Source organism: Papio anubis, chromosome 2, assembly GCF_008728515.1.
Source record: "Papio anubis isolate 15944 chromosome 2, Panubis1.0, whole genome shotgun sequence".
NCBI lineage: Eukaryota > Metazoa > Chordata > Mammalia > Primates > Cercopithecidae > Papio > Papio anubis.
This window is the reverse complement of record NC_044977.1, coordinates 143014736-143158914: the sequence shown is the minus strand read 5'-3', so window position 1 is coordinate 143158914 and position 144179 is coordinate 143014736. Positions and strand designations below refer to the sequence as shown.

The window sequence follows — 144179 nt, the reverse complement described above, 5'->3', positions numbered from 1 at the left end:
TCTAGGGTACATGTGCACAATGTACAGGTTTGTTACATATGTACACATGTGCCATGCTGGTGTATACATGTGTATACATGTGCCATGCACCTGTTAACTCATTATTTACATTAGGTATATCTCCTAATGCTATCCCTCCCCACTCTCCCCACCCCATGACAGGCCCTGGTATATGTAGTTCCCCACCCTGTGTCCAAATGTTCTCATTGTTCAATTCTCACCTGTGAGTGAGAACATGTGGTGTTTGGTTTTCTATCCTTGCAATAGTTTGCTCAGAATGATGGTTTCCAGATTCATCCATGTCCCTACAAAGGACATGAACTCATCCTTTTTATGGCTGCATAGTATTTCATGGTGTATATGTGCCACATTTTCTTAATCCGGTCTATTATTGATGGACATTTGGGTTGGTTCCAAGTCTTTGCTATTGTGAATAGTGCCACAATAAACATATGTGTGCATGAGTCTTTATAGTAGAATGATTTATAATCCTTTGGGTATGTACCCAGTAATGGGATGGCTGGGTCAAATGGTATTTCTAGTTCTAGATCCTTGATGAATTGCCACACTGTCTTCCACAATGGTTGAACAAGTTTACAGTCCCACCAACAGTGTAAAAGTGTTCCTATTTCTCCACATCCTCACCAGCACCTGTTGTTTCTCGACTTTTTAATGATCGCCATTCTAACTGGTGTGAGATGATATCTCATTGCAGTTTTGATTTACATTTATCTGATGGCCAGTGATGATGAGCATTTTTTCATGTGTCTGTTGGCTGCATAAATATCTTCTTTTGAGAAGTGTCTGTTCATATCCTTCACCCACTTTTTGATGGGGTTGTTTGTTTTTCTCTTGTAAATTTGTTTAAGTTCTCTGTAGATTCTGGGTATTAGACTTTTGTCAGATGGGTAGATTGTAAAAATTTTCTCCCATTCTGTATATTGCCTATTCACTCTGATGGTAGTTTCTTTTGCTGTGCAGAAGCTCTTTAGTTTAATTAGATCCCATTTGTCAATTTTGGCTTTTGTTGCCGTTGCTTTTGGTGTTTCATAGAATGTTCTTCCATTTGTTTCTGTCCTCTTTTATTTCGTTGAGCAGTGGTTTGTAGTTCTCCTTGAAGAGGTCCTTCACATCCCTTGTAAGTTGGATTCCTAGGTATTTTCTTCTCTTTGAAGCAATTGTGAATGGGAGTTCACTCATGACTTGACTCTCTGTTTGTCTGTTATTGCTGTATAGGAATGCTTGTGATTTTTGCACATTGATTTTGTATCCTGAGACTTTGCTGAAGTTGCTTATCAGCTTAAGGAGATTTTGGGCTGAGACAATGGGGTTTTCTAAATATACAATCATGTCATCTGCAAACAGGGACAATTTGACTGCCTCTTTTCCTAACTGAATACCCTTTATTTCTTTCTCCTGCCTGATTGCCCTGGCCAGAACTTCCAACACTATGTTGTATAGGAGTGATGAGAGAGGGCACCCCTGTCTTGTGCCAGTTTTCAAAGGGAATGCTTCCAGTTTTTGCCCATTCAGTATGATATTGGCTGTGGGTTTGTCATAAATAGTTATTATTATTTTGAGATATGTCCCATCAATACCTAGTTTATTGAGAGTTTTTAGCATGAAGGCCTGTTGAATTTTGTCAAAGGCCTTTTCTGCATCTATTGAGATAATCATGTGGTTTTTGTCTTTGGTTCCGTTGATATGATGGATTATGTTTATTGATTTGCATATGTTGAACCAGTTGCACCCCAGGGATGAAGCCAACTCGATCGTGGTGGATAAATTTTTTGATGTGCTGTGGGATTTGGTTTGCTAGTATTTTATTGAGGATTTTTGCATCGATGTTTATCAAGAATATTGGTCTAAAATTCTCTTTTTTTGTTGTGTCTCCACCACGCTTTGCTATCAGGATGATGCTGGCCTCATAAAATGAGTTAGGGAGGATTCCCTCTTTTTCTATTGATTGGAATAGTTTCAGAAGGAATGGAACTAGCTCCTCTTTGTACCTATGGTAGAATTCGGCTGTGAATCTGTCTGGTCCCGGACTTTTTTTGGTTGGTAGGCTATTAATTATTGCCTCAATTTCAGAGCCTGTTATTGGTCTATCCAGGGGTTCAACTTCTTCCTGGTTTAGTCTTAGGAGGGTGTATGTGTCCAGGAATTTATCCATTTCTTCTAGGTTTTCTAGTTTATTTGCAAAGAGGTGTTTATAGTATTTTCTGATGGTAGTTTGTATTTCTGTGGGATCAGTGGTGATATTCCCTTTATCATTTTTTATTGCATCTACTTGATTCTTCTCTCTTTTCTTTATTAATCTTGCTAGTGGTCTATCAATTCTGTTGATCTTTTCAAAAGACCGGTTCCAGGATTCATTGATTTTTTTGAAGGGTTTTTTGTGTCTCTATCTCCTTCAGTTCTGCTCTGATCTTAGTTATTTCTTGCCTTCTGCTAGCTTTTGAATGTGTTTGCTCTTGCTTCTCTAGTTCTTTTAATTGTGATGTTAGCGTGTCAATTTTAGATCTTTCCTGCTTTCTCTTGTGGGCATTTAGTGCTATAAATTTTCCCCTACACACTGCTTTAAATGTGTCCCAGAGATTCTGGTATATTGTGTCTTTGTTCTCATTGGTTTCAAAGAACATCTTTATATCTGCCTTCATTTCGCTATGTACCCAGTAGTCATTCAGGAGCAGGTTGTTCAGTTTCCATGTAGTTGAGTGGTTCTGAGTGAGTTTCTTAATCCTGAGTTCTAGTTTGATTGCACTGTGGTCTGAGAGACAATTTTCTTATAATTTCTCTTCTTTTACATTTGCTGAGGAGTGCTTTACTTCCAACTATGTGGTCAATTTTGGAATAAATGTAATGTGGTGCTGAGAAGAATGTATATTCTGTTGATTTGGGGTGAAGAGTTCTGTAGATATCTATTAGGTCTGCTTGATGCAGAGCTGAGTTCAATTCCTGGATATCCTTGTTAACTTTCTGTCTCATTGATCTGTCTAATGTTGACAGTGGGGAGTTAAAGTCTCCCATTATTATTGTGTGGGAGTCTAAGTCTCTTTGTAGGTCTCTAAGGACTTGCTTTATGAATCTGGGTGCTCCTGTATTCATATATATATGCATATATATTTAGGATAGTTAGCTCTTCTTGTTGAATTGATCCCTTTACCTTTATGTAATCACCTTCTTTGTCTCTTTTGAACTTTGTTGGTTTAAAGTCTGTTTTATCAGAGACTAGGATTGCATCCCCTGCTTTTTATTGTTTTCCATTTGCTTGGTAGGTCTTCCTCCATCCCTTTATTTTGAGCCTATGTGTGTCTCTGCATGTGAGATGGATCTCCTGAATATAGCAAACTGATGGGTCTTGACTCTTTATCCAATTTGCCAGTCTGTGTCTTTTAATTGGAGCATTTAGCCCATTTACATTTAAGGTTAATATTGTTATGTGTGAATTTGATCCTGTCATTATGATGTTAGCTGGTTATTTTGCTCATTAGTTGATGCAGTTTCTTCCTAGCATTGATGGTTTTTACAATTTGGCATGTTTTTGCAGTGGCGGGTACCAGTTGTTCCTTTCCATGTTTAGTGCTTCCTTCAGGAGCTCTTGTGAGGCAGGCCTGGTGGTGACAAAATCTCTCAGCATTTGCTTGTCTGTAAAGGATTTTATTTCTCCTTCACTTATGAAGCTTAGTTTGGATGGATATGAAATTCTGGGTTGAAAATTCTTTTCTTTAAGAATGTTGAATATTGGCCCCTATTCTCCCTGGCTTGTAGAGTTTCTGCTGAGAGATAGCTCTTAGTCTGATGGGTTTCCCTTTGCGGGTAACCCAACCTTTCTCTCTGGCTACCCTTAACATTTTTTTCCTTCATTTCACCTTTGGTGAATCTGACAATTATGTGTCTTGGAGTTGCTCTTCTTGAGGAGTATCTTTGTGGCGTTCTCTGTATTTCCTGAATTTGAATGTTGGCTTGCCTTGCTAGGTTGGGGAAGTTCTCCTGGATAATACCTCGAAGAGTGTTTTCCAACTTGGTTCCATTTTCCCCCTCACTTTCAGGCACACCAGTCAGACGTAGATTTGGTCTTTTCACATAGTCCCATACTTCTTGGAGCCTTTGTTCTTTTTTTTCATTCTTTTTTTCTCTAAACTTCTCTTCTCGCTTCATTTCATTCATTTGATCTTCAATCACTGATACCCTTTCTTCCAGTTGATCGAATCAGCTACTGAAGCTTGTGCATGCGTCACATAGTTCTCGTGCCATGGTTTTCAGCTCCATCGGTTCATTTAAGGTCTTCTCTACGCTGTTTATTCTAATTAGCCATTCATCTAATCTTTTTTCAAGGTTTTTAGCTTCTTTGCGATGGGTTCAAACATCCTCTTTTAGCTTGGAGAAGTTTGTTATTACCAATCATCTGAACCCTTCTTCTCTCAACTTGTCAAAGTCATTCTCCCTCCAGCTTTGTTCCATTGCTGGCAAGGAGCTGCATTCCTTTGGAGGAGAAGAGGTGCTCTGATTTTTCGAATTTTCAGCTTTTCTGCTCTGGTTTCTCCCCATCTTTGTGGTTTTATCTACCTTTGGTCTTTGATGATGGTGATGTACAGATGACGATTTGGTGTGGATGTCCTTTCTGTTTGTTAGTTTTCCTTCTAACAGTCAGGACCCTCCATGGCAGGTCTGTTGGAGTTTGCTGGAGGTCCATTCCAGACCCTGTTTGCCTGGGTATCACCAGCAGAGGCTGCAGAACAGCAAATATTGCAGAACAGCAAATGCTGCTGTCTGATCCTTCCTCTGGAAGCTTAATCTCAGAGGGGCACCCAGCTGTATGACGTGTCAGTCAGCCCCTACTGGGAGGTGTCTCTCAGTTAGGCTACTTGGGGGTCAGGGACCCACTTGAGGAGGCAGTCTATCCATTCTCAGATCTCAAACTCTGTACTGGGAGAACTACTACTCTCTTCAAAGCTGTCAGACAGGGACATTTAAGTCTGCAGAAGTTTCTGCTGCCTTTTGTTCAGCTATGCCCTGCCCCCAGAAGTGGAGTCTACAGAGGCAAGCAGGCCTCCTTGAGCTGTGGTGGGCTCCACCCAGTTCGAGCTTCATGGCTGCTTTGTTTACCTACTCAAGCCTCAGAAATGGGAGACGCCCCTCCCCCAGCCTTGTTGCCAACTTGCAGCTTGATCTCAGACTGGTGTGCTAGTAGTGAGTGAGGCTCCATAGGTGTGGGACCCTCCAAGCCAGGCGCGGGATATAATCTGGTGTGCCATTTGCTAAGATCGTTGGAAAAGTGCAGTATTAGGGTGGGAGTGTCCTGATTTTCCAGGTACTGTCTGTCATGACTTCCCTTGGCTAGGAAAGGGAATTCCCTGACCCCTTGCACTTCCTGGGTGAGGCGATGCCCCGTCCTGCTGCAGCTCACACTCCGTGGGCTGCACCCACTGTCCGACAAGCCCCAGTGAGATGAACTCAGTACCTCAGTTGGAAATGCAGTAATCACCCATCTTCTGCGTTGCTCACACTGGGAGCTGTAGACTAGAGCTGTTCCTATTTGGTCATCTTGGAACCTCCCCTGCCCCAATATTTATATAGTTTCAAAGTACTTCCCTACAAAATCCTTAATTATTACAAAGGGATAAAGAGAATCTTCACAGTGGAAAAACCTGACTATACCACTTTAATAATGGTCATGATTACCAGTAGTGGGATAAATCAACACTGAGTCCCACCTGACAGGATTCAGTGAGAATATGGTATCACTTCTATGATATTCCTATCAAAATGCATAATCTGAATCAAACCATAAGAAAACATCAAAGATACAAAAAGTAAGGAACATTCAGCATAATAACTGGTCTGTCATCTATAAAAGTCTCAACATGAAAGTCAAGGAAGACTGAGGAACATTCCAAGCTGAGGGAGACGGCAGAAACGGGACAGCTACAGGTGATGCATGATCCTTTGCTAGATCCTTTTCTCTAAAGGACATGATTGAGACAATTGGCCAAACTTAAATTGAGTCTGATGAGATGGTAGTAATTTATCAGTGTTGACTTCCTGGTTTAGATGTTGGAGAATTTCCTTGTCTGTAAGAATTACACACTGAAATAGTTGGAAGTGATAGGGATTTACATCAGCTCCTTACTCTTAAGTGTGTCAGAGGAAAAAAAAGTTTTTTATGCTACTCTGTCTTTCTCCAGGTTTGAAATTATTTCATATTAAAAAATAAAACTCATGTACCAAACAGTAGTGCAGACACAGCCGAGTGAATTAATTATTTGGAACCTAGAGCACAAACTATTTTAAAACAAATGGAATTAAAATATTGGACAAAAACAAAGAAAATAAGTGGAAGACTTCAGAGTTAAGCATTTCAAAGGGCCTTACATTGCTTCAGAGCAAGATAGATGTGCTATTTAACTTCAAAATTTAAGAAGTCACATAAAAATGTAAAGGTAATATAGAGTAGAAAAAGAATGAAAAACTTTCATGCTCATAGAGGAGAAAATGAGTAATAACAAAAACATGATCTATCTTCTAGAAAGCTGCATGGAAGAAGAAAGCCATAGAAACTGAATAAGTATGTAAGTACGATTAAAATAATAAAAGTTGGCAACACTATAATAAACATCTTTTGATATAAACCTCTCTGTCTGTCTTTCTCTCTCTCTATATATATATATATAATGTACTTAAACATTATATAATATTTGATATTATATAGTTTCAAAGTACTTTCCTACAAAATCTGTATTAATTACAAAGGGATAAAGAGTATCCTCACTGTGGAAAAACCTGACAGTGCCATTTTAACTGATCACCAGAAATGTTACAAATTGACAACAAGTGCTACCTGATAGGATATTACATATGTGTCCTTAGATATTATATTATATAAGTGTTCTATGTTTTATAAAATGTCCTCAGAATCCCTGGAAATAGAATTGCTATGTTAAAATTTACGTACACAATTTTATTACAGACACATTAATATCTCAATTCATTAACAAGTAAACAAAGGTTTTACTTAACAAACTATAACTTTTCTATTTAAAAAATGTAACTGCATTTACTGTGCTCCACCCTATCAGTGAGTCTCCACCACACTATCCTCTACCTACTCTCAGAACACGCCAACCTCTTTCTTGCCCTAGGGCCTTTGTAAATGCTGTTCCTTGTGTCTAGATTGGTCTCCCATTTTCCCCTACCCTCCCTTCATGAACTCACTCCTTTTGGAACTCCCATAATTGCCACCCCCCCGGTGAAGTCCTCACTGACATTCCTGGGAGATCACCTCCCAGGCACCCCATAGCCACACTTTGTGCAAAAAAAAGTTCAACAACATTCTCTCCTAAAATTGAGGAGTTTAGTGTCACCTTCTTATGTTAATTTTTATACAGTAGTCTTGTGACACACTATATTCCATTTTTTTCTTTCATAAGTCAAGCTGCTAAGTGCTAATAAAACACGTAATAAAAAGGTAAATGGCCTCTGTATTAATCTTAAGTACTGCTGCCTGTAATATGATTTTTAAAGCTATATTCTCAAATTACAGAAACCCCATGGGGCTGATTGTCAATGTCTTTCATACATAAGAAAGCCTCACTGTGGCTGTCATATAAGTTATGCCAAATCTGTTTTCTTCTCCTTAAAAACATGTTTTAAAAAACTTTTTCTAAATATTTTCGTGAAGTTAGTGCTGGTCTAAGGAGCCACACTAAAGCACTCATAACCTCGGCTTAATCACTAGAAAAACACTTTCTTATAGCATTGATCGACCTCACATTCATTTCAGAAAATCCACAGTTTTCTTGTAAATAAGCGTCTAATGGTGGTGAAAATTGTTGCCGTTTCCAGCAGGAAGTGACCTAGGACTCTTAGAAAGCAACTGCCTTTAAGGGTCTGGTGATGACCACTGGGCATGAGCTGGTGAGTGATTAACATTGTTAGATTTGTCCGTAGTATTTAATATGTTCAGAGTGTTTTACAATCCCTTTTCTTAGTCATAACTCATAGGCTTGTGAAGGAGGCAGCTCCTGTCATTATTGCTTTGCTATTTGGAGGCTGATCCACAGAAAGGTTAAATGCCGTTTCCAAGGTCACCGAGAGTTTTCCTGACAGCCTACTTAAGCATTCATTGCTGCTGACACAGGGCTCTAGGGAAAAGGAAACAGAGGAGGTGAGGAAAAGCCCTAGGCTACGATGAGAACACAACATCATAAGCACATCACTGCGGATAGCCTTTCTCGTGTGCTACTAAAGACCACTATGCCAGCAAACATCCAATTATGTCTGATTCTTGCTAATATTAAATAACGTTCTCAGGATTCCTGGGAAAGAGCAAAACTATACACTGACATAGAATGGGAGGAGGATGAAAGTACATTGACTTTTTCATACCTACCCAGATGTACTGTTCATTTTCTATTTATTGTATGCTAATACTAACACACGTAAGCTTATATTTTTAAATGCTAATGGAATCCTATCATATGTGCTGAAAACAGTAGGCACCGTTTACTTTTTCTATCTAAGGGCCACAGTAGGCTTTTATTGTCAAAGGAAGACTCTCACTTTTCAGAGTACAAATTGAATATCCCATATTCGAAATTCTTGGGACCAGAACTGTTTCAGTTTTCAATATTTTTAAATTTTGGAATACTTGCATATACATAGTGAGATATCTTGAGGTGTCTAAAGTCAAAACACAAAATTCATTTATGTATCATATACACTTTATGTGCATATCCTGAAGGTAATTTTATACAATATTTTTAATAATTTTATGCATGAAACAAAGTTTTGACTGCATTTTGGCTGATAGCCGTCACATGAGGTCAGGTGTGGAAATTTCCACTTGTGGCGTCATGTCAATGCTCAAAAAAGTTTCAGATTTTGGAGCATTTCACATTTCAGATTTTTTGATGAGAGATGCTCAACCATAGATGCACACTATGTTCAGAAAGGTTAACATCACACGGCTATTCAGTGCACCTTTCCCCCAGTTCAGTGCTCCTCTGTCCCAAGCGGTGTGTCTCCCTGTGGCCATCCCCTGCTGGGCACTACTGATACATGTAAATATGTGAAAAACAACATCCATAAGGAAAGGTTAATTTGGAGAAAAGCTTAAGTGGAGGAATCTATCAGCAACAAGAGTTAATAATCAACTGCAGGTGATTTGGGTAAATGTGAAAATACCCTGAGATCACATAGTCCGAAGACCTTTAAGGAGAGGAACTCATCATTGCTCAGTAGTCACCAATCCCAGTTTACTTCTTATCCTAAAAACATGAACCTAAAAACCTAAAAACATGAACACATCAATCATAAAAATGTGGCAGCTTTAATGAGTTAATGTTGTCTAAACTGGAGTGGAAAGAATGCCAGGATAGAACCTAGGGCTTCTGAGTAGATTTGGACCTTCAGTAAATTTCTTTCAGTCACGCCATACTCTAGGCAGAGGCCAAGAATGGCCCTTTGATTCCTGTCTTCAGCAGCAAACCAAAGACTTTTTCACTGTGGGGTTTTGGGGTTTGGTTTGTTTTCCCTGAACCCTGTGACCATGACTTTCCTAGCATGTGATAGAGTTCATTGTTTTTCTGCTGAGCTCTCCAATTGGTCCCCACAGAAAACATTTGGCACCCACGGCAACACAGGCAGACCACAAAGCCTCCAGAATGAGGAAATGTTGGAAGCAAATAATATATTCAACTGAGCATTCTTCCTGGCAGTGGGAGCAAGAGCCTGATTTAGACCTTAAAACCTAGTGGCAACGACAAATAAGCATTGGCTTGGAAAATCCACCTCCCATCAGGCTAAACAAGGCAAGTAATATGAAAATAAGTTTGATGTATTTACAAAATCTCTCTAAATTTTCTTTCTAACAGTCACACTCTCAGGCCACTTTCATGGAATCATTCAGTTCTGCATCCCTTGTGTGGGATCCAGAGCTCTTTGTATCTTTGACTGCCTCCCGGCACCTGAGGGTCAAGTATCCCACTGAGAACTTGGAAAGAGAAGCCAAGAAGATTTGGAGCTGGTGCTGGTGACTGTCGAGCACAGATGGCCAGTTATCGATGTAATCTGTGTATCTGGGAGGCATGTGCTATAAGAAGGCAGCTGCTAAACCAAATGAATCAAGCCACAGTTTTTAAGAAGGAAAAGTGTAGATTGGAAAAGGACAAAAGTTTTGAATTTATGCGTCTGTGCAGGGCTATGATCAATGCTTAGAAAATTAGGATTATATGCACTGATGGAGGGTTTTCCCAAAGTGCAACCCTATGGGAGGTCAGAGCGATAATCCATTTCATTTCACTGGCAGAGCTGGGAGAGGGCATTTAACAAGGTCAGCTTTAACACTGTTTTCCTGTTATGCTGAATGTGTTATGTTACTACTGATGCTGTTTTGGAATAAGGTTGTAAGCCTAGGTTTAAAAGAAGGTATTGACCTGTCATTTTCCTATAGAAGTGGAGCAGAGATTGCTTTTATTCAATTTATTGATCACTTAGATGTGTGACTTCATCTATATGGCTGGATAAATTCTGGATTTTCTATCTATCCATGGTTTAATCCATAATGGTACTGGAAAATGAGCCAACATTACTTTGTTCTGGCTGTGTGCACAGCACTGAATTCTAATTGTGTTTCTCAGTCTAAACCCCAGAATGAAAACTGCCAAGATCAATTCATTTTGATAAATCAACTGTTTCTGATGGCCATCTACACTGAACTGCAGCTGCTGTGGGTTTTTTCCCCTAACAAAATGATTATGAAGTAAATGTGCTCCAACTATTGCTCACATTGTTTTATTGAACTAATGAATTGCTCTGGGAAGCTCTGTGAAGACTTTTGATCAATTATTGTGTGCAAATTGTTTAAAAGGAAATACATCATAATTAGGCTAACAAATCTGCTGTGATGCTGCCTCTCCTGATGAATAAATTTTGTGTAGATAGAGGGGTAGACACATAGGGGTACTTTGCATTTTTCTCTTTATTGATTTTCATACATTATAATATGATGGATTAACCAACATTGGCTCACAATTGCTCTTTGTCCGACGTTTAATGGAGGAAAAAATAATACATTTTAATCCCTTTTAAAAATCTCCTATAAGTGTGAGACAGATAAGCATATGGTCATCAAGCAATACTACTGAGAACATTCACCTAGATCAAAATGAGGAAATGGATTTCAGCTGTCACTGCCATGTCATTATAGCCCCCCCTTAACTGCATTTATGTTGCCAAGAGGAATCCTCACCAGATCAAAATGATTGGAATGAGGCCCAAGACAGCTGTGGCCTAGATAAAGAAAACCAAATGATTTTCAGTCTCCTGGATACCAAGAAACAGGATATGTCATTGACGGCCAGTTAGTGATCTTGTTCTACACTCAGTACTGCTCATCTGAGCGTGACACTTTCTGTATCGTCATTGGACTACTGTCACTCATTACAGTTTAAAGAGAAAATTATTCCATTTTCTTTAAAGCCTTCTACTGCAAAGTTTGTGACTCAAACACCAAGTAATACAGTCAGAGAAGACTTCAGGAGTCTGTACAAAGCATCATTAATTCAATCAATGACAATGCCCTTTGTTCTAATAATTTCATTGTTCAAAAACTAAAGATAAATTGGCATGGAAACACATACTAGAGACTACCCTACCAAATAATATAGAGAGTATGATTTTGGATTTATTAAAATTTGACCTTGTATGTTATATAAGAGGGGGAAAATGACTACATGGAGATAAAGGTTTTAGTCAAACCTCTCACAGGAAGTTTTGGGCATTGATAAGAAATTAGCCATTTTTAGCTACCTATGTTTAAAAACACTGTTAGTGTTATGCTCTACGAGATGAAACTTCATGAATTAAAAACTATGTGGTGCCGGTCACAGTGGCTCACACCTATAATTCCAGAACTTTGGGAGGGTGAGGCAGGCGCATCACTTGAGGTCAGGAGTTCCAGACCAGCCTGGCCAACATGATGAAACCCCATCTCTACTAAAATATATATACACACACATATATATGTATGTATACACTTATATATGTGTATATATACACACACATATATATATACACACACATACACAAAAATTAGCCAGAGTTGGGGGTGCATGCCTGTAATTCCAGCTACTCAGGAGGCTGAGGCACAAAACTGCTTGAACCTGGGAGGCGAAGGTTGCAATGAGCCAAGATCACACCACTGCACTCCAGCTTGGGCAACAGAGCAAGACTCTGTCTCCAACAAAAAACCAAACAAACAAACAAACAAAAAAACTATGTGGGTTTGATGAGTGTTGGCATGATCAAAGTCATTTGGACTCTATGTTCAAACAAATAAAAGGGAGTCTCTGAGACTGGGGGACAGTATGTTTCTTAGGAAAAATCTGGGTAACATCATCTCCTGTCCCATAAAAAAAAAGGAGGGGGGTGCTGGGCACGGTGGTTCTTTCACACCTGTAATCCCAACATTTTGGGCGGCCAAGATGGAAGGATTGCTTGAGGCCAGGAGTTCAAGAGCAGCCTGGGCAACATAATGAGACTCCATCTCTATAAAAATATATATTTTTAAAATATATACTCGGGAGACTGAGGCAGGGGAATTGCTTGAACCAGGGAGGCGGAGGTTGCAGTGAGCCAAGATGATGCCACTGCACTCCAGCCTGGGTGACAGAGCAAGACTCCATCTCAAAAACATAAAAATAAATTCCCCAGTAAGTAAACGAAGAAAAATACTGAATAAATTTGGAAACAATAGGAAAACAAGAGACTCATAAGTGAAATTTATTTTTAAATTGTGCTGGATTCAGCCTACCAATAAGGAAAGGGAATTCATTAAATGTTAAGTCTTTCATCTCCGTAAAGCACATGTAACAACATCTAATATAATTGTGTGTACAACCATGTGAGCTAATTTTGCCACAAAAAAACAGCCACCTGGGTAATAAACTGTCTGAAAAAATAATGATAATTTATAAAAATGCCAATTGGGGAAAAGCACTTCATACTATGCTATCTAGCCAAAGAAAATGAGATCCACTCCAATTATTTCAATACTCTGACATGAAGCATTTTGTGTTACTTTGGTAGTCATAATTTATCGCGAGGAAGGCTGATCAGGAAGTGGACAGAAGCATCTGTATGGAAGCCACACCTCAGTCCACAGGCTTTCTCAGGTGACTCACCTATTTCCAAGCTACCTAGCTCTCCCTGCTAATTGTTTCAAGTGCAAATAAACATGCTGTATGATGCAAATCTTGGCTTCCCTAATCAAATACCAAATGTGTGACCATAACAATCATTATCTTTTTCTCTAAGCCTCAGTTTCTTCAAATGTAATATGGGGTAATTCATAGAGCAATGATGAAAATCAAGTTAGACAACACATGTTAAGTTGTTAGTGCTGAGCCTGACACAGAGTAAGTTCTCAATCAATAATACGGTGATGGCCTTTAGCCGATCCAAGCAACTGGCCAGATAATACTTTGAACTCTAAGAAGAAAATATGGTTGAATTTTATATGATGTGTAATGCCTTTTACCTGTTTAGAAATCTATTTTATTCTTCTTCTATTTGGTGCAGTACATACCAATGGTGAGCTAATGCTGTGGTATTTTTCACACACCATAGTGGAAGTATTACTTTAATGTCAAGTGTAAGCAGCTCTTATTATGCTTAAGACCATGACATCTGCCTTGATACAGCATGAAGAAAAATCACATCCACCTGGAGAACATGAAGATAACTATAGCATTGTTTCTATAGGGGGAATAAATTAAAATTTTGTGATTTCTTTACGTGAAAATTTGAAGTACATTGACTTAGCCTGGGGATTTCCAAAATAACTTTTTAAGAAGTAATAGGGATCTTTAAAAGAAAATGATTAAAAATCCATCTATTTTATTTGGCTCATTCAAATATAATATCTATAAAAGCTTTGTGTTGTGGTAATAATCCCTTACTATTTCCTCTCTCTCCTTGGTCTTTTCATTTATTCATTTCCCATTAATCGTAAAACTGAAATAAAAAGAGAATGAATTTTTTAAAGTCACTTTCCATTCTAAAGCTTTGTTAATTTCTTCTAAGTGCACTTCAGTGCTGTTTAATTTGTATCTAGGGGTAGCTCATTGTTGCTGCACTATTTGCTTATTCCTCCAGATAGAAGCAATTCACTGGGCTGGCCAAATCCTCCACCTGGCCACCATCAGCATATGCACAGCACCAGGAGGAAACAGGCAGCTGAGTGTACCTTTGGGCCTGTTTCCTTTGGTATTCAAACTCTCCACTTTCTCCACTGGGCCCACAGTAGTGGGGGCATATTTATGGAATTTAGATCATCTCTGATCCTAATCCTGGCAGACAATGAACATAGCTGTGCTTCCATTCTGATATTTTAGTACTAAACAAAGCTCTATCTATTTAAAAGCCATTGCACTGACAAATAAGGAGTCTCTAACGTGCACTTCCGAATTTAACATTAGTTGTTACTGGAACTCACTGTTTTGTTAATGTCATATAAGAAAAGTCTAGAAAGAAACAGGAGTGATCTTGCTGTAGCTCAACCAGGATTATGGATGTCCACACTCTGGAGAATGTATAGATGTTATACTGTGGTGATACGTTTTTTAGGGTCACCGGACAACTCCACACCCCTTAGAGCTAGAACTTGGTATGTTAAGTGTAACTTGGTAATACATATGTTAAAAATGGCTTTTATCTTGGATGATAACATCACCAGTTTCTAGGCGTAGCACTTTTTCTAATGTGTAAGAAGTTTCACTCCATGGATGTCACCTGATGATTGATCATTTTGATGTAGAAAAGTTTGAATTTAAACACCAAATCATTCTTTATCTGAGAATCTGTTACTCAAGAGAGCAGATATTTTTAACTAAGGACGTATCATGCCACATTGAACTGAAACAAACACTAAGCACATTGTACAAGATCAGTAGTAGCAGTAAATGTGCACTAATGGCCAGGACACAGCACAGTATTTTTATTCCAAATGAAGTACTTGCAATTAGTTTAGTATTTTTTGAACAATATTTATATAGATTTCTTTATGTTAAATTTCAACAAAACATGGAGGATCCAGAAGACCTCATCTTGGAGGTCTTGGGATTTTCGCCTTACAGAATGATTCTTCTTGCCCTTGGTCATATTTTTCTTGGTCTTAGAACCTGCTAAATACCAAACCCACAGATGATTCAGAAAAAAAATAAAATAAAATAAATTTTTAAAAAGCCAACCAAGCTATTCTACCAAAGAGTTGAAGAAAAGCCCTAATGATCTTTAAATCCAGTAACCAAAAGTTGCCAGCTTCTTCTTCTAAAACAAATTAACTTTTTTTTTTAATTAGTTTGGAAAACTATCTGCTACATAGCTTCTTTCTTTGCTGTGTACAACTTATTCTAAACTGCTGTTCACACCCATAATCTATGTGCCTAGCTTAGTGCCTGGCACATGAAAGGTATCACATAAATATACTTAGAATTCGTAAGAGTCTAGTTTAGGGAACAAATTGAATGAATGAATGAATGAATGAATGAAGACCATATTCTAAGTTTTAATCCTTATCACTACTAATTTAGCAGAAATGTCCTGAGAAGTGCTGATTTTCACATTCCTCCTCATCACATTTTTCCTATTGATACTGTTGAAAGTGACAAATGTAGAACTCCACTCCAGATTTCTCCAGTGTGGGAAACCAGGGAGCAGAGCAAATCAAAGCAAGGGAAGTTTTTCAATCTTTTAGCATCTCTGGTAAATTAGTAAGGTATCCTCCTGCATGTTGCTCTGGGTTTGTAAAGGTTTTAAAACAAATTACTTTTTTCTCTTGGCCTCTCTCAGGAGCAACCTAAATCCTAGTTTTCAAATGTTGAAATGCCCTTAAAAGGGAGGGGTTGAAATGATATATTCAAGGAATCAGTTTTAAAGAATTAGATTGCTAGCTCTCCTCACAGCAGATAGTCTGGAAATGAAAACTGCTAGCCTTTTTGGTGGTATTAGCAGAGTAGTAAATATAATGTACACGTCATTTTTATTCCAGATGGAAAGACTAGTAGTTACTAGTGAATGACATTAAATTGTACCAGATGCCAAGTAAATTTTAACAATTTTATAGATGATTTTCTCATATTCATATATTCATTAGTATTTCAATGTTTAGGTATATAACTCAAGGTTTCAATATTACACCATGTAAAAAGAAAATTATAAAAGTGTCTACAGAACAACATTCCACTCTTGAGACAAAAATCCATAGTTTGGTCAAGAAATTATTCTATATCAACCCAAGAGAAATGAAAATATATCCCACAAATACTTATATGTGAATGCTCATAGCAGCAGTATTCATAATAACCAAAATGTAAAAATTATCCAAACGCATGTGAACTGGTAAATAGATACACAAAATGTGGTTGCTCCAGATGATGGAATATTATTAAGCAATAAAAAGGAATGAACTACTCATAAATGCTACAACATGGAAGAACCTCAAAAACATTGCGCTAAATGAAATAAGCCACATGCAAAAGATCACACATTATATTATTCCATGTATATAAAATGTCCAGAAAATAAAAATCTATAGAAATAAAAAGCAGGTCTGGAACTGGGCATGGGAACAGGAATTGTCTGCGAAGAAGCATGAGGAATATTTTCAGGGTGAGAGAAAGAGTCTAAAATTGGATTTTGGTGATAGTTACACAACTTGTAAATTTACTTAAAAATTATTAAACTGTATACTTAAGATGGGTAAATTTTATGATATATAAACAATAAAGCTACTAGTAAAAGTGAGAACAAACACTTTTGTCACAGATGAAAAGCTTGATTAAAATGCTTACCTATGCAAAAAAAAAAATCACCTGTGAAATATAAAATACTTTTACTAATATGTAAAGCAATTGTCAATGAGAAGTGGTTTTTTCCCCCTTAACAATATGATAGAAATATGAGAACAGACATTCCCTAAATTGCCCTACCTTCCAATATCTCAACAATGTCACTGAGTAGATACTTACTGGGAGCCTCCTGTGTGTCAAGTATCATGTTAAGTTCTTAAAAAGTGAAAAGATTGAGACAACTTTAATCAAGACCTCCTTTTTCTTTCATTTACTTATTTATTTATTTATTTATTTATTTATTTATTTTTGGCTTTCCAGCCATAGACCTTCTTTACCCTCACTGATCTAAGAGACTGTCTCAAAAGGCATAGACAAGCACACTTGTAGATTTATCGTTCCAATTCCAACATCAGCTGAGCGATCTATGTGAATTAGTGTATGCCCTAACCCGTTCCCCAGATTTCACTTTCCTCAAACTCCCTTCCAGCCATATCCTTCATTGCCTGCAAATAACCTTGCCTTTTACTTCAAAAAGAAAATTGAAGCCACCCTGTAGAGAATGCCTTAGGGCCTCTTTCCACTCACCCACTGACAATCCTTCTCACCTCCCAACAACTTAGCTCCTCCTATTCCCTCAGGAGTCAATCTTCAACTCTCTCTAGTATATTTAACCTCTTCTTAATTGGTACTTTTCCCTTAAATTACAAACATGTTCAAGATCTTTCACTATTTTAAAAGTATTCTTAAAACTTACAAACTCCTCTAGCAACTTTCCTCTTTCCCTCTCTCCCTTCATTTCCTTGAAAGATCTGGCTGAAATTCCTGCTTCCTATTCTTGAGCCCTGTCTAAGATCAGCAATGACGAGCCAGTTGCTATATCACTGTTTCCTCATCGATCTTTAGTTTACTTGATGTTTCGATAGTATGCTTTTGGGCCTTGGAGTTGATCCTAGAAAGGATTGAGACTTTGGAGAATGCTAGAATGGAGTGAATATATTTTATACCTTCACCACTCCAAAGACCCAGATCATCATTTCCAACTGCTTATTGTACATTTCCATTTGGATAACACATGGATTGTGCAGATTCATATACTGTATTTCATCAGATCTAAATTTTCATCAATTATAACATAACCCATCATTTTATATACCATTAAGAAAAAAATGCCACTAATTTGATGATGCTATGCTATTCATTGTGAGAATCATAGCAAAATGTGGAGATGTTAAAAATCGGCAGGGGTTGGGGGGAGACATGGACCAATGAGGTGAAGGAAGGATTCAAGGAAGTGAAGAATTTAATCAGCAAGGAAGTGGAGGATTCATCTTCAGAAGGGAAGATGTTTCAAGCAGCTGGCAGAGCATGAGCAAAGTCACAGCTGTTTAAAAATGCCTGGTCTGTTTGGAAAACTATGGCATCTGGAAAGACCAAGGCCAACTTGTGACAGCCTGTTATCAAAAATACCTCAGTAATTAGGCAGACTTTAAACCGTAGGGAAAGGAATAATAACGCCCATACGTTCTTAGTTGAAATAGACTCATTAAGACAGACAGATTAACAAGAGAAAAACAAACAGAAGTTTGTTAACATGTATATTTCATATATACATGGGCGACACCCAGAGAATAAGTTCTCAAAGATGTAGCTTTGAATTCCAGCTTATATAACATCTTCAACAAAGAACAGTAAATTTTTAGAGAAGTAAAAAGACAAAGGAAAAGGACTTGGAGTCTCTAGGGACAGCAACTTGGGGAAGACTAACAGAAAAAGTTTACTTAGTAAAGCTTGTTAATGTGGATTTCTCTGGCATCACCCCTAAGCCTATAAATTGTGTGTATTAGAGGGAAAATAACATCTTTTGTCTTTGTAAATCTATATCCTGCTTTTAAGCAAATAGAGAGAAGACAGAGAGCTTTCCTGTATCTCCTTCTTAATTGCCTTCAGCTCAACAATCCTTTATATTTTGTAGTGATATATTCTTGTCTTTCATAGTTCCTCCATTGAAACTTTATTTATATAAAGCTTAACAAAATAAAAGTCAGATTGGTAGCTATAGAAAGATTTGGGTTGGAAGTTGTAAGATCAAAGATGGGCAAAAGACAGAAGAACATAAATTAAAACAAGCAGGAAAAAAAAATACATTGAAATACATTGTCCCATACCTTATTGAATCAGTCACTTTGTACTGAGAATAAGTCAGTTCAGTTAAACTTGTGTCTCATTTCAGGAGGTGGTATTATAAGTGGGCTCCCACCAAAGCTAGGCCTATATGGTGCAAGCACACAGTTATTTAATAAGAGGTATTTATATGGAAACAAGAGAAAAACAAAGATGAATCATTAGAGCAAATTTTAAACCAGTTACTGAACTCAGAGGGTGGCTAGTCAGAAAGAATTCTAAATGTTGGGCTCAAAGCATCTTTTGCAATTTTAATGACTCTAGTGATGTCTGAGTGGCCCACAGGCAAGAGGCATGAAGGAGGTCCACATGTGAGCTATTGTGGTTATTTCTCTTAAGTTTATGTTAAGTTGTCCAGTATCAACTTGCGGAGTTTTGGGAAAAGGGTAGATTTTGTTCTTAGTGATGTCAAGTCACAAAGGTGAGAGAATATTGGAAATGTTAATTTGGAGACCCACAGCCAAATATTGGAGGAAACTAGAAAAATTCAGAATCCAGTTCAGTTTACAGGTAGATAATAAAACCTCAAAAACTATGAATAGGGCTAGAATCTAATAATAGGTGCACTGTACTTTTATTCTGAAGCATTTTTTTTCTCTATAATCACTCCTATTTTTACCAAAGATAATCACAGTAAGGCTAATTTATTTTCAGAATAAGTCTAGTGTTTTTAAACTTCGATTGGTTATTTACGTAAGTACAGCAAAAATAGTGATTGATCACATAGGATCTTTTTAAGTCTGCTTTGCTGCAACTTTTGATAAGAAATTTCAGATTAGACTTTTAAAAGGCTTTGACTCAAGGCCAAGGATTTGCTAGAAGACTTTGACCACAATACCTATAGATTTGGGTAAATTCTTCTCCTCTTAAGGTTCCTGAAATATTTTGAGGTTCCTGATTCTGCCAGGAAGTGACATTCCATACTCACCTATAAGGTTTGCAACACTTTTAATTAGGTACTAGGCCAGTTTTTTTGAGGGGGGCTTTACTGGTTCCATAAAGCCAACTTTAGTTTCTTAAAACTGTCTGGTCATATCTGATTCTATGCACATTTTCAAACATGACCTTCCAGTCAAAAGCCTTGGCAATATAAGGAGTGTTTCCAATTGCATTCTGTTATAAAGAGAATAAATTCTTATTGAACTTATAAAAATAACTATTGCCATAAAACAGAAATACTTGTAATAGCTTCTGAATTCTCAGGAAATCAGGTAAGGAGAAAAAATAAATGTTTACAAAATTCTGTTTACAAAAAGTATACTTTATCAAATTAATGTAAGCTATAGATAGTTCAAGACAAAAAAATAAAAGGTTTCCTTAATCTGAAAAACAAAGCATTAAAAAACCAGTAATGTTTCAAACAAAGAGGCCATGAAAAATTTACCCTCATTACTCCATTCAGTTCCATAAAATTAATTCTTGTTCTGTTTGATCTCGGTTAGCAATTTTGTGAACCCATCAGTTCCTTTATTAGAATTCTAGAAATTCTTGCCCAGTCCAATGGTGTGATCTTATAGTTAGCAGAATATGTGCTCGTCAGAGTCTTTTCCATGAATCGCCTTGAAGATGAAACACTTCAAGATTATAGTTGCTTGCAGAAACTTCCAGGAAAGTACCAGAGTAAAACAATTAATTAGCTGTGAATGACAATATTTTCAATGGCCATACTTAAAGATCTGATGAGAGTTAATTATAATAATGATGCAATTGACAAGAAAATTTATTTGTTTCTGTGACAGCATTTTAAGATAACTAGGATTTTGTCTGATAACGTTATACAAACTTCTAGGAATCAAATTTCTAGGAATTTCATATAATTTCTGGAACACATATTAATAACATATCCACATAATTCGAAGAAGGTGAAACATCATTTATCTCTTTTTGTTTCTTTCCAGACAGCCTGTCACCCAGGCTGGTATACAGTGGCTCAATCACAGCTCACTGCAGCCTCGAACTCCTGAGAGGATCCTCTCACTTCAGCCTCCCAAGTAGATAGGACTGCAGGCACATGCCACCACACCTGGCTAATTTTCATTTTTCATTTTTTTGTAGAGACGGTGTTTTACTATGTTGCTCAGGCTCGCCTTGAACTTCTGGCGTAAAGCCATCCTCCTGCCTTGGCCTCCCCAAGTTCTGGGATTATAGGCATGAGCCACTGCACCCAGCCCATTTCTTATTTGACAATGCTTCCTATGCAAATTTAACATATCAAATAAGCCTAATTAATTTAATATGTCTCTTGTTAGGGAGAATAAATTTTTTGAGATAGTCAAGGGGCTCATCTGAAAAATCCTGAAGTTAATTCTAGGTTAAAAAATACTTAATTTAGAATTTGATTTAGGGCATTGGTAAAAATGCCAAAATGTTCAAATCACTTGAATCCATAGGATTACAGATCACTGTGAAATAATAGTCATTCATTTAACTAGAATGAGAATTAAAATACTTCAAAGGCAAATACAGAAAGTTACATAGCTGCAGGAAAAAAAAAAAAATTTGCCCTTTTAATACAAAAGACTCAGTTGTCTTAAGTAATCAAAGACCTAATAATAGAAAACACAAAGCACAGAAAATTATTTTGATAAGACATAAAATCTTTGTTTTCTAGTCAGAGCCCTCTAAAGGTAAAAATCTTTCAGTGTCTCTTATCAAGAGCAGATTTAATGTTCTAAGGACTTTGCTTTTTTTACAGAGAGAAAAGCAGCTTCTAGTTTTATACTAGTAAGTTGTTGATAGTAAGACTCATTTTTAAAACTCATATAATACATTTATTCAATTTTAACCAGCTTCAGCACAAAAGATAGTCCCTCCCTCTTTGACCCCTCCTCTCCTCCCCCACATAACTTTCTATATCCTTTCAGTTTTGTCCTTCATGTTCCTTTTTTATTCTAAAATAACCATTCCTTTCACTTTAATACAGAATTAATTACTCTCTTTTTCCTTTAACAAAACAGATCCTCTTATAACTTTCCTTACCAAAAGCACATCTCATTTTCCTTGTATACTTTGCACCCAAGAGTTGTTTCCCTTAATATTTCTAGTAGTTTTAATTATATATTAATCCAAATTTTTAACTCTAAGTAACTTTAATTTCTAGAAACATGTTCTTCCTCATAGTGTAATTTTTTAACTTGACACAAGACATGTTTAATAGCAGACCCAAATATCTTCGGCTTCTCTATACTATATGAAAACAAAATGCCAAAAGTATACAAATTTAAACTTACGCTTAGTAATTAGTGCATCAGTATTTTATCTTATTTGGAAATGATCTAGATATTGAATAAGTATCTATTTTTTAACTTAGCAAAACTTAAGAGTGTAAGTTACCAAAGAGATTTACAAAACTGTTTTTAAGTAGATATAACATAAAACGTAATTATTGTTTGAAAGCATATTCATAAATTCTTACCCCACTTACACCTGTTTAATTCACTTATTCTTCACAATTGTGCTTGGATTACCCATGAAATTTTCAGGGACATCGTTCAAAGTTAAGCATCATTTCAAGTTATTTCCCCATTAAGTATTTTCACTGCACATGCACGGTAGGCAGACATCATCAAAACAACAAGTTAAAAGTTACATATATTGGATTTTTTGTTTGTTATTATTAAACTAACAATATTAACGTAGCCTTATCTACCAAAGACTTATCCAAGTCATGTGAACTTGAAAAGCATCTGGGTTAGTTCCTATACTTCTGGCAGTTTTAGGAATATTTAATTTTTTATATAAGCACTCATTTTTCTTTAAGCCAATTAAATAGAGCTCTTTTACAAATTAATTTTGGCAATGCCATCCAGAGTTAGGAAAATATCACATATACTAACATACATACAAAGACATATATAGACATAGACAGTAGTAGATCTTATAGCTTTCATTCTAAAACTGTAGCCATGTTCCAGGTACTATAATACAAAACTCATTAGTTTATAAAAGAATAAGCAGAATCCAAATTGTTTCTGACAAATGGGACAAGCCAGGGTTACCTGCTCAGATGGCCAAACCTTTCTACCACTATTTTTGGAAAAGACTTAGATTTTTTTTATTTGCCCAATTTCCAAATAGCTTTTTTTCCTTCTGATGAGTCATCTCCCTGAAGTCTGCATTTCAAAAGGAGTGGTTCTCAGGTAAGACAAGGTAGAACATTTATATCTCAAAGGTACAGAAAAAGAATGTAAGTTTCTCTCCAAGAAGGAGCCTTGGGGCACATTTTTCTATCATCAGAGCTCAATCCTGTGGAGGCTGTTGACTAAATTTTAAGTGCCGGTATATTTCCAGTTAACCTTTGTAGTCTCGGATAGCTGCTTTGGGGGATCCTGAGATCCATGAGAGCAGGATTCCAAAGCTCAAGTGACCAAGAGGCTAGAGTGGGAGGGAAAAGGTCCATCAAGGGAGGACAGAGGGATGGAGGAGGCAGAGGCTGAAAGGAGACATATCAACAATGTAAGGGAACTGATGAAAGATTTAAGGCAACAAAAGAAAAAAGAAGAAATAGAAGCAATGAGAAGGAAGAAGCCAACTTGGGGAGATCTTAAGTTCTTAAAGAAGCCAATAAAGTTCCATATTACCCTTAACAAAATTTATGCCAACAAGACAGAAACCTGAAAGTGGGGGCAGAACCTACAGTTAGCAAGGGTTTGAGAAGAAGGGCTTCCCATGGAGGAATTCCTATGGGAGAAGCAGGATCAAGTGGAGAGAACAGAGTGGCCTTTAAAAAGTTGCTTCTATCAGGCTATAACTATCAGAAACCAAACTTTTTTAACTGAAGGTATTATCTACCAAGCAACTCAGGATCAAAACCAATAAACCTTTTATGGCTTAACCACAGATATACTAGCCATCTCCAGAGGTGCAAAGATACCATCTCCGTGATTTAAAAGTTCACTTTCAGACATAGCCAAAAAAATCAAAGATCTCTGTTGCCACAGGTGGTTAAGGATAGTGTTTGTGTAAAAATGTGTCCCAGGGAACGTGGGATGCTTCCAATCACAGCCCTGCTAATTTGAAATACCGCGCATGCATTTTACTGGGATAGAATTTTCCCAGCACTAACCAAAAGCAATGAAGGTTGAGACAATGAAAGCGCCCTGTGGACTGGGACCTATTATTAAGACAAATTCCCCTGAGAGTTGGCACAAAGAACACTTTGTTTCTCAGGTTCCCAACCCAACTAGCTTCCAGACACAAGTTGACACCTGCAACCCCACCCCAACACCAGCAAGGACCAGAGAAAATATTTTTGCCAGTCATAAAGCCAAGCTCTCAGGACATAAACAAGACAAACAGGAAAACGATGGTTGTCCATGGAATGAAAAGGATCAATAACAAGTGGGTACCCCAAGATAGAGAATCACATTTCGAACTAAATCATACAAATGTTTTCCTCCGGCTAAAATGAATTTGGAAAGGAAAGGACAAGGATAAATTTTTACTTTGCTCTCTTAAATGGGCACTACAGATAGAGATCAGAAAGAGCTGACTTTGATGTAAATTCTTACCCTTTTGCCTGCTTCTGCCATTTCCCCAGGATCCCATCTGTGGACTCTGAAGCAAATGAGTATCCCAGAAAAATTCGATCTCCTTGTCACCAGAAATTCAGAGAAAGGAATAAGAACCTCTCTAGGTTCTTAATAGGAACAGACCCATTACAAAAGACAGGTTAACAAGAAGTTTGTTAACATGTATGTTTCACATATACATGGGAGACACCCAGGGAATGAGTAGTTGAGTGGCTCTCAAAGATGTGGCTTTGAATTTCAGCTTATATCTCAGATTTAACATAGAAAAGTACAAATAACCAACAAAAAAAAATGGTTAAGTAAGCAAAGTTTGTTAACTATAGATTCCTCCGGCATCACCCCCAGGACCATACGTGTTTAAAGTTGCCATCAGTGGTTGTTGTTCTTCGTAGAACAGGGGCAAGATACCTTTTGTCTTTGTAAATCTTTGTTCTGCTTGTAGGCAGGTAGAAGGTGGGTACAGAGTTTTCCTGTATCTACTTATTCTTAATTGCCTTCAGCTCAACAATTCTTTGTATTTTGGAGTGGCATGTACTGGTCCCCCACACAATAATAGTCCATAATTCCTTGCCTCTGAAATTTATTTCAGCCCCATATTCAAACTCTCAGAGACGTTCTGTCTCATTTTAAATAAAGATGCATCATTCACTTCAGTCTTGAAACTACCCTCTTTTAAATCACCCAGTGAGCATTTACACATTTCTAAGAATTCCGTAACTTAGAAATCAGCTAATGATATTTGCTCTTAAGAATGAGAAAGAAAAAAATTTTCCTTGAAATGTGTGTTAAACGTGAAAGAAAAGAAAACATAAATAAGGAAGAATGTTTAGTGCTTGCCCAGATTTTTCCTACTTTTATTAGGTAGTCCAAAGTCCAGAATGTGTTAAGGTCTATGGAAAAATGTCAAGTATACCAAGAAAACATTTAATTAGATCATAGACAATAACCAGCAAGAAACAGTTCCCTCTTCTTCACTTCCCTTTGAGGATATAACTAAAACAGCAAGAAAACAGAAATAAGTTCATAGCACCTAGTTGCCCCTGCCCAACATGTCTTCACCTGGAAAGTACAGAGAGAATTGAGCCAAAGAGAGGTAAGAAATAGTAAGAAAGCATCCAGTCCCATTAACTATGGTCACAGCTTCTAGGCCCAGCTGTACTGTGCAGGGAACTGTTTTCCTGGGAGACTGGCAGAGCTTGCAGATGTCAGAAGGAACAAGTACCAAGGAACTTTAAAGAAACCAAGCTACCCCCATTCAAGAAAAGCCTCCTACTCAGTAATTGCTGCCCTCTTAATAGGCCAACTGCTGTTGCCTTCCAGCTTGTCACATCTCAACCTCAACTCCTCAGATCATGCTTCAGGGCTTTTTTTGCCCTGGGTACCGTTGTTCCACTTCATCTCACAAATCCATAGCTGCCTCCAAGGCCACCAACCTCTGCTCTGCACAGTTCCAGAGAAGAATCTATTGCAGCAAGCAATGTGTTCATGCTGGCGTTTAAGTGCCTCATTGTCTCTGGTATTGTCCTGTTATTTAATGCCTTAATAGGTTCTTAAAGATGCTGCTGGAGCCATTCAAAAGCCATGGACAATGTCTAAGCTAAACATTCTACATATATACATTTTTCCCTGATTTGTGTCTCCATCTGCGTCCACAATCATACTGAAGTTCATGTAAACCATAGCTTGATTTGAAAACAGATAATCATGTCAGTAAACCAATGGACCAGTGGTTCTCAATAGGGAGAATAGGATTTAGCCGTGAGGAAACATTTGGCAATGTCTGAAGGCATTATTGGTTATCACAGTGATATTACTGATATCACAATGATATAGTTTGGCTGTGTCCCCTCTGAGAAGAGGGCTACCATCCTCCAGTTAAATTGGACTTTAACTAGAAGTCCAATTAAACCTCTTTTTTTCCTAGTTTCAGGTATGTCTTTATCAGCAGCATGAAAATGAACTAATATAGTAAACTGGTACCAGTAGAGTGCAGCATTACCGAAAAGATACCCCAAAATGTGGAAGTGACTTTGGAACTGGGTAACAGGCAGAGAGGTTGGAACAGTTTGGAGGGCTCAGAAGAAGACAGGAAAATGTGGAAAAGTTTGGAACCTCCTAGAGACTTGTTGAATGGCTTTGACAAAAATGCTGATAGTGATATGAACAATAAAGTCTGGGCTGAGGTGGTCTCAGATGGAGATGAGAAACTTGTTGGGAACTGGAGCAAAAGTGACTCTTGTTATGTTTTACCAAAGAGACTAGCAGCATTTTGCTCCTGTCCTAGAGATTTGTGGAATTTTGAACTTGAGGGAGATGATTTAGTGTATCTGGCAAAAGAAATTTCTAAGCAGTAAAGCTTCAAAAGGTGACTTGGGTGCTATTAAAAGCATTCCGTTTTGAAAGGGAAATGGAGCACAAAAGTGAAGAAAATTTGCAGCCTGATGATGCAGTAGAAAACAAAAACCCATTTTTGAGGAGAAATTCAAGTCAGCTGCAGAAACTTGCATATGTAGCAAGAAGCCTAATGTTAATCCCCAAGGCCATGGGGAAAATGTCTCCAGGCCATGTCAGAGACCTTCATGGCAGCCCCTCCCATTACAGGCCCAGAAGCCCAGGAGCGAAAAGTGGTTTTGTGGGCTGGGCCCAGGGTCCCCATGCTGTGTGCAGCCTAGGGACTTGGTGTCCTGTGTCCCAGCTGCTCCAGTCATGGCTGAAAGGGGTCAATGCAGAGCTTGGGCTGTAGCTTCAGAGGGTGGAAGCCTCAAGCCTGGCAGCTTCCATGTGGTATTAAGCCTGTGGGTGCACAGAAGTCAAGAACTGAGGTTTGGGAACCTCCGCCTAGATTTCAGAGGATGTATGGAAATGTCTGGATGCCCAAGCAAAAGTTTGCTGCAGGGGTGGGGCCCTCATGGAGAACCTCTGCTAGGGCAGTGCTGAAGAGAAATGTGGGGTCAGAGTCCCCACACAGAATCCCCATTGAGGCACTGCCTAGGGGAGCTGTGAGAAGAAAGCCACCATCCTCCAGACCCCAAAATGGTAGATCTACTAACAGGTTGCACCGTGAGCCTGGAAAAGCCACAGACACTCAAAGCCAGCCCAGGAAAACAGCCAGGAGGGAGGCTATACCCTGCAAAGCCACAGAGGCAGGGTTGTCCAAGATCATAGGAACCCACCTCTTACATCAATGTGAGCTGGATATGAGACATAGAGTCAAAGGAGATCATTTTGGAGCTTTAAAATTTGACTGCCCCACTGGATTTCGGACTTGCAATGGGCCCTGTAATGCCTTTGTTTTGGCCAATTTCTCCCATTTGGAATAGGAGTATTTACCCAATACCTGTACCCACATTGTATCTAGGAAGTAACTAACTTGCTTTTGATTTTACAGGCTCATAGGCGGAAGGGACTTGCCTTGTCTCAGGTGAGACTTTGGACTGTGGACTTTTTGGTTAATGCTGAAATAAGACTTTGGGGGAGTGTTGGGAAGGCACGGTTGGTTTTGAAATGTGAGGACAAGAGATTTGGAGGGGCCAGGGGTGGAATGATAGGGTTTGGCTGTATCCCAACCCAAACCTCAATTTGAATTGTATCTCCCAGAATTCCTACGTGTTGTGGGAGGGACCCAGGGGTAGGTAATTGAATCATGGGGGCGGATCTTTCCCGGGCTATTCACATGATAGTGAATAAGTCTCATGAGATCTGATGGGTTTATCAGGGGTTTCTGCTTTTGCTTCTTCCTCATTTTTCTCTTGCCTCTGCCACGTAAGTAGTACCTTTCACCTCCTGCCATGATTACAAGGCCTCCCCAGCCATGTGGAACTGTAAGTCCAATTAAGCCTCTTTTTGTTCCCAGTTTCGAATATGTCTTTATCATCAGCGTGAAAACGAACTAATATACATACAACTTGAGCAGGTGGTTGGGTGGTGCTATCGGCATCTAACTGGCAGGGTCCAAGAATGCTCCAAAATATCCTACAATGCACAGGGCAGTCCCCAACAACAAAGAATGATCCAGCCCAAAATGTCAACAGTGCTAAGATTGAGAAACCCAGTAGTAATCTAACAAAATATTACTTATTCAGTAATTATGATCTCATTTCTCATGTCATACATTCTTGAATAGAATTGCAGCACCTGACTTCAAATATTTAACAATGAAAAGAACCAGAATATGAGCCTGTTCTGCACACCTGCCATGCATACATTTAAAGCATATACAGAGTTCAGCAGTATCAGATAAACAAAATGTCACAAACATTGTCTACTCATTTTTTGGTTTGTTTTTTGGGGCCTTTTTTTTTTTAAACAGTCTCGCTCTGTTGCCCAGGCTGGAGGGCAGTGGCACAATCTCAGCTCACTGCAACCTCCACCTCCTGGGTTCAAGCGATTCTTCTGCCTCAGTCTCCCGAGTAGCTGGGATTATGGGCGCCCACCACCATGCCCGGCTAATTTTTGTATTTTTAGTAGAAATGGGGTTTCACCATGTTGGCCAGGTCTCAAACTCCTGACTTCAGGTGATCCACCCACCTCAGCCTCCCAAAGTGCTGGGATTACAGGAGTGAGCCACCGCACCTGGTCCGACTCATATTTTGTTTAATTTCCAAAATGCATGTAAGCTACTGATATGCATAAATCATTAACAATTCATTTCATAAATGCATAAAATAGTGAAGTCACTAAGAGTTACTATCCATCTGTCTCCAGAATGGTTTCTCAGCCTCACTAAACCCTTTTCTTCATTGAACGTAATATCCCTCACTGTAACCAGGGAGAATGTATGAAGTCCCTCTTTCACATCAGGAGATCTGAGCTACACACCTGACCCTGTGTGGCCAGAATGGACAATATTCTGGATCCTCCTGGTATCTTTATGATGCTCCTACACTGAAGTATTGATTTTTGTGTATATTTGTTAGAAAAAAAATGCTAAGAGGAAAGATAAGCAAACAAATGGTTTCAAAAATGGGTATAATGCAAGAGTGAGCAAGTGGAGAAGGAAGAGGACTGGGAGCACAAAGAAAACGAGAGAGATTTTTTTAATCCTTTTTTAAATGCTTGTGTGAGAGATGTTGGGGGTAATTGGTTCAGCTGTGTTCTTCACCCTGCCTCTGAAACCCTGCCATGGCCGACAATTTGTGACTTGGTCCATATTTCTCTTGATCAACCTGTCACTCTGTCAGTTAAAATTTACCATCAAACACAACTTTTACCAACTGCTACCCTTATGCCCATTGGACTTACACCAGCTACACTTCCCAACATTTTATACTCTGAATTAAATTGTGTGTGAAAATTACCTTTTATTGACTTTAGTGAGTGCCTTATACAAACAACTGAGGGCTGATTTCAACTGCCCACTGCCAAAATAGCCCTCTGTCCCATCTGTTGGATGCACATATCATTAAGACTTTTATTAGCCTCAGAAATAGAGAACTCATTTTATGGTGTTAACTAAAAAACCTGCAAAAGTCTGTGAAATGCAGCACTACTAGTCCCTGGTAACCACTGTATCTGAGCAAATGTTAAAAAACCAGGTTGGCATCAATACTAAAAGATAAAACCGTGTCCAAATGAGAGCACCAAGATGTAATTCTGTGTCTGTAAATTCATACTTTAGACTACTCAAGGAAAATAAACCTATTGCCCTTCCAAGAAATGAAGAGCTTTAAAAATGTAGGTGTTGAAAAGAATAAGAAAATGTCTTATTCTGTTTATACTGATTTGTTAAGAAAAATACTTGTCAAAGGACACAAAATTTAAGTTAGACGGAAAAAAATAAGTTTGAGAGATCTGTTGTACATCATGATGATTACAATTAATAACAATATATTGAATATTTGAAAATTGTTGAGAGTACATTTTTAATGTTTTCATCACCCAAAAAAAGACTAGTACTTGAAGTAATGCCTGTGTTAAATATCTTAGCCATTCCACAATGTACATACTATAACAAAACAAGTAATACACCATAAATATATTTAATTTTTATTTGTAAAGTTATTTCTAATTTACAAATAAAAATTACATAAAAGAAATAAAGGGAAATTTCCTCAGAAGCACCAGGAAAATGTAAATTCTTAATGAAACCACTGGGGAATAAAGACATGGCTTAAGAGTTACCATCAGAAGAAATCAAGAACTTTCTTAGAAAAGTAGTAAGAGGTTTAACCATTAGGGGCCCAGGGAGAAGTAATGATCTTTTACCAGAAGAAGAGAATAAAATCATGGAGGCCTAATATGGCTTTTTACAGTTCTGCTTACAATTACGCATTAAACAATTTACCCCTTGCAGATGAGTTCCTAAAGCCTGCTGAGATGTTGCACTCGGAGAAACCAGTACATGCTGTTTTTTCTTCTGTTGTGGTTTATTTTTATTAAAACAAAAACTTACAACAACTAAAAAAAAAAAAATCACTTTTGCTGAATTTTACTCTTTCCAAGAAGACCAACAGCTTGGATGAACATTTGTCCAATGTTTGTAGTAAGTCCGACCATAAAAGACAATGGCTTAGACATTCATGCCCAGTCAATGTCCTATGGGCTGGAATTCATAAAATAAAGGCAGCAGATGGCATACCTAAATTTAATTTGCTATTTGATTTATCCTTGTGTTACCACTCTGAAATGCAGATACCGAATGTTTATCTAATAACGCTGTTAGAAAACACAAGACCATGCTTCAAGCAAGTTTATCATGGAATCTGATGCTAGACCATCAATCCTGAGAATGAAAACTGTAGCCCGTCCACAGAGGCACTCTCCTCTGACTAAGTAGGACCTGTCAACAGCCAGTACTCCATGGTTCAGGGAAGGCATTTCATGTGGTTTAGAATCACTATTCTGGCTGTAATGCAATACCAGAGACCATCAAGAGGAAGAATATGCTTTTGATTCTGTCATTCCCATGTGAAATTAGAGGGGATATTTTTGTGTGCTTGGGTCTTATCTCCTAATGTTCACTGAGAAAATTGATGATTGTTTAATTGTTGTGATCGCTTTTCCTTGTGAGTTCTTCTCTTGAACATTATGCTACTGTCTGATTGTCCATTGGCATGTATACATCACACCAATATTCTGGAACACCACATAATAAAATGCAAACTTTTTGAGTCTACGTTACTGCTCTGGCAGCTGTCAAAATAATTCTTGCTGACATCATGTTGAACAGACTTGCCTCCGAGTCAGCTCAATGTTGGGGAGCATCATGCAGTGCTGCAAAATTAGGTCATTAATTGTGAAGCAAGCACAACCCTTCTTGCATTTGGAGATCAAAATTCTGACATAAAAGAAAATTGAACAATCAAAAACTCTGTAATCATCTTTTAAATCTCAAACAAGTTGTCAATTTAGTCATTTAATTCCCAGAGTTCTTTGGAAGGATTTTTATCACATAAAAGTGTGGTAATATAATACCTCATTTTCCAAAGGAACTGTGAAACATCCCAACATTAAAATATTTCACTCTTAAAGGGTAAAAATCCATGTCCTAACATCCATTGCACTGATCATATTTCTGAGCACTCAAATGCCAACTTTTTCAAATGACTCCAGGAAAACTTATTGTCAACCTGTTTCTCTCAAGTATCAACCATGCTGATTATAGGTTTGCTTATAAAATTACCTCGTGGTAATACAGTAGGAAGAAACTAGAGTCTCCATGATTTAGAATTGGAAACAGAAAAAAAAAAAAAAAAAAGGAACCCAATCTGGTGGTTAGAACTGGATTGCCAAATGACAGCATCACCAGCATTATCTGTGTGCCTGGGGCTTGCCCTTCCAAACTAATTTTTAAAATAAATTGAAATTGAACTGGAGCCAGGCAAAGTAGAACAAAGACCTTTCTGAAGATTCATATCAGGTAAACAGTAAACAGGTTGTCAGAAAATATTGACATTTGAATTGACTTTATGCTTTTATTTCCTATCCAATATGGCATTTTATATTATTAACATTTATTTATTAAAACCCTGCCCTTTCCTCAAAAGGTTTTAAGGAGCTTTAATGTTCTGTTAGAGCATTTTAAGAATAAAAATAGTTTCCCCTTACCTTATAAACTGGAATAAAACAAATATTTCTCATATTTGAATTAAAAGTAGAAATGTACCTCTTCTTATACGTTTGTTTCCAAGAAAGATATTAATTTGAAAATATTTAATTTATTTAATAATTCAAAATACCTAGGAATTTTTTTCTAAAATTTATTACCTATTACATGAATCAAAGATCAGAATCTTAAGATGGCCTATGAGAATTAACAAAGATAAATGTAGGAACAAAAATAAGTTGATTTATTTGGCAGTATTCCAGTTTACCTCCCCACTCTTCTGTCCTGATTAATTGCCCTCAGTGAGGAGCTGGGGCCTAGTTATGCTGTTTTCTTAATTCCTGTTGATGGAGTGTTGATATAAGAATAGAAAGAGAACCAACTGCCTTGTAACTAGTCCATTTTCATGTACTAATCAATCATAACTTGTCCATTTTAATTATCTCCCAAATTCCAAATAGAGATACGCTTGGAGTTTCCAAATATTTGCATGATTAAATATGTTTTCCTTATTTCAATAAGGAGCCTCAAATTGATGACTCAGGTGGTAAGATTTATGGAATGAAGCAATTGTGTTTATCTCCCAGCTTTCAAAATACTGGTCTGCAATTCAGTAACAAACAACAGTCCCACCAGAGATATGCAGACTATGCCCATTAATGATGATTATCATGTAGGAAATAAAAATAGAACCATATACCAACATTAGTAGATGCCAAAGAGTAAACCCAGCCAAGAAAATGTTTACTAGCATCTCTTTTTGTATCCATAAAAAGACAGTTTATTCAAATATTAAGTATAATTATACAAAACTAACAGGCGATGGGTGCACCTGTATAACATTTTCAGGTTGTTTTTGCCGTCCTTGGGGCAATACCAGCAGATCAGGTCACCAATCAGTTATATCCATCAAGTTACAGGGTAATTCTGTCTGCCTCACAAACAACTGGAGAGTTCAGTTAAGAAAGGTCTACAAAAGGAGAATTTTTACTGAATCGACTGAAGCAATCAGTTGTTTTGATTGGATGCAAACAAACAGAAGTTAACTCTTTTCTGAAATAACTCCCCATTTAGGAGCTTGCCTCTTCTATAATATAAAATCCTATTGCCTTTTTAACATCAGAATTGAAGCAACAAGGTTCTATTTTCATAGTAATTGGTCTAGGAATTGATGATAGAATATGATGATGATGAAGAAGGAGGAGGAGGAAATAATGACAATAATAATATGAGAGGAAAAATAATTTTTCCTCTTTCAGTTGGGATGGATCCCTATAACAAACGATAGATTAACAAGAGAAAAACAAGCAGAAGTTTATTAACGTGTATACATCATGTATACATGGGAGCTACCCAAAGCAAAATGAGTAAATATCAAGAATATACATCTAAGAAGGTAGACTAAATACCATCATTCAGTGAAACAGAGAGAGGTTTACTATGCAGGTTTCAGTCAATACTTCTCTATTAATAATACTTTCTAGTGATTTAGAGTCATCCTTCTCTTCCTGGCACAAAGCGGAGATACCATACAAAAGGAAAATTTTTTTAAAGATGTAACTTTTTTTACAAATGGTAACTTCTACTCTAGTTTTAGAGTTTCTCCTATGTCTCTTGTTTCCCATAATAATCAACTCAAAATAATCCTTAGGCTAAAGAGGCATATTTTGAGGTGGCATATTCGGTTCTTCTACAGTCATATTTTGGAATAGCATTTTCTGAACTTCATCAATGATAATGATAATAATGCAGGATTTCTTTCTTCAATTTTAGATTCAGGGTGTACATGTGCAGGTTCGTTACACAGGTGTAGTGCATGATGCTGAGGTTTGAGCTTCTGATGATCTTGTCACTCAAGTAGTGAACATAGTACCCAATAGGTAACTTTTCAACACTTGTCCCCCTCTACCTTTCCCTTTTTGGAGTCCCCAGTGTTTATTGTTCCCATATTTATGTCCATGTGTACCCAGTGTTTAGCTCCCACTTATACTGCATGAGAACATGCAGTATTTGGTTTTCTGTTACTGCATTAATTTGCTTAGAATAATGACCTCCAGTAGCAATGAAGTTTGCTGCAGAAGACATAATTTCATTTCTTTTTTATGTCTGTGTAGTATTGCGTGGTATGTATATACAACATTTTCTTTATCCAATCCACCAATGGACACGTGGGTTGAGCTCATGATTTTACTATTCTGAACAGTGCTGCAACACACATACAAATGCAGGTGTCTTTTGTTAAAATGATTTATTTTCCTTTGGGTATATCCCCAATAATGGGATTGCTGGGTCAAATGGTAGTTCTATTTTTAGTTCTTCAGGGAATCTCCAAACTGCTTTCCACAAGGGCTGAATTAGTTTGCATTTCCACCAACAGTGTATAAGCATCGTTTTTTCTCTACATCACCAATATCTGTTATTTCTTGACCTTTTAACAAGTCATTCGAACTTGTGTTAGATGGCATCTTATTGTGATTTTAATTTGCAAATGATGCAGGATTTCTGAAGGAATAATTTTCAGATTAAAATGTTCCTAATTGTTTATAGACAAATTAAATGTAATAGAGTTTAACTGAGCAAAGAACAATTCGTAAATTGGGCAGTCTCCTGAGCCAGAGTAGGCTCAGAGACTCTGGCACCGTCACATGGTAGATTTACGGACAGAAAAAGAAAAGTGGAATACAGAAAATGGAGGTGAGGTATAGAAACAGCCAGACTGGTTACAGCTCAGCATTTACCTTATTTGAACATGATTTGAACAGTTAGCCCCCTTTGATTGGCCAAAACTCAGTTATTGGCACAAGTGTAGGTTACAGTCTGTATACACCTCTATTTAGTTTGTACTTTAGTACGTACAGGGAAACCTATAGGCCAAACTTAAAATATGTTAAGTAGTCAGCTTTAGGCTTAACTTGATTTAGCATATTCAATATTTAACAGACACAAATACATGTACAAAGTACTTGAGCTTCTCCAAGTAATTGGAACTTCCTCTGACTTAACACAAAGTACTCATTCTCTGATTTCTCTCTCTTCCCTGGTATCATCTGGCCATTTTAACAGAGAAGAAGACAGCCTTCTGTTTACTCCTTACTCATCAGTTCTAAGTAGCACTCAGGTTGAGAAAATGGTTTTTCCAGAATCATCATTTGGCCCAGTTGTTAAACTCACACCCTAAAACAAAGAAAAAGAAGAGCCAAGAGAACTACTCCTTTAGTTTTTTTGCCTGTTTGCCTGCCTGGCACCGCAGGTATTAAAGAACACAATTAAGCCCTTTTTATGTCTGAATACCCCACAACACTTAGCTCAAGAACCTTACCATTGAAATCACAATAAATTCTTTGGTTTTGAACAAAACAGACCACGAATCCACAGGGCCAGATCTTTAAGTTTACGTAATTGTAATTATGTACTCTGTCTAAAGCGTCCCAAAATGTATTCTCAAAATAACTGGTCTGAATTGATGATTTTGAAGAAAATATTCCACAGCCAAATGCACTGAAATCATAGGAGTGGTCATAAGTCTTCTAATTTTAGCTGGACTTTGTTATCCAAACCCTCTACTGTGAGACATGCTTGGGAAGTAGCTGTATGGCAGAGTCCCTTTTTGATGATTTGTAATGCATATTAAAGACTCCAAGAAACCTTACACTAAAGGAGTTTGTTTTAGTTTAAAGCAAATGTATTTGACCTCAGAACCCTTTTCTACTTAATATTATGGAATGCTTGGGGAAATCCTTTTCCAGAAATTGAGACATCACATAGGATAAATTATCACACCATGGACAGTGTAGAGAGTCTCCAAAATCTCACGCTGTTACATGAAACACAGACAGACACAAAGGTGCCGCTTGCCTTATTAATCACCAAAGCTTTAAGTAAAAAAGAAATGTAAAATATGTACATGAGACAGAAAGAAAAATTTCAAAATCTATGGAAAAAATATTGCGTGCCTGTAGAAGCCAAGGAAAAACTTCCCCTTCGCATTCTGAAGTTTTGCTGAAAAATCAACTCACAAAATGCAGATAACCTGGAGAAAAGAAAAACAGATCTATTAATGTGTACACAGGGAAGAACTACAGACTGATTACTCTCCACCTTCCAGTGGGGTTCAGAAGGTCAAATGCATCTTGAGGATACAGAAAGAATGAGGGCTTGGACTATGACAAAACAGGTTATGGGAGGGGAAGAAGAGGCAAGGCTAGCAAAAGTGGCCTTGTTATGCAGATGAAACCTCACAAGTAGCAGCCCTCAGAGGGAAGAGATAGCAAATGTTTCTTTCAGACCTTTAAAGGGGTCAGACTCTTCAATTAATCTTCCCCAGATCTGGACAGATGAGAGAAGGAAGGCCTCAGAGAAAAACTGGCTATATCAGTGTGGATTCTCCACAGATGTAAACCTCCCCCATGAAAGACCTTGCAGGGTTACTTCTGTTTGCAGGCCTTCTGAACAGACAACTCAAAATATGTCAAAGAAGTGTATTTGGGGGAAAGATATTTTGATTTCCCTCACACCTAACAAAAATATTCTTTTTTAATTACTAACTGAAAATCTTAATTGCCCTCCCGTGGAATCACAGTGTATGGATTGAGATAAACTTTCCAGTGTGTTTACAGTTCCAAGTACAGCACACCACAAGCCATCCACAAATAATTATGTCGTCCTTTAGTAGATATTGGTCACTCTTTTTAGCTGTCCAGATCTGAACCCCACTCCCTAAGACTGGGGAATGCTCTAGCTAAGGAGTCATAGGAGACAGAGACACTTCTTACCATCAAAGTTAAAGTCAGACTCTCACTTTCCCAGCCTCCTAGTAGCAAGGGCACTGACCTACGACTTTCACTTTGACTTGGAAGCTGGTGACAAACAGAAGTGAGGACTGCTCAAGATCTCTTCTGCAAAGGGTCGTAACAGCAGCAGCAGTAGTAGCTGCATTAAGTATTTTGCGTGAGGTTTATGCCAGAGTCCTAGGGATGATCCCATTACGCTGGCCTAGCAAGCCAGCACATCCCACCATCCTGACCAGAAGAATTGGTTCCAGATAGAGAGGCACATGTCCAGGTAGGTCCACTGAGATTCAATCTAAATATTTGGTTTAGTATTTGGTGGGGAAAGCCGCGCGCGTTGGCTCACGCCTGTAATCCCAGCACTTTGGGAGGCCGAGGCGGGCAGATCACGAGGTCAGGAGATTGAGACCATCCTGGCTAACACGGTGAAATCCCGTCTCCTACTAAAAATACACACACACACACACACACACACACAAGAAGTAGCCAGGCGTGGTGGCAGGTGCCTGTAGTCCCAGCTACTCGGGAGGCTGAGGCAGGAGAATGGCATGAACCCAGGAGGTGGAGCTTGCAGTAAGCCTAGATTGTGCCACTGCACTCCAGCCTGGGCGACAGACCGAGACTCTATCTCAAAAAAAAAGAATTTCAGGGAAAAAGAAATTATCTTTTCAATAGGGTTACCAATCCACTAGGATACAAAGTTGTACTTATTAGTGGCCTTCCTGTAACTACATGACACAGGTGACCAAAAAATAGAGGCCTAGGCTTAACAAATATTGTAACTGCCCAATGGGTTCATTTTGCTTACTGCCCAGATAGAGTCAATTTATCAAGACAGAGGAATTGCAATAGAGAAACAGTTTAGCTCACCCAGACCTGGCTGAATGGGAGACCAGAGTTTTACTATTAGTCAAATCAATCTCCCTGAAAATTTGGAGATTGGGTTTTATTTTTAAGGGATAATTTGTTGGGAAGGGCCTCAGGAAGCAGGGAGTGCTGATTGGTCGGGTCAGAGACAAAGTCATAGGGAGTCAAAACCATTTTCTAATGCTGAGTCCATTCCTGGAGAGGGCCACAGGATCAGATGAGCCAGTTTATTGATCTGGGTGGTACTAGCTGATCCATTGAGCACAGGGTCTGAAAAATATCTTAAGCAACAATCTTAGGTTTTACAACAGTCATATTATCCCTAGTAGCAATTGAAGAGGTTTAGAGTCTTGTGGCCTCTAGCTGTAAGGTTCCTACGCCATAATTTCTAATCTTGTGACTAATTTGTTGGGCCTACAAAGGCAGTCTGGTCCCCAGGCAAGCAGGGGGTTTATTTTGGGAAAGGGATATTATCATATTTGTTTCAAATTTCAACTATAAACTAAGTTCCTCACAAAGTTAGTTCAAGCCTACACTGAGGAATCAGGAATATACGAGAACAGCCTGGAGGTTAGATGCAAAATGGAGTTTGTCAGGTCAGATTTTTTTTCACTGTCATAATTTTCTTGCTGTTATAATTTTTGCAAAGGTGGTTTCAATATCATCAACTAAACCTGTGATGTCAGCATTATTGCTAAACTTTTTAGTTATATAAATAACAAGTTCTCTCGTTTAGCTAGTTTACTTTTAATTTTGGTTGCAAACAAGGGGAACTTAGGGAAGTGAAGTGAAGAAAGAACCCAAATTGGGGTTGATGGATTGCAAAAGCTGAAGCTAGAAAGACATTAACAAAAGCCAAATCCAAAAGGCAAGGTCAGTGGGGAGGAAAATACATAAAACAGAACAGTGAGCAATGAGGTTATAATCTGGAAGAATCAGCAACAGACTAAAATGTGGTGTACGAAGCAGATTAAGTTACGATAATTTAGAACAAATCCATGAATAAGCAAATGTTGTGATGTATCATTTTTGTGGTACCCAAAGCATAGTGTAAAAAAGACATCCCATATGTCTATGACCATACCACCCTGAATGCACCCAGTTAGCTGATCTTGGGAAAAAACATTTTATGTGTACACCACTTGATCATTAATTCTGAAAATAGAGAAGATTCTAAGAAGCTAAAAGGAAATTGTCAATTCTAAGAATACATACATGGGTCAGAATAAGATGATTTTATGACTTCAGATAAGTTTATAATTTTTATTTGATGTAAATTTTCATAACCAAAAGGGAATTCTGGAAGGTATGTTTGCTATTAACCCAAGGGAAGAATAAAATTTGACTTTCCTAGGAAAGCAATATTTGTCTGAATATTACTCTCCCTATAATGTAATTACTGAACAATGTCAAAATAATCTGGCTTTCTTGTGAAAATGTCAGATTGTCATTATTTCTATATCCTTCCACTCAACAAAGTACCTTGCACTTGCTAAAGAACAAATTAAAATGAATGAGACAGTTTGATATTTCGAGGAGCTTATAATCTCAGGGAAAGGAGAAGGTTTCACAAATATTCAACTAGACTACAGAAATAAAGAAACAATATGAAGAAATAAAATCAAAATACTATAAGACTGTGCAGAAAAGGAAATAATTAACACCCACAAAAGAAGCAGACTTGTCAAAGTCAACGAATTGCCTAAATTTTCAACTTTTTAATCAGTTGTGTTGATAGAGTATCAATATATAGACCATTTATATCCTTCATATCCAGAAGGTTATGTAATTGGGCTTTAATTTGTTTAATAAAAACACTTTCATCGAAGCATTGAGAACATCAACAAAACAGCTGTGACTTTTTTTTTTTTTTTTTTGCAATTACAGCATGGTATTCAGTTAACTGAACAATGATTATTTTATATAAACTGCATCAGAGACAACTGAAGATGAAAACACTACCATCCTCATATATAACTAATTTGAACTGTGCAATGACAAGAACCTACTTTAAATTTCCACGCCCATTTACAATCCCAGTACTGTAGCAGGCAACGTTAGTGTCTATTGAAAATGCCACCAGGACAGAACAATCAGAAGATATATTTAGTAGTGTGCTAACCATACAGAAAAAGATAGTATAAATAGTTTAAAAACATATCTTAGGCAGGCTTACCTTTCATTTTTTTCTTTCAAAGGAATGAGGGTTTACAGGGGATTTAAATGCTTTATAGACAAGGGGAACAACTTGTACTAGAGCCAACTTATCATTATCTTCTTCATCTTCATTTTTTCCTCTTTCTCCTCATCCTTTTCATCTTCCTCGTCTTCCTCCTCCTTCTTTTTCTTGCTTTTTTCAGAGTTAATGACTCCCTTTTTTGCTACATCAGGCTTTCCTTAGCTCAGTGTGCAACAATATCCTTTTCATATTATTCTTTCAGCTTCACAGCCTTTTTTTTTTGTAAGGCTGCTTGTCATCTGCAGCAGTGTTATTTCCTATCTCTCCCAGTTTCTTTACAACATTGCTGATGGATAGGCCAAGATGTTCTGCTTTGATTTGGGGGCAATACTCAGAACAGAACAGGAAAAAGGCTGAAGGTGGCCTCTTGGGTGCATTAGGATCCTTGAACTTATTTTCCCCCTTTTAGGAGGGATATAGGTTTTCATTTCCTTTTCACGAAGGCTCTGTCTGCCATTGCCATGTATTCAAATTTTCCTTTCTCTTTAGTAGAGAGGGTCTTCCATTTCTCTGAGTACTTCTTAGAAAACTCTGAGAAATTGACTGAAGCATCTGGGTGCTCCTCCTGGCAAATTTGCACAAAGAATGCATATGATGACATTTTGTCTCTTGGCTTCTGAGGATCTCCTTTGCCTATATTTGGTTATTTTTCCCCAGTGAGGCATGCAGTTGTCTAGTGCCTGACCAACTCTCACTTGTTCTAGCACTTTCTCTATGGATCTCAAAGTATGGTAATGGCTCTTTAACTTTAAAAAAAAAAAATGTTGTACGCAGATTATTGCCTCAGGTGAAATGGAACAGTCAATACTGAAACTTAAGGAAACAGCTGCCTGTCTTTCTAAGGCAGACATTGATGGTTAACTATTGTTAACAATATTAACTATTGCACAAACCCTACCATGGCCTGCAAGGAGGAAGTCTAGGGTAATTCTACCATCCATAACAACCCTGGTCAGTGAATTGGGGCTCACCTTAATGCCTCCCAGGGCTAACATGGTGTTTAGTGCATTTTGTGTGTGTGTATAACTTAGGATCCAATCTAGGATGTCTCTTTAGTCTTCTTTAATCTGGACTAGTATCTCAGCCTTTATCTTTCATAATATTGACATTTCTAGAGGGTAAAAGTCAGTTTTTGTGGAGGATGTCCCTAATTTTGGTTTGTCTCCTTGCTTCTCATGATAAACAAGTTTTTATAAAGGTTAAAGAGCCATTACCATACATTGAGATCCATAGAGAAAGTGCTAGAACATGTGAGAAAAACCTTTTCAACAAATAATAGTGGATCTACTGAATATCCATATTTTAAAAATGAATGATTCATATCTTACACTAAAGACTCATATCTTACATAAAGACCCCAAACTACAAATCTCTTATAAGAAAAAATAGGTGAATGTGTTTGAAACCTTGAGATAGGCAAAAATTCCTTTGAAAAAATGTAAAGGCATTAATTATAAAATAAAAATGTTGGTAAACAAACTTTATCAAGATTAAAAACATCTGTTCATCAAAAGATAACATTGAGAAAATAAAAATGCAAGCCACATACCGGGAAAAATATTTGGAACACATATTTCTAACACAGGACTTGTATCCATACTATATAAAGAACAGCTACAACACAAGAATTAAAGCACAACCAATTTCTTTAAAAAGACAAAAGACTTCAATAGATGCTTCACAAAAGAAGATTTGCAAATGATCAATAAACACATGAAAAGATGTTCACCACTACCAATCATCAGGGAAATACAAGTTAAAATTAGAATTAGATACCACTTTATACTCATTAGAAATACCAAAATTAAATACTAAAAATAACAAGGTGTTGGAGAGAACACAAAGCGACTAGATACTGATGGAAGCTTAAAATGGTACAAACCACGATGGAAAAAATGTTTAGCAGAATCTTATTGTGTTAAACCTAGATTTACACTATTGCTTAACAATTCCACTCACATGTTCACCCCCCTTAAATGAAAACATATGCCAAGTAAAGAACTTGTACAAAAATATTTATTGCAGCCTTATTAATAATAACACAAAATTGGAAACAACACAAATATCTCAACAGTAAAACAGCTAAACAAATTATGACATATCCATACAATGGAATATCACTTATTAATAAAAAGTAATAAACCAATAATGCCAACAAAGCCAAGCACAGTGGCTCATGCCTGTAATCCCAGCACTCTGGGAGGCTGAGGCAGGCAGACCACTTGATGCCAGGAGTTCAAGGCCAGCCTGGCCAACAGAGGGAAACTGTGTCTCTACTAAAAATACAAAAATTAGCCAAGCATGGTGGTGCATTCCAGTAATCCTAGCTACTCGGGAGTCTGAGGCACAAGAATCCCTTGAACCCAGGAGGTAGAGGTTGCAGTGAGCTGAGATCACATGCCACCGCACTCCCACCTGGGCGACAGAGCGAGACTCTGTCTCAAAAATAATATTAACAGTAATAATGGTAATACAAACAAAAATACTGATAAATCTCAAGAACATTATCTTGAATGATAGAAGCCAGAAACAAAGGAATATATATAGTATAATCTCATTTACATTAAGTTTAATACAGGCAAAATTAATGTATAAAGCTAGAAATCAGAGTAACATTTGCCTGAGAGGAGTACAGAAATAGACTTTTGTTAGGGTGATGAAAATGTTCTATATCTTGTTTGAGATGTTTATTATGGGTTTATACATTTGTCAAAATTCATCAAACTTTACACGAAAATCTGCAGAATTTATTGTATGTAATTCTCAATTCAAAATGGAAAAAAATACAAAATAGATTTTATTTAAGTCTAATTTACTCCCAGGCTATTCAAGTTCTGATATCCAAATTAAATAAGTTGAATTTGAGAGTGTTTAATCTATTTCCACAGGTGTTGAGAGAGATACTCTCTCAGACTTTACACAGCTACCAAGGCAACAATGCCAGGAAAACTATTAATCAAGATATGGTAGCACCTGCTTGCAATCAGGAGAAGAAAGCAAAGAACACTCTGGATTATAAAAGCAGATGAGACCTACCCACGAGGCCTAGTCAGACACAATGTTGGCGCTCTTGGTTCTGGCAACTGTGGCCCTGGCATCTGCTCATCATGGTGGTGAGCACTTTGAAGGGTAAGTAAGCCATCTTTAAGGAGCAAGTCCTTCTTCCTTACTAGCCCCAAGATTTGGACACATCACTCAATTTAAATTTTCTGTGCTTCTACTATCTCACTATTCAGCGAAAAGGTGTTCCGTGTTAATGTTGAAGATGAAAATCACATTAACGTAATCCGCAATTTGGCCAGCACCACCCAGGTAAGTAACAATTTTGATTTGCTTCACATGTAATTTAAAATCTTAGATCGCACTGTGATTCCAACAATGGGAAAAAAATAACATGAAATATTAACTATAGCATTTTTGGTAGCAAGAAATAAAATCTTGGAAAACATTTAATGCCATAATGTCTTCTATTTCTGCCTAAATTAGATTGCCATAAGCCCTGTAGCATTATAAATCCATGGTAACTTTTAAAAGAGCTGACAGAGTGACAACTGGATGAGTTGGAACTGTCACGAAGGTCACAGAACATCTAATGTGCAGTCACTTTCCTTCTAAGGCAAAAGAGAAAAATGATCAACCTGGATATTACTGAAAAACTGGGCTTTTGTCCAACTTCAAATTCATTTCCACATCCCATGTATCATCTGTCCTCTTTGATTTTCTTTCATTCCAAATCAAACAGCTTGGGTTTGCATGACCTTGATTCAGGTCCCCCTAATGATATGACATAAGGGGGAAAAAGAAGGTAAAAAGCCATGAGTGATTTTCATACTTCTCTTTTGCTTTCAAAAAACTGACATCTCTGTGCTATTTTTTTTTTTTATCCACTATATACGAGGTGAAAACTGACATTTTAAACTGTATATATAATGTAGCAGGAAGCTATTGCCGACCACAAATACAGTAGTTCCACTTGGGCCAATGCCATTTTTTCATAAATATATAAACTAAAATAATCTGCTAGCTTATACACACACACACACACACACACACACACACACACACGTATAGTCATTCTGTAGCTTTTAAGGCCTAGAGGAAGGAAGAAGAAGGTGGATAGTGTCATAATCACAGGCTCAGAAGTTCAGAATTGAAAGAAATATAAACTCATCTATTCTGGTGATCCACTCAAATCCAGAATTTCCTTCTGGGAAACAGCATCCGCAGTTGCTACCCCTGGTAAAACCTGTTTGAGTAATTCCGGGAATAGTTCGTTTACTACTTTTTGGAATAGCCCACTTGCCTTGCAAATCATTCCAACTGTTTGCTTCCTTATTCTGAGCTGAAAACTTCTTTCTCTAACTTTGACCTGTTGGGCTTAGCTGAGCCAAATATCATGTTACCTCTAAGATTTATCTTTTTCAGGCTTTCTGTAATTTTTCTTAAAACTGGTTTACAGACTCTTGATCATTCTGCTCACCTCTAGATACAGCTCAGTCTTTCTGTCTACATTTCTTTTTTTAAATGTAGTTACCAGAATTGACAATGGACCTCCAGGTGTGCTCTGATTAATACATACTACAGGGCCGTTACTTGCCTTCATTTGTAAAGCAGACATTTATTAATGGTGCCTAAGATTCCTTTTAGCATCTTGGGCAGTCATAGAACACTATAAGCTTATATTAAACCTGTGTTCAATCAAAACCATTAGGTAAATTTTTTTTCCTCACATGAATCACCCTCGAACCAGGGTATCCCTCCTTCTGTGCTTACCTAATTGACTTTTTTCACCTATATGTAGCATTTTAGATTTACACTTTTAAGATTTATCTTGATAACTGTTTTCAGCATGTTGAGATCTTTTAGGAGACTAATTCAGTCATCCAGGGCAATAATTCTTCCCCCTAACTTTGTATCTCCAGCGAGTTTGATAATCATGCCTGTTCAACTTTTATCCTTGTCACTGATAAAAGAAAATATTAAGTAGGTCAGGAGTCACTGAATTAGAGGCCTTCTTCATGTTTCACTCATTCAGTACATATTTATCATGAATCTCCAATGTACCAGACATAATGTTAAGCACTGAAGTGATTCGTTAACCTAGTCTCCTTGCATGAGTTTACTCAACTACCCAAACTAGTGGGGTGTTACCTAGGGGTAACTCTGCCTGACGCTTTCTGGTTTATAAAGAAAGATATCAATGCAGAGACTTCATCAAATACTTTACTAAGATCAAGATTCAACATTCTACCAAGTTAGTGCTGTCATCCAAAAATAAGGTGAAGTTAATTGGGCCTGACTTATTCTTGCTTTAAACTATACTGACTCCCAGAGACCACAGCTTCCTTTTCTCAGCATTCACAATCCATCTGCTTCCAGTTTACTCTGCAGCTTTGCCACAATCCATGCCAGGCACCAGCAGCTCCTGCTTCTGGGCTTCACCTGTTTTCTTGTCTATAAAATCTAAAACTTGCTCCCTCTACTCCCCAGTGAGCCCTTCAAGCTCTGATTCTTCCAAGATTGCTGAGAAAGTTCTGCAATCACATCTGCAGTATTTTTTTTTTTTTTAATTATCTAAAATTCAGCATTTCATAGTGGTCAAGAGCAGAGAGTCTGGACTCAGACTGCCTGGGTTCAGTTCCTAGCCCTACTACTTGTTAGTCAAACTTGGACACCTCTCTGGGTCTCAACTTCCTCATTTGTAAAATGAAGACGATAATACTATTTTATGTAGGGGATTGTTGTGAGATGTAAATGAATTAATATAGGTAAAGCACTTAGAACTTAAATAGTAAGAACTACATGTGTTTGTTGCTATTACTATCATTAGGTCTGAAATTTTGAATACAATTTATATGGCTGGTATAATCAATCACCTATGTCCTCATCTACCTTGGGCCTCAATGTTCTCTTTCCAAAGAAGGTATTTCTGCTTAAATCATAACATGAAAAACTCTTTACTTATCTTGTGGTAATTTCATCTCTCAGTAGTAATCGAATAAACAAGGGATAGTGTAACTCTCTCTTGGAAAACACAGAAGCCAAAAAAGAGTTAAATAGGGCTTCTTTCTTTCCTCTGGCTGCAGACATCATGCTTTAGCTCCAAGCAGTTGGACCCAACATATTTCTTCTTTATTCTTTTATTTTCAACATGATTGAAATGAGATTTTTATTCTCCTTAGCAATTATGGGAACAGCATATTCTGGTCTGTAGCCTTCCTGATAAGATCATTACAAGGGCATCCAGTCTTTGTATTCATCCTTGGCCATGTGTCCTTCCTCTCAGCTTTTGAACATGTCCTTTTAAATGCTGAATATATTGGACAGATTTGTAACCACACGGTACTCCAGTAGCCCCTCTTTTCTCATCTATAATTGAATAGTAAGGATTTTATTTTATCTCCTCACAATCAGGGTTGTACTTTTTCCTTTATTGGAGGCATTCACTATAAAACCTATTCACTTTTCTCTGGACTGTCTTGAAGTCTGTGTTTCTCAAATTTAAGGTGCATTTTTCTCTATACCTAGAGTAACATGGTTACTGTCTTCCAATGTTCTTGTCATTCCTACTGTACCGGTAAGTTCCTCCCTGCTGTCTGGAATTGGGCCTTGAGTAGAAGTTGCTTTCTTTTCCAACAAAAAAGGAAAATTTCACCAAGATAAATGAAAAGCCTATCAGATGTTTGACTTATAGTCAAATGCAACATGAAGAAACAAATTCATGCAAATTTCTGAAGAAACAAAGATCCCCAACACCAATATTTATATTTTTATTGGCCAATCTTATTCCCAGAAAAATTTCAGGTTGGCATGCTACTTTATCTTGCTTTTGGGCTAGCTTTCCGAGATATTTTAGGAAGGATTCTTTAGTTGTTAGGCAGCCGACTGATTAAATTAATATAATGCTATCATTTAAAGATATCTCTTAATCATCCAATAAATGTTCTGTATGGTTCTTTGTCACATTTATAATTTTATAACTTCAGTTTTCTAACTTCATAATGTATAGTTTAATTCCCTACATCTACATCCTATATTTTACTGCATGTTTATATTTCAGACATACATCTCATTCACAAGGTCTTAGTAATTTCTGAAATTTATCACCTTATGTTATTACTTTGACTTTAATACCTGTATTCATATTTGGTGCACAGGTAAACAGCTGTGAGACTATAGTATCGCTCCTGATTTCCAGCCATGTTTCTCCTAGGAAGTACCAGAGACTAACTCCAGTATAGGGGGTCTGTGTCACACACGCGGCACTCCAGAGAGTTCTATGTTGACAGATTTGCTAACTAGTTTTCTCCATATCAAACTGAAATTTTTAAGCAACCTCAGGTTAGGTCTGTAAGTTTCTGTCAAACATATTTATGAGATTTATTTGCCCCCTCTTAAAGAATCCGTAATGCTCATACCGTAATCTTAAAAGTAACACTTTCTCTACATATATACATATACTCTTCTAATACTTGGCAGAGCTAGGACCAATGGGTAAGAGCTTAGGAGGATACAGATGGCAATTTTCAGTTTGATATTAGAAAGAAAACCATTTATAATCAATTAAGCTGTTCTGAAGCGGCACTAGATATACACAAGGTTCTGCTAGAACCACCACCAAGAACATCATGCAGGCATTTGATGCTTTGAGTGGAAAGCTGGCATCTTAATATAGGCTCTTCCAAAGTAGACCCCGAGACAAAGATTCAAGGGAAAGAATTTTGTCTGGGAAGCGCAGGGAGCCCTGGTAAAGAAGTGGGGAGTGCTACATAGAAGTAAAGGCAGCCAACAAAGGAAACGGTGTTAAGCCAGCTACCAGAGGACAACTGGAGGTAAACCCACAGGGAAACGCTAGGAATGTGTACAAACAACACACTTCAGAATTATCCCACCTAAGAGGTGAAGGAGTTGGAGTAGTTCAACATTCGCTTTTCAGGATTATTGGTTGAACCACAAAGAGTAATTTCCTTGGTACCTCCTGTCTACCTGGAGCTGAGAATTTGACTTTTCCCAGTTCTATAGGAAAGAACCCTCAGGCACAGAGAGCAGATCTTAGCAACGGGAGTACACGGAGCACACTAAAAGGTCCCCGCAATTATGTACCAGCGGGACACTGTCAGGTCAGCTACAGATACGTGGAGGACTTTATGTGTTTTGCCAATTCTCAACCTTGTCGTCTATAATAAAGACATCCCTCCCTCTCCCACCACACCATAGAATGACAGGTGTTTATTAGGAACAAAATTCAGAGCTAAGTTTCAAAAATACGCTTTCTCTTATAATGTGCTTATCTTCATTGCCCTTCCCTCCACAATGTTGGCTAACTAGAAGTTGTCACCAGTCCCTTGCTTTCTCTGTCCTATTCTTAGCATGTCTTTATACTTCCACACTTCATTGAACCCTCTCATCCTTGACTCACTAGGTCACCTTCTACAGCCAATCCTTATCCAAACATTGATACTCTCTCCTTTCAATCCCTTTGTGACACTCACCTCACCTCATGCTTTTTTCTTCTGGAATGCCAGTATCCCTGCCTCCCATGGCCCTGACATTCCTTATGGGCCTGCTTCATGACTCACCACCTCTAGATATCTACAGTGGTTTGAAGCTTGCCAGGACAGAATATAGGTTACTGGGAGCCCCACAAGTGTATCTGAAACTGAGATGTCTTATAGTATTACCTCGTCAGTTTCTGCTGCACAGCCTCTAAGTCTGCGCAGACTCCCTTCCAAGTTTCCAAGCAGTGGTCCTAAATATCACCATCAGACACATTTCTAGCCCCAAAGCAATGTGCAAACATCTGAACAGAGATTGGCTGAGACACAGGGAGAAAGAAAGACCCAATGTCAGGCTGACCTCAGACTTCTAGGCTTCCACTTAGCACAAGCAAGGAAGAGAAAAACAGACACCTACAAGACGCAGTATGTTTTAGTTAATAATTTTCCACTGAAAAGTGATACTTAAAACCACACATCCACAGATTTTAAAAAAAATGCTGTTTTGGGCTTCATATTCTCTAACGTCTCCCCTATAAAGACAAAGGCCATGTTTGATTTGCCCACTAATGTATTCCTAGTCTCAGACACAGAGCCTAGCATATCGTAGGTTCTCAACAATAGCTGATGAGTAACAAAATAAATGAAAATGTCGGTACATGACTGGATCCCCAAGAGCAATTTGTTTCCAGCCACAGTGCCAATATACCCATTGTGAAAAGATATCATTTTTCTTCCTGATGTATCCACCAGAGGTCAGGGATGCTCCTGGTTCCGCATATTACTGTGACTTGCACAGAATTGAGTTCCAAGAAAAACGCATAAGTCCATTAAAAAGTAAAATAGCTTTATATTTCTCCATTAAATTTTGTAGTTCTAGTTAATTCATCATTCATCTAACACATAGATCCATTACCACAACACTACTACCCCAATAAGCTAGTGATCCAGAAAATCAATAAATAGAAAAGAACAGTTACAGAATACAACTAACTAGCATTATGGGAAATGATTATATGTTTTTTCATGTTCATTGATAATCAGTCAAGGTTATATATGTATTTGTAAACAGTTTTATCAACATCTAACTGCTTGGTTCCAACCCTTGTTCACTCAAAGGAAATATTTTCAACAAATTTCATGGATGATTTGATTTTGAAAGTAACTCAATTGAGTAGAGCAATAACATGCTCACAGATGATCATTCACCCATTGAATTATAGGTATCCAATATAGTTTATCTTGCCCTTTATTCAGATTGACTTCTGGAAGCCAGATTCTGTCACACAAATCAAACCTCACAGTACAGTTGACTTCCGTGTTAAAGCAGAAGATATTGTCACTGTGGAGAATGTTCTAAAGCAGAATGAACTACAACACGAGTAAGTTTATGTTTTATAAATATTAAAATTCTCTCCCATGCATGCTTTCATCTGAGCCTTTGAATAACTCTGGGAGGGTAGAAATGAGACCAAGACCATGCCTTCCCCAGGACCCCACAAATAGGTAACAGCAGAGCTGGCCCTGGATTCCAAGTCTTAAGACTTCAGTTCTGATGGATTTTGTGTTTAGCTATTGCTCTAATGAAAATGGTTTTTATTCTTGAATCCCAAGTCTTCTGCCAGATATCTGACTTGGTCCATTTTACAAGCAATGTATAGAGTACAGGCCTAACCAATGGATACTCTATTCTCAGCCAGACATAGTTTTAACCCCAAATCTTATCAGCTCTTCTTTCCAGGGTATTAGCCAGACCTATTGTGAGCTATGAGGGCTATTTATGCATTTTTAGCATAAGGATAAGTATAGAGTCAGTCTGAATGACCCTTCTGTCCTTTTTTCTCTAAAGTCCCACCACTATGTCTAATGGTAGGAGAAGGCATGGAAAGAAAGATGCAAAGAAAAGACTAGAGTAGTTGGCTAAGCTGATCCTGTCTCCCTCACTGAATACCACTTTGGTTCATCTAGGTCTTTCATGACAAGAATGTCTTCCTAAGTAAAGGCAATTGTCCATTTGCTGATCCAACAAATCAATATTGAATGTCTACATGTATCAAGTTCCAATAAGGACAGATATGGCCTCACATCCTTTAGGGGAAAACAGACTTTAAATAAGGAATTGCGGTAGTATTTAATAGATGGTAAGAAGAGTAAAGAGCTGGAGTTCAGAAGAATAGACCAAGTCTAGGGGTCAGGGAGGGCTGTCCTAGGAAATGATTCTTCAGCTGAGAACTGAAAGATGAGTAGGAGTTGATTAGCCAGACAAAGACGAGGAAAAAACCATACTTTAGGCAGAGAACAGACCATATGCTAGGGCTTAGAAGTGCGAGAGACCATGCTAACCCAGGACATTTGCATAAGAGGGAAGGAAGAAACAAGGTCTCTAGTACAAAGCAGAGGTCCTCTTCCAGTGGGTGGATTAGGCAGGAACAAAGACAAAGTCTTGGGCTCTGGTCCTGAACATTCGAATGTTTATCCAGCAATCCCCCATCACAAACTCAAGTCTTCATTATGTTTTGGAAAAATGTAACCTATATAATTTTAACAGAAATTTGTCTTGTTTTTCACATCGTAAAAATGTAAAAGAATAGTATCTGTGCCGGTGAAGATGTCAGAATTGTCACCTATAAAATCTGCACCTCCATTAGGAGAAGTGGTGTAGCATAGTGCAACAAGTAAAGGCTTTGGGGAAAAAACAGAACAGATTCTAATCCTGGCTTTGCACATTGCTGTGTGGTTGTGGGTAATTTGCTCAACCTTTCTGAGCTTCAGCTTTCTTATCCATAAAATGAAGACATAATGCCTCTTTCAAAGGGCTGTTGTAAAAATAAAACAAAACAATACATAAATAAATTACAACTGGTATTATATTGCTGAGAATGCTACTATGGTTTACTGTTGTACAAAGAGGGAGATTATACATTTTTTAAGAGTCTACAGAAACTGCTATGTTTAACCCCATTATCATGCCTCACAAAGCTTAGTTATGTGCTTTCTGCCTGAGGGAAGTGTCAAAATGTGACCTTAAGAATTGACTGTCTTTTTACAACACAGGTATAATCTAGTAAGTCTCAAAATGTGATTAAGATTCATGTCTATAACATTTTGCTCTTTTTATTATACTGAAAAGGACATCTAAAATTCTAGTCCTTGGAGCCTTCAGAAGCATTCAAAAAGATCAGTTTCTTTGTAATTCTTTAAGAAAAACAAAGATCAGTGACCATAGATTAACTCTAGCTACCTGAATGATGTCTTAATTCTACCCTTATCACAAAACAGTAAAATGGTTTCTGATAGAATTTCAATCTCTGTTTATAATCGGATAGAAAATTCCCTTTCCTTTTTAGTGGTGAACTTTTTGGGAATTGTGTATGAATGTTGTCTCATCTAGAACATAGGACATCCCCTGAGGGCCAAGAGCTTGTTAATTTTTGCTTCTCTGTTCACTGCTTAGCACATTTGTAGCATATAATTTTTGAAATATTAAATAATAATAAGTCCCTGGAAATCCTGGAGAAGCATACCAGCAATATCCTTGCTGGGGCTGCAAACAGTCCCTGTGCATCCCATTATTACCTCATATGGTAACTAACTTGTATTTAGACGATTTCCTGCTGGCAAAAATTTGCAGTAGTGTTTGTATATCACAAGAACCATCCGCTGCACACAAGTTCTACCAAAATAACTTCTCAGATTTTTTCGGTGTTTCCAACCCTCTTCACCAAGACCTGTATTATTTGGCAGCTTTAATCAGATCCTAAATTATCATAGGAAAAAAATCAAAATGTGTGCAAAAGAAAGATAACTGTAGTTTTAAATGCCAAAGTTTCACCCTTAGTAACAGAAAGAATAGAAATCAGATAGTGTAAATTTCCAACTTATGGTTATGAAGCTAAGTTGACAGAACCTTTAGGTGGCCTGCCCTCCATGGAATTCCTTGCTACAGACTCTAGAAAGATCGCCTTTGCCCTACTTGATCCAGGGAGACTGACTGTTGCTCAAACATATATCAGCATTTTTCTGCATATTTCAGAGGTATACAGGAAGGTGTCCTAGGATAGCAATAGGCACGTAGTAATGTCCTTTAATAGCAGTGGGCACAAAATCCAGGTACTGATCAAATATTCCATTTTCCAGGCATCTGAAAGGGGGATAAAACTGAGTCATGTCTTTCTTTACTTCTCAGACATTGCATTCCTTGCTTTTTTGGGAGTCCCAGTTATCTAATTTGCTTGCGTGTTTAAAAAAAGAAAAAAAAAAAGGAGAAGTTGGATGGCACTATAAAACGAGCATATAAAAGTATAAAACACTATACATGCTTCTCTATTTTGGAGCTGTGAGGCATTGTTTTAATCTTCTAGAATGGAAGCTCATTATTTAGTAATAATATTTTGTAATATAGCTAAAGTAGTACTTTGTCCTAAATCTAATAAAATCAAATAACCACAGGACTGGGAAGGATTATTTGAGGTCAGTCCCCCACCTTCAAGCAAAAGTCAGCACCACATTTCAACCGCACTCTGATGCTCTTTTGCAAGTTACTAGAGGATATTTTTACTCTTGGGTGTCATCTTCAATTTAACTAACTGGTTTTTTATGCTTCTTTGTCCTGGATATTGATGAAAATGTTTAATATTTAACGTACTAATAACTCTAACAGAATGTCTCTTAGTACCAAACGAAATGCCAGCCCCCACACAGTCACCGATCCTCCTAAATAATTTAAACTCAGCCGGTCGCAGTGGCTCACGCCTGTAATCCCAGCACCTTCGGAGGCCGAGGCAGGTGGATCATGAGGTCAGGAGATCAAGACCATCCTGGCTAACACAGTGAAACCCCGTCTCTACTAAAAATACAACAAATTAGCCAGGTGCGGTGGCGGGTGCCTGTAGTCCCAGCTACTTGGGAGGCTGAGGCAAGAGAATGGCGTGAACTTGGGAAGCGGAGCTTGCAGTGAGCCATGATTGCACCACTGCACGCCAGCCTGGGCGACAGAACGAGACTCCATCTCAAAAATAAATAAATAAATAAATAAATAAATAAATAAATAAATAATTTGAACTAAAGGGTTGGGTACAGGTAAGAGGATAGCAATATGTCTGGAAGCTTTGAAATGAAAGAGGATGTCATTTTCTGGTTCCTCTTGGATTTTTTTTTTTTTTTTCATTCCGAGAAGCTCATCCTTACTAGGTAAGATTTGTTCTTTCACATTATGATATCGAGACATAATTGTCTTCTTAGCAGTTTCTGTCGGTTGATTTTTTGTTGTCGTTGTTTCCAGGTTTTTGTCTTGCTTGGCTTGCTTTGTTTTGGTTTGGTTAGTCTGTTTTTAGTTTTTTGTTATCCTTGAATATCATTTTCCTGAACTATCTATTTTTTAGTTTTCCTCCACGTTTTCCTGAGTTATGACAGTGGTAACTGGCAAATTTTTATTTTTTTCATAAGCTTGGAAGACATGTATGTAAATGACTAAGGCTTATGGATTGGAATCAAGCCACAGCATTTTGGAATTGAAAAGGATGTTGAATATTTACTAATTAAATGACCCCATTCTAAAACTTATGACATTAAGGTCCAGGGATCAGATGACTTTTCTAAAGCCAATTTATGAGTTGGGCAAAACTATGACCTTGATCTTTTGATTCCTTATTCATTCCTTCTACTTCCACCCTATTCCTTAACAATTCAATTGGGGTAGTGAATATAACTGGGGTAGTGAATATAGTGCTGACTAAAATCACTGTTCCTAACTATAGCAGACTGACTGACGTTCCCCAAAAAACTCTATATCCTAATCCCCAGAACATCTGAATATGTCATGTTTATCACAAAGAGGAATTAAGGTTATAGATGGAATTAAGGTTCCTAATCAGCTGATGTTAAAATAGGGAGATTATTCTGGATTGTCCTATAGGTCCACTGTAATCATGGATCTTTAAAGTGAAAGAGAGAGGGAGAAGAGGTCACAGTGATTGGACGTGAGGACTTTATCTGCTGTTGGAGCCTTGAAAGTGGAGAAAAGGGTATGGCCAAGGAATGCAGGTGACCTCTCAGAACGAGAAAGGGCAAAGAATTAGATTCTCCCCTAGAGCTTCCCTCTTGATACCTCTTTTTTAGCCACACCTCATTTTTATCCCAGTGAGACTTATGTTGGAATTCTAACCCACAGAAGTATAAAATAATAAATTTTATATATTTTAAACCACTAAGTCTGTGGCAACTGACAGCAGCCATAGAAAACTAATACACTCACAAAGCATTGGCAGCTGTTCAATAGAAAATGATTTTCCATGGAATAACTTCTAAAATCTGCATTTTTTTCCTTTTTAATTACTACCTTAAGACAGTTAAGACCTTAAGAAAGTGTTTGTCTTTTGCTAGGAAACAGATCCCGTTTAGTTTTAATTTATTACACTTTCCAAAAACAGACGCAAGTTCATACCCAAGTTCACCAGTTGAAGGAGTGACCAGGAGGAAGGTTCAGAGGATGTCCCTGACATACTTCATCAGAATGTCCTTGGGGCAGCCAGAGGAGAAGCAGACTTTTGATGTGTGTCTGCAATTCTCTGTATGTCAGATAAAATCATTTCAAGGTTTAACTGGATAATAGAAATTTCTGCAAAGTAGCCTCTGTCTGTAATATTCACAGTACTGTGATCAAGGATACTAATGATCATAAACTTTCTCTCTTCCAAGCATACTTTTCACTCAAAGTAGAAAGGGAAGTGAAGTCACACACACACACACACACATCTTCAGACTGGCCTCATAATGGAAACTATCACCTGAACAATTCATTTATCTAAACAGGTAGGCCTCAAAGTTTTCTGTTACCACTTTTCATATTACCTTGCTACAGAGCCATTATTAGATTACTTAGACCACCCAAAAGACAAGCAAATAGAAACTAGTTCTTTAAACCCATTCTTCTTTTACTTAGTAAATCTTCAGCTTGTTAATATTTCTGAATTTCCAGACAAGATATTTTTCTCAGAACCTAGAGACAGTTCCAAAGTGACAACTCCTCCCATTTACCCAGAATTGAGTAGCTCTCTGGAACACAAGACTTTTAGTTCTAAATTCAGAAAAGTCCTGAGGAAGAAAGACCATAGATAGGCTTCGAGTACATACTGTTGTGTGGAAACCCAAGGCCCTGACCCAAAATGTCCCAGGTACCAGGGGCAACCATTTTCCAAGTTTAAGGTTCACAGATAGTCAAATACCTGAGGTTTGGGCTGAGGAAGATCCTATTTTGCTTGCACTCTCCAGTATCCTTCTTCGTGACTTACTCACTCTTTACGATCAGTAACAGAATCTCCCTGGAGCAGCTGAAGGTCATCAGGAAGAACCAGAGGACGACATGAGAATTTATGGAGAGTGCACTGTGCCATCTGCTAAAGCAGCGGCTCTGGGGCTTTATGTGTGTTCACTGGGGAAAAATACACTTATGTTCATAGGAACACCCACTTTGGTTCGTTGCAGGGTACTGATAAGCAACCTGAGAAATGTGGTGGAGGCTCAGTTTGATAGCCGGGTTCGTGCAACAGGACACAGTTATGTGAAGTACAACAAGTGGGAAACGGTATGATGTGCACATGATTTAGACAGATATTACTTTGGGAATTGAACCAAGGATGCCACACTGATCTACAAATGATTCCATTTGGTAGATAGAGGCTTGGACTCAACAAGTCGCCACTGAGAATCCAGCCCTCATCTCTCGCAGTGTTATCGGAACCACATTTGAGGGACGTGATATTTACCTCCTCAAGGTAATCATTTTTAACCATGACCTTGCCATGTCTGAGGGCTTTAAATCAATGAATTCTAACATATGAACATCTGTTTCACAGACATGCTTATCCCAAACATTGTTATAACTCTTTCCTGCCTACAACCCCGAGGGAACCAGATTCCCCAGCTTCTTTTATCATATGTGGATTTTTAAATCATTATTTTGATCTATTCAAAAGGAAAAATGCAATAAAATAAGAGAAGACCTATAAATTTAACCACATTCCTGTAAGCAATGTAAATGATTATCTACCTTGATGAAATTCTTCTTTCCCAGCTGTCGTTTGCAAATCCATTTGCTAAAGAGGTTCATAAACTTCATGTCTATCAGACAACATTACAAAGCATATCAACAATTTGTTTCTGTCATTTTCTAACACCATTTTTGTCATGTAATTCTAATGAAGGAAATAAAAAGACAAGGAATAAGTGAGAGAGTAGTAAAAATTCTTGCAAGATTAGCAATAATCATGATTACTTCTAATTACTCATCCAGTTGTCTTGGTCATGTCACCTAATAACGGCAGCTGAAAATAACCTCCACATGAGTACAATTAAGCAGGGTAATCAAGCATCATCTGAAAATATGAGCTTGTCAAGCTTAATAAAAGTAATAAACAGCCATATAAGCTTTCAGCTCAAACATTGTGAGTCTAGAAGCGAGAACATACTGTGTTAGTATTATATTTTAATTTAATTTAATCATGGGATCCAGCTCTTGCTGCTGTTGGGTTTCACTTGTTGAGTCTCAAGCCCAGACGGGTAGTGGAGGTTAACCCCTGAATGTCCTATGATGAATCATGGTTTTCCTTTTCCTTTTGTTTGCAATAGGTTGGCAAAGCTGGACAAAATAAGCCTGCCATTTTCATAGACTGTGGTTTCCATGCCAGAGAGTGGATTTCTCCTGCATTTTGCCAGTGGTTTGTAAGAGAGGTCAGTGTGTAGAGTGGTTTTTGGCAAAGAGAAATGTATGCTTTAATTTTCAATTAATTCCTTAAAACCTAGAGAGAATAATAACACAGAAAAAAATCCACAATTACAAGTTCCCAATTTTGGAAACTAGTTTCAACTTCCACCAACAGACCTTTATAAGGCAAGATTTTAAACAGAAAATTCTATTTATGGGCCAGGTGCAGTGGCTCATGCCTATAACCCTAGCACTTTGGGAGGCCGAGACAGGTGGATTGCTTGGGCCCAGGAATTGGAGACCAGCCTGCGCAACATGGTGAAACCTCATCTCAAAAAAAAAAAAAAAAAGAAAAAAAAAATTGTATTTATTTGAATTTCACTCATCTGAACTTTCTCACCCACATTTGGTAGAGAGTCCAACAGCTAGCATAGTGGTTGGTCATGTAAAACCTAATGGTTGTGGTTAAACCAATTGGATCATTATCTCCTGGCTAATAATAATTGTATACTTCAGAAGAAAAGAAAACAGTGCATAGTAGTCCTTACTCTAAATGATACTGTTTTTCATGCCTTATGATTCTAGTAACAAGATATATGTATAAGCCTTTTAAAAACAAGTTTTAAAATATGCATAAGTCTGTACTGATATGCATAGACGATTCAATAAATAAAAGAGAGGCAAAGAACAACTCCTTCTTGCAGAAGAATTACAACTAATATATGTACAAAGAATGAGCAAAACATAAAATCATCACTAGAACACCACAGCAATAATCATGTCAGGCAAATCCACGATGTATATAAAATTAGTGGGTAAAAGTTTAGGGAGAAACAGGATATTTGCACAGTCTCAAAGTTATCTCCTCCCAAAAATGTATTCATTATAAAGGGAAGACTTACAGTGGATAAACCTAGCAGAAGGAACTACCTTAACAAGTGATCAAGGTTGACATCACCAGTAATAAATAAGACATATCAATATCATGTACCTTCAGATATTATTCAGTGAAAAGACATATCACATTGTGATATGTGGCATTCTTCCTTAAAATAAGTGACCTCCCTTTAATCATAAACAAAATTTAATTTTGAAAAATAATTTAGACAAACTCAAAGTAAGGGGCATTCTGCAAAATAACCTGACTAGAACTCTTCAACAGTATTAAAGCCATAAAACACAAAAAGACTGAAGACCTGTCACAGATCAGAGGAGACAATGGAGACAAGACAAATAAAGGCAATGTAGGATCCCAGATTGGAAACGAGAATGGAAAAAGGATATTAATGGATAAACTTGTGAAATCTGAATAAAGTCTATAAATTAGTTTATAGTATTGTATCACTGTTAATTTCTTCACTTTGAAAATTATACCATGGGTATGTAAGATGGTAACATTCAGGAAGCTGGATGACAGGTATATGGGAACTACTTTTGCAATTCTTCTGTAAGTCTAAAATTATTTCAAATCTAAAAGTTGAAAACATTGAAGTGCTTTAAATGTGTAAGAATATTATCATATACAACATAATTTTTGTGTGAAGCACTTCCGTATATATTTGTTATATAGTCTTGGTTTCTAGACATTATGTATCAGATTGGCATCACTTAGCTTCACTATGTAGCTCACCGTCTGCCTTTTAGAAGAGGATAACTGGACCTTAGAATGAAATTTTACTATTTTTCCAATTTGCAGATCATTAAAAGAACATGATTGTATAGCTCCTGTAACCTAAAAAGCACATGCTTGATCATGTAATATTGTAATTAATTTATATATATATATAAAATTACTAATAGCATATAAAAACTGTTCACACATAGAAGTCTAATCTATTTTAAAGTTTATTCAAGCAAGCCTAGGGAAGGGTTGAATTTAAGTTTAATATGATGCTGGATCAGAGGGACCATGACTAAGGGAACTTATTAAATGGGCATGATGTCCCTCATTCATAGATAAATGTCTACATTACTTAACAGGGACAACAGGATTGTCCCTTCTTGAGAAAGACAACAAAGGAAACTCCCATCACTATGCAGCTTGGGGTGTTGGTGAGAGCCTCCCCAAAATCCCTGAGTGTGAGCTTATTATGAGAGGCATTCTCATTATCTTGTTATATTGGACATTCCCTCTAGTGAGATCATCTACAGGAGGTTTCATAGAAAAGAAATACATTTCTAAATGACATTATTAGGAACACGCAGAGCTATCCACAGAACTTCTTACCAGAACTAGGTCTTACACTTATACCTTAGTAACTTCGAAAAAAGCTATTGTAGTTGTTATCTGAAAAGAAATGAGTATGTATGTTCTTCAGAAGTCTTTAATTAAATAAGTTTCTCATTAAAGTAAAAAGTTAAAATAAGAAGGATGCAATAGAAATATCCTGGAAGCAGAGAAGAATTAGAAATAACAATTATAAATAAAAATATTAAGTATTGGTAGTAATTTGCTGATTGCTTTTTAAATATTAATATTGTCCATCCTCAATAGGAAATACTGCTTTTGCTACCAAAGTTAACATTCAACAGTCTTTGTAAATTTTAACAGCATTATATGTTCCATTTTTCCATGACGTTCCTCTTCATAATTCACATACAGGCTGTTCGTACCTATGGAAGTGAGATCCAAATAACAGAGCTTCTCAACAAGTTAGACTTTTATATCCTGCCTGTGCTCAATATCGACGGTTACATCTACACCTGGACCAAGGTATATGCAACAATACTGAGAGAGGCTGATTAAATGAAAACCAACCTCTCTCTGTTATATTTGTCCTAACCATATAGTCCACTTTCAGAGCCGATTTTGGAGAAAGACTCGCTCCACCCATGCTGGATCTAGCTGCATTGGCACAGACCCCAACAGAAATTTTGATGCTGGTTGGTGCGGTAAGTATCTGGCTAACCATTTTGCATCTATCCATTGAAAAACATAACAGGAAAAATAAGAAAACACAATAGTGTCTAAAATAAAAAAAAAACCAGCAAAGTTTTATATTTTAAAGTTCTAACTTTCTAAAAGCACCAAAAAAAAAAAATTTAATTCAATTAACTAAAACATATTGAGAACTCTGTTGTGTTCCCAGCTGTGCTAGATGCTGAAAATATAAGGCTGAACAAATCAGACATAATCCTACTACTCATGGAATGTATAGTCTAGAGGGGGAGACAGCCATTAAATAAGTCATTATTTACATAAAATTGTAATGCAATTAAGAATGATCATACTAAAAATGTTTTCATGGATATTAGTTTGTCCCCTGCTTATTAATGTTCTTACACTATATTGATACTACACGGAGACACATTGGTGATTCCATGTGCAACTTTTTACCACGTTAGCTTAAAAACATACCATCCTAATCCTGTGATTAAATGGATATTTTACTACATAATATATACATAATAGGGACAACTATAAGGCCTCCTTGATTAGGACTCCTATGAAAACAACTTTCTAATTTGAAAGTTTAAAACATCCTCACAAGAACCTTAGTAGGTGATCCTTGCCATTAACATCACATGTTTTTCCAGAAATTGGAGCCTCTCGAAACCCCTGTGATGAAACTTACTGTGGACCTGCTGCAGAGTCTGAAAAGGAAACCAAAGCCCTGGCTGATTTCATCCGCAACAACCTCTCTTCCATCAAGGCATATCTGACAATCCACTCGTACTCCCAAATGTTAATCTACCCTTACTCATATGCTTACAAACTCGGTGAGAACAATGTTGAGTTGGTGAGTAGCAAAATAGTAGGTATGATATTTTACTGCTGAGATTTTTTAAATTCTAATCCTAAAAAAAAAAAAAAAATCATTATAAGAACACTTTCTGCAAGTCCCTTTATTGATTTTTTGGTAGTAGAATTGAAAAACTTATTACAGATGTATAAGGAATCTGGAGTTGGCTAAAAGAAATATGATTTTCATACAGGAAATTGTTCCCCACATGTGATTTATTGACTAATCTTCAAAATGACAATAGTTCCATTTCCTCTGGCTTCACCACAATACTGACTTACATGATGATTTCAGATGCATTTGAGATAATCAACAAAGTTGCTTGATCACATACATATTTTTTTTCAGTCAGTTTTGTCAAGCTGCCCTGAGCTGAATTTGACACAGATCCAGAGCATAGCAGAGCATAGCAGATGTCATTAGGAATTTGTCACACTTGGGTGATATCAGGTTTAGTCATTAAATACTAAAACTGTTTATTTCACTTTTTGATTGGGTGAGACTCAAAAGTAAATCAATCAATGAACAAATAATGTGAATGAGTCTTTACCACATACAGGGCATAAAGCAAAGAAATTTAAGAATCTCTGACATCAAAAAAACTAGCAATCTTATTGAACAATCAAGACATAATCACTTGAGCAGTTAAATAATGAGTTTTCTCATTGAGAAATATCACATGTCAATGAATAATTTTTTAAATAAGCATGTTTGAATCTTTCAAACAATATTTCATTAATTTGTGAAACATCTGGCTGCCAGAAGTTGGCACCAATAAACTAAAAGAGCAAATATAAGATTTAAAGCATTTGAGTTACGCCAAAAAAAAAAAAAAAAATGTATTCCACGTAGACAATGACATGCATATTTGGCTTACCTAAATGAATAAATGTGAAGACCCAGTAACTTTAAAACTGAAAAATGTTGTTTTATACTTTCAGAATCAGTCTTTCAGAGACCAAATAAAATATGTAATGCTGTAAATATTTTGAGAACAAATCAGAAAAATAACCCCATCTCCTAGCTAATAGTTGGATGGGCCCTTTTCTTTAAAAAAAAAAATACAATTTTTAGGCCGGGCGCGGTGGCTCAAGCCTGTAATCCCAGCACTTTGGGAGGCCGAGGCGGGTGGATCACGAGGTCAGGAGATCGAGACTATCCTGGCTAACATGGTGAAACCCCGTCTCTACTAAAAATACAAAAACTTAGCCGGGCACGGTGGCGGGCGCCTGTAGTCCCAGCTACTTGGGAGGCTGGGGCGGGAGAATGGCGTGAACCCGGGAGGCGGAGCTTGCAGTGAGCCGAGATCACACCACTGCACTCCAGCCTGGGGGACACAGTGAGACTCCGTCTCAAAAAAAAAAAAAAAAAATACAATTTTTCAAAAAGCTTTTCATTTTTCCCCATCCGTGGCTAATATATAGAAGTTAGCACCGCTAAGCATTTCAGTTTTTCACTTAAGCTCAGGCTGTCTGTGTTGCCAGTGGGCACTCACAGTCTTGCTGTCCCAGAGACGGGTGTGGTTGGCTCCTCATTTCTGTCCAAAATTTCTGGCCACCAGAAAAGGGGAGGTGGGGGTATGCAGTTTGTATAACTCATGTAAATATATTTAAGTTGTGCCATATCAGAAGAGAAAAAGCCAAAGCCATAGCTACATACTAATGAGTTAATAATTAAAATATAAAAATTAAAATTACAAAACACATTGAGAGTAGCAATAACATATATATCCAGTTTGCTTCAGTATCCACTAGTTTTACACATAAATACTAAAAGACTAACACTAACAGAATAAAGCTTAAAGTGTTCCTGGAAGCTGAGCTGCCAAAGTTTTCTTATTCAGTACATTTCCTATTCAAGGAATAAGTGTAAGCCCTTTTAGTGATGAGACAGCTTTGTTGCCACTAGTTGTATACAATAACAACGAGAATCTGGGCTACCCTAAAAGTCTCCAAATCATCCTTTAAAAAAAAAAAAAAAAAAAGGCAAGTAAGTCCTGCCTCTAGAATATTATGAATAATTTTTGCTACTTCCTAAGGGAATTTTCTCCAGCAAAAGAAGCAAGCCTCAGAGTTAGCAGTTTTAATGGGCCAATTCACATGTGCGCCAAATGGTGTAAAACTGTTCCAACAGAACGTGAGTCACTGATACTCTTCCCTAAGAGTCACTTCTTTGTTTAAAGTCAAGGAGAGGTAATAGTAAAAGAGATACTATTCAAAATCCTGTCCTCCAAAATTGTTGTTAAATTCTAATTGCCAACGAAGTATAATAAGTAGAATTCTACCAAAGTAAAATGTTCATAATCTATTCTCAAAAGGAGAAAAAGCACAAGCCACAAAATAATCTTATTTTGGATGCTTGTTTCTACACACACAAAACTAAAAAGTTCAAATAAAAGTACATGCCACTTTTATCTTTACCAGAGTACAAGACAGGTGACTAAAATGCAAAAATTGAATTTGATATATCAGACTCATTGATTTAAAAATTTTTAATTTCCAATAATTTTCTCTATTGATTAAGCTTTCCTCTAGTATCTTAAAAGAAACACTTAAATGCCACTAGTAAGTGGCATGCTACTTAAGGTGACTGTTATTTGATTATCTGATTCATTTGGTGTCTGAATTTAGTTTAGCACACCAAAGCAACTTTAATATTTTGAGTAGCTAGAGAGCCTTCCAACTTTTTCTTGTATGGTAGAATTCCAATTTACTTACTTCCAAAGCACATTTTGCTAAAACAAGCTCATTAACTATAGTGCAATTACAAATATATGTATAGACAAAAAAGAATATGACTCTCTCAAAAATATCAATCTTAACACTTTTAGTTTTTATTTGCAATGAGGATTTCAAGGGGAAAAAAATAAGCCTTGGTCTAGAAAAGTTAATTTTCCACCCAAATCTAGTGCCTCCATATTAATTCTTACATAGAGAAATGTGACTCTGCTGCAGAAAACAAAAGGTAGTAAAACATTAGGAAGATGAATTCTTGCGTCACACCACATTAAAATTCAAAGGAAACAATGAGGACTTATACAGCATTCTGCCAAGTCATTGGTATACATGGGATTTCTATTTTTCTTTATATCTATAAAATTATTATTATATTTATAGCAAAAAAATATATATGTTTCAATGACAATAAGACTAGACTAAAGGAAATTATCTTGTCCTTATGTTAGCATTTTCAGCCCAAACTTAGGACATCCCATAAGCAGCAGTCCTTTGATATCTGAGTCATGACAAAAATTTATGTGGCTTCATTTCTGAATGATTTTACATGCAGCTTGCCTAATAATTGCTCACATCATAAGACAACCTTCCGAAGAAAGAAGGGCAGAGATAAGAATGCAAAAGACCAATGAAGTAAAGAACAGGAAAAGCATTATATGGATTGCAGAGAAGACTACTAGAAAAGATATGTTTAGCAGAGCAGAAGGGAGATGGAATAACAAGAATATCTCACACATATAATGCTTTCCTATTTGCAAACTGATTTTACTCATACTATATTGTTTAAAGCAAGAATACAAAGTGCACTCTGAGCTTCTAATGGCCTCATAAACCGTCCAGTCTCTCAGTGTAGACCTCTTTAATATAAAGTGGCCACTACCGTCAAAGGAAGTTTTAAGACTTAGAAGAAAAACAATGAATTTAGATTTCCAGACAATGAAATATTGAATTCTGTGACCTTGTTATTGTCAGAGACATTAAAACTGGGATAAAAGCCTTTCAAACCTAACCAAATGACTGCACTTATTGGGCAGGAAGAAGCACCCAATCTTTGGTACACCTCCTGCAAAGTTGTCTACATGACACTGTTAATAATAACAACAACAATAATAATAATAATAATAATACAACTTCAAAGTAAAAAATGGGAAGCCAGAAGAATATCCAGCCAACAAGTATCTTGTCCCTCTCCACAGATTAACAACGTGGAAAGCAGAGTGCACTACACAAAGGTGCCAATCCAGGGCATGAGTCTCGCACCATTTCTCTGCATTAGAAGCACAGAATGTTATGCCTAGAAAAGTCTTAGAAATTCTCTGGTCTGTTTTTCATTTTCCACCTGAGGCATGGAAGGCTTGGTGAAGCCAACACTAGTAGTCAGGGTAGCCCTGGGTCTAAAGCTACTGGCTCCTGAAGAATCTTCTAGGCTGCCTCAATTTCCAAAGACACACAGACACATATTTAAGTGGGTACATTCTATGGTGGTACTCCATAGAACTGCTTTGCAGAAGAACATTCATCAGAAAGTCTTTCATCCCACACAGTACATCATAATTACCTCTGCCTCTGGACATTACTAAAGATGTACTCTGGTTAGCTGAGATGACTAACTTCTAATGGCCTAGTCTTTATGATTCTGGCCCATTCTTTTGAGAGATATATATATTCATTAACCAGGAAAAAGATAACAGTAACCAGAAGAAGAAATATGACAGACTTTCTAAAAAATTATTAAATGTGAACAAAAGATAGAAAGCTACTTCTAAATTCTAACACCTTCCAGTCCAGTGGCACCTCACTCACTGCCTCTTAATTGAAGTTTTAATTAAGGCATTACTAAGACACAAGTCCCCTGCTCTCCTCAAGAATGTGAGTATAATGCAAGATTATGATTAAAGATAAACCTAAAAATCAGAGGGAAGACTATTGTGATTAGAAGGCCGACAGTTGCCGGGCTATGCACACATCCAAGCACATCACCCATCACAGCTGCTCCATGTCCCTAATAGCAAGAGTAGCAAGCCACAATTCTGCTTTCAGGTGTGCTTATCAGCAGCTCAGGTGAACAAGGCTTTAGACACAAAATATCTGCTGCAGGAATTTTCTCCAAATTTATACTCTCACTTAAAAGACAAAAACTTTAAATGACAAACTCAGAATTTATTTAAGAAACTAGTTGCTTATTCACCGTTATGCTCTTTAAGGGACTTCTTGGCCTGATAAAATTCTCCTACTAGGCCTGGTCAGTACATGGCTTATCAATCATCAAAAATTTCATAGCCAGGCCTGGTGGCTCATGCCTGTAATCCCAGCACTTTGGGAGGCCGATGCAGGAGGATCACTTGTGGTCAGGAATTTGAGACCAGCCTGGCCAACATGGTGAAACCTCTTCCCTACCAAAAATACAAAAATCTGGCTGGATGTGGTGGCACACACCTGTAGTCCCAGCTCCTCGGGTGGCTGAGGCATGAGAATCATTTGAACCCGGGAGGCAGAGGTTGCAGTGAGCCAAGATCATGCCACTGCACTCCAACCTGGGTAACAGAGCAAGACCTTGTCGCGGAAGGAAGGAAGGAAGGAAGGAAGGAAGGAAGGAAGGAAGGAAGGAAGGAAGGAAGGAAGGAAGGGAAAAAAAGAAATTTCATTAAGCAACTATTAAGTGCTCATTATAAAGTATGTTTCCTGCCACTGAGAACTTACAATCCTACTGAAATGACTAGACTTGGGTACCAGAAACCATACAAAAGGAGAACAGAATTGGGAGTTTCCCATTAGTGCAGTAGTAGGAATTCAGGAGAGGAAAATGGCAATGTTTGCTGAAGCTACACAGTGAAGATCATAAAGAAGGGATGCAACTTGTTCTGAGCTTTGAAGTCTGGGCAGAATTTGAGCGGCAGAGAAAGGAATAGGACGTTTTAGGCAGAGAAAATAGCTGACAAATGAGCAATGGAGAAACTGAAAGATGAAGTTGAGGAAGGAAGTAGAAGGGGGTCATCTTGTATCGAGTGTTCTCCCTGGGGAACAGTCGGGGCAAGGGCCAATCAATGAGGTGACCAGGTTGTGTAGGCACTTGAATGCCAGGATGAATCCTGTGTCACAGTGGGCCCTGGAGTCAGGGGCCTGGAAAATAGGATTGTAGGTCCATTACAGAACTTCCAGTAGAATTTGGAATTCAAACAACAAATAATTTTTATTGTAACCATGTCCAAATATTTCATGGGACAGACTTCTACTGAAAAATTATTGTTCATCTGAAATTTAAATTTAACTGGTCAATCTGTATTTTTTCCTAAAAGCCTGAAAGTTCTTGGGATAAAGTGATGTTTTAGCAAAAGTGACCTAGCAGAGATGTTTAAAAGATACTTGTAATGTCATCAACAGTGAAAAAGACATTCTCATAGCACCTTTAAAATCAGTTGTCTTTCTTTTTCATCTTTTTCCTAAAATAAATTCTAGTTTACCATAATTAAATATTTTATATGACTTCCATTTCAACTAATTTTGCCCCCCACCCCCAGATGACATTTGGCAATGTTTGGGAGACATCTTTGGTTGTCATAACTGTCAAGCTCTACTGGCATCTGGTGGGTAGAGGCCAGGGGATGCTGATACACTTCCTACAATGCACAGAACAGCCCTCCCATCCCCAACAAATTATCCAGCCCAAAATGGCAAGAGTGCCAAGGTTGAGAAACTTGCTTTAAATAAAGATAAGAACAAAGTCACATTCCTGGACAAAGGCTCTGGCCTTTCACAGGATCTTATACTTTCTTCACAAAACTTTACAATGTTCTGCAAATTTCAAGTGCAAGAGAACCTACAAATCCCCCATTAGACAGTATTTATTTATTTGGGAGAAACTCCACTTCTACCAGAAAAATAAATAAATACATACATACATTCTCTAGACTTTGCAATTTCAGCTGACTCACACTTCACATTTCCCTTGAATGTCAAAGAGCTTAAAAATATGTATGCAGATCAGTCCAATACAAAGTTTGGTTTTCATCAGTGAAAGCATTCCCACACTCCCCTGGGCTCTGTGGAAATCGGCAGGCCTGGTTCTCCTAAGTCAAACTTTTTCCTAACTCCTTGCCCTTCTCTAATCTCAGGGCCTCCTTTTTCTCAAAACACATTTGCTTTTTCAGGTCTCAAATGCTTTCTCCTTGGTGCCTGCTTATAGACCGTAAGGACTTCTTCTTTTGCACCAAAATTATAAAAGTTAAGTTTCTTATTGGTCCCTTGGTATAATTTACCCATTATCGCAGGACAGAAGGAAGGAAACTGCAGTTAAGGGTCATTTTGATGCTTCCCTTATCACAGATATTCACCCATAGGGATGGCTAAACTCAGAACTTTCAGTCAGAAACAAAGTTCTACAGAAAATTTTCTTTAAATTGTTTTATACCTTATAGTTGGTTTGGAGCTTTTGTTTTCTTATACTGTAATAATGGGCCACTGGAAGATTGATGCTGGCCGTGTACAAGAGATTGGAGTGAGAGCGATGTGCACAGTCATGAAAGGGGAGTTTCTTTATCATATATTCAATGGGAATGCAGGTCAGTGGAAAAGAATATCCTCTCCTTATTCATCTCACCAGGTCCTTGGAACTCAACGCCTGGAGAAACATTACACTAGCTCTTACTTTGTCTCTTGGGCTGTGAGCTAGACGTGACATTTTAGACTCTCTCTGTCTTTTGCTCTAGGACCAAGGCCTCTTTTTGAGGAAATAGATGACAAAAGAGAACATGCATAAGATGTGGTAGGAGGCCGGGCGCGGTGGCTCAAGCCTGTAATCCCTGCACTTTGGGAGGCCGAGACGGGCGGATCACGAGGTCAGGAGATCGAGACCATCCTGGCTAACACGGTGAAACCCCGTCTCCACTAAAAAAATACAAAAAACTAGCCGGGCGCGGTGGCGGGCGCCTGTAGTTCCGGCTACTCGGGAGGCTGAGGCAGGAGAATGGCGTAAACCCAGGAGGCGGAGCTTGCAGTGAGCTGAGATCCGGCCACTGCACTCCAGCCTGGGCGACAGAGCGAGACTCCGTCTCAAAAAAAAAAAAAAAAAAGATGTGGTAGGAAATTCATAGCTAAGGATTAATAAAGACTGACCATGTTTGGCCTTGACCGAAAGCAAAGTTTTCTCTGAGGCTGATTTATATTTAGCTTCCTTCTGTTCTTTACAATTGGTAAAACTAGCTCCAGCAACACTTCTTTTGAAGTATTCCAAGGCCACAAGGAGAAGTGAAAAAGAGCAGAGGATTTAAAGAAAGAAGAACCTAGCTCAAGTCAGCCACTTATGGGGCTGTGTGCCCTTGAGCAAGTTCTTTTATCCTCTGTGAGTTTTAGTTCTTTTATCTGTAAAATGGGGATAAAAATATCTAGCTCTTATCAAGAGCTCTTTGTAAAGCTTAAGTTTTTATGTAAATGTTAGTTCTGATTTTGAATCCACTGAGAAACAATGTAAGATGTCCCTCAAAAGAGAAGTTGTATAGAAATTGTCACTAATTGGAATTTCAAGATACGGACCGAGCTGTCTGCTGTGTCGTTGCTTCTTGGCTCTTCCATCATCTGCCCTCATCTCTTTTTACAGAAACATGCAAGGGAACAGAGTTACCACTCTAACATTGTAGCAAATGCAAGAATTACCTTTCTCTCTACCATTCTTGGCAGGGGTCAGTCATCCAGGTTGATTGGAACATTCCCACTGAGCTTGCTGCCCCAGATGGCATTCCATTCTGCTAGAAAATTCTGTGTCAGTGAAATGTGGACAGATAATGTTGAGAAGATAAATGAGTAACATTTGTGAAATTATTTGAACTCTTCTAAAGAAAAGACGCACACTGATTCCAGGGATTTTTGTTAACATAATTGGAATTTAAAATATGATATTTTACTTGATTAATGTCTGTTCTGACTTTTTTTTGTCTTTTGGCCTTGGAGGGGCTGAGAGAAAGGATCCATAGACTTTTTTTTAATTAATAGAAATAAGTAAAATGCACAGAAGATGTCAATGTCTAAATGTAGCAACCCATCAACCATCAATAAATGGTACCACTGCCCTCCCCAGAAGCATCCCCAATCTCCACTCAGGTGGGTTCAGCCTCTGCAAAGCTCAGCACTCTGCACCTCCACCCAAATCTTGACTATTCATAATGCCCCTAAGCCAGAGTGTTAGACTCAGTTGACTAATCATTTGCTAGGTGCTATGCAATCTGCTGAGGATACAAAATGAATAGCCAACAATTCCTTCCTTCAAGGAGCTCACCTGGAGAGGACATAGATGCAAAAACAACTGACTATAGCACACAGTGAACCCTGATAAAAGTGTGGGCACCCAACAAGGAGGGGTGCTCAATGCTTCCTAAGAGAGTAGAGGCAGTTTCATAAAGAAGATAACACTAAAACTGAATCTGGAAAAACAATAGCAATTATTCATATTAGCAAAGACAGAAAGAGGATTCCAGTGAAGCGAAAAGGGTACCCACAGTCATGGAGGTCAGGAGAAGCAGGAAAGGGTGTATAGAGAAGTAATTCAGGAAAATCTACCTCAGGAGGAACACGAGAATACACAACAAATGATGTAGCCTGAGAGACAAGGCCGGACCTGGTTTGTAACAACTGTTTTTGCCAAAGAGGTTTGACATGATAGAGCCATCGAAGACGTGGTGATGAGGTGATCTTCAGAAGATGAGAGATGAGGTGGATATCAAGATGAGAGAGCAACTGAGGACAAGAGCTGAGAACTTAGGCATGAATTAAATGTTCCTCCAGTGTGCACCTGTGACAGGAATAAAATAACAACCTTTTTAAGCCCACATCAACCTCAGGTATTCCTTCAGCATCAAAAAAATAGAGCAACTGTTTCCAAAAGATGCCAGTGAAGGCATAGAGAGAACTCGGATGTCACTTCACATGCCCAGAGTGTGGTCTGAGGAAAGGACAACTAAACATTTTTCTGTGGCCTTAATGGAAATCATGATTAAATTGATAAGATAATAAGTCAAAAGAGATAACAGATCACAAATAGCCCCCTTTGGTTTTGTCTGAAAACTGTATTATTGTATTGCACCAGTAAATATGTTGAGAGACTTGAATGACAATCAATCAACACGAGTCCAAAAGATAACGACAATGACTATTAAATCTTCTCAAGTCTTCGTAACTATTCATGTTTGGAACTAATCTTGAAGAATATTTCCACTAACTAAAAATAATAATTCAAGGCTTAAGGAAAAATTGAAGTAAAGCCTGAAGAAGGCAACCGGGGAAGGAATAAGAATTCTGTAAGATCAGAGGTTCTGCCTTCCAGAAAAATAACTAACTAGAGATTTCCTTTGATAAATGGCAAGTTAAAGAAATTGTAGAATGGTAGAAAATATCATGTTTACCTACAAAAAGAACTATTGCCTCACCATGTTTCACATCTCTAGAAGATGGTTTTAAATCTATTCTTAGCATTACGTAATGTTTAACTGGTTCTGGTTTCAATTGGCAGTGGAACCTAAGGGTTTAACCAAAGGGTTAAAAAAATCTAAATCTAGTGTCTTTGTTACAATAAGATTAAACAAGAGGAGCAATATATTTAGGCCACAACAGTAAATATTCCATGCAGTTAGAGAAAGCATGTCTTAGTTTATCAGTTTAGAAACAGGAAAATGGAACCCTAAAATTTGCAGGTACTGAACCAAAACTCTGAAAATAATGTTAGTTCCAGGAAGCTGATTGCATCATTTCAGTGGACCAGAACAGAAAATAATGAATTACATTTTATAACTCTCTTAAAGTTTTCTAATTTACCACCTGGCTGATGAAGTATTAATGCTTTAGGAATTGGAATCCTTGAAGTCTTATGGCCATGCCCTCATCAGTTTGACATAAGATTCTACCAAACTGGTTTCAACACTAGAATAAGGGAAGGAAAATTCCTACTTTGTAAAAATCATATTATTCTGATTTCATCACCAACCTCACAGTTTTCCAGGCATATGTAGAAGAAGTAATTATAATGCCAGAGTATGAAATACAGCCAGTTTCATTACCGGAATGAATTATGGCTAATTCTCCTGCAGTAAACAATTTGTTTTTCAAATCTGTATTCCCCAGACAGCTGAGCCAGGCCTTGCTTCTCAAGTGTTTTATTTAAATAGGCAGTATGTCAGCGGAGTTTTATCACAGAGTTTCTGAGTACAGAGAGCCTTTCCCTAGGAGTTGGGTGCAGGGAACCGGAGGGCAATGGTTCTTATGAGAAGGTGATGATGCTTCTAAGAAAAAAAGATTACACGTAAGTTAATACTTAACAACTTTTTTAAATTCTGAAATTCAAATGTTCTGCATTTTGAAATAGAATGAATATTCTGTAACTTTTTAGTCTAAAAATTTTCCAAGCTGGAGCTACCACTCATCCATGGAACTGCCAGTCCTAAGCATTTCCATGCTGGTACTGAATGTTGCATTGACTAGCCAATCAATCCTATGGGCAGTTTCTAATGCTCCTGCCCTAACTCACACAACCCTATCGTAACTTAATCTGGCTTTGTAACCTGCACGTTGCCAAGCGGTTTTTTTGGTTTGTTTTGTTTTCTTTGGGTTTTTGCGTGCGTGTGTTTTGGTTTGTTTGCTTGCAAACAGGTAGACAACTTCTTTGCACAGCCCTAAAGCCTTCCTTGTCTCCTGCTTTACTCTTACAAACTCTTACAAGACAAGATAAATAGAGGCTCAGAGTGAATGCTTGGGGAGGGTATTAGGGAAGACATCCTTGCACAAGAATTACTTGGATCATATCACTAAGTTAGGTAGAAAAATGAAAATGGGTCGTGAAAAAGCATATAATACTATCCAAATTGTTACTTTACACGCTTTGGATGCCTTAAAAATAAGGTACAGGGCATTTATTTAGCAGTGTGCTTTTATTTATTTCCTTACTTATTGCTGTTTCTTTTGCAGAATACCCTGGCTAAAGCTGCTGTGAAAGAACTTGCCTCACTGCACGGCACCAAGTACACATATGGCCCAGGAGCTACAACAATCTGTGAGTCTTGGCTTCAGAACTGTGCAAAGAACCATGTGCCTAAAAAGCCAACAAATGGTTCCTGGGGCGTTTATTTTCTGATAGTTTAAAGCATGTGGCTTCTGCCTCACAACTAATTTTTCTAAAATATGTAATCAGTTTTCTGTTCAAAAAAAAAAAAAGGAGGGAAAGCCTGGACAACATAGCAACTTTGTCTCTAAAAACATTTAAAAATTAGCTGGTCATGCACACCTGTAATCCCAGCTACTGAGGAGGCTGAGGCGGGAGAGTCCCCTGAGCCCAGGAGTTCAAGGTTACAGTGAGCTATAATTGCACCATTGCACACCAGCCTGGGTGACAGAGCAGGACCCTGTCTCAAAATAAAAAGGGAAGGGAAGAAAAATATCCTTTTCAACCCACAGAGACATTTGCTCTCTGTAAGTATTTACTGAGCACTTACTATATGCCAGGGCCTCACTAGGCACTTAGAGAACAAGAAAGTAAGAACAGAGAGAAGAAAAGATGAAAAGAGAAAAGGAAGGAGGGAGAGATCAGGGCAGTCTTTAAAAAACTGGCAGTAGGGAAGCAGGAAAAAATACGCAGTCTTTTGTGATACAGGTGCCAAGTGCTGTGACATTAGGATGCACAAGGAAAGCACACACAAAAAGACCAACCAACCCCACAGTATCAGAATTAACTTCCCAAGATGATGACACCACAAAAGTTTTATTTGAAAGGACCGTTGCTGGAGGAAAATATAAAACAGAGTGTTTCCGGCCAGGCATGGCGGCTCATGCCTGTAATCCCAGGACTTTGGGAGGCCGAGGTGGGTGGATCACGAGGTCAGGAGTTCGAGACCAGCCTGCCCAACATGGTGAAATCCCATCTCTACTAAAAATACAAAAAATTAGCCAGGCATGGTGGCGGGCACCTGTAATCCCAGCTGCTCAGGAGGCTGAGGCAGGAGAATCACTTGAACCCAGAAGACAGAGGTTGCAGTGAGCTGAGATCTTACCACTGCACTCCAGCCTGGGTGACAAGAGCAAAACTCCATTTCAATAAAAAAAGACGAGTGTTTTTTGTTTTTTGGTTTTTTTGGCTAAACAGACAAGTACCAGGGCTACTTGAGGCACAAGTCACCTTCAAGAGGTAGACACCAGTCCCTCTAATCAGTCACTCAGTGTATGCAAGCAAGTGGCTAGAGTGGTAGGGGCTAGACTCCAGAGCTGTAGATGCTGCAGCTGAGATCTCTCTGGAAGGCACATTCCACAGGCCTCATTTTCAATTTCTACGTATATCTTCCTTTGCCTTCAAATGATTTCTTTCTGCCTGAGGCTGGAAAGACATTGAAACACACACATGAAAAAAGACCTGGTCTCATCATCAGGTGGCCTCCAGTGCAGTTGGAGAGGCTCTGGTCCTGAGTTGTTGGAATGTATTTTAAGCCTTTATGCAGAATACAATTTTCTTTACTTTTATTATTTTTTAAAAACCGCTCTGAATCATACGAGGCATACTGTTTTCTTAAGGGATTTCTCGCAGAGATAGCCCACCTATTTATATATTGTGAACTTGGTGCATATTTTATTCAATTCAGCTAGGTTTCTTTTTCCATTACACTGTCAGAACTTGGAGGGCAGAGCCAACATCTCTCCCTTGTTCTGGCATCTTCAGAGTTGAGGCCATAGCCTGCTGTTCCGTGGGGGCTATACAATTGTTGACTGAAAAAACAGATGAGTGAATAAATGAACAAATGAATTAATTAATACATATTTTACGTGTTAGTGACAACATGATTGTTATTGAATAAATTAATAACAAGTACCTTATCTACACCAGGCCCTATGCTAGATAAACACTAAAAATACAAAAATGAAGGCATAGCCCTGCCCTCAGCTTCTTCAATCTTATCATTTGGCATAGTTTCAGCCGGGTTTAGAGTCTTCTCCTCTTGCCAATCATACATAGCTTTCCTTATTTTCCTGAGAAATACACATCCTTTCACATATAAAGTATAGTTCACCATAGCATACAAGTACACTGGGAATTTTGCATTACAGATTACATACTTTCTGAAGTATTAAACACATCATTTCTACAAAGTGAAGTGGTGATACATTTAATAAGATTGGAGTAATTTTTTAAAACGGCCCCCAAAACATTTATGATCCAGTTTACTAGAAAATTGGCCTACTCAAAATATTTTGCACAGTGAAACATTTGTAATGATAAAAAGAAAGTGGCAATTTTTTAAAGCTCCTTCCTAGACTTAAAGTTTTTTTTCATTGCTGTTTGCACATTTCAGATCCTGCTGCTGGGGGCTCTGACGACTGGGCTTATGATCAAGGAATCAGATATTCCTTCACCCTTGAACTCCGAGATACAGGCAGATATGGCTTTGCCCTTCCAGAATCCCAGATCCGGGCTACCTGCGAGGAGACCTTGCTGGCAATCAAGTACATTGCCAGCTATGTCCTGGAACACCTGTACTAGTTAAGAAAGCTGATGGCCTTGTTTCAAAATTCTCATTTTTCATTTCTTTTCTTTCTTGAATTCTTATTTTGGTTTGCCTGGATGTTTTACAGATCCCAATCTTTCTTTTAAGTTTCTGGGTCTATTAAACTAGGTAGATCTTTTCATATTGATCATAATAAAAGTGAATCATTACCATTGGAAAACCTGACATATGGTCTACTTCTTTGGGGATAAACCGATGTGAATGAATGACTAAGCAAGCCGTGCACAGTGAGGATTTGGTCAACTGTATAGGAGTTAACATCCTCGGGTGCTGGCCAAGACCATCAGGGTGCAGATGCACTGATTACAGTGGGAGGCTTGTGAGCTAAGAAGAAATGTAAAGGGAAATTCAGGACTATAAAACCTGGCATACATGAAAAGATACCATCTTTCTTGGTCTAGCTTTGGTCTCCACTCATTGAAGTTATTTTGTCAGCTGTCTACTACATGCCATGCACTTTGCTAAGCAATTGAAGATGGAACAATGAAAAAGAAAGATAACATTTCTGCCCTTAACGTGTGTATAGGCCCTTAGGAAAGACAGACATTACACAAATAATTAACTCATTAATTAACAATGTATTAATTAGTGATCTAATTTACGTTAATCAAATAAGTGCTGGATGAACTACACAAAAAGAACGTACAAAAAGTCTACCTGCTTGATGTAGGGGAGAAGCCTCCCTCAGAAGGTGCTGTAACCTGACAAATAAATCACAGTTAGCTGCACAAAGGGAGCACCCCTTCCAGGCCTGTGGCTATCCCAAAGTGTAAGAAGAAAGCCATTGAGGGTGAAATTTAGAGAACTGAGTAAAGAAGAGCATGTGTACAGGCTAGCGAGGGTGGTAGGAACCATGTCAGGCAGAGCTTAGAGGTCATGTTAAGGATTGGGGACACTGGTCTAAGAACAATGAAAATCCATGGAAGATATTAAGTCATCCATGACATGGTCACAGTGTTTTTCGAACACCAACTAGGCTAGGGTGTGGAAAGCAGATCAGACGTGAGACAAGAGGATGCCAGGGACCCTGACTCGACCACTTGGACCAACGAAAGTGGCAAAAATCACTCCAGGACTTGAAGTTTTCCAGGACTGGAATTGAACATACTAATGTTGGGAAGTATTGTGCCAAGTTCAAATTTTAAAATAGAATGAGATGTACTAAAGTTATGATTTAGGGGCATCTCTTACTTAAAAATAATAGACTATTAACTCATTATAGACTTTTTGTAGTCTACTTTCATAGACTATTAACTCATTACTTTCTATATGACTTCAAGAAAAATGAGACTCCATATTGGGCATGATATCTTAAAATATCTGTAACAGTGTTCTATTCATAAAGAGAATCCATTGAAGGAGCAACGGTTTGCGAAAGTTGTCAAGCCAAAGAATAATTAATTGCATTAATTGTCCACTAGATGGTAGCAATGCAGCTGCTACAATGTGTCACACAATCACCTTCAAACTCATTTAGTAATACGTCATTTAAATAGAGAGACAGAGATCCATACTTGCAAAAAAAGAAAAAAAAAATTCCCATTAATTTATCAGCAACATTGGTGGTAATTAAAAAATACGTGTAATTTAGCTAAATATTCTTCCTCCTACTCTTTAAGTTATATCAACTTTGTGTATTGGAGAGTTAACATAGCCATAGTTACCTGAGTGAGGTAATCTTGCTGGAGGTGTATCATTAACTCCTGTTTTACAGGAGACTCCCTTGTGCTATCTCTGGCAAGTAACACCAACCCCTGACTGAGGGATGCTATGGCCCAAAGTATGGAAATCTTGGCAAACCACAAAGAACTCTCCTAATTCCCTAAATTGAACGCTTTAAAATAGAAATTAGGAATATATGTGGGCTGCGTTTTAAGTTTTAAGGGTAGGAACAAAGAATAGGAAAGCAAATATACAAATATTCTTATTTGAAATCCCATGTATCTGAGATGTCCTGCACCTGAGAAATTTTTACTATAGCCACTGTCTGCTGAAAGTTAACAGGAAGCTGGCTAGAATTTCCACTTGCCTGGGCAAAACCAAGAAAAACAGAAAGAGAAATCTGCCTTAGTCCTCACTGCAGTAGTGTCTGACCAGCTAATCAGAGACTGCTGAGTCCACCCAGCCTTACCCACCTGAGAACCCCAGGTTGGGAGGATACCTCTTCTCCCTCCTTTATCCCACTCCCACCCTGAGATCCCAGAGCAGGCCCTGAGCCTTTCCTTCAGCTCCAAGCTCTTAGCTCCCAAAGCAACAGTGAACCAACAGCACAAGAGTGGCCGCTGAATCTTTCTTTCTCAAATGGTGTGGGTAGAAAATAGCAATACTGATTTTCTCATCTGGATTATGGAATTCCTACATACCTAGAATCATATGCCATTTGTTCATCTTATTTTGCAAGCTCACCTATATCAATTGGTCAAAGAGAGAATTTCTAGAAGGAAAAGAAGGCAGACCATAGCAAGTTAACATGTTAATTTGGGGGCAAAAAAGGGTTCTGCTGAGCCTCTTAGGTCATCTCATGGGAGCAGATAGTTACTACCCCCCGCCACAAGGTCAGACAATGTCTGAATCATATACACCCACATATCTGTCCTCAAATGCCACCTTTGCTGCAACTAATTAAGAAAAATTTCTCTGCAGCATTTGCAGAGTAGTTTTGTTTCAATGTTAAGAATCCAATGATCATAACTAAAAGCAACAATTTTTTCTTTCAGCGTACCTTTTGTGAGATATGTAAATGTATTCCAGAAGTTTACTGGATTGAATTTGAAGATAAAAAATCATTTGGAAGAGTATTAAATCATACTTCCATTTTATTGTTTCTTTTCTTTTTCCTTTTTAAACTTTTTTCTGTTTTTACTGTTTTTTCTGTTCACCTTTTTAAGGCATCACTTCCATTTTCTAGGATATTTCTTGTATAGTGATAACAATTGAAAATACATATAGAAAAGCATAGCTAAACTATATGGTGATATTTTAAATCATGGCTAGACATACACTACTACAAATACCCTAGAAGTGCAGAGTTCAAGAAAGATGGAAAATTATGGCTGCGTGAAGTATTCACCTCCAACTTTTTAAAGAGGTTGATTTAATCTGTTAAACATCACAGTCTTACATAGTCAATCCTAAAATGATATGGTGTTTGACAATTATTCATCCTACCCACACATATGCCAAGACCTTTTATAAATCTTGACGCAGTAATATAAGGCTGCACTGATCTATGCTTGCCAAGAAATAGCACTTGTTCTGAGAAGAAGCTCTAGAACATTCTTGAAATCCATCTATTGTATTTTTCTTCAGAGGCTAAATAGATTGGAGAGGCAGTGGGAGTCTCAAATGCATCACATGTTTATATCGTATTCCAGAAACAAGAAATTGCCAATATGTAATCTATTAAGAAGCCAAAGATATACTTTTATTTATTAACAAAGTCTTATCCTGAGAAATACCAGAGTCCTCAAAGCACTCACCTAGATTCCCCAAATAAAATAAAAGTGTTCTTCCTACTTGACCTGAAAAACAGACATAGAAGCTTTCTCTACACAATTTTAAAACCAGTCACAGAGGAAAAGGCTTCAAGAAAATATAACAGAATTCTAAAATTAAAAGGATTTCTATTTTTCCTCTTTCAACTTTCCTGTATTTTCCCGAATCGTTTTCAATGGGCATTTATAATTTTTAGAATCAGAAAATAAAACTCTAAAAAACAAAGCAATAACATGTTTTAAAAATCTTGAAGTAGTCCACATTAAAACAAATACAGAGAGATATTTTATCCCTAAAGGTCACGGCCACCACTTTAATCTACCACATGATCTATTTTGATACCAGTTCTGCAGGCTGGCAGTGGCCAACTGTAAGTCTCTGTTAACAGCACATGAACATTTTATCAACTGTCTAGAGAGCATGGAGATGTTTCTTAGCACCTACCACAAAGTCTGTAACATATGCTGTCTCACTAAGCCTCACAGCCACTTGTTAGAGTCACATTAGCATTCCCATTTTACAAATGAGGAAACCAAGGCCCAGAATAACTAGGCAGCCTGCTCAAGGTGATGTAGCTAGTGTGTGGGAGCCACATTGAAGTGATGTCTCTCGAAACCCAAAGTCAAGGTCTTTCTTTTGACTAAAGATACTTTTGACCAGGGAAAAGTATCTTTAGTCAAAAGAAATAGAGCAAGCATTTGCTTTGGGAATTCTCAGTGCTGATGAGCTTGCCCAGTGTCAAGAACATGAAGGCACTTGTAAAACCCTCCTCTTCCTTACCTGCAAGGCTGGAGCCGGAAAATCCATTTGGGGAAATAAAAAAGTCTTGAGTTCTACCACACACCCATCAGACAGAGAAGAATGGAATTACTGCTGCTGGACATACAACAGGGGCGTGTCTCCAACCGCACTATTTTGATAATACACAGTCATAACTCAGAGAAGTTTTATATACAGTCAGCTATACATTTGTCAATGTGAAGAGGTGGTTTTCAAAAAGGAAATTCTAATAAGTTATCTGATTAGATAAATCCAGTTACTCTTTTAGGTTACCTATGATTCTAGGTAAAGGTATTAGTCTCCCATAATTAATCAAGTTGTGTTCAAGACTAAAGATCCCTCCAGAGATGGTTTTAAATGATCTATAGGTGGCTTTCATTAATTCAACTTCCAAAAGGCATTATTTGGCAGTTACAGCATCCAGGCTCTGAAGACAGTGTCCAATTAATAAACATTACAGCATTGATATTTTCTTCCTCTCAAAGAGTCCTCAAGTTGCCTTAGAAATAGGGGCCGACTCTGAGGACAAAGAGAAGAGAAGGGACAAAGAGTTAGGGCAGTGCTTTAGGTCTTTAGTGTTTATTTCTTTACCAAGAGAAGTACAGGACAAATGTAACAAAAATGTTATCATTCTAAAATCTAAACAGTGAACACTTCAATGTTTGCCATAGTACTTACAGCATTTTTAGTACGTTTATATTTTCTAATTTAAATGTTTTTAATTTCACAACTTACATTCTAGCTTCAAAAATATATTTTACATTATTACAAACCACTCACCAAGATTTTATGGCCAGATACCCAAATTCATCTCGGTCTCCAAGTGCAAATTGTAAAACTGATTTCTTCTATCATTCAATTCAAGCAGAATGGTAGAGTAGTATTTTAGAACAGACAGAACTATTAAACCCCAGCTCTGTGAACATACTTTCTCTGTTACCTTGACCAAGTTATTTGCTAAAGGCATTTGCTTCCCATCCTGTGTCTGTAAAATGGATATTTCATATCGCAAAAGGTAGATAAGTAGCATGGGCTTGGTGGGTTAGTGTTTTTCCCTCCCCAGCTAGAAAAAAAAAAAAAAAAAAAAAAAAAAAAAAAACCTAGTGTGGGCAAAGAAGGGGAACAGTTTGTGCAACAGAACCCTAAGAGGAAATCAGCTGCTCATCAAGATAAGGGCTGAGGCATAAAACTGCCAGAGGGTCTCAAGGCAGGCAAAGAAGAATCATGATGCTCATCCTGCCCATGGGTTTGATTGCTACCACTCTTGCAATTGCTCCTGTCCGCTTTGACAGGTAAATCTTACTTCCTGTGTTCCAGTCTCTGTGTGGGAAGAGAATTAAAGGTTGTTTCTTACAGTTCACTGTTTTTTGTTTTTTTTTTTTTTTTCATTTGCCTTTGTAAAGGGAGAAGGTGTTCCGCGTGAAGCCCCAGGATGAAAAACAAGCAGACATCATAAAGGACTTGGCCAAAACAAATGAGGTAAGCATTTAGAGGGATATTTTATCTTTTCTTACTGTTCTCTAAAATATGCTTCTTCTTATTTTACTATTATTGCCCACGAGACTACAAAAGACTACTGAACATAAGGGGAAAGCAGGAGCTATCTGGATAATTCAGCCAGTGGCCAATACTTCATCTGTTCTGGTTTTGGTCTTGGTTTCCACGACTACCACTTCTGTTTTTCCTCCCGTAAGCTTTGCAAACACCAAGTTTTTTCAAGTAAAACTGTGAAATCATGAGCTGTTCTTAGCCTCCTTATCAGGGCATCTTTCTCTTGCCTACTGATGCCATTCCCTCTCCATTCTCCCCACTCCCACCCTCATCTCCTCTGGTGCCATAATTTCTCTTTGAGTACTAACTAAAAACGTTGAGGCATTAGCAAATATCAAGATGTGACCCTTTCCAAGAGCAGGTACATTTTCAAAAAAGACTTTTAAAGTTAGATCAATCCTTTAAAATCTAACAGTCTAAAATAATTTTATCATGTATTCAGCTGCTCCTAAATATGTTGTGCAAGCCACCTCACATATGTCATTCCAAATTCTCCAACAGATTCTCGATGTCAGGGTTATAATGTAACTCATTTGAAACAGAAAAGCTAAAGTGCAAAGACAAAAAATTAAATGACCAAGATTACACATCAGATTTAAACCCAGAACTGGATCTGGGATTTATTCCAGTAGAACACACTCTTATCTCTACAACAAATCAATCAAAGGCTCTGCCTATTCTAACTCCCAAATATTTCTCAAATCCACACATTGCCCTCCATTCCACTGCCACTGCCAACTTCATGTTCACTCTACCTCTTGCAAGGACAATTTCCATAGTCCCTTAGCTAGCAATCAGGGTTCTAGTCTTGCCACCCACAAAGCCAACTCTGCATTGCAACCTGATCGCTCACTCTAAAACTTGACAATTGCATTCCTCCATTTGAGGGTCATTGCTGAGAAGCAGCCTAGTATGGAAAAAGCATTTTCTTCAAAGTCAAATGCTTACGTTCAAATCCAAGCTCTACACTACCTCTGTAGCCTTAGGCAAGTTACTCAACATCTCTGGGTCTCCATTTCTTCTTCTATAAAATGAGGATAATAATCATACCTACTTCCTAGGGTTGCTTCAAAGACTAAATAAGCTTTTGGTAGCACTCAGAAGCAGGCCTGCTATATTAAGCATCACAGAAGTGTTTTTTGTTTGTTTTTGTTTTTGTTTTGAGACAGAGTTCCACTCTGTCACCCAGGCTGGAGTGCAGTGGTGCAATCTCTGCAGCCTCCGACTCCCAGGTTCAAGTGATTCACCTGCCTCAGCCTCCCTATTAGCTGGGATTACAGGTGCCCACCACCATTCCCAGCTAATTTTTGTGTTTTTAGTGAAGATGGGGTTTTGCCACGTCGCCCAGCTGGTCTCAAACTCCTGACCTCAAGTGATCCACCCTCCTCGGCCTCCCAAAATGCTGGCATTACAGGCGTGAGCCACCGTGCCCAGTCAGAAGCATTTTCTGTTGGTATTCATATAGCATTCAGAACCTTTTATGATCGGCCAAACTACCAACCTCTTCAATATCCTGCTCATCCACCTTCTTCCGCACCCTTCAAGCCCCATAAACACCAAAATCTCACCCACCTTGGCCCTGTACACCTTTTCTCATGAGGAATATGTTTCTCTCCATTTTGACCTGGGTAAGTCCTACTTATTTCTCCAGATCCAACTCAGGCAGTGTCTCCTGCAGGAAGTCTCTTCTGTTCATCAACTCTCATGACTCAATTTTGGCTGCTCCTTGTGCTCCTAGAACACCAGATCCTTCCTCTGGCATTGGTTAACATGTGAGAAACATGCATGTCTGATTGTGTTCCACAACAAACCTTTCACATCTCAAAAGTCCCTTATTAGTCTCCACAACTGTGGCACCCAGCTCTGTGCCTTGTGCTTAATAAATGAAAGTTCACTAAGCTCTAAGCTCCTGCGGCACATTACCCTGCTAGAACAGAGAAATGTCTATTTTGATAAGTTGGCTCTGCCTAACTTGCTTTTGCGTCACACTACATCTCTCATATGTCCAACTCATGCTGTAACTTTTTGATCAAAATAAACAAACATTGGTTGGTTCATAGCAGCCTCATATTGTCACTTGATTGACCTAGAGGTAGAGGGGCTCTCAACTAAGAAACAGCCAGGCAGACCTGGACACATGCACAAGCAGGGGTGGAAATTGAGCTTTTCCTTCACATTTCCCAGGCTGGGGACTTGTACTTCATTTAGTTTCACAATTGAGTATGATTTTGAAGAACCACAAGAACTGGAATCTTTTCAATGTTTGCTTTTGTTTTTGCTTTTGTTTTGTTTTTTGTTGTTTTTTGAGATGGAGTTTTGCTCTTGTTGCCCAGGCTAGAGTGCAATGGCGAGATCGCAGCTCACTGCAACCTCCGCCTCCCAGGTTCAAGCAATTCTCCTGCGTCAGCCTCCCAAGTAGCTGGAATTACAGGCGTGTGCCACCACGCCTGGCTAATTTTGCATTTTTAGTAGAAATGGGGTTTCTCCATGTTGATCAGGCTGGTCTCGAACTCCTGACCTCAGGTGATCCACACCTCAGCCTCCCAAAGTGCTGGGATTATAGTCGTGAGCCACGACGCCCAGCCTCAAAATTATTTTGATCTGAATGCTATACTTCTGAGGTCATATACCAAATTTTTGAGATTGTCAGCTAGAAGAAGAGAAAGGAAAAAAAAAAATCTGCACCTGTTAAATGTCTTCATGCCCCAGACCTCAGACCTATTTCACAATCTTCACAACACTTCCCAGTGAACTCTCATTTGCCCCATTATTTTAGGAGAGAGGACTAAAATTTAAAGAATCCTAGTAACTTGCCCAAGGACATATTGCTAGAAAAATGACATTCCTGGGGGACTATCCCAACTGTCGAATACAAGACTTTCAGGATTTCCAGAGTTTATAGGGACATCGGGTTCTGAGGACTAACTAACCAGATATTTAATTTAAATTTCCAATTAGTGCCAGATTCTGTGGCTAGATGAATTGTGATCCCATTCAACCCCAAAATTGTGGAAGAAAAAAATTAACCAAAAGAGCTGCCCATCCTTTTTAACTTGATAGACCTGAAGTCCTAAAAAAAAAAAAAAAAAAAAAAAAGTGATCAGGCACTAGGAAGGTTTCCTTCCTCCTCCCTAATATTCAACAGTTCTTAAGTATATTTGCAAAAATTCCATAAGCTTATTAAAAGAAGGGTCTATATCTTAGCTACGCTGAGCCCCAAATTCCTTTCACAGAGTATGAGACATGATCATTTCTTAATCAATATGTGTTGGGTAAGCAAATAAACTCTGACTAACATTGAGCTTATCTCTGCAGCTTGACTTCTGGTATCCAGGTGCCACCCACCACGTAGCTGCTAATATGACGGTGGATTTCCGAGTTCGTGAGAAGGAATCCCAAGCCATCCAGTCTGCCTTGGATCAAAATAAAATGCACTATGAGTAAGTCCTTGGCAAATATTGAAATGTGTTGGATATTCAAAGCTTTGGGAGCCTTGAAGTAGAAGAAAGTATTACAATGGAACTATGTTTAATTGGGCCCCCCAAAACAAAAGCTCTTTCTGTAAGATACAGATCACAGCTACTTCCAAACACATTATCGAAGCCTGTTTACAGAGGTGATAGAATCAAACTTGGCAGTTCAACATCTACCTTACATTTGCTGTTAGCTATAATAATAACAATTACCTGTATCTACCATCTCCAAAACCAGCCCCTCGCAAGCACAGGGCCCACATGAGCAGGCATGAATGGGTTAGCCACACGCCATCACTACTGACAGGTAATCGGCCCAGATCATGAGCTACTGGTACTGGCCTCCTTTTATGTATTTGAATTTTCCTGATACACAAAAGGAGACCAAAAAAAAAAAAAGCCATTGGTATGTCAGAAATACAGCAATAAATAATTCTTTACGAAAAAAATTCTTCCTCAGAGAAAGCACAAGCAGAGCAGTCGAATAAGGTTTAAATCAAAGAGAAAGGAATCTCAAATAGCCAGAGATGAAGAAATGAGTTATTCTGGCCCCAAGGAGAAATAAGAGAAAATTTGAATATATTGAGCAGCAACCATGGGCCATGCACAGTCTGGGCCCTGGGCAGTGAACGAGAAGGGAGCCCAGCAATGAATATCATAAATCAATGCATAATTTGGAAATTAAAATGTGTCAGCCAGGCATGCTGGCTCACGCCTGTAATCCCAGCACTTTGTGAGGCCAAGGCAGGCGAATCATGAGGTCAGGAGTTAGAGACCAGCCTGGCCAATATGGTGACACCCCATCTCTACTGAAAATACAAAAATTACCGGGGCATAGTGGCATGTGCCTGTAGTTCCAGCTACTCGGGAGGCTGAGGCAGAAGAATCGCTTGAACCCAGAAAGCAGAGGTTGCAGTGAGCCGAGATAGCGCCACTGCACTCCAGCCTGGGAGACACAGCTAGACTCCATCTCAAAAAAAAAAAAAAAGAAAAGAAAAGAAAGAAAGAAAATGTGCTTTTATACTTTCAAACATTTCATAGTTTCATGTACAGAGAGGTCCAATTTTAACTTCCCCAGGCCACGTCATGCCAGGATTCCCGTTTATTGAGACCCTCGTTGTCAAAACACTGCTAAACACTAGTTCATTTTTTTTTTGAACTTGCCATTTTACACCTCTATTACCTGACTTGGTGCTTTAACTCAAAAGATCTGCTTCTGGCTGAGATAAGAAAGATCCTATTAATGTCAGTGATGTTATACTGCAGAGCAGGATTTACTACTGCTCACCATAACTTGATTGTATTTATGATATTGCTACAATATTTCAAATAAATATAAACTCTAATGAAATTTAAAAATCACATACATAGGACAAGTAAGCAAAAAACATTCTTATTCATGGCTTTAAAGGTAACATTCTATTATTTGTGATGGTTATTGATGACTGTTTTTCGGTTTTGCTACTGTTTCAAGAAGGTTGTTGTACAAATGTAAAAGTTAACAAATTGAAAATACATAATTCAAAATTGATACCAGCTTTTAACTCTTTTAAATTAATATACTGATATAGGTTTTTCTGTGTTTTTATAAATTGCATCATTAAACTTAGACACTTTGAAAATATAACTACAAGACTGCAGAAATTTGTATTACATTATCTGTTTACATTAAGGTTCAGATAATGCATTGACTTTTTCATTTAAAAGAAATCAACCCTCTATCTTAAATAACCCCTGGTTATTGTGTGTTTTTTGTTTTTTTTTTTTGTTTGTTTATTTGTTTGTTTTGAGACGGAGTCTCACTCTGTCACCCAGACTAGAGTGCAGTGGCGCAATCTCGGTTCACTGCAAGTTCCGCCTCCTGAGTTCACACCTTTCTGCTGCCTCAGCCTCCCGAGTAACTGAGACTACAAGCACCTGCCACCATGCCAGGCTAATTTTTTGTATTTTTAGTAAAGATGGGGTTTTACCGTGTTAGCCAGGATGGTCTCGATCTCCTGATCTTGTGATCTGCCCACCTCGGCCTCCCGAAGTGCTGGGATTACAGGCGTGAGCCACCGCGCCCGGCCTACTGTGTCTCTTGATTCACTCACTTCATTGCCAACTTTCTAGTGTATGTGCCTAAATTATCACACTCTTCACTTTACTTCAAAAATATAGACCTGGTCTGGATTCCTATGATAAACTAATTCTTACAAAGCACTCAGCCCAAGCTAAAATAAAGTAGTGGTGTGGCCAAATTTTATATAATTTGGCTTGAACAGCAAGGTAAAGAATTAGGTATTATGTTTTCCTTAATAGCCCTCTAATGCAATTATAATGTAGAAAATGTATCTAGAAAAGCTAGTTGTTTGGCATGAGCATGGATAGTGGAGTAAATCACTGCACGACATCTAAGCAGGCAGCTAGCATCCTTCCAATTTATCAAATAGCTCACATCAGCCTTTTTTCTCCTTTGGTCCTCTAGGCCTCTGCTAGCCTGAAATGATTCTCATTCAACTAGATGTCTAAATCCAGATCTTCAAATTAGTGTGTTTTTCACTTTATCTTATGACAAAGGAGTTTCTTGCTATCTACATCGAGAACCAAAGTGTTAAATTACCTATAAAAATTGGTTTTATGAAATTAAAACATGAATTCTAGAAAGTGGCCCAAATCAGTCACAGTTATGGGAAAGCCACATAATTAGTTACCTCCCTCAGAAATGTAAATATGTAAACTGATATGTGCAGGCAAGAACTATTTAAAATCTTGTCTCCAAGTACTAATTATATAGATACTTTTATTTGCATATTAATTATATGTATTGCCTGGTGTCAGTCAGTAACAGAAAAGAGTTCTAAGAACAGAAACATCTGGTCGGACCCAGGCACCAGGCTGAATTAAACCGAGGCTGCTTTGACACAATGATTTACTTAGACACCCTTCATTAGACAGTATATATCAACCACTCTTTGGTTTAAAGTACCTGTGTGATTTTTTTTTTAATTTTTAGAAAATTAAGTTAGTAAGCCAGATTTTATTTTAAAGTAACATACTTGTTTCCTTTTTTATTTATAAAATCATAAAAGTCCAAGTTCAAAAAACAAACAACATGGATATACTAACAAACCCAAACAGACTGGAGAACAAATATCAAAGGGAAAGCATGTCCATTGGACTGAGCCTCTGGGGCAGACACTATACTTGGATTCAGCAGTTAAAAATCCTAGTGTTTTTAACATTGTTTACATTTTAGATAGTCAATTTTTAACACTGCCTTTTCTTTGATAAAAGGTTAAAATTAGAAAATAAAGAGTTGTTAATGAAAGGTAACTCAGAAAACAGCTATTAATATAATAAGAAAACTCAAATGGTACAATTAAGTAAAATCTTACTAGGATCCATATAAGATTATGTGAGAAATGCAAAAGAGATCTATGCCAAACTGACACAGTGATAATCAACACCTCATATTAATGTCTACCTGCCTAATAATAATGTTCAGTCAGATACAAATTCATATTCCATGGATATACACAGTCCTATCAAGTGTTTCAGTCAAATCATTCTAATGAGTCATTCATTTTTTTCTTCTGCTTCACATTTTTACATATTACTTACCTAAGAGTATAACATGCATGTTATACTACAACATGCTACATGCTACAAATGTTGAAGTTACAATTGGTCATGTGACAAACAGGAGTGTGGAAGGTAGGAAAGCAGGTTCTGAAGCAAGGCTATCTGGGTCCAGTCCCATTGAAGCCATGCATTAGGTATTTAACATTGGCAATTTATTAAACTTTGCTTTACCTCATACCTCATCCATAAAATGGGAATAATAATGGAACCTATTTCATAGGCGTTTCATGAAGATTGACTGGGATCATAAAGTTTCTGTCTGTCTAATCCTTTACTTCCATGAATACACACACATATACTGAAACAGGGAATAACTAGAGGCTATCACCAGATGCTCCATTTTCCTCCCAGTGAATAAATGAGTAGTATTCCTCAAACCTTGGGAAATCCATGTCAGTAAGTGTAGAGTTTGATGTGTGATAACCAAATTAGGGAGTTACCAGGAGGATATTGAATCTTATAGAAACCCGAAACCATAATTTTTGAATAGCACCATATCCTGATGTAATGTGGACAACGGGAGAATCCAGTCCCATTTATAAGGCACCCTGACAGTGACTCTGCCTTCCTGAAACACCTTTCCCCAGTGCATGCACATGCACACACACACATACACACACACACACACACACCCCAGAGCCTATGATGGTCACATACATTGGCCCACAGTTCTCCAGTCCTTCTTTGCTGCTTTCTAAAAGCAGCAAAGGATGGGAGCCTTGAAACTGTCAAAGTAAAATTTATCTCATCTCTTCTCTGAACCTCTTACTTGCTCCCTGATCTTGGGACACAGACTTCCATGAGTGTTGGTTGATTGGGCCAACCGTGCACCAACCTCCGAAGACTAAGGAGACTAGAGTCTGACGGCAATACCCAAGGATTTCATCCGATGATGAAGGCACTATTGCACAATGGCTCACAGCTAGGGTGCTGATGTCAGACCCTCCAGGTTCAAATTCCAACTTCTGTATTTCAACAGTTGTGTCCATTTTGGAAATTGGCCAAACCTTCATAAAAACAAGGGCTGATAATGGTACCCAGTTAATCATGCTGAGTGATAAAATCTAAATACAGTGCCAAGAAAAGTGCCTGGCGCATAAGGAAGGTTCAGTAAACATTAACCATTTGTATTATTCAATCCCCAGTGATAATTATTTATCCTTTCACCTATATTTAGGAATTTTGTTAAACAAATTAAGCAAATTTTGGAGCACAAAATAATATTTGAGAAAAAGTAATTTGTTTTCATTTGTTTATGCCTGGCTGCTGGTTAGTGAAAGGGCTCATGAAAATAACATCTGGCTCCAATTCTTAATTTCCAGCCTTAATTTCTAGTCCCTATCAGCAATAACCTGGCACCTTTCTGATGTTCTCATGCAGCTGCATCATTTGTGGAAAGATTGAACTTCAACTCACCCTGTTTTTTGTGTGCATATGTGTGTGTATGTGTGTGTGTGTGTGTGTGTTTGCTGCTATTGTTATCACAAGAGCTAAATTGACACGTGTAAGTCTAAAAATATTCTTAGATACAAGCTTCCTGTGACTAATTAATACTGCCTTATGTTACAAATCAACCTCTGGGACCATAAAATTTCTCTTCTGCCTGGTTCCTCCACTTCTATTAATGCAGGTGGAGCAAAAGCCATGTGCCCTCTTTAGAGCTTAAAGCAATTAATTATGTCTGTAATGATCACCCAAAATATAATTTCAAACCTTCCCAGGCTTCGTGTGAGTTTCAGTGCAACATGCTCCACCTGATTCCAAAATTGCTGCCACAAGTTTATTTTCTCAGAAATCCTAGATTCATCATAGGTCAAAAGCAAAGCATACAGTGAGTTAGATATAATATACATAAAGTACATAATGATGTGCTTGTCAGTGCTGCTAATAGGAATCAATATTCATGACCAGTACTTGGTCCCATGTGCTAAATAAACTCTAATTAGGGGAATACGGCATTTGCGTTCCACATCAGAACTCAGATCAGTCAGTCAATCAGCAAGGAGAAACCAACAAGTAGAGGGGAGCTCAGCAGTGTCAGTATTATAGCTCATTATTGTAAGAAATTGAAGAAATCAAAGAGTCAAACATCTACATACCATCAAAGCCTGCTTTAAAAACGTGTTACGACTATAAAATGGTGGTCGATTTTGTGACCCAACTTCACTATTATTCGGAAGTTCAATGGGAGCCTGAGGCCACCAAGCACTTCGGTTTTACTTCATTTCATTCTCACCACAAGCCTGGTCACTGCAATTGTAAAAGCTGGAAAGCTGAGGTTCAGAGGGTAACTAAGCCGCCCAAGATCACATTTAGTATTATGTAGGCAAACTGGGGTTGGAATCCAAGAAGGTCTGAACACAGGTCGCTCACTGCTTCCTTATTTGATAAGATTTATGGTGATGGAAAGAGTACATGATATTGTCTCAAAGACTAGAATGAATATTTAAAAATAGACATTTTCCTGCATCCAGGACTCACCACTAACAGCAGAAAAAAAATACATGTGCATTTCATTGCCAAGAGTTGAGTAATTCCTTTATTTATATAGTCAATGAGAAATGAGATAAGCCAAATAAGAAAATTGTTCAGGCAAGTACAACTTCAAGAAATCCTTTCTTTTAAACATTTTTATGGAAACAGTCCCATTATAAACGATAATTTTTCTGCCCTGCAAAATAGAGTATATTGAATATGGTTTACCTTTGGGTAAATAGTTATCATTATCAATATGAATTTTCATACTGTGCTATGAGACCACTAACCCATGTTTTCTAAGTCCTTCTGTCTAGGGAGTTTTTTTACTTTTCTGTTTTTTTTCTTTTTCTTTTTGCTGTCAGCTATCACCTACTGAACAGTGTGCTCGCTGCTTGCTTTCAGCATGTCATTCTTCCTAGATTCAATGCATTCCTCCTAGGTTAAACAAGATTTTTAGAACACTATCTAAAATAAGACAAACAAGGCTTTTTGTGAGGGTATTTGTAAATCTCCTACAGCTATTAAATAATATTTAACATATTAAGGAATCTAATAATAGGTTTTAATGCAGCCATACATCAATGGACAATAATTTGATCATATAAATTGATACTGCCATATTAATCTCAAAGTGGCATTCAACATCTTTCTTAACGGTGAAAGATAAGTTTTCCTGTTAAAAAAAAAAAAAAAAAAAAGAATGCCCTCTATGGCTACTATTATTTATCATAGTTCAGAGAGTTTTCCAATGCAAAACAGCAAGGAAAAAAAGAAAGTTACTAAGAAAATTGGAAAGTATAGATACTGGCAGAAGAAATAACACAGAAAATACCCTAAAGACATAACTAAAATTCTTAAAAGTAAAAAGATAGTTTTTTAATCTAATAAAATAGCTAAGTATAATCAAAGTAAATGGTTTTTTAATATATGAATACTGTAATAACCAATTCAAAAATGTAGTGAGAAAAAAAGTCACTCGCAAAACTGGTAAAAAAAATATATATATATAGAGAGAGAGAGAGAGGCAATCAAAATACATAACATTTTACTGAAGAATCAAAAAGATACAACTATATTATGTCTGTTACTAATAATAAAATTCTTACATTTATAATTTAATGTCTATCCAAAATCCTATTTTTTCTGATAATTCGAATTCCTAAAATGATTCTGATAAGATTTTTTTTTCTTTTTTGAGACAGAGTCTCCTCTGTCACCCAGGCTGGACTGCAGTGGCGCAATCTCAGCTCACTGCAACCTCCACTTCCTGGGTTCAAGCAATTCTTATGCCTCAGCCACCTGAGTAGCTGAGACTACAGGTGTCCGCTACCACACTTGGCTAACTTTTGTATTTTTAGTAGAGACGGAATTTCACCATGTTGCCCAGGCTGGTCTCAAACTTCTGGCCTCATGTGATCCCACTGCCTCGGCTTCCCAAAGTGCTGGGATTACAGGTGTGAACTATCATGCCCAGCCAAGATATTTCTTTAAAATAGGTGAAATTACTCTAAATTTTTGGAAAAAAAGATACATTATCCAGTATTAAATTTTGCTGTAATTAAATATGATTTGGTTTATATTAAGGCATAAGAAAATAGATTAATGAAGCAAATAGAAAATCCCCAGACAAAATAAATAAAATACTTTCATCTATGATGAAGACGACATTTTTAAAAAATAAATCTTGAAATGAGGCAGTTTGTATTCAAATTCCCAACTCCACCTCATACAAACTGTGAATATTTAAAACCTTCTGAGTACTAACTTCCCCATCTGTAAAGTGATAATACTGACAAGGTTAATTAAATAATGTGTATAAAGCTGTACCTGGCCTGTATTACACATATGGATATCTGAATTCAAGTGAAAACATCAGGTAGGCAGTTGGATGTGTAAGTCTAGGGTTCAGAGGAGAGTCTATACCTGGAGATTCAAGTATGAGTGACCCGTAGGTGACCATTACAGCTATTGGACTCTATAAGATGATGACATGAGATGGCTCAGAAAGAGATGAAAATAGGAAGATGAGGCCGGGCGCAGTGGCTCATGCCTGTAATCCCAGCACTTCAGGAGGCTGAGGTGGGCAGATCACCTGAGGTCAGGAGTTCAAGACCAGCCTGACCAACATGGATAAACCCCATCTCTACTAAAAACACAAAATTAACCGGCGTGGTGGTATGCGCCTGTAATCCCAGCTATTCGGGAGGCTAAAGCAGGAGAATTGCTTGAACTTGGGAGGTGGAGATTGTGGTGAGCCGAGATCACCCCACTGCACTCCAGCCTGGGCAACAAGAGCAAAACTCCATCTCAAAAAAAAAAAAAAAGAAAAGAAAAAGAAAATAGGAAGATAAGGTGTAAGCCTCTTGACCCTCAACATCAGTCTCCCAGTGATTTTTCCCATCTCTTATTTCGCCCCCTCGAAATCTTGTTAGCCATTTTCTAGATACATCTCTATAGGCACATTATTTCAACACTTTGTACCTCATTTTTCTCATCTGAAGATAAGCATAATAATCTCATATGAAGATTAAATGAATTAGTCATGTACATATGGAGGTCAGAGCGATGCCTGGCACAAGGTAAGTGCTAAGTACCTGCTTACTATTATAATTATCATTATTATTCAAGTTTCTCCCAGTTCTCAAGGTGTGAAATTATAAGGTATGGTCTGTAGATGTGTGCATGAAAGTATCCCTTGTTGCCTGTGTTTATGTGGACGTAGATGTGTGTGTGTTTTGGAGAAGGATGGGGAGTACTATAGCAGTACAATATGAGCCACATGCATAATTTTAAAATTCTAGTAGCCACATTAAAAAAGTAAAAAGCAACAGGTAAAATTAACTTTAGCAATACATTTTTTCAGCCCAATATATCTGAAATATTTATTCTATACAATATAAAACTTATTAGTGAGATAATTTATATAATTTTTATACTATCTTCAAAATCTGGTATATATTTTACACATACAGCAATCTACTCTTGGACAAGCCCCACATCACATGTCCTGTAGGCACATGGGGCTAGAGACTATCATACTGGACAGCACAGCTCCAGATAAATGGGGAGATCAGAAGCCAGACATATGACATGTCTAAAGGAGATAGCTAGAGGAGAATAATGAAGAAACAGAGCAAACTTGATTAAAGATACAGGAGAAGGAAGAGAAGTTTTCTGCAAATGAAAGATAACTGTGTTTTCCTTTCTCATGATAAAACATGTATTTTATCATTCCCCTGTCAAACAGAATCTTGATCCATGATCTACAAGAAGAGATTGAGAAACAGTTTGATGTTAAAGAAGATATCCCAGGCAGGCACAGCTATGCAAAATACAACAACTGGGAAAAGGTACAGTATAAAATGCCTGTACTTTTTAAGCTACCCTTAATATTTATTGTCATTTTATTTTCTTTTATTCTAATTTTGCAAAATTGATTTTGCTCTTAAGATAGTGGCTTGGACTGAAAAGATGATGGATAAGCATCCTGAAATGGTCTCCCGTATTAAAATTGGATCTACTGTTGAAGATAATCCACTCTATGTCCTGAAGGTAAAAATAATTCAAGAACCACTAGTTCTTATTATTGTTGAAAAACATGAATTTAAAAGTTACTTTGTAATACAACTGAGTCATTTTTGAGACAATACATATTATCTCTGAAAGACTATTTAAGCTCCAGACATCCATTAAAGAATAGAAGTGACAGGTGGTTTTGGTGGAACCAAGAAAGTGTCTGGATAAACATTTGTCAGAGATTGCACAGTAGACAAACCCAAACAAATATTTCATCACACAGCTTTATTACGAGAGTCTGTGATGTCTCTGGTATAAAAAACCCTCACCCCTCAAAATGCAGCGAAACTGATGAATGAATGTCATGAAAGGAATTTAAATATCATAGCCTCATAGGACTGTAGAACAGTATATTAGGCATTTCAACCCTGTATTGCTGGAGGGTTCCCTAAAACAGAGCCAATAATTTCCATTCTGTTGCTGCTGGATTTTTGCACATCCAAAGATACTGCTCCCTGAAGCAGCCACTTAACAAGTGAGAAGCCCATCCACATCCTGAATCCCCATTCATTCATTATCTCCAATCACCCAAAACAAATCTGCACTCTCTTCAAAATGGCAGCCATTCAAGTAACCAGTACTAATTCCCTTCCCCACTCAACACCACACAAGATCTTCTCCACTCCAGGGTAAATATCCCCAGTTTACAAAACCAGAAAAGCAAAAGGAAATGGCAGAAACAAAAGTGACTTTATAATCAATTTCTCAGAACACAGGATGTTAGTAATAAAATAAAAACAATGGACTACAAATTTTTTTCAAAATCCTACCAGCTGCCCTGACACTAGAAAAATTTTTTGAAAAATATACATTGTAATAGATTATGAATTATGGATAGACATTTAAGGATATGTCCCGTAGTCCCTTCTGAGAACAATATGTGCATACATGGTTCTCATTCAACAATAGACAGGGGAAAGAATTCCTTTGAGAATATGAATGAGTTATTGGTCAAGAAGGGATCAATGTGTGAATTTGTTCAAAACAATATCTCAAGTTTATTTTTAAATAGATTGGAAAAAAGAATGAAAGAAGAAAGGCTATTTTTATGGATTGTGGCATTCATGCACGAGAATGGGTCTCCCCAGCATTCTGCCAGTGGTTTGTCTATCAGGTAAGTGAATCAGAAGACTCTCCCAATTCTCCTTTGACTGCCTAGTTTCCAGCACTTCACTGAGTGGCGACATCCTTTCCAAACACGCAATTCCACTTAGCTAGAAGAGCCCACACTTGGTGCTGGTCAGGGAAGAAATGCTCTGAATTTTACTCATCATTACAGTTTTTATGAAATTGACACCTTCCCTTCAAACAATTCTCAAACTCAAGCTAAGAGTTTATGAAACTCAAACTTTTCTTGGGCTATCATATGAAAGTTTTTCCTATAGTCAAGTGTGGAAAATCTGAAACAAACTTCACATAACCTACAAATGTAACTTTTCTTCAGTGAGTTCAAAACATAGATATTTAATTTTAATTCCTGTTTAGATAATACATTGGTCACACATGTACTTGGAATTTTCATATTTAAGTTTCCTTTCTGAGTGTAAAATAACTCACTTTTTTTTTTTTTTTTTTTGGAGACAGAGTCTCACTCTGTCACCCAGGCTGGAATGCAGTGGTGCAGTCTCGGCTCACTGCAACCTCCAATTTCTGGGTTCAAGCGATTCTACTGCCTCAGCCTCCAAAGTGGCTGGAACTACAGGCATGCGCCACCACGCCCAGCTAATTTTTGTATTTTTAGTAGAGACGGGGTTTTGCCATGTTGGCCAGGCTGTTCTCAAACTCCTGATCTCAAGTAATCCGCCCCCGTCGGCCTCCCAAAGTGCTGGGATAACAGGCATGAGCCACCACACCGGGTCTATAATTCACTTTTTTAAAAGGTTCATCTAGTTTATATATTCAATTTCCTTTCACTCGATTGCCAATGTATTTTGACTCCTAATCATATTTTGATTTTCTCTTTCTGTCAGCTTTTGCATATTGCACTGGTGAAATATGTATAACAATGATTTTCTGGGCATAGATACTTTTTCTAGAAAAGAATCCACCAGGAAGTAACCTGTAGTTATTTTTGCTCTCCCAAATGAGGGCCAAGAGCTCCCCCTACTCAACACATAAAGGAATGCACATCACAGGTCTACAAAAAATCTCTTGTCTTCAGTTCAGATACACCTGGAAGGGACTTCCCAAGCGTGGTGAGAGAGATTTTAGGTAGCTACAGAAAGTGCATGTGATTCGAGAAATTTCAGTCAGATATGGAAAAAAAAACAAAAAAGTTGTTCAATCTCTGAATTCTTGGATATTTTATTAATACTAATTTTTTTTATTTAATCCTGCTTATAACTATCTCACAAATTCTCTCCAATCTTTTCATATTCCTGTGCTTACAGACTCAATCTATAGTTACGTAAAGGATGTGAGAGAATCAATTAAAAATAAGTAGTATTTCAAATTTTCCATTTGGCTTCCAATCTTTCTATGAAACATCTCTCTCATGCTACATTTAGAACACTACAGGTCTCGATAATTAAATGCTCCTTTAAAGACTGTTCATTTCCATTAATGTCATTAGTCTAAATAAGTTAGGTTTTTTTCCCCTGTAATCTACATGGATTGTTCATTTTTGTTCATTTTAAGGAAAATATGTTTGAAAACATGTGATCTTGGGAAGTGATTCAAGTTATTACTATTATAACCACAGCTTTCCACATAATAGCTAAACTTCATACCAATAGCTTAATTTTTTTTCTCCTCCTACAGGCAACCAAAACTTATGGGAGAAACAAAATTATGACCAAACTCTTGGATCGAATGAATTTTTACATTCTTCCTGTGTTCAATGTTGATGGATATATTTGGTCATGGACAAAGGTACTGCTCTCTACTCTCTTGTATGCATTTAGATATTATTTACTGGCTTTAATACACATTGTTATGCATTCAGCTTAGGGTTTAGGTAACTAGTTAATGTTAATTCATAAAATTATATTTTTTTAAATCTCAGTTTCAAATTAAGTATGATTTCTTGGTTGCATAGGTATCCTTGAAATAATACAAAATTTTTGCTGCTGAAGCTACTTATGTGGAAAAATGAAATAAAGTAGTAATTATAGAGGAAATGTATGATTGCATTATACGATATGGCATATCTAGCTAAGAATAAAGTCAATTAATTGATTTTAAAACAAAAACCTTTGTATTTCATCAATTTTGAATAGAATTTGAGGTAGAATCATTGTATCAAAAAAGAAATAAAAGAGAGATACGGATACCCATTTGTCTTTTCACAGTACATTTTATTATCCTGCTTTTGCTAAATAAGAACTCTCAGACAGACACTATCACATCAACTTATTTTCTGCAAATAATGCTCCAACAGTAAAAATTTGACCTGCATTATATCTGAATCTATATATGGTGAAAAAGCTAATGAAGTTATAATTTAAATTATGGTTAATTTCAGAACACCATTAGTCATCTTCTAATACTGAGAACTAAACAACAGTGTTTAAAATTAACTGAATTATTTCATCAAAGCCCAAGGATATAATATTAAAAACCATGATTCTGAAAATATTACAAATTATAAGAAAACAATATTTTTTCTTTTTATAATAAAGGGCCTCAAGTTAACTAGATAGATTTCAAATAAAGTTGCAGACACCTGCAGAGAGAATTTGAAATGATCAAATTGAAAAATGCAAACTGATCTTGTGTAAACACTTACATCATTCAATCTGGCAGAACCGCATGTGGAGAAAAAATCGTTCCAAGAACCAAAACTCCAAATGCATCGGCACTGACCTCAACAGGAATTTTAATGCTTCATGGGACTGTGAGTAGCAGATTTGCTATCAAGGAAAATTGCTATAAGGAATAGTTAGGCCCCAAGCTTAACTAAAACACCTACTTGTTCAGTAAAAATGGTTATGCTTAGAGTGAGTGTTCACTTTTGTATCTGTAACATGAAAGACAATCATCACTACCATTGAGGGATGTTTTGCTGTGCGGAAGGAAATGAGGAGGAACGGACTGTTTATCAAACCATCTCTTACTTACTACATCTAGTTTGCTAATAATTAAGCACAATCCAAATGTACAAAAATTCAGATAATCTGCTCAGATTCCTCTGCTTCCTGATGTGAGAAATGTCAGCAGTTAAAAGCAACATAGAGACGGTTTTTCAGATATATAGTGAAAAGAGTCATCTGGAGCAAAGAAAGCGAAAAAGTGTAATGGAAATACGATGATAAGCAGAGGCCTGCTACATCAGACGATGCTTTAGTTGCTATACAACTATGACTTTATCACTGCATAGTTTCAAGGAGAAATTACCATTGCCCCAATTTATATATTTCTTCTGTGCCTAATTTTGTTGAAAACATCACCTGAGCTCTTAACTGTATTCTGCCATAATGAACATGATAATAGCAGCAGCTATCCCTAATTGAGAGCTTTCTGCTGAAAAAGGCTGAAGAAACTTTTGCCCAGAGAAGGTAATTCACACCAGCCCCCAGCGCATTAGAGCTGGGGTTGAATTAGAACTGGAGTCTATCTGGCTCCAAGTCATGGGCTGCTGCTGATTTATTATTCCTGTGGCCTTGGGAAAGGACAAGGAAATAAACAAAGCTCAGAATATTCCAGTGGGCTAAGTCTGTTACAATCTGGCATGTGTGTGAAATGTTAATCTGTAGTGACTATGATACAAGGGACATTGAAGCAGCCCTGTAAACATGAAAGGCAAAAACATTTAAACCATTCTGTGAATCTATAATACATTAGAAGAGGCAGGAGCTGTATGGATGGGGAGCAGACTATGGTCTCATCCACTTATGTCTTCTGCAGCCATTCCTAATACCAATGACCCATGTGCAGATAATTATCGGGGCTCTGCACCGGAGTCCGAGAAAGAGACGAAAGCTTTCACTGATTTCATTAGAAGCCACCTGAATGAAATCAAGGCTTACATCACCTTCCATTCCTACTCCCAGATGCTATTGTTTCCCTATGGATATACGTCAAAACTGCCACCTAACCACGAGGACTTGGTACGTAGACAAAAGTTTGCGCTTAATGCATCGACACCACCATTGACTTTCAGTCTATTCTTCATTAACAAGGGTATGTTGAAAGAATTTCACATCTTAATGTCAAAGAAAAGAACTAATGAAATTTGCCTTGAAGTTAAAATCATGATCTTGAATTTTTCATTGACAAAAGTATATAGATAATAAACTCTTTTAATGTGATTCTCAGGAGGAAAAACAAATTGGGAAGAAATGTCTATGCAAGGCACAATAGAAGCCTATTACGACACAGTTCCCTGTGGGGTTTAAGAGTTACCATAGGTCATACGGTAAAACCATGCATGGAAAAAGCCTAATAGAACAGCAAAGACATTCACTAGTCCTGCCCCCCAGATATCAGATTTAAGAATATACATTGTATTTTTATCCTCCTGATAAACTTGGAAATTATACTTTTACTATCCAAAGAAGACTATAAATGTTTGTGAAGCTTCCTCACTAAGAATATGTTATCTTTCCAAAACTATGATCCATTAAGTAACTTTTATTAATAAAAACTGATTTGATAATGTGAACTTTAAAAAAAAAGTCTGCATATGGGTTCCAATGAATCACAGGAAGTAACAGAGTGAATGTGTGGATAGAGGGATAAATATTTTGAATTGCTATAGAAGAAAATAAATAAAACAGAAAAAGTTTAGTGGCCCAGATCCCATGGTGATTGGCAAATATAGCACTTCCGGTAACAGCTGTGGTCCAAATATTGCCTCATAAAATATTATAAAATTAAAAGGTTACAATTTTCATTTTGACCTCAGTTCATTGTATTTAGCACAACAGCATTTAATGTTAATTGGAGCAGAGATCTGAATCAGTCATTAAAATCATCTCCATATATACAACAAAGAAAACATACCAGCAATATATGGCCCATAGTCATTTATTATCCAATCTATGTGATAATCTGAGTGCATGAGTTCAATTAATGCATACAAATATGCAGCACTGTGATTTCAATCCACTGTTAGGAAAATGACATTATGGGTTAAAAAAATGCATATCCACAAAAAAAACACTTTGAGTAAAATGAGAGTTCTTTGCATAGCAACTAAATTGATTGAGAAAAAGAAAAATTCTTGGTTATATACATTACACATATCATCTTTTAAAAATCTTTACTTGTAAGTGCAAATATGTTAGGAACTATATTCCATTAAAATTCATTCTGACAATCACTCTCATAGCACAAAACACTAACGTGTATTAAAAGGTCATGACAAAATGCCATTCTGAAAGAGACACCCTAATTAACTATTTTAAAGAGTGGTCAACCGCCCTTCTTCCCTTGGTATGCTGAAGTCAGATGAGTAGAGAAGATCCTGTAGCAATATGAGCCTGTTAGGGACCAAGGAATGTAAAACATGGAAGAAACTAGAGAAATCGTCAGAAAAGACAATTATCTGAAGCCAAAAAATATTGACAGAAAAAATAATGTATATTTTATATTTTAAAAGAAAAGAATGAGGAGATAGAGAGAGAGAAAGAAAAGGAAGGGTAGAAACACAAAATGAGATATGGCATTACTGTATATAATTGACAGCATATTTAAGTCTTCATTTTTTTATTTTTACTTTTTTAGACGGAGTCTCGCTCTGTCGCCAGGCTGGAGTGCAGTGGCGCGATCTCCGCTCAGTACAACCTCTGACTCCCTGGTTCAAGTGATTTTTCTGCCTCAGCCTCCCGAGTAGCTGGGACTACAGGCACATGGCACCATGCCCAGCAAATTTTTTGTATTTTTAGCAGAGACAGGGTTTCACCATGCTAACCAGAGTGGTCTCAATCTCCTGACCTCGTGATCCACCCACCTCGGCCTCCCCAAGTGCTGGGATTACAGGCATGAGCCACCGTGCCCAGCCAAGTCTTCATAATTACCACATATATTACTGAAAATAAGTTTCTCATTTAACCATTTATTTTCTTTTGATCTTCAAATGCCAAATAACTAGTAAATTTGACTTTTTTTCATCCCTAGTAATTTACATATTTACATATATATGTATGTATGGGCTTTGGTTTTGTTAAAACCAGGAACTGAATTCCGGCTTCACCAGTTGCAAGTAACCAGGAAATAGTACTGTCCACCTTATAGGGTTGTTATGAGTCTTGAAACTCAAAATCAAGGGCTAAGCACAGTGACTAATCTGTAAGACTCCATTAAAAAATTGCATACATCCATAATTACATATTATTTGGTATTTACACAGTATTCTATTATTTCACTCTAACTTTCCTTTCTCTCCAGGCCAAAGTTGCAAAGATTGGCACTGATGTTCTATCAACTCGATATGAAACCCGCTACATCTATGGCCCAATAGAATCAACAATTTGTAAGTCATTCCTCTTATTTACTGAGCCCTTTCCCTTAATTATTTTTTATAAATATTAAAGAAAATCATAGAATTTGCAATTTATGTTAGAGCATCTGAAATTGCTAATTTAAATTCTACTTTTTACAGGATATTCTGAATTATATGTGAATCTAGGTGATAGATTCTGCCCTTTTCTTGGGATAAGATTTTTCTAGAAACAAATTATACTGAACTTTTACAGGGTTACAAGGTCAACAGAAGCTATTAAGTCAAGACAGATTTACAGTTTAATTCATCTACTTTCCTGCTTCCCACCTCTACCACCAACAAGGTTGCATCCTTCCAGGAATTAATGAGAATTCACTGGAGCGAGAAAAAAAAAAAAAAAAAAATTAGCCAGGCATGGTGACCTATGCCTGTAGTCCCAGCTTCTCTGGAGGCTGGGTTGGGAAGATCATTTGGGCCTGGGAGGTTGAAACTGCAGTGAGCTGTGATTGCGCCGCTGCACTCCAGGCTGGGCCACAGAGCAAGACCTCATCTAAAAAACACACACACACACAAAAGTAGTTGGAGCAGAGTCTACATTTTTTTTTAACCATTTAACTTTAACTGGACTCTTTCTTACTTGCCTTGTCTGCATGTAAGTATGGTCTATTCCCTAGCTCCCGGTAGGAAAACAGATAGAAAATCAGTTTCAGTCCCTCTGGTCATATAAAACAAGTTATTTGTCCTTCTCACTTGCTCCTTGTCGCTATGTTCAACTGAAAGCTGTATGGTGAACTAGAAAGGAGATCACAAGACTCTAGTTCTGTCACTTTTGTTTTATATTCTCAGCACCATTTCTTACTCTTCACTATTTTTAAATTTGTGTTGTCTGTGTGTTTTTAAGTTATTGACTTGGATTTCTTGGCCTTGATTTTCTTGTCTCTTGTTCTATATACAAGGAATCAGTAATTTTTTTTCTGTAAAGGGCCAGATAGTAAATAGCTTTGTGGAGGTACAGTCTCTGTTGCAGGTACTCAACCAGAGCATCATAGCTCAAAAATGGCCATAGACAATAAGTCAGCAAATGGGCATGATTGTGTGCCAATAAAACCTCATTCACAGAAACAGGAGGCTGGCTAGGATTTGCCAACTCCCATACTTTATACTAAATAATATCTGCAAATATTTATAGAGTCTTTACAAGTTAGGCACTGTGCTTACCCTTTGATTTTCACAATCTCAAGCCTCATGACAACCCTATGAGGTGGGGAGTACTATTTCCCAGTTATTAGTAACTGGTGAAGCTGGAACTCAATCTCATATTTTAACAAATAAAAGCCCTGATCTTGCCCACTGCACATACTGTTTGCGTGTTTGGATTTTCTATTTTCAATGAACAGCCAAAAAATCCATTTGAGTATCACCGAAGACCATTAACTCAGATCCTGGGAAGTAAGACCACTTTCTACTCTTATAGCACCTCCCACTAATCTTAGTTTGGGAATTATTTAGTAAAAATACCTTTTCTCCAAATCAAGTTCAAGCTTCAGTTCTTAGTCTCAAAATTTATACAAAATTCCCCATGAAACTTCTCAAAAGCAAGAATTATGCTTTGGATTTCCTCTTAGACCCTATAACTTATAGTACAGTGCAGGGCATGGAACAATAGCAGAATTAGTTCCCATAAACTTGCTCAATGATAATGGTGCCCTGGCTTATTCACAAGAAGTAAATATGGGTTGAAATCACAACAGGACTGGACTTGATTAAGCCTGCATCACTCTGTAGACCAAATATCCAACATTTTTTAGCATTAAGACTGCCTTTTAGCTTTTAAAACTTTCATGAACAACCCTTCCACCACCAAACATACGCTCATATTTTTATTACACTTTTAGAATTTGTGCATTAAAAAATATATATGTGCACATGAATCCATGGATTCCTTGCAACAATTTTTACCTGGTCACTGTTTTGAAGTCACTTCTGTAATCCAAGCTAAAAGTATAAACTTGGAACTGAAAGTCTGCATTCCTCAGGAATTGCTATGGAATTTGAAAATGCTGGAATCAACATATACTGTTTCTAGGACTTACTTATTAGAGGCTTCTTTGGCAGAACTGGAAAATGACTAAAAAATGGAGAAGTCCCATTCCTCGAGCACATTCATTAACAATCACCTATCAACCAGTCACTGTTAAAGTGCTGAAGAGAAAGTGTAGTGATACAGATGATCCCCAGCATCCACAGATCTTGCTACAGCCTAGCCATGCTGGGGACTCATTACATGTACAGGTCGATGACAACAAGATTTCAAAATAGATGTTATGTATCCAGCTATGTGAGTGAACAAAAAGTAAGCAAAGTAAAGAACAAAAGGACAGACTAGAACATCAGTTCAAAACGGCAGCCCACTTGGTAGATACTAATAAATAGCAGGGCCAGATAGGCCACCCAGACACCATGTAAGGGCAATTCCTCTAAGCAAGAAAAACACCTGGATAGTCTTCGAGGCAAAGAACAAAGCATTCCAAACAGGAACAAACTTTGCAAAAGGCAATTAAAGCATCAAATAATTATCCGTGTGTGTGTGTATCTACAAAAGTATGAGAATACAGAGCTGTGCATAGCATTGCATTAAGATCTCTTAATGAACAAAAAGGTATGGTGTACCTAGCTAGCAGGCTAGCATTTTGGAGCTTTCGGAGATAGATGAGAGGACTTAGGACACAATAAACTACTCTTAAGGAAGTCACATGCTAACTGGAAGGAGCGGATAGCCAAAACTACTATAGCTCCATGCCATCATGTGTCACTTTCAAAATGGAAAGATAGGGTCAAGAGGGATTACTATTCTGTTTAACTGTGCAGCATTATTTAAAATTTTTATTACATTACACTAAAACATTTTAAAGGCATTGAGATTTAGAAAGAATTGCCTTTGTCCTGCAGTGCTGCAGCAGCTTGATAAATGATCAAGATTTCTAGGACAGACTGCTTTAATAAAGCATCTGATAGAATGTTAATCAAACATTCATGAGAAACAGAGAGTAGCAAAGTAGTTGACTTGGTAAGAATAAAAAATAAAAACGTGATTAAAGTTTAGTCATTCCAATAACCTGATGTCACTTAACTTGTCCCCAGATTTAGGAGCAGCATCTAGCATTTGTCAGTGATTTCCTCTCTTTGACTTGATGAAGACAGAAGGCACTGGGGCAGCATTTTTTAAACCCAACTTATGGAGGATCTCTGGACTTCAGAAAAAAAATATGTTTGCTATTTGAACATGAAAGGCAAACATATCAGATAAGTTAAAATCATAAATTTTGAAACCAGGGAGAAACACAGGCAATGATCTATTACATGGTTCTCAAGCCTGACTTCCCATTAGAATCATCAGGAAGCTGGCCAGGCGTGGTGGCTCACTTTTGTAATCCCAGCACTTTGGGAGGCTGAGGTGGGTGGATCACAAGGTCAGGAGTTTGAGACCAGTCTGGCCAACATGGTGAAATCCCGTCTCTACTAAAAATACAAAAATTAGCTGGGCGTGGTGGTGGGAACCTGTAATCCCAGCTACTCAGGAGGCTGAGGAAGGAGAATTACTTGAAACCGGAAGGCGGAGGTTGCAGTGAGCCGAGATCGCACCATTGCACTCCAGCCTGGGTGAAAGAGCAAAACTCCATCTCAATCAATCAATCAATCAATCAATCAATCAATCATCAGGGAGCTTTTAAAATGTGTGAATGATTATACCCCCACCCCCAGAGATTCTGATTTCATCAGTCTGAGGTGGAGCTCAGGCACTCAATTTTTTTTTTAAAGTACCTAAAGTGATTCTAAGATGAAACTAGGGTTGAGAATCACTGATCTAAGCAAAACCTCTCATTTATAGACTGAAATTCAGATACAGAAAGGTTTCATCACTTTAGAGCAGAACAAAAACAAAAATCAGCATTCAAGACCAAAGTTAAAATGATATACCTACCACTTTGCCCCAAAGCAGCAATATTAAGATGGCACAAAAATGTAAATAGTAATGTTTAATGTGAAATGATTATATTTGCATATAAACACCATATCCAATCCTTCATCATCTTAGAAATAACTAAATATAGTACTTCGTGAGCAAGAATAGTTATTTGAGTTGATAAGAACCAAGAAGATTTCATTAGTAATAAAATTCATCTGTGAGTCACATCACGAATTAAAAAGTTAATTTCAAAGTACATTTCTTGTAGCTTCCTTCATGCACCAAAATTGCTAGATCTGCCACTGGTTCTCAACCCAGTGCTCTTTTTTCCTATTCTACATATTCTACTCCTTCAGAATTTACATTCTGAAAAAGACAAAGTTAAGATTTGTAGTTCATAACACCAGATCTCTACTTACTAAGAGATGTTCAAACTGATACTACAGAGAAAATATTTCCGTTTATGCCCATGTATCTCCAGCTTCAGCTCTTGCTTCAAATATAATTTTCACTTAATATTAATATAATAGTACAGGTTATTATATTGAATACATTTAAATAATACTTTTTAAAATGATACCATTTTTTAGAAAACACTGTATCAAGTAAGCAATAAATGCAGCACACATTAAATCACCAGTATCACTTTATATGGATCCCTTTGGGCTGAAATCAGATTTCTAGTTTGATACAGTTTCATTTAGATTTGTTCTGATTGAATTTGTTGCAACTAATATTGTGCCTTGAAATAAATAGGAGATATTTTCTTAATGTTGAACATACTCAGAATATGCTGTCAACAAAAACGAAATTATTTTATAGAACTGAGTAAAGACTTGTTATTGGCTAGAATACAGAGTGGCACATAGGTGGCACAGTACAATGATTAACAGCATGAACTCTGAAGACACAGCGTGGGCTTGAATCCTGATTCAACTGTCTACTAGCTATGTGTTTTTCAGCAAGTTCCTTACTCTGGAGCCTAAGTTTCTTCTTCCGTAAAATGGTAATTGTTACTTACATTTGGGATAGGAATTAATTAAATGAGTTAACATGCATAAAGCACACAGAAGGGTACTTGGTATTTAGCAAGTGATTGTTATTATATTTTATAAATGTATACACATGTTTTAGTGGGTACACGTGGAGATAAAGAACAGGCTAAGTATCAGGTTAAACCAATTAAGTTCTGGCCAGGCACGGTGATACACACCTGTAGTCCCAGCTACTCAGGAGGCTGAGGTGGAAGGATCACTTGAGCCTGGGATGTCGAGGCTACAGTGAGCCATGATCATGCCACCACACTCCAGCCAAGGTAACAGAGCAAGACCCTGTCACATACACACACAAACACACAAATTCTCTATTTTTTTCTCAAAGTAAAAACTTGCAATGTTGTATTTATTTTGTGCCTTAATATAGTTTTTGTTTGCCAATTTAAGATCTAGAAAATACGAAATGTATTCTACTTCATAGTATCACATAATTATGAAAAATCAAATTCCATATATTCTCAATGACCACTATTAATCTTAATGACAAACTTCACATAAAGTAAATCTCTCAAAAGAGAATAGTCATGCCCTTTAACCCTTGGAAATCACAGAAGTTTACTCGGCTGCAAATAGAGAGCTACTTCAACTAGAAACCGGTCAAGTTTATTAAAATTGTCTAGCATATCCTAAATTACAAGACAAAATTCCTATTTACTTTACCTCCTTTGCTACCAAGCTCGCATCTTAGCATGGTTTCTTTCTCATGAACTTAAATCCAACTAGCTAAAAGTGGCATCTTTTGGATCACAGAAGCCAGTATATATTTCAGCTCACATGCTCCATAAATTATATGCAATATTTGACCCTCTTAATAACTCTTCTTCTTGCCATTCCTTTAGTTTCCTTGACTTTGAACTCTACTAGTTCTCTTCTTCCTCCTCCTCCTCTTTTTTCTACTCTCTTGCTGACTGCCTCTAAAACTAGATATTTTCCAAAAAATAGGGTACAATATATGGATACTTCCTCAGGTTCTCTCCTCGGGTCCCTCCTCTTACTTTTGACTCTCCTCATCAGGAAATGACCTCTATTCCCACAGGCTGGAATCCCTCATCTGTTACCTAGGGCCTCAGGCAATCACCTTTTAGCCACTAAGTGAACCAACCAGACCAAAATAGCAGTGCAAAGCCTTTGAAAACTATATTGTCAGCTGAGCACGGTGGCTCATGCCTGTAATCTCAGCACTTTGGGAGGCCAAGGAGGGAGGATCACCTGAGAACAGGAGTCCAAGTCCAGCCTGGCCGACATGGTGAAACCCCATCTCTACTAAAAATACAAATATTAGCTAGGTGTGATGGTGCGCGTCTGTAGTCCCAGCTACTCAGGATGCTGAGGCAGGAGAATTGCTTGAACCTGGAAGGCAGAGGTTGCAGTGAGCTGAGATTGTACCACTCCACTTCAGCCTGGGCAACAAAGTGAGACTCCACCTCAAAAAAAAAAAAAAAAGCAAAACTGTCTAGGTGTGGTGGCACATGCCTGTAAACCCAGCACTTTGGGAGGCCAAGGTGGGCAGATTCCCTGAGGTCAGGAGTTCAAGACCAGCCTGACCAATATGGTGAAACCCTGTCTCTACTAAAAATACAAAAGTTAGCTGGGTGTGGTGGTGGGCGCCTGTAGTCCCGGCTACTTGGGAGGCTGAGACAGGAGAAGCACTTGGACCTGGGAGGCAGAGGTTGCAGTGAGTCAAGATTGTGCCATTGCATTCCAGCCTGGGTGACAGGGCGAGACTCCATCTCCAAAGAAAAAATATATATATACTATATTGTCATCAATATCACAAGACACAAAAGTAGGCCAAGGGCCTGTTTGCTAAACCTCAACAGGGTGACTACCTGCTAAATTTAAGATTTAAGTTACAATTTATTATTTAATGTAATAGCTAAAATGTCCAGAATATAATCAAAAATCACTTATAATACTAAAAACAAGAAAAATTACAGCTTGAATATAAAAAGATAATCCATAGATGCCAATGCTGAGACGATTGGAATTTCAAACATTGGAAAAGAATTTCAAAGTTTTTTCATCATAAAAAAAAAAATGCCTCAACAAACAATTATAGATGGCCTTGAAACAAATGAAGAAATAGAAAATATCATCAAAGAAATATAAGATATAAAAAGGAACTGAATGGAAACTATAGAACTAGAAAATACAATAACCTGAACAACGAAAAAACTGGAAGGGCTTAATAGAACAAATATGACAGAGGGAAGAATCAGTGAACTTAAAGACAGAACAATAGAATTCACTCACTCTGAAGACAGAAAATAAACCAAAAAATAAACAAACAAAGCCTCAGGAACAAATGGCATAATAAAATATCCAACATTCATGTCATCAGTCCAAGGAAAATATAGATAAAGGGAACAGGGGCTGGAAAAAAATGTTTGAAGAAATAAAAGCTGAAATATCCTGCATTTGACAAAGACATAAACTAACATAGTCAAGTAGCTGAGTGAAACCCAAACAGGAATAACCCAGAGAAACTCACATCGAAGTATATCATAATTAAACTTCTGAAAACTAGACAAAGAAAAAAACCGTAAAAGAAATCAGGCCGGGCGTGGTGGCTTATGCCTGTAATCCCAGCACTTTGGGAGGCTGAGGCAGGTGGATCACAACCTCAGGAGATCAAGACCATCCTGGCTAACACGGTGAAACCCCGTCTCTACTAAAAATACAAAAAATTAGCCAGGCGTGGTGGTGGGTGCCTGTAGTCCCAGCTACTCAGGAGGCTGAGGCAGGAGAATGGCATGAACCCGGGAGGCCAAGCTTGCAGTGAGCCGAATCGCGCCACTGCACTGCAGCCTGGGCGACAGAGGGAAACTCCATCTAAAAAAAAAAAAAAAAAAAAAGGAATCAGAGAGAAATGATCTAGAGTTAAAAACAATTCCAGTGACAGCAGATTTTTCATGTGAAACCATGAAAGTCAAAAGGAAGTGACATTTTATCAAGTGCTGAATGAAAAAATCTATCAACCCTAAATGCAATAAATTCAATATCCAGCAAAATATTCAGAAATGAAGGAGGGAATAAAGACATTCTCATACAAAGGAAAATCAGGAGATATGTCTCCCGCACACCCACTCTTAATGGCTAAAAGAGCCCTCTGAACAAGAAGGAAATAATCACAGCAAAAGGCTTGGAACTGCAGAGAGGAAGGAAGAAAAATGGATTCAGTATAAATAAATTAAATAATAGACTATCTTTCTTCATATGATGATTGAATCAAAAATTGTAAGTTTATTTGATGTGATGTTCAATGTATGTAGAGAAGTACTCAAGACAATTGTACTTTAAAAGTGGGAAGAGAAAAAGGATCTAAAAGGAAGTAAAGTTTCTATACCTCGCTTGACATAGTAAAATGTCAATACCATTAGACTGTGATAAGTTATATATGTGTATTATAATATCTGGAGCAACCACTAAGAAAACTAAGCAAGTGACATACTTTAAGATACTATAAATCAATCAAATGGAATCCTAAAAATGTCATGTAACCAAGAGGAAGGTGGAAAGCAAGAAAAGAAAGATAAAGGGATAAAAACAGAACAAAAAAAGAAATAAAATAATAGCATGTTTAAGTCATATCAATAATTTACCTACATGCACTAATTAAAGACACATGGGCAGAATGAACTTTTTAAATTGTAATTCAACAATATGCTGTCTATAAGAAACTCATTTCCAGTATAACAACATAGATAAGTTGAAATGAGAATGATAGAAAAGATATACTATGCCATTAGGAAGAATAGCTATATTAAGTATCAAATAAAGGGAATTTCAGAGCAAAGAAATTTGCTAGTGACAGAGACATTAACAATGATAAAAGGATCCATCCCACCAAGAAAATAATGATCCTAAATGTGTGCACACCAATTTCACCTATGATGTCTATGCCAATAATTTAAACATTCATTTTTCCAAGCTCTTTCTTGAATGTTAAACGTATCACTTTGTCTTTTTGATGTTAAACGTATCACTCTGTCTTCCTTTGCCTTTTCTTTTTCCCATCCCAGCGCTGAGTTCCCATTTCTTTTAACAGTATGTTTTTCCCAGCTACCCAGATTGAAACATCAATCATTTTTCTCAAATCCCAATGTTTCTTACACGGAATCCTTCAGTTCTATTTCCAATATGGTGACTCTACCCTAGTTCAGGCTTTCATTTCACAATACCTCATAACTGGTTTCTATTCTTTTCAATCCAGATTAACAATCCTAAAGAACTAAAAGGCCTCCAAAAGAAAATCTAAACACCTAGTCCCGATTCACAAGGTTTTCCAAGTTTTACTCACAAACTCCCACTGCGGCCTTTGCTCTGGTCCAGCTGGATCTCATTAGTTTCTAACAATGCCTCCATGCTTTTCTATCCTTGTAGTTCACCAGCCAGAATTCCTTTCTTCCATCTCCAGCTGAAAACACACTAGCCTTTCTTCAAGGTTCTCCTCCAATATCACCTCCTCCATCATGAAGGCAGTATTTGAGCTGGCACTGGGCATGAAAGGCCATACTCCTCATCAAGAATAATCTTTTTTCTTTTAAATCTTGATAAAATATTGTACCTTTTCTTTGGTACTTAGCATATTCTGCTCTGCCTCTATTGACTTGTACCTTGACTTCTGCCTCCTAAATTGTAAGTTACTGAAGACACCAGTGGCATCTTCTGCATTTTTGTACCCTGCAACAATTACTCTCCCCGGTGCCAAGAAATGTGTCCTGTAAATATTAAAGGTTTAATAAATATTTGGTGACCAATTTAAGAGCCAACACTATCTCTTTTCATCAAAATATCCCTTCTCTCTTTCTTCATCAGTTTTGAATTCTTTCAAATTTTCAAACCTTTCAGACTGTTATTATTAAACTCATTACTTGTCCTAGAACATAAACACCTTCCCATACAAAAAAAACCCTTTTATATCACATAAAGCAAAATGTGAGCACATAAATGCAATTATTATATGTATACACACTTGTATACGTATACAGCCTCTAGATGTGTGTTATATGCATATAACCTTTAGAAGTGTGTTGATATTTCCAAACTTTTTATCAAAAAATAGAACCTTGAGTTAAATTTCATAAAAGTTTACATGGAAATTTTGAATTAGGAAATTAAATATGTCTTTAAAATAACTAAATTACATTTTCTTGGTCTTTTGACTATGAAATAGTTTACCCTAGCAACATGAAAAACAAGAGACCTAAGCTATTAGAAGAAATGCAATTCTATGTATCTTGTGTGTATAGTTTTTCCCTGGTGGTTTTTAATGACCAGTGACTGCTTAGCTGGTTTCCTCAGCTGCTAGCACTTGCTCTGAACACGTCTGCAACAATGTGTGCCTAGGAAATAAACTCCAGTTAGTAGTGACCCAACCAAAATGTAATATTTTAAATGCAGCACACACTTGGTGGATTCCAAAGTCATGATTATGCTTTACTCTGCACTCTGTACCATTCAGACCACTACTCTCATTCATGACTGCAACTAACTGTATACATAATTATTTTTTATTGCTAATTATACACCACTGATTTCCACTTTTAAAAAACATTAGCATTTGTCTCTAATTAAATATTTACTGCTTGTGTTTTACAGACCCGACATCAGGTTCTTCTTTAGACTGGGCTTATGACCTGGGCATCAAACATACATTTGCCTTTGAGCTCCGAGACAAAGGCAAATTTGGTTTTCTCCTTCCCGAATCCCGGATAAAGCCAACCTGCAGAGAGACCATGCTAGCTGTCAAATTTATTTCCAAGTATATCCTCAAGCATACTCCCTAAAGAATTGCCCTCCGTTTGGAATAAGCCAATTAATCCTTTTTTGTGCCTTTCATCAGAAAGTCAATCTTCAATTATCCCCAAATGCAGCTTCTATATCACCTGAATCCTTCTCTCGCTCATTTAAGTCCCACGTTATCGCTGTTTGCTTTTACTTACTTTCAGTAGCACCATAACGAAGTAGCTTTAAGTGAAACCTTTTAACTACCTTTCTTTGCTCCTAGTGAAGTTTGGACCCAGCAGAAAGCATTACTTTGAGTATTTTGAAAGGTGATATACAGTGGGGCACAGAAAATAAATGAAAACCTTCAGTGTCTCACAGATTTTCACCATGTGGCTTCATCAATTTATGTGCTAATACAATAAAAAATAAAATGCATTTAATGCTTTTAAAATTCATCTTTTTATGATAAACTATATTCTCTGTATTTCTCTATAGCATTAATAATCAACATTAATGCCAATCAGTCTGTTAATAAGAAATAATATCTTCAATTTTCAAAAACATAATTTGCCTATTTTTTTCTGATAGAAGTAGACATTGTTTATATCTTCAAAAAAGCAAAAGGATGTCCTAGCAGGAAATAAAATGGTTCATATAGAGAGGAATCTCAGTCCTTTAAACAACCGATCCAGTTCTCATCAGCATAATGTACATTAAATTCGAAATAGTTTAATTTAACCTGCCATAATCAGAAGAAACCACCTGCTAAAACATCTCTTTGCCAGTACAGACACAGACAAGACAGTCTGGTCAGCTGTGACCCCTGCCCTCCTGATGGATAGAAAGGAAACCTGGAAATGTACTATAAGTTGAGGAGAGAAAGTCATGTTGACCAAAGGCAATCAGAGTAACTTGCTGCATTTGTACCATTTATACTCCTATTATTTAAGATGGTATTATTGGATAGCTTCTCCCCAACACCAATACCTCAATATGTGATCAAGTGGCAACAGTGGTAGTGTTTACATTCCCAAAATCCAGACACAGATGCCTACCACTGGACTGACTATAATTTGAGGGACAAGTAGAGAGTTCCTTGACTTCCAGTAAACTTACTTCTCAGAACACCCTAGACAGTTTTCAATGATTGGGAAAGGTCCTGAGAAGTTAAGTCAATAAACAATCTGGGACATGCCTCATGAATCCTTTAGGGACCCATAAAAGAAAGGATGCCATCAAAGCTACAAGATGATGGTGTGCTGTGATAATTATGAGGTAGATAAAAGTTTCCCATGCAAAATTGTCCAGGAAAAACAAATGTAAACTAACAAAATTGCTTTACAAGGGGAGGAGGGGAAGGTGACAGAGTCAAGAAAGTAAAAGACAAAAATGTGGCTATGAGATTATATTGTCTCTTTAAAAATATGGTATCTATATCTAAATATTTAGCATTCCAAACTAGCTTCAGAACATGGGAATGTAAATTTGTTTCATTATACATGCCATATGGGAATTATATACTCACTCACACTTACTTACTCAAATGAGAAACGATTGAAGTATATTCTAACCCTAAAATTCATATAAATACCTCTAATTCCATTGAGCCTTTAGGTGGAGGGGATAAAAGAGATAATCCCAACTGCAGAATATTGTCACATGTCCAACCATCGTTCAGTTTATAAAGACACAAACGTTGTACACACTATTTGAATTATTATGCAGCTTAATGTTTTTTTCTCAATCAGAAAAAGAAAAATTAGCCTGTGTGGCTAAAAATAAAAAATCCTAACAAGATCTCATCCTAACTAAATAGTTTCTGAATGGCATCTGAGGGCATTTACTTCTTTGACTGCATATGAATTGTGAAAATAAATATGTTAATACAAATATCTACATTAAAGTTAAAACACTAAATTTTTACCTTATTTATGAGAAAGTTTGAGTGGTAAGTGCTGTGATTCTTCCCTTTTAATTTTTCATCCATCAGTAAAAGTCCTTTGTACCCAAGTTACAAGTTGTGCTATACATTACAATATTCTTGACAGAGGCCAGGCACAGTGGCTCATACCTGTAATCCCAACACAAGTCTGGGTGATAAAGTGAGACCCTATCTCTACAAAAAAAAATAAAAATAAAAAATTAGCCAGCTGTGATGGCACATACCTGTGGTCCCAGCTACTTGGGAAGCTGAGGCAAAAGGATTGCTTGAGCCCAGGAGGTCGAGGCTGCAGCGAGCCAAAATCATGCCACTGCACTCCACCCTGGATGACAGAGCAAAACTCTGACTCAAATATACATATGCACAGATACACACACACACACATATTGTGTATATACATACATACACAAAATATATACATGTATATACATATATACAAAATATATATGTAAAAATATATATATCATTCATTTTCCAATTTTCTTACTATAAAACTCAAGAGGCATTGTTTCATATTTTGAAAATGTGTTCTTTTATAGCAATATCTAATTGTTGAGGTGCACATCTGAGATGTACATCTGTTATGAAAAAATGAAACATCTTATTTTTACTCATGCAAATAAATGTTTCCAGTAAGCCTTATGACTCCAAACTGATCTTTAAATGTCATATCAGAGGTCTCTTCCCCACATTTGACACATTGGATATGTTTTTTGACCACAGAAGTGCTCACTGGCTAAGTGAACATTAGGCTTACTAACAAGAATATCTGTTTCTCATTTAACACAAACGTTTATGCCTGATTTTCTTTAGAAGAAAAAATAAAGAACCCCCAAAGAAACTTAGAACATGTCATTGCAAAGACACAAATTTTCTCTGTTCTCATGTTCTCCCTAGACCCCTTATCTCAAAAAAAAAAAAAGTTTAAATTATTTTGACCTTTCCAAAGGGACGGATGTTGGGCTTTTCTGGACATGGGAAAAGGTCAAGGACAGAGAACTCTTCTTGGTCCCACCATGTGGTTCCCAGTGCTATAAACTAACCTTTTACCTTTAATATAGAAAATGGAAATGGGAGGTTTTCTAAAAGAGAATATGCATTTGTCCCCCAAATCTACAATGAAGTATTAAGTCAATGTTAAATTTCCCAGGATATAAATCATACAAAGCAGCAGTAGCAAGAAATGTACTTAAATACTCCCTTATTCGAGCATCTAAAAGAAGCAATGGAGTCCAGAAACTGTTCCTGACCACTGACCCTCAGAGACTGCATATTGTTCTCTAAAATCTCTCCTCTTTTCCTTGCCCTCTTTCTTCACTCTATTCTCCCTTATAATAGGTCTCCCAGTTTTGAACCAGGCACATGGCCATACATATAAAAGTTCTATTTCCAAACTCCTTGCAAATAGAATCGTAGGGCTACTCAAATTTTCTCGTAAATAAAATAAAGTTTTAGTGTTTAAACTTTAATATAGATATTAGTCTTCACATGTTTATTTTCACAATTCATACGAAGTCAAAGAAGGAAAATACTCTGGGATGCCATTCACAAACTATTCAGTTAGAATGAGGAATGATCTTGTTAGGATTTTTTATTTTTAGTCACTCAGGTAATATTTTTTTCTGATTGTGAAAAGAAACATTAGGCTGGGCGTGGTGGTTCATGCCTGTAATCCCAGCACTTTGGGAGGCCGAGGCGGGTGGATCACGAGGTCAGGAGATCGAGACCATCCTGGCTAACATGGTGAAACCCCGTCTCTACTAAAAAATAAAAAAAAAAAATAACCAGGCGTGGTGGCAAGTGCCTGTAGTCCCACCTACTCGGTAAGCTGAGGCAGGAGAATAGTGTGAACCCAGGAGGTGGAGCTTGCAGTGAGCCAAGATTGCGCCATTGCACTCCAGCCTGGGCGACAGAGCGAGACTCCGTCTCAAAAAAAAAAAAAAAAGAAAAAGAAAAAAAAAGAAATATTAAAATGCATACTAACTCAAGTAAAATGGTATGTAAAGCTTTTGTACCTTTTATAAACTAAATAATGGATGCACACAGGACAATATCAAAAATTGGACTATTCTGGTCTACGAGTTGTAAGAAGAAGCATCATATGGCAAAGTCCAGAATGCTCACTTCAAAGACCTCTGAAACACTGTGGCTCTTTTTTCTCTCTCTTCTTTTTGGCTGCAATATAATTGTGATGGCTGACGCTGAGCAGTCATCTTGGACCACAGATGATCTTGAAAACTAAGGCAAAGAAAATGACAAAAGGAGCCTGGGCCTTTTAGGACTTCACCAAGCAGGGATGCTAATCAAGGCTTGGACCACCTACCTTAGGATTTAAATATGAAAAAGAAATGAAGGTCCTCTTTAGTGAAACCACTGTTAATTTGGATCATTATTCTTTACAATCAAGCCTAATCCTAACTGATGCAACAAGCCAGAAACAACTGGTATAACAGTTCCAGATGGGTCACAGATGGAAATCCTTGGAGGATATGTGGTGTTACGCAAAATCACAGAGCTAGAAATCAGGAGGTTTGGGCTTGAATCCTGACTCTACTACTGAATGATATCTAGCAAGACACTATCGCCTTTTGCCTGCCCTGCTTATCTCGCAGCTTTTTGTTAAAATTTGAGATCATAGATGCTCACCAAGTTAATCCACTAATTTCCACTTTGTCTTTGGGACAAAGTACACTTGTCTTAAAAGGAGTTGGCTCAGGTGGTTCCTACTTGAGGTAAGTGTTGGATGGTATCAAAACAATGGGTGCAATTGCTGCTCTCAAGTGTGGTTCTTCACCAAGTTCCACTACAATGGGGTATAAAGTAATGTGTGCATGTGCATGTGTACATTTTCCTGTGTGCAGAATTTTCATCAGATTCTTACAATATGGGAGTTATGGACCCTCAAAAGTTTAAGCACAATTGAATGTAAAACCAAACATAATTTGAAATCATGTTTTCACACATTAAAGTAAAAATTAATTTCAACTCTGGAGCTTTTGATAGTTATTTGCTCCCTTTTTATTGTTGTTTCTTACTATTGATTTCTTCTTTGTTTTATGATGATCTTTTGAAAAAAATATATAAAATTTCCCTTAGATGACTGGAAAATATAAAACAGTTTTACTGAACAAAACCAGGAAAATTAAACATCTCAAAATTGTATGAAATAATTAAATTCTGCCAACTTATTTGTAATAATATTGCAGTCCTTATAAATGATGTAATATTTTTAACTGTGTATGCTATGATATTTTGAGGGATCCTTACTTATTTCCCTCAAAAAAGTTAACCCACTGAAATGGGAAAAGCAGCAGCATTCTTCTATTAGGGAAGAACAAACTTATGGAGAATTATGTAAAGTTAAGATTACCTCGGGTTGCAGAAGATGCTTCCTTTTCATTCAATTGGTGACATACAGAAAATTATGGGTGGAACTCAAATTAGGGGAAAGAAATACATGGCCCCTTCCAAACTAGAAGATTTTATTGCATAAAACCACTTTGAAAGCTACATTTTCTAAATAGTTAGGCTAATAGGAATACATGGCAATATTTCAAAGATTATGGCTTTACACTTCTTTCTCCTCCTTTTTAAGACAATTGTATTTCATGATTAAAATGCCAAGCCACTTTTCTATAATGAGTCATAATAGCATCTTGAAAATTTCGGCAGCATATATATAGGCTACTGTCAGAATTTTCTTAGGCAAAGCTTTTGGGAGACTCTCCTGCATTTCATTGTCACAAGATCCATTATACCAGGACAGATCTCAACCTCCCTGAGTAATATCTATCTGAGGGTTATAATTTTGTCATAAAAATTTACTCTCACATGAACTTAGCATAAAAGGTCTCCGTCCAGAAAACAGGAATTGAAATGGATATATTATCACTTAAACTGCTTTTTCGCTCACTTATCCTTCAATTACAAGCCTCAAGTTCACTGGTGTCAAGAGAGGTTAAACCAGAAAAATGTAAAACAATTTTTGAAATATGTGAGGGAAATTTGACACTTAACATTCCAAATGCATTATTATTGCCATGGTATCACTGAAATGTGCTATTGCCTCATTTTACATGGTGGATTAAAAGCTTAAAAGACTACTCATGAAAAAAAAAAAAAGATCCATAGGTACCATTTCATATATAAAACAATTTGCAAGAACTCTGATTTCTTTTCTTATTCAAAAAGCCTCCAATTTCTTTTTTTTTTTTAATCGCTGCTTTGCAAAACTTAAATTTAAAGAGATAATTAAATTTTCACAGGGCAAAGAATGGGGAGGTGAGAAAGGCAAGTTTTGAGAACTGCAATCATATTGGCAGTAATGTGCTTATGAAAAGTAACATTTGCATAGTAGTGGTAATTTTTAAATTGCCTTCGCATGCACATCTGCATTTGATCACAAGTCTATGAGACTAATTTGGGGGGAGGTTATTATTATCCCCTTTTATATATTAGAAACTTATGACTCAAAGTATTTCAATGACTCACATATATAAAGTTGCAACTTGAAAACTAGATCTTCCCACTTTAAAATTTCAATTATTTCCATTACACTACACTGTCCAATGGTCATCACTACTCTATAAGGCAGAGACAGCAAGATTGTCCAGTTTATGAGTCAACAATTTAAATTCTAATTGTCAAGCCATGCTAAAGGTACATCGTCATAATGACCCATCAGACACTTTTCTGAACCAGGGATTCTCACACTTGAGTATGCATTGGAATCACCTGGGAGGCTCACTAACAGACTGCTGAGCCCTACTCATGGAGTTTCATAAAACAATAGGTCCTGGATGGGGCACAAAAACCTGCATTTTTAACGAGTTCCCAGGTAATGTTGATACTGCTAGTCCAAGAACCACACTTTCAGAACCACTGATGCAGAATAATTTTAAAATTTTCTCCTATTTTTTCAATTATTATTTCTTCAATTTTGGTGATCTTTATTTATTTATTGCAGTTTATTGGCAAAAAATAATTTACTCATAGGTTTTATCTTTAATTAAAATTATAGACAAATCAAATAAGAGAAGAAATTAGGATAACGGTTCCATTTCAATTCCTATCTTCTATTAAAATGTTTGCAAAAAACAAAACCAGGTGCGGGAACACAGGTTTACATATTTTAAATCCATTACACATTAAAATAGTTTAGAAATATACAGAAATAATTAAAAATAATAAATAGTCCTTGCTTTGATGTGTTGATTCCACAGATTTTAAGGTAACTGACTGTAATTTTTATTATTCATATTCATATTTTATATTTTATATGTTAATCTATTGAATTTTAAAATGTTTTAAGTTTTATGTTAAATGTCATATCCAAATCCACTTTGGGAACATAAAAAACATGTAACTTCTGCCCAGGGGTGGGTTCATTATGGCTACATCCAACTGAGAAAACTCTGGCTTGAAAATCATTATAAAAATTCCTTTGGTGGTGAGCAGTCACTTTCTTAATAGTAAAACTGGGAAAATTCTGTGAGAAATATTTGCAGAAGTATTTTTGGAGGTAATAGCGTTTGTTTCATGAAGAGTAAGGAAAGATTCCAACTTTGGCTGTCATACAGACAGGGTTATGGGATAATCTGAGGACTTTCTTATGTGCAGGCATCCCCTGATATTGCCACTTGACAAAGCTCAATTGTGTCTGCTCCAATTAATCTTCTACAAAGACAGAGAAATGAAGAAAAGGTAAGAAACAAATCTAGGCTTTTTGGCAGAAGACTGGAAAGAGAAGAATTAGGAAGAAAAACTTAATACAGGGGCCAGGCGCAGTGGTTTGAGCCTATAATCCCAGCACTTTGGGAGACTGAGGTGGGAGGATCACCTGAGGTTGGGAGTTGGAGATCAGCCTGGCTAACATGGTGAAACCCCGTCTCTACTAAATACACAAAATTAGCTGGGTGTGGTGGTGCACGCCTGTAATCCCAACTACTTGGGAGGCTGAGGCAGGAGAATCGCTTGAACCTGGGAGGCAAAGGTTGCAGTGAGCCAGGATCGCACCACAGCACTCCAGCCTGGGTGACGGAGTGAGACTCTGTCTCAAAAAAAAAAAAAAAAGATTAACGTAATACAATCCTATTCTCCCTAGCCCCCTGCCCAAACTTCCACTTTCTCCCAAAATTATCTAAATAGTCTGATTCCCAGCCTCATTGCAACCCAACTGTTCATTGCATTTGGTCCATAAAGAGCACGTCTTTGAGATGAGTTGCCTTTCCTCAAGCCTTGGATTAGGGTAGCCTCATGATTTGGCATGTCCAGTGTATTTCCTATTTAAGGATTAATTTTTTAATAAAATAACTTTATAAGAGTTAAAGATCTTTTATTCCTTTATCTTATTCTAAACCTAATATGTTTCTGGTATACATTTTGGTTTTCGTTGTTGTTGTTGTTGCTGTTGTTATTTTGAGATGGAGTTTCACTCTTGTTGCCCAGGCTGGAGTGCAATGGCGTGACCTCAGCTCATTGCAACCTCCGCCTCCCGGGTTCAAGCGATTCTCCTGCCTCAGCCTCCCGAGTAGCTGGGATTACAGGCACCCACCACCACGCCCAGCTAATTTTATATTGTTTAGTAGAGACAGGGTTTCACCATGTTGGTCAGGCTGGTCACAAACTCCTGACCTCAAGTGATTCACCCGCCTCAGCCTCCCAAAGTGCTGGGATTATAAGCATCAGTCACCACGCCCGGCCTCTGATAAAAATTTTGAAAGACTAAATAAGAATACAGGAATGACCGTTGAATGTACAACAGATGTTGCATACAAAGACTTTGTAGACACCCAAAGGCAGGTTTGAACACAGGCTGCACCACTTACTAACCATGGTCCATCAAACCATCTGTGAAATTCAGATAATGGAACCTATGTCTAGAGAATATTATGAAGATTACAAAAGAAGTATATAAAACATATGGATAACCAATTGTCCCAGTTTGCTCAGAAATGAAGGATTTCCCAGGATGCAAGACTTTCAGTGCTAAACCAAAGCAGTTCCAGGCAAACTGGAATGGTTAGTCACCAAGGAGCAGTGAAATATTTCTCAAGTAAAAATAAATAAATATTAGGACTCCTTTTTCTTCCCTTCTAATTTTCTAGAAGCTATTTTCATCAGAAAAAAATATAAACTATATTGATTAGCAGCCATTGCTTTGCTATCATGTATTACATACTTTACACAAATTATATCAATTATTCTTTAAATAAGCCCTAGGAGCTAAATGCCATTTTAATCACTCTTATTGTGACAAATGCCAATATGGAGGCATAGAGCAGCTAAATGTCCTCCTCAAAGTCACATAGGTAATAAACAGTAAAACAGAAATTCAAGTCCAAGTAGTCAAGTTTAAAATTGTGTGCACTAAACTCTTTATTCAGACCAACAAACTTAGCATCACCTGGAGCCTGCTGGAAATGCAGGATCTCATCACCACTCCCACCCAAGACTAACTGAAGCAGAATCCATGCTGAAATATAACACTACATCACCTGGGACTTTTACAGTTGGAAATCATTTAGCATCTTGAGCTATAGAGAACATTAGCAAAGTCCCGTTTCATGCCCCTGATTTGAAGTCACAAATCTAATGCCCAGAACCTCTAAAAAACACGAAAAAACTAATGAAGGAAACTAAAGTTGAACTAAAGTGAAACTCACCTCTCTGAAAATCTAGCCAGACCTTGGACCACGAAGTAGACTTAAACACACTAAGAAAACCTGGAACTGAAACAAACCCAAAGAGTGGAAAGCACAGAGTCAGAGTGGTGGCAGTTGTTTTCCTTCAAAATATACCTGCTTAACACATGACCAAAACTGTACTTCTGTCCTAAGCCAATGCATCAGGAAGCAGGGAGAGAAAGAGACTAAAACATTAAAGCATGTTGAAAACTAACTCTGAGATGATCCTCTGTGCTGTTCAAGTTCACAGCTTTGACATAAAACTGAAAATATGAGGAAAATTCATAATTAGGAAACTTGCTTATGGTTAGCATGAATTTAGAGATTTAAATATAAATATAAATTAACAAGCATTTAATGTTCTTTTCAGAAGCAAGATCTTAGTAGCAATAATCTATCAAGCACTCTTACCAAAAGCTGAAAGCACAGCAATAAAATCTCATTCAGCACTGAAACCAGACACACACAGTCAGAAGTGATGAAGTCATTATCGTTTGCTAGATTAAAAACACTCAGTCTCAATAACAACTCAGAGCCAGTTCAGAGTAACAGCTTCAGTCTATCAGAGTAAATATTTTATGTGCCAAAATATGTTAGGTACACAGTCTGTACCAAATTATGTGCTTAATTAGCTGCATTTCAGATGCCTTTATACAGAGGCTACCTCTTCTATATGACATATTTTTCTATACAAAGTGAATAAAATAGTCCCTGAAAACAACTGCATTTAGGAAATAAGACTATAATTCTATCTTCAAAATTCCTCAGCTAAATCTAAAAATTTTTTCTCATGGGTTTTCTTTTTTAAATAGTGCATAAATATCTTATTTTTTCATTAAATTTAAATTGAATTTTTAAGGTTTTAGTATCAGGAATCACAACTGACATACTAAGCTATATTAGAAGCGAACTGATGTTTCTAAAGTTTCATGCCAGAGGCTTTACATCAGGATTTTATTTAATCTCCCAACAACACTATGAGACAGATATACTTAGCCACCATTGATAAAGAAAGAAACCAAGAGTCCATAAGAATCGAAGAGAAGCACTGGTGGTTTCACCTGGTGGCAACATTAGGATTTGAATCCAGGTCTGAGACCCAAGCACAATGCCTTCCAAAAGTGCCTATAAGTCATTCAAGGCCCCTGGGGTTGAAAATAGTAAACTGTTTTCCCTCTAACAAACAGGAAATTACAGACAACAGAGACTTACAAGGGATGAGTAAACAAAGAGAAGTTTTAATACCCTCCCAAACACCCTTAGACCCTTAACTCCATCCACCATAGCCCAAGGGGGGAAAAAAAAAAACGGTTACAGCTCCCAGTGATGAAGAAGAGGGGTCATGGCTCCACCTAGTGCAGATCCACCCAAGAAAGCTGGTCAGCCTTATCCAACACGGAAAGGACAGCAATTTCCTAAACAAGTTCCCAAACATGCGACACAATGGCTTGGACCAGAATGCACAGACCATAGTACATCCAGCTGCCCAAGGGAGTGAGCTACCAGGTTTTTCTCCTTTATAGATTCCTCTGTATCTGGAGCCTTTATCCGAAGCATTCAGCCAAGCATTCAGAAATGGAGTTCCCCGTGTCCAAATAACCCACCAAGCCCGTCCAAGGACATTGCTAAATGTCAGTCACCCTCTTACTAAGCAAACATAGCATTGGTACCTACAGGTTTCAACAAACTTACTAGACAGTTTGGTTATCACAAAGGAATAAGATCATGTTTTAAAATGACATTTTCTTGAAAGTCTCAGCCTTCAAAAAGCGTCTTATCAACACGACTCGCTTAATTCAAATTCTATCCATTCTTCAGGGCATGCTCAGACCTGGCCTCCTTGTGGGACTTTTCCAAAAGGTTCCCATCCACCTACGCTCTCCTCTCTCTCAATTGCTCCCAGAGTGTGAGTTACTGTCTTTAGTAAACTGCCTCTTGTGCGGATTTATCCCTAAGCATGCTTCTAAACTCCTAGAAACCGGTCATAATCACACAGACCTTTTTTAATTCCCCATAGCACTTAACACATCTTGGACGTAGTAAGAATAAGGCTGATTCTGGCAGACTGCTTCAGCAGGGCCTCCTGGGATGGCAACGCCTAGGTGGAGTGACCACAGTCCAGAACTGGTGTGCAGAAATGTGATCTGGAATAACAGCCTCTCCCAAATAAATGCATGTTAACCAGACTCACTAAGGGTTGACTTCCACATGAGATTGCCAAATTATTAATAACTTACTATAGGCTGGCCGGGTGCGGTGGCTCACGCCTGTAATCCCAGCACTTTGGGAGGCCAAGAAGGGCGGATCACTTGAGGTCAAGAGTTCGAGACCAGCCTGACCAATATGGTGAAACCCTGTCTCTACTAAAAATACAAAAAGTAGCCAAGCACGCTGGTGCTGGCCTGTAATCTCAGCTACTCGGGAGTCTGAGGCAGGAGAAGCGCTGGAACCTGGAAGGCAGAGGTTACAGTGAGCCAAGATCACGCCCCTGCACTCCAGCCTGGGTGACAGAGCGAGACTCTCTGTCAAAAAAAATAAAAAATAACTTACTATGGGCTGATAGGGGTTTAGAGTGAATCAGAGAATGTAGAGTAGATACATTTAAGATAGACAGAAAGCATTCATCCCAAGCAGTTGTTAAAGAGGCAGGAATGCATATGGGATGGGAAAGCATACGCTGTAAAATCATGCTGTCTCAACTTTATACATTTTGATCTGGCAAGTAACATGGAAATACCAGCATAGTGCTTTCCAGTGTTATCTTTTTATCTTCATCACTGTTCTTTGTATTCAAAAAATAAGGGCATCTTTGCTTTTCTACCTCAGAGAGCCTAGAAGTGGTGGGTGGGGGACAGTAAATGCCCCCAGGGATGAAGTTAATCCCCCTAGAGGGTCACTGCTTCCAGTGACCATGTCCTAAATACGTATTCACATCTTTGTCTCAGACTACACTTTCAGCAGTTGATCTAAGGAGGGAAATGAAGGCAGGGAAAATTATCAAATTAACCAGAAGAGATGAAAAACAGGTTTGTGTGATTAATTCATGCCATCATCCAGGCCCTAAGTATCAATTTGTGAGAAACTTTTTACTCACTATAAACAGAAGTTAGTTAATTTGCAGCAACATATGATTCAACTGAGAAAAATAATACAGCAGTTTGTTTGGTCAAATATAGGATGCTAAAGAAACTCCAGTACTTAAAAAAAAAAAAAAGAAAGAAAGAAACTCCAGTGCTTATACTACCAATGCTGAAGAGATCAAGATCATGACACAGATTACAAAAAAACAGCCTATACTGCCAGGCACAGTGGCTCACTCCTGTAATCCCAGCCCTTTGGGAGGCCAAGGCAGGCGGATCACGAGGTCAGGAGATGGAGATCATCCTGACTAACACGGTGAAACCCTGTCTCTACTAAAAATACAAAAAAATTAGCCAGGCATTGTGGCAAGTGCCTGTAGTCCCAGCTACTCTGGAGGCTGAGGCAGGAGAATGGTGTGAACCTGGGAGGCGGAGCTCACAGTGAGCTGAGATGGCGCCACTGCACTCCAGCCTGGGTGACAGAGCAAGAGCGAGACTCCGTCTCAAAAAAAAAAAAAAAACAGCCTATACATACAATGCTATGCATAATTGACAATGACAGTGTTGTTATATTTAATTTTTTAATAGACTTTATCTTCTAGAGCAGTTTTAGGTTCACAGCAAAACTGAACAGAAAGCAGTGCTCCCTTCCCCCACAACACACAAACTTATCCATCAACAATATCCTGCACCAGTAACGTCATTACATCAATCAATAAACCAACATTGACACATCACTATCACCCACAATTTAGATTAGCTTCACTCTTGGTGTTGTACATTCTATGCATTTTATATTTAATTTCAGTTATTTACAAAATGGTACCCAAAAATGATATATTTCCCCAAAGATATGCTCAAAACTAACAGATGGATTGCCACTGAGCTAACAGAAAATCTTCCAGAATAGATATCCAGGAGCCCTATATAACCACTAATTAGGTTTGTTCTTGGTGCTTTACAGGAACATGTATTAAGATGGGGAGAGAATAAGTTCATTGAGAAGTACAGAATCAGTCCCACTGGTTTATCTAAAGCATTGCAAATTCTCACATTTTGAATCAACAAACCATTTAAGAACTGTCTGAAGATGGATAAAATCAATATAACACCAGCAAAACTTTCAGAATAGTTACCAGCTTGGAAGAAAAGGCAAGAGACAATGGTGGAGCACTCTTTTAAGAAATAATCCTTCACCAATGCTCCTGATGCCTCCTGAAGAGTGGGAAAATATAGATACTGATGCCTCTAACTGGGGAAAAAAAAAAAAAAAGATTCACAGGAGCAAAATTCTAAATTTGAAGGTACTTCGGAAACAACACATGTATTGTGGTCATATTCGCATTTATATGCATGTAAAATTGTGATATATACTTTTGAAAACTTGTCTAAGTAGGTCTAAAAGAGGCTTTTAAGTATAGAATTAAAATCTTAAAGATAAAAAGTTTTAATCTTATTGGTAGCATTTTTTTCTTTCTTGACAGAATTGATGGCATCTTAAACTCAGTAAAATAATACAAATACTTACAAAATTACGGGAGGATCTGTGGGAGCAAAGGTCTATTTTCAGAGGTCAGAAGGCTGAAGGAATCACAGCAAACCTCCGCTGATGATGTCAGCTCCCTGCAGCACCAAAGCAAAGGATCACAAAGGAATGCTCAGGAGTCAAGGTAAACCTCATGACTACCATTTGCCATTTACCTGCCCACCTGCTGTCAGAGTAAAACCTTCTCCTAATTTTCCACTTTCCATATCCCAATTAAGTGTTTCTCATTAACAGAATCTGAACAGGAATTCCACTGGCAAGAGATTCTGGGAAATGTTGTTCCTAGACTTCTCTCCTAAAATGTAATACTGTCAGCTCCTTTTATATAAAATAGGGGATGGGGTTGATAGCGCGTTAACAGTAGACAATCTGCACCGTTGCTTTGAGGATTCTGATATATTGGATTATTGTTCTCAATTCTTCACTCACTCCTCAATAGTTGGACACTCACAATCTTTCCCATGTGATTTTGTAGTGCCTCCCACTGTGAGTGGAGCACATATCCCAGCCCATTGCTGTTGGGCTTGGTCAGGTGATTGCTTGGGCCAACAGAAGTTAGCAAATATGAGGCAAGCAGAGGTTTTACACGTGCCTGTGTGGTTTGGCTTCCCTGCTTGCACATCGGTAATCTTCTATTAGAAGAGCATGCCCCTGGCCGGGTGCGGTAGCTCAAGCCTGTAATCCCAGCACTTTGGGAGGACGAGACGGGCGGATCACGAGGTCAGGAGATCAAGACCATCCTACAAGCTAACATTAAAACTCCGTCTCTACTAAAACACAAAAACTAGCCAGGCTAGGAGTGCTGAGTAGCCTATATGAATCCCACAGCTACCAGGGAGAGACTAGGAAGAATGGGCCCGGGAACCAGGAGGCAGGAGCTTGCAGTGAGCTGAGATCCGGCCACTGCACTCCAGCCTGGGCGACAAATGAGACTCAAATCTCAAAAAAAAAAAAAAAAAAAAAAAGAAGAGCATGCCCCCAGGTGGCTCATGGCACTGGTAAAGCAGATGAAAACCCACCCCACAGCCCGGAGCCAAGGCCAGCCCATCCGGAAACCCAGCTGAGCCCTCAGTCAACCAGAGACCCAAAAAAAATTAATACAAGGATTAAATGTACAATATTGAAAAGAGTGCTTCACAAATATTAATCATAATTTTTCAAGAATGTATAATTATATCTCTATAAAATGTTCAAATTCTTTGTTTAAGACAATAATATGAATGCTCAGAAGTGCTGGACGCCATGTTAAAAGTTGCCTTTTTAAATTTTTCCAAATTAAATCTAGTTTGAGCGCCAAGCATTAGGGTTGCAAGAATATACTTCAGCTAGCACTTCATCCCTGTTGCTCTCTTGCATGATAGAAACCCAGGGACTTGAATGGCTCCAGAGGGGAAGGACCAGACTTTCAGACAACTTATGGAAATAACTTCCATAAGTTCCATACTTTCAGACAACTTATGGAAATAACACAAATTTCAAAAAAATATTTTGTACCTTTCTGGGACACCTAATATTTCAAAATATATGATTACTACATGTTCTCTACATTGTCAGAATCTGAAGGAGTAAATGTCATCCATTGTCTTAATTTATATTTATATTCCTAATTACTTAAATTAGAATTAGAATTAAGAAGATTTTACAGGGCTATTTGGAAGTAATAGTGCTTTTAAAAAAAGGAGATGGTCTATCACCATTTTAATTTAATGTATCCTTAAAAAATGTAATCAGAGTAGTGTAAAAAGACAGAAGAAGATTTGTCTTAAGTGATATACATGCATATGCAATTAAGTATACATCAGAATAAGTGTATAGAAAACCATTCAAAGAGTAACATCATTCTTTGAAGGGTAATTTGGCAATACTTATCAAGAGCCATAAAGTGTTTGCATCCATAGACCTTGAAATCTCATTCTTAGGAATAAATCTAAACCAATAAATCAAAAGAAAAAGAATATATGTATAAAGATGCTATAGTCATCTCTAGCTATAAAAAGTAAAAATAATTTTTCTACAGTAAGAGAGTTTTGGTAGGTTTGGGTATATAAATTTTTTAGAATGTTAGGCATTCTAAAAAATACACATGTCTAAAAATATGTCTAAAAACACACACTGAGAAGTACAAAAATGAACAAAAAGGACAAACCAAAAGAAGTGCAGTCAAAATAATATAAAGTAAAAAAACAGTAAAAAATATGATTGCAGTTTTTTACTGAAAACAGTAAAAAATGTGACTGCATGTGGTTAAAGACTGGAAATAGAACACAAAGAGCTTGGATGTAATATTTTACATTTACAAGTATATTTATATTCTAAACACATTTTGTAAAAATAAAGCCACACAAAACTATGTTACTTTGTATTGGAAAAAATATATATTGGCTCCTAAAAATAGTAGCAAAGGTGTGGGTAGATCCATTTCTAGATCCTACTAGGAACATGAACAAGCACTATTACTGGCGCTCACTCCCAACATCAACCAAACAGAGAATGAAAGGTATGAGAAATCCCTGAGATAAAGGCAGAGGGTTTTTTTGAACTGATGTGGGAGTGAAGGAATGGATTTGTCTAGCACAAGAGACAGACCAGTAGAATATAGAAAGGATAAAATAGAAAAGATGCTGTTGGGGCAAACGGTTCACACCCCACACCTGTAGCAACTCAGGTCTCTCATCCAAGTGATCTCAAAAATACTAGAAAATCACTGACAGAAGCCACTCTGTGAAAAAGGAAGTAATGACTTTGGGAAGTTGCTATGCTTAAGGAAGATCCCCACTTAAGTACTTTTTCCTAAGGAGTCAAAGATCAAAGTGCTCTCTTTAGTTGTTTTTTAGAGGAATAATTGACTCTGGTTCTTCACTGCCTGGGCCTCTCCACATTAGGGCTCATGCTTGCACCCCACCTGCTTTCCCTGAGCTAATTGTGGTGACAGATGCAGAGATCCAGCCTTTCTTTGTATCACTGCTTGACAGAGTTGAAAATATCCCCAGGAAAGACAAGCCCCCACAAACCCAAGGATAAGATAATTGAGGAGTGCAACTATCTGAATTTAAGATTGTATCCAAAGCAAATATATTTAAATCAATAATTTTAAATCACTTCAACAAAATTTTTAAAAGGAAAGAATGTATTAATATGATTTTTAAAGATGCACAGAGAAAAGAAGGTACTTTAAAGAGAAGTTTATAATAGTTAAAATAAAGAGCACAAAGATAAGATACATTAATAAAAGCACACCACTGATGAAGGAAAAAGATTTAAAAAAAAAAAACATAAATAGGTATAAGAATAGGATCCCAAGTGTTATAATTCAAATAATAAAAATGACAAAAGAGAGGAAAATTTAAAAGAGTAAATATTTGGGCCGGGTGCAGTGGTTCCTGCCTATAATCCCAGCACATTGGGAGGCCGAGGCAAATGGATCACTTGAGGTCAGAAGTTCGAGACCAGCCTGGGAAACATGGCGAAACCTTGTCTCTACTAAATATACAAAACTTAGACAGATGTGGTGGCTGTCGCCAGTAATCCCAGTTACTCGGGAGGCTGAGGCACAAGAATCACTTGAACCCAGGAGGCAGAGGTTTCAGTGAACCGAGATCGTACCATTGCACTCCAATCTGGGCAACAGAGCCAGACTCCATCTCAAAAAAAAAAAAAAAAAATTGAAGAAATAATGTAGATAGATGTCCCAGATTTTAAAAAAGATAACAGGCCCAAAACTGAAAGAGTCTATAGAGTGCCAAAGAAGAAACAGAAAGAAAAATCCACATCACATAATACTAAATTTTAAACATAAATATTGTCTTAAGAGACAAAGATAAAAATGAAATTCTAAAAGCCAACAAAAAGAAAAGCATACTATATGAAATAATTTAATAATTTAATTTAAAGAATTAAATAATTTAATTCTTTTTCCTGTGGTATAAGAATTAAATTGTTTAATTTTTAATTAAATTTTACCATGGGAATAAGAATTAAATTATTTAAAAGCAAAACTGACTTCAAGAAGACCGTGGAAGCAGAATTTCCAAACTACTGGGGAAAAAAGAACTTAGAATTTAGAATTTTATATCCACCCCAAATATCAGTCAAGTCTAAGGGCTTGATGAAAATATTCTGAGGCATATAAGACCTCAGAATATTTGCTGTGCAACGACCTATGTTGAAAACATTGTGGAGATAAAATTCTCAAATAGAGGAACAAACAAACACAAGAGAGGTGGCAAGTGATATATAAATAAAAGAGATCAAATACCTTTGTGTATTTGTTTGCTATCTTAGAAAGAGAAAGAAAGCTATTACAAAAGTAACAGAGGAATCATATTTATAATAACTCCTAATTAAGAGAGTCAAAGGACGAGGAAAAAATAAATAAATAAAAATAAAAAATATATTTATATTAAAAAAAGTTTAGGTAATGTTAGTATGTTGAAGGTTGAGTTCTCACAAAAGTGGTGTGAGAACATGCTAACACAGTATTTCTCAGACTGTAGTCCACCAAACTGGTCTGTGAACTTTTCATAAGTTCTTGACAAAGAAGGATCTTGCACCAGAATGCACATTAACTTGTTCCTAAGCACACTGCTTAGTTCAGTTGACAGGATTTTCATGTAGAGACTTTCTCAATGAAGGGAGCAATGCTTTGATATACATTCTGGTATAAAGTGCTTATCTCATTGTGAATCAGTAACAGATAATTCCTGAATCAGCATTTTGGGCAGATACAATAGCAATTTAAAGCAGGGGGGAGGTGAAGTAGGTAAAAAGAAGTAGAAACAGAAGAGAAAAGACTGGATGCAGTGACTCATGCCTGTAATCCCAGCACTTTGGGAGTCCAAGGCAGGAGGATCACGAGGTCAGAAGTCTGATACCAGCCTGGCCAACATAGTGAAACCCCATCTCCACTAAAAAATACAAAAAAAAAGTTAGCCAGGTATGGTGGTACGCGCCTGCAGTCCCAGCTACTCAGGAGGCTGATGCAGGAGAATTGCTTGAACCCAGGAGGCCGAGGTTGCAGTGAGCCGAGACTGTGCCATTGCACTCCAGCCTGGGCAACAGAGCAAGTCTCCGTCTAAAAAAAAAAAAAAAAAAAAAAAAAGAGGAGAAAAAGCAGAAGTAATAAGATATTTAAAACTGTTCCAAATATGAGAATTAGAATAAATGAATATAAACTAAAGATAAAATTCACATTTTGGGTTTTATAAAAATCTAAACTAAGCTGTTTATAAAAGACTTACCAAAAGCATATGAAAACACAAAGATTAAAAGTAAAAGGATAGAAAATGAAACATGAAACAAATACAAGCAAAAGAAAGTTGTTGGCCAGGCATGGTGGCTCATGCCTATAGTCCCAATACTTTTGGAGGCCAAGGCAGGTGGATTGCTTGAACTCAGGGTTTTCAGGCCAGCCTCGGTGACATGGTGAAACCCCATCTCTACAAAAAATAGAAAAATTCTCCAAGCATGGTGGCACATACTTGTAGTCCCAGCTACTTAGAAAGCTGAGGTGGGAGGATCCCTTGAGCCTGGGAGGTGGAGGTTGCAGTGAGCAACAAGGCAAGATCCTGTTTCAAAAAAAAACAAAAAAAGCTGTTGCTGCTATACTAATAACATAAAATAAATGTTAAAGTAAGATATTATTAGAGGACAGATAATTCAATTTACTATCTAATTCAATTCTCCAAGAAAAAAAAAGTAATTTTAAATGCGTAGTTACCTAATAAAATTGCCTTAAACTATATGAAGTAAATTTTATTGAAACTTCAGGAACACAGTAATAAATTCATCATTGGAATGAGGGATTTCAGCATACCTCTCTCAACTATTGACAATTTAAATAGGAAAAAAGGCAAAGATATACAAGATCTGAACAACACAATTAAAAAATTCATTAAAAAATTAACCTAATGAACATATATTGAATTATATATCCAACAACTAAAATAATACATATTTTTCAAGTGTATATGAATATTTATAAAAATTTATGATGATTTAGGCCATAAAGAAATCCACAATAATTTTATTAAAAACAAGCATGCAATGAAGTTGGACAATTACACAAATATAATTTTTTTTAATTCCTACTTATTTAAAAAATTTTTAAACATCTTGATAAATAACTAACAAGTTAAAAATGAAGTCAAAATGGAAATGTTAAAACATCTAAAACTGGCTTAAAATTTTTTTAACTGCATATCAAAATTTATGTGATGAAGCAAAAGCAGTGACATAAGGGAAATTTATAGCTTTAAACATAAATATTAGCGGGGAAAAAAAACAAAGCCTCAAAATTAATGAATTGATTTCCCATCATTTGAGGTTAGAGGCCAGGCCTGGTGTCACACACCTGTAATTCCAGCACCTTGGGAGGCTGAAGCAGGAGGATCACTTGAGTCCAAGAATTTGAGACCAGCCTAGGAAACATGGTGAGACTCCCGTCTCTACAAACAGTTTAAAAATGAGCCAGGCATGGTGGCATGTGCCTATAGTCCCAGCCCCTCCGGGGGCTGAGGTAGGAGAATTGCTTGATCAAGGCTGCAGTGAGCAGTGATCATACCACTGCACCCCAGCCTGGGCAACAGAACAAGATCCTGTCTCAAAAAAAAAAAATAATTTAGAAAAAGAATGATGGGATAAAACTAAAGAAAATACAAGGAATGAGGTAAAATAAAATAATGATAAAATAGAGAAGACTAACAAAGCCAAAAAATCGCTATTTAAAAACGTAACAAAATGAACAAACTTTGACAAAATTATCACAATAAAAACAGAGACGGCTCAAATGATTTCAGAAATTTTAAAAAACAGAAAAAAAATTACTACAGAAAAGTTAGAAGTTACAAAATGAGTTCTGCTTTCAAACAGACTGAAGAATCAAGGCCCAGATTGACCCTCTTACCAGAAACAACCAAAAAAAAAAAAAAAAAAAGTCACAATATATAAAACAGTGGTTTTCAGATGTTGATCATCAGGCATAATTGACAGTGATTCCTCCTGAGAAAAGAGGAACAAATGAGGGAAGTCTCACAGTTACCTCATCCTACTGTCTGTAGAGAGTTTTCAGGCTGCAGCTTAGGCGGGATCTGTAGTATCTAGATCACATTACTAGTGGGAATGTAAATGAGTGCAACACTGGAAAATAATTTAGCATTTTATTGTATAGTTGAAGACATATGAAGCTTGTAGTCTAGCAATTCCACTCCCAGGTAGATATCAAGAGAAACTCTTTAACATATACAACATGATACATGTACAAGATTGTTCACAATAGCAAAAACATGGAAACATCACAAATCTCCTCCCACAGAAGAGTAGATGAATAAACCATGTTATATATCTACAGCAGTCAAAACTAATAAATTATACAGAGACATGCTGCCATATGGATGAATTCTAGCAATATGATACTAATGCAATAAAAGAAATTTCCCAAAGAATACTTTCAGCATGATACTATTTTTGTAATGATAAAAAATAAGTAAAATAAAAGTGATATAGGAACAAATAAAAATGTAATTAATCTATATTAAAAAGAAAGCAGCTTCCACTTCCAGGAAGATAAAGTATATGTACTTTTTTTCTCATCCCTCTCACCAAGCACAATTAAAAACCCTGGATATAACATATAAAACAAATATCAAAAGACTCTGAAAGGGAGAGAAACTAAAGGAGACTTGCTTGGAATGTTGGGCTCAAGGAAAACAAGTGGTGGGTACCATGAATGTTTCTTCTACTAGACATAAAACTGAAGAAGCCAGCAACACAGAAACACCAACTGGGGACAGAGGGGAAAAAAAAAAAAAAAGAAAAAAAAAAAACACCCTAACAAAAGAATACCCTCCCTAGCCAACAACAAGAAACTTGCTAGGAGACAGCCTAGCAAGACAGAAAACCTGTAGGCAATAATTGCTCTACTTTAGCAAAATACCACAGAAAAACTATGGTTTGCCCCATGCCAATAAAGGCTGAGTGAGGAAGTCTAGATTTCCACCCCTAATAGGAATACTGTTACCAAACCAGAGAGTACAAAATGAAACCGACTGACCAAAATCCCTCATGAATTTAGATGTAAAAATCCTTGACAAAATATTAGCAAATAGAATTCAACAATATATAAAAAAATGATATATCATGAACAAGTTGGACTTGAACAAACTAAGAAAGAAAACTTCCATTATTGTATCAATAGATGTAGAAAAATCATTTGACAAAATTCAACACTCATTCGTGACAAAAACTCTTAGCAAAATAGTACTAGAGGGAAACCTTCAACTTAGTAAAGAGTGTTTATCACCAAAAAAATCCTTACATCTAACGTTATACTTAATGGTGAAGGGCTGAATTTTTTTCCCTGAAGACTGGCAATAAGGCAAGGATATCTGCTCTCACCGCTTTTATTCTACATAGTGCTGGAAGGTCTAGCCAGTGCAATAATGCAAGAAAAAGAAATAAAAGCATGCAAATCAGAAAAGAAGGTACAAAAATGTCCCTATTACAGATGACGTGATTGTCTACGAAGAAAATCCCAAGGAATTTCAAAGAAAAAAAAATTTACAAATAAAGAGTGAATTCAGTAAGGTTGTAGAATATAAGAAAAATATACAAATATGAGTTATATTTCTACATACTACCAATGAACACTTGTGGACACTGAAATTTAAAAGTATAATATTTACTATTACACAAAAAAATTAAAATTCTTAGGTGCCAAATCTAACAAAACATGTACACTACTTGTATGCTGAAAACTACAAAATGCAATTAAGTAAATAAGTAAATAAACCTAAATAAATGGAGAGACATACTATGTTTATGGATTGAAAGAATCAGCTTAGTAAAGTGATCAGTTCTCCCCAAATTGACATACAAGTTTAATACAATTTCTATCAAAATCCAAGCAATAATTTTTATGGATGTAGACAGGATTATTCTAAAGTTTGTATGTAAGTGCTCAGGAACCAGAATAGCTAAAACATAACAATTTAGAGGTGATTGTCAGCAAGATGGCAGAATAGAAAGCACTGGATCCTCCTTTCCTCCATAACACACCAATTCAACAACAATTCACAGAACAATCCCTTTGTGAGAAATAAAGAAACTAGTTGAGAGACTCCTGCATCCTGGGCAAGGATGAAACCAGCCACACAGAAGCCAATAGGAATAGTCAAGATACTGTCTAGCCATAGCCCTACAGCTGGCGTAGCACCATATGACTGGAGCTCCTAACTTCTTCCTGTGGAAAGATAAATATTCTGATCCTTCTGGGAGCTACCCAAAGCACTATCTTCTATTTTACCTGTCTCAGAATACTGACAGGAACCACCATTCTCTAGTCACTGGAGGCCATTGGGAAAAAAAGACTGCAGCTTGAATTAGCAAACTAGCACATGCCACAGCCCCACTCTCTAGCTCAGTGCAAAGCAAGCAGGTAAAAAAAAAACTCAGCTTCCAGCTTCTCCCTGGAGAGGGGAGAAAATAACTAACCATACATTCAATATTCTTTTTTTTCTGTAGGCTACCCAAGGCACTACCTTCTGTCTCAGGCTACTGAATGAATGCAGCAAACTCTAGATGCCTGGGGGCCACTGGGAGAAAAGATAATGATTTAAACTATTTAGAATGAAGTTTTGAGAGACCTGCAGTATTTCTGGCTGGGCTGATTGGTCAGGGTCTTCTGTATCAGACTAGTCCCTGAAGACTGATAAGGCTATGTATGAAAAGCCTATAGCTAATATCATACTTGGCAGTGAAAAAGTGAAAACTTGTCCTCTAGGGTAAGGATTAATTCAAGGATGCCCACTCTTACCACTTCCATTCAACATAGTACTGGAAGTCCTAGCCAGAGCAATTAGGCAAGAAAAAAAGAATAAAACTTATCCAAATGGAAATGGAAGAAGGAAAATTATCTGTTTGCATGATCTTTTTTTATTTCTTTCTTTTTTTTTTGTCTTGAGACAGAGTCCTGTTCTGTCACCAGGCCGGAGTGCAATGACACAATCTCAGCTCACTGTAACGTTCACTTCCCCAGTTCAAGTGATTCTCCTGCCTCAGCCTCCTGAGTAGCTGGGATTGCAGATGCCTGCCACCACATCCAGCTAATTTTTGCATTTTTAGTAGAGACGGGGTTTCACCATGTTGGCGAGGCTGGTCTCGAACTCCTGACCTCAGGTGATCTGCCTGCCTCAGTCTCCCAAAGTGCTGGGATTATAGACATGAGCCTCCACACCAGGCCTGTTTGCATGATGTTATATATAAACACCTTAAAGATTTCACACACAAAAAAAGCCTTAGAACTTACAAATAAATTTGGTGAAGTTGCAGAATACAAAATTAACATACAAAAATTAGTTGTGTTTCTATACACTAACAACAAACTATCTGAAAAGGTTATTGGCAGAGCAATCTTATTTACAATAGCACCAAAAAAGAAAATATTTAGGAATGGACTTAACTAATAAGGTGAATTACTTCTCCGTTGAAATCCATAAAACATTCATGAAAGAAATTTTAAAAGACACAAACAAATGGAGAGATATCCACGTTTGTGAATTGGAAGACTTAATAATGTTAAAATATCTATGCTATCCAAAGAGATTTACAGATTCATTGCAATCTCTATCAAAATTTCAATGACATTTTTATAAAAATAGAAAAAAATACTAAAATTCATATGGAACCACAAAAGACCCCAAACAGCCAAAACAATCTTGAGAAAGAAGAACAAAACTGGAGGCATAACATTTCCTGATTTCAAAACATATTACAGAACTACAGTAATTAAAAGAGTTTGTTACTGTCATAAAGACAGACATATAAACCAAGGAACAGAATAAAGAGCCCAGAAATCAATCCACACATATATAAACAACCGATCTTAAAAATGGAAGCCAAGAATAAACAATAAAGAAAGAATAGTCTCTTTAACAAATGGTGTCGGAAAAACAGGAAAACGACATGAAAAAAGAATGAAATTGGACCATTATACCACACACAAAAATCAACTCAAAATTGATTAAAGACTCAAACATAAAACCTGAAGCTATAACACTCCTAAGAACATATATAGAAGGAAAACTTCATAACACTGGTCTTAACAATGATTTCTTGGATATGACACCAAAAGCACAGTCAACAAAAACAAAAATAATCAAGTGGGATTATATCAAAGAGAAAAACTGTACTACAACAACAACAAAAAAAAACACAATTAACAGAGTCAAAGGCAACCTACAGAATGGGAGAAAATATTTGCAAACCATATATCTGATAAAGGGTTAATATCTAAAATATATAAGGAACTCCTTCAACACAATAGTAAAAAACAAAAAGAACAAATAACCCAGTTTAAAAATGGACAAAGGACTTGCAAAGACATTTCCCCAAAGAAGACATCCAAATGGCCAATAGATATAATATGGAAAGATGTTTCACATCACCAATCATCAGGTGTGACACTATGATATAATAAAAAATAGATTTTGGTCCTTATTCCTAGCTCCTGAACAGAACTTCTAAAACCCTTGTAATTTCCTTAATGACAAGAACAAAAGTAGCATATTTTGTCATAAATTTGATTTTTGTCCCCAGTTTTTAAAATAGCTCCAGAGTGGTAAAAGTGGAAGGAGCATCTTTTGTTGTTCATTACAAGCCCCTTTCAACCACATCTGAGTTTATATTAATGAGATGACTTTTGGAAAGTCCCTGAGAATGGGGGCTGATTGCCAGGGAAACCAACCATATGATTAGAGAGTTGTGACTTTCAGCCCCACTTCCCCAACCTTTGGGGAGGGAAGAGAGACTGGAGATTGACCTAAACACCAGTGGTCAATGATTTAATCAATTATGCCTACATAATGAAGCTTCCATAGAAGAAAAAAAATCAAAAACAAAAGGATGGAGTTCAGAGAGCTTCTGGGTTGGTGAACACATGGTGATACTGGGAAATGGCATGACCAGAGAGGGCATGGAAGCTCTGTGCCTCTCCCCAATACCTTGCCCTGTGCATCTCTTCCATCTGGCTGTTCCTGAATTCTATCCTTTTATAGTAAGTCAGTTGATGCAGGGCAGGTGATCCCCAAAACTGGGGAAAGCCCAGGGGAGTATTTGGCTTCAACCAGGAAAGAATTCAAGGGCAAGCCAGTTGTGTTAGATAGCAACCTGAATTGAAGTGGCAGTGTACTCTACAGCAGCAGCACTTGCAGAGCAGGGCTGTGTACTCAGAGGCAGTGTACCCAGAGTAGCAACTTAGAGGCACTTCCACAGTCATATTTATACCTGCTTTTAATTACATGTGTGTTAGATAGCAACTTGAAGTGGCAGTGTACAGCAGCAGCACTTGAAGAGCAGGGCTGTGTACCCACAGGGAGTGTACCCAGAGTAGCAACTCAGAAGCACTTCCACAGTCATATTTATACCTGCTTTTAATTATATGCAAATTAAGAAGTGTATTACGTAGAAATTTCTAGGAAAGGGGTGTTAACTTCCAGATCATTGGGTTGTTGTCATGGAAAGCAGCGATAACTTCCTGACACAGTGCAATGTTGCTATGGCAATGGTAAACTGACACAGTGCACTGGTGGGCATGTCTTATGGAAAGCTGCTTCCGCCCTGTTCCTGTTTTAGCTAGTCCTCAATTTAATTCTGTGCCGGAGCCCTGCCTCTCTAGTCAAGTCCCACCTCCTATCTCACAGTAATCTAGTAAGTAACTGTTTTCCTGAGTTCTGTGATCTATCCTAGCAAATTATTGAACATGAGGAGAAGATTATGAGAACCTTTGATTTATAGCACAAGTAATAATGTGGACTTGTGATTGGCATCCAAAGTTAGGCTTTTGTGGGATTGAGCCTTTACTTTTTAGATCTGATGCTAATTCCAGGTACATAATGTCAGAATTGAATTCAATTGTAGGACACCAAATTGTTATCCACTGTGAATTGGAGAATTGGTTGTTATGGGGGAAAACCACCCCACACATTTGGAATCAGATGTGTTCTGTGTAAGTGTAGAAATAAAAGTAGTTTGTTTTTGTTTTTATAGAGAAATGCAAATCAAAACCACAATGAGACATTGCCTCACACCTGTTGGAATGGCTACTATGAAAAACATAAAAGGTACATATTGGAGAGGATGTGGAGAAATTAGAATCCTTGTGCATTGTTGGTGGGAATATAAAATGGTACAACCACTATGGAAAATAGTGTAGAGGTTCCTCAAATATTTAAAAATAGAAATACCATATGATTCAGCAATCCCACTTCTGGGTGTTTATCCAAAATAACTGATATCAGGGTCTCCTAGGGATAATTGCACTTCCGTGTTCATTGCAGCATTATTTACAATAGGCACAATGTAGAAATAATCTAAATGTCCCTCAATACATGAATGAATAAAGAAAAAGTGATATATGCATACAATGGAATATTACTCAGCCTTTAAAAATAAGGAAATCCTGCCATATAAGAGGAAATTATGCTAGCTGAAATAAGACAGTTACGGAAAGACAAATACTACATGATACCACTTATATGAGGTATATTAAACAGTCAAACACATAGAAGCAGAGTAAAATGGTGGTTGCCAGGGGCCAGGGAAAGGGGGAAATGGGGAGTTGCTAATCAACAGGTGTGAAGTTTCCATTATGCAAGATGATTAAGGCACAACATTGTGCCTATAATTAGCAATACTGTATTGTACACTTAAAATGTGTTAAGAAGATAGATGTCATGTTGAGTATTCTTACCACAATAAAAAATATATAATATGATTCACCAGTTGCAGTTCTGGACATTTATCCTAGAGAAATGAGGACATATTCACAAAAAAACTGTACATGAATATTTATAGAAGCTTTATTTGTAATAGCCCAAAACTGAAAACAACCCAGATGTCATTAAACGGGAAAATAGTTAAACTGTAGCACGTCCATACCATGGAAACTCAGCAATAAAAAGGGTTGGACTATTAGTAAACATGACAATCTGGATGAGTCGTGAGAGAATTGTGCTGAGTGAAAAAAAATACTAAAAGGTTGTTTACTGTTTGATTCCATTTATATAACATTCTTGAAATGACAAAATTACAGAAATGGAAAATGATCTAGTGGTTATTAAGAGCTAAGGTGGAGGGCAGTATAAAGTTAGTGTGACTATAAAAGCGCAGCATAACTTATCCTTGTGGTGATGGAAATGTTCTGCATCTTGACTGTATCAGTTTTAATATGGTGGTTGTGATGTTATACTGCAGCTTTTCAAGATGTTGCCATTGGAAGAATCTGAGTAAAGGGTACAAGGGATCTCTCTGTGTTTTTTTTGCAACTGTATGTAAATCTAGAATTAATAGAAAATAAAAACTTTGAAAAAAAAAAAGGAAAGCAATGGAATGATCAGTGCTGGTCTCAGGAAGATGGTCTTCTTGTGTAGAGGAATTCAGGGGAATGAAGAAAGGGAAGACCATGTAGTTAGACGTAGGATATTTTCCTCTTATTTTGGGTGCTAAGTTTACAGATGCTTCTTATATTATTGATAACTAAGTAAATAATTCAAAGCAAATGTTAAAATATAAGACATTGGTTTTAAATTTTGTCTCAGTGTCTTATATTCTAAATAAAAAGTTGTGGCTAGACAATGCTATGTATGTATTCAGCAAACTTTTATTTTTGTCTCAGGCACAGGGAAAATCTATATTTCCTATATTCCCGTGCATCCAGGTGGGACTGTGTAACTCAGTTCTGGCTGATGGTATTGGCCAAAAGTGAAGTACATGACTTCCAGTACTGCCCATAAAACATCCTTTACAATCTGCCACCATCTTCTTCCTTCATTCCCATGGCTAAAAAGGTGGTAGAGCTGTACAATATAGGAAGCCTAGATAAATGAATTTACTGCCTGGAGGAGAGCCACGCAGGAAAGCCTTCTGACCAGGAATATCTGCATTGAATTTTGCAGGAGCTAAGAAGAAATTTAATTGAATTAAACCACTGTGATTTGAGTTTTTATTTATTATTATAGAATAATCTAGCCTGCCCTGACAAATATAGATGCCAAAAAAGATTCCCCCCGAAAAAAAAAATGATGGAAACTCAAAATTGTAAAGACTAGAATGGCTGATGAATTGCCCAAATCTGGGAAAAATAGCCACTTTTGCAAAGTCCTTAGAATTAGATTGAGAAATATAACTGGTGATCCATGAATGTGTTGGCACTGGGTTGCAGCAAACCTGATGGCTGAAAAGAAGGTAGAAAGATGCTTTGCCCCTCCCAACTGTCTGCTCTGGCTCAGAAATGCAAAGACACTGCCAACCAAAAAATGGAGCAGCCATTCCTCTACTCTACAGTGCTGCTTTCAAAGCTGCTTTTAATCAGTTCTGTTCCCTCCCCCTCCACCTCTATCCCATTCTTGCCAGATTTTTTCAAGTTAAAAAAATATATATACACTTAGGAGACTGAGGCAGGCAGATCGCTTGGGCTCAGGAGTTCGAGACCAGTCTGGGTAACATGGTGAAACCCCATCTCTACAAAAAAATAGAAAAATTAGCCAGGCATGGTTGCACATGCCTGTAGTCCCAGCAACTCAGGAGACTGATGTGGGAGGTTCACTTTAGCCTGGGAGTTTGCAGTGAGCCAAGATCACACCTCTGCACTGGAGCCTGGGTGACAAAGTGAGATCCTATCTCAAAAAATATATGGATATAGACATAGATATATTTGGAACCCCCTTTGTAATCTTCCCAAATTCTTCATCTGTCCTCATTACCCTTTTCTGAATATGGTGCCCATTTTTTCATGTTTTCATATTTTTACTACATGTGTATTTGTCCTAAAGTAATACATAATAGTGTGGAGTGTATTTTAAAAATTTACCTGAACGTGAGCTGCATTAGTCAGGGTTCTCCAGAGAAACAGAACCAACAGGACACAGACAGAAAGACAGACAGGGAGATCTGGAAATTTATTATAGCAATTGGTTCATGCAATTATAAAGACCAAGAGTTATAAATATCAATGTGAATAAATGTAAAAAGTATAGTGTCAAATGAAAAAATAAGTTGCAAAAGGATCCATAGGATAGGCTTCTATGGTTGCTAATTTTATGTATCTACTTGACTGGGATAAGGGATATCCAGATAGCTGGGAAAAGCATTGATCTCTGAGTGTGTTTGTGAGGATATTTCCAGAAGAGACCACTGTTTGAATTGCTGAACTCAGTAGAGCAGATGACTCTCCTCAGTGTGGGTGGGCATCATTCAACCCATGGAGGAACTGAATAAAACAAAAAGACAGAGGAAGAGTGAATTTGCTTTCTCTGCTTAAGCTGAGAGATCCATGTTCTGCAGTCCTCAGACATCGGAATTCCTGGTTCTCAGTCTGTTAGACTCAGATTGTGTCTAATACTAACCAGTCCCTCAATTCTCAGGCCTTCAGACTCACACTGGATTACAGCAATGGTTCTGGTTCTCCAGCTTGCAGACAGAAATATCATGGGACTTCTCAGCCTCCATAATCACATGAATCAGTTTCCAAAATACCTCTCCTCTTATATATCTGTCTGTCTGTCTATCTATCCATCCATCCATCCATCCAAGTCCTATTGGTTCTGTTTCTCTGGAGAACCCTAATACAGAATGCATATTTTATAAGTTTGTTTTCCTATCTGAAAATTACTGTTTGTCTCGTCACTGATTTAGGTATTTTCTTATAACATTTCATCTGGCTTTTTAATTTTCTTCTTTAAAAAGTCTTGCATTTTTTAGTTTGTTCTTAGGCACTTATTTTTCCTGTGTTGAATGATATTATGGTAGCTAGTCTTTTAAGATAGCCCTCCAAAGAAATGTGCCTTCTGCTCTTGGTGCCCTTACGTAGTCTTATTTCACATTGATTTTGGACTAGTTTTATATCAAAGTTATATATATAACAGCCTCATAATATGTTTTGATAGCTCTTCCTCTTTTCCTGTTCTGTGGAAGAAGTTGCATATAATAGAAATTATCTGATCATTCTTTTTTTAAAGACAGTACTTTCCACACTTGAGGAGCTTCCATTATTAAACTCCTTTCTTATAAAAAACTAAATTTTGATACTACATAACAAATTGTTTAATCCTGTTCTCTAGA

General features: G+C 37.4%; 2 protein-coding genes and 1 pseudogene across 3 annotated transcripts; 2 read left to right on the top strand and 1 right to left on the bottom strand.

Moving 5' to 3' along the window:
- Positions 1-40122: 40122 nt before the first annotated feature.
- LOC116273684 lies at positions 40123-41142 on the bottom strand (annotated as a pseudogene).
- Positions 41143-42963: 1821 nt separating this feature from the next.
- On the top strand, positions 42964-75869 carry CPB1 (carboxypeptidase B1). Its single transcript, XM_017955800.3, has 11 exons — positions 42964-43631; positions 43739-43814; positions 50255-50379; positions 56480-56579; positions 56668-56769; positions 57623-57724; positions 60301-60411; positions 60500-60590; positions 61236-61438; positions 73123-73207; positions 75492-75869. Exons 1-11 carry the CDS (start codon positions 43561-43563, stop codon positions 75677-75679), a joined length of 1254 nt encoding a protein of 417 aa, XP_017811289.1. The 5' UTR covers positions 42964-43560; the 3' UTR covers positions 75680-75869.
- A 5287-nt stretch (positions 75870-81156) lies between these two features.
- CPA3 (carboxypeptidase A3) lies at positions 81157-113272 on the top strand. Of its 2 annotated transcripts, none has more exons than XM_003894976.4 (11): positions 81157-81271; positions 81383-81458; positions 84846-84970; positions 94353-94455; positions 94556-94657; positions 95694-95795; positions 97442-97552; positions 98426-98516; positions 99527-99729; positions 102011-102095; positions 112689-113272. In XM_003894976.4, exons 1-11 carry the CDS (start codon positions 81204-81206, stop codon positions 112874-112876), a joined length of 1254 nt encoding a protein of 417 aa, XP_003895025.2. In that variant the 5' UTR covers positions 81157-81203; the 3' UTR covers positions 112877-113272. The 2 variants fall into 2 exon arrangements, with proteins under 2 accessions (XP_003895025.2, XP_017811287.1); XM_017955798.3 differs by lacking the exon at positions 112689-113272 and adding an exon at positions 111471-112623.
- The last annotated feature ends 30907 nt before the right edge of the window (positions 113273-144179 follow it).

Excerpts from the sequence above, each read along its gene's own strand:
- CPB1 (XM_017955800.3), top strand. The coding sequence starts at position 43,561 with ATGTTGGCGCTCTTGGTTCTGGCAACTGTGGCCCTGGCATCTGCTCAT. Across the intron at positions 60,591-61,235 it reads TTTTGATGCTGGTTGGTGCG|AAATTGGAGCCTCTCGAAAC; the intron begins GTAAGTATCTGG and ends ATGTTTTTCCAG. Across the intron at positions 73,208-75,491 it reads CCCAGGAGCTACAACAATCT|ATCCTGCTGCTGGGGGCTCT; the intron begins GTGAGTCTTGGC and ends TGCACATTTCAG.
- CPA3 (XM_003894976.4), top strand. The coding sequence starts at position 81,204 with ATGATGCTCATCCTGCCCATGGGTTTGATTGCTACCACTCTTGCAATT. Across the intron at positions 84,971-94,352 it reads CAAAATAAAATGCACTATGA|AATCTTGATCCATGATCTAC; the intron begins GTAAGTCCTTGG and ends CCTGTCAAACAG. Across the intron at positions 102,096-112,688 it reads CCCAATAGAATCAACAATTT|ACCCGACATCAGGTTCTTCT; the intron begins GTAAGTCATTCC and ends TGTGTTTTACAG.